Here is a 117,034-nt window from a genome sequence, read left to right on the forward strand (position 1 = left end):
CTCTTCAAGAGGCCTTGTTCACACGGGCAACAAAGTCAAGCTGCCTGAATGCTACAAATTGCATGTATGAGAAGCTCATGCTTTGCTATGGGTTTACTTCACATGTGATATTTTGTCATCACTGAGTGTGGGATGCTTGTTTTCCGCATCCAGCTGTTATACAGCCCAGCGTGCTGAGTCGGGAGTAGAAAATACAGCTGGACTGCTGTGTTCTTCTTACCCCACCTGTCTGCAGGGAGTAGGATACAGCTGAAACAATAGTATCAGCTGTATCCTGCTGTGAATTCCTGATCAGGGATGGCTTAACGGAAACTGCATGAGGTCAGTGCAGTTAGAAACGATTATTGGTCAAAAGATGGCTTTGAGTGATAATCGTTGTCTAAAAGGGCCTTAAAGGGGTTGTCTCACGAAATCAAGTGGGGGTATACACTTCTGTATGGCCATATTAATGCACTTTGTAATGTACATTGTGCATTAATTATGAGCCATACAGAAGTTATTCACTTACCTGTTCCGTTGCTGGCGTCCCCGTCTCCATGGTGCCGTCTAATTTCAGCGTCTAATCGCCGGAGAATTGAAAGGCATTTAGTTTAGATTTTTCCTTCAGTTGCAGATATGAATTGCGTAATCCACAAGCGGTAGAAATAGGTCAGAGCATGCTTTGCCATGGAATCCACACTGACCATCTCCAGTGATGTCAATGGAGGTGTCCGAACCGCAGCCCATATGCAATTAACATCGCTAAGCGACAGTGGAAAATGCAAGCAAAAAGAAACCTACACCTGACTGCCTGCACGCCTCTGCAGTCATCCACAGTACAGATAAGGGAAGTACGCAGGGTCACTGGCCGAGCTCACAGCCGGAATCCAACTTGGCCTAAGGCTGAATGCACATTGTCAGATATGAATTGCGGCATGCACCTCCAGCTTTCACAACAAATACCTTTCATCGCATGCAATGCAAAAGTGATTCTCCCAGCACACGAGCAGAAACCAATCGCAGCATGCTCTATCTCCCTGCAGATTCCATACAAACTGCTTCCATTGAAGTCCATGGAAGTCAGACTGCAGATTCTGCAAGAAAAGCAGGCGTTTAAATGAAACCTATACTGCTCGTCCGACAGCGGCAGTATGGAAAGAAGAAAATGAAAGCAGATACACGCAGATGCTGCTGCTGACAGGACAGGATTCCACATGCGGAATCTGACCTGCCTGTGTAAAGGTGGCCTAGGGAAGAGTAGAGCGGGATAATTACATGATCTAGACTCTAGGCTTCTCTTAATATATCCCAGAATTGTATTTGGCTTTTTTTTTTTTCTTTTTGCGCTGCTGCACCACGCTGTTGACTCATGTTCAGTCTAGCCACTTATAACCGCTTGGCCTGCTTTACCCCTCACCTGAACGTCTAAGAGGTAAAATACCAGGCAGCTGAGTGGACACCAAACTGACCTCACTATAGCCAACAGGAACCCCTGTCGTAAATATGAAAGTAGGAATTCTCTGCTGGATCCTGTCTTCCACCAGACTAATTAGTTTGGTAGATAGATGGCAGGGTCCCTTAAGATTAATCTGTAGACACTTGAATCAGTCAAGTGTCTACAGACTAATCACAGCATGGCCTCAGGAATCTAAACACTTCCCGTGTTAGCCCATGCATCAAAAAGAGTTTTTTTTTCATGGCGGTTACCGTTAATGCAATGGTACAGCATGAAGTCCATGGTTGTGCTCTGAAAGCTGTATGGATTTATACTTTTTTTTTAAATAGAAGTGCATTCGTACCTAAAAGCCACCTGCATCATCCTACTGGTTGTAGTCAAAGGACGTTGCTGTGACATAGGACTTCATAGGGTCAGGAAGGGTATCATCTCTCCTTAAGGAGAGCACCTAGGAGGTGAGGGAAGAAACTTATAAGGCCATCCATGCTCCTCTGGCAAATAAGGAAGATGGACCAATACCTCTGCAGCGCCACCTATTGGATGGCAGCATTCCTGCAAATCATTGTCAGACCCTTTATAACAATGACTAGAAATTTACTTGTTATAAAGGGTCTGACTGATTTGCAGGAATGCTGCTATCCAATAGGTGGCGCTGCAGAGGTATTGTTCTCATTAATTTGCATATTCTAGGATGCCGCACACAGACTGCACTGCCTCTGTCAGATCATGAGTAGACCGCCTGTAGCGTTTGATGCGAGGTCACATAAAATGAGGTGGCGGGCCGGGTTCAGCCCGCAGGCCTCGTACTTAGGTTTTGAGCTAAAGAGATGCATTTAGGCTGTGTATCAATCTACCTTGATTTCTGTAGCTCTGCTAAAACAATGGGTTATTTATCAGTTATAAGGAAGCACGCATCATCATTTTTTTCCCTTTATTTCTCCAAAGAACACAATTTTGTCTGGTTTCTATATAGTTTTGACTCTATACAAAATTCTGATGACAAAAGATAAGATCTCAAAATACAGAACATTTTCTCTTTGCAATGTACAAAAACAAATACATTTCAGTCTAAAATCAGGAAAAGGATACATTGTGTCCTGCAGCGCACAACACATGGCATGGAGCTAACCAAGGCGGATCGGTGCTACAGTATTTACAGAACCAATTGGGTTTGCCAACATTAACCTTTCAGTCCCCGACACAGAACGGGATTGGTTCCATATCTGATGAAGGGTTGTACACTTTATTTTCCCTCGAAGGCACGGACAGGACAACAGGGTGTATATAGGAATAACTCAATATCCCTTCTGTGCATTGCAGGAAGTCACATTAGTGAGAAACAGTCTTAGGACAGACAGCTTGGTTGCTGAAGTTGTCAGGCACAGTGGTGGAAAGGGGGTTAAAAGGCACAATGGTACACCGCTGATCTGACAATATACAGTAGGCACGGCGGGATCGTACAACCCCTTTGCATCAGATGCAGGGGTAGGTGCACTTCTGATGCTTCTGCTGACTCTACACTCCAGCACAACTTGGGATAAGGCAATATTTACATGTCGTAAACAATGACAATTCTTTGGACGGCAACACGTATAAAATATTTTTGAGGGAAGACTAGTAAAACTGCAAGTTTTAATGTAACTGTTTGGTTGCCTTTTGCTTTCTGACAACCGCTGAAAAAATATCGATAAAATGTAGCTGCATGGGAGGATATGAGTATTACTTCATATGTTCTGTGTATAATATCCCTACGGGGGGGGGGGGGGGGGGGGGGGGGGGGGAGCAAGCCGGGGACAAGTCAATAATGTGGTTGACAATAAAAAGTGCAATGGGGGCATAAATGCAGCAACAATATTTGATTCACACATACTACAAGAAAAAGATATACTGCAGCTTGATAGAAGGCGCTCGCTGGAGGCCGTAAGATTAGGAGTGAAATGACCGGGCGACGGCAACGATACTGAGATGCTTCTAAAAACTTCCTACAAGAACGGTGAAAATGACACATTTTACACTATTTCTTATACTGCCACCATATCTCTATACGCTACATGGCCCGATCACAGCTGCCGGAGGAATCCATGCAAACACTGCAAGTGGAGTTCCTATTGCTGCTGTTCGGGTCAGGTCCGTATGCAGCTCCAGCGTGATAAGTTCACATCGCCTCAGAGGCGTTATAAAAAACAATATAAAAGACAGATGGAAAACCAGGATATGTTTCACGGCATGCAATGCTTAAGACATACGGTAAAGTAAGCTGTGATATACTACAGTGTTCTTGTATATAAACTAACCTCTGGACCGGGGTGGTCCGTCAATAGTCAAGTTTAATATATAAGGTGCACTAATCAATAAAATACATTAAGGAGGCAAGGTAGATGAAATCTAGTGAATTACTAAATCATCGCAAGGACTAAAATTCCTGTAGTGTCCATATAATAAGACGGGCCAGTCTGTAGTGTCTGGTATGGCAGGGCAGTGTATATATTTTCACATGGGCGAGCACAATATGAGGTTATCACTAGAGATGAGCGAGTATACTCTCTAAGGCACATTACTCGAGCGAGTAGTGCCTTAGCCGAGTATCTCCCCGCTCGTCTGTAAAGATTCAGGGGCCGGCGGGGAGCAGCGGGGGAGAGCAGGGAGGAACAGAGGGGAGATCTCTCTCTCTCTCTCCCTCCCACAACTCACCTGTCACCCGCGCCGGCCCCGAATCTTTAGAGACGAGTGGGGAGACACTCAGCTAAGGCACTACTCGCTCGAGTAATGTGCCTTAGCAAGTATGCTCGCTCATCTCTAGTTATCACGGGTGTGAGGAACTGACTGATACTGCACTTCTAAAAATTCGAATTTCAGTTTGTTGCGATTTTTAATAATAGCGAATAATTCCAGTCCTGCACAAAAATAGGGCTCGCTGCATTTTTTTTTTCCCATCTCGCAGAATTGCTGTGTGAGGAAAGACGCACCAGTTAGTAGACCCATTGGAAACAATGGGTTCTCTTTCCATGCAAGTTTTGTGCACCTCACACTGTATTTACATGGGAAACTCGCCTGTGAAAATACAGACAGTTTTAAGGTTCTGATGTTCTAGTTTTCTTTATAGTCCAAGATATAAAAGTGGACGGAAAACTAAGAAGGTATGAAGGATAAGATTCCTGAAACGCTTGATGCTTTGTATACATCATCTCTAGTGAAACACAGATTTCACACTTCATGAGAGTCTTGGGTCATCCAGACAGTAATTGGGTTTTCCTACAACTTAAGATTGCTTCACAACACCACTGTTCTTCCTGGTTCCTGCTCACCTGGACATGTGACTGCTGCAGCCAATCACTGGAGACAGCAGTGACCTTCTATAGCCAGTGATTGGCTGCAGCAGTCACATGTCCTGGTCAGCAGGAATCACTGGAGATCTCAGTGACCTTCTATAGCCAGTGATTGGCTGCAGCAGTCACATGTCTTGGTCAGCAGCAGTCACTGGAGACCTCAGTGACCTTCTATAGCCAGTGATTGGCTGCAGCAGTCACATGTCCTGGTCAGCAGCAACCAGGAAGAACAAAGGGGTTTTGAAGCAATTTTAAATCGTGGAAAACCCCCTATAAAGGGGACCTACCAAAATTGGCTTGCAGAATTATCTTATTTTTTAAGGGGAAGTAAGTGAGCTGGATTTTCCCATCTGAGGATACGGATGCCCTCATCTTCTCAGGGTGTTTTTGTTGTAGAAGGCACACTGATATTCTGCAAAAAAGTGCAGTATAATGTTAGTGAATATGGATATCAGAGTGAATGGGGGGGGGGGGGGGGTTAAACCAAAGTAGATTCTAGTTATGGTACAGATTTTCACATGCGCAGCCTGCTGTCTGTTGGGTAAATATGGCGGATTTTCATGATGGATTTTATTTATTGCAAGGAGTAAAATCCACCCCAAATTTTGCAAGAAAGTTGTGTGGATTTCATTGTGGGAAATATTCACGATGTGGTCACATACCTTTACTTTACGTCAAACTGACTAAGGTTGTATGATCTCTTATTAAAGGAGAATGATTAATGTAATGCATCTTAAGAGGTATTCCCATCTTGGCAAGCTATCCTCCACGGAGGTCCAACCCCACTGATCCCGAGAGATCAGCCCCAGTGTGTCCTGACAATCGTGCCCACACATTTGCACCACCGCTGTCAAATTGCAACTGGGGGTGGTAACTTGGGATTGGTGGGCGTCCTAGAATTCAGACCCCCACCAATCAGTAAGTTAAAGCTGTGGATTGGAAATAGTTTGCCAAGATAGGAACCCCTCTTTAATACATTTTTTTTTTTGTTAACGATGGAAACAGTTTTTAACACAATACCCCCCAAAAGTGGCTGTAGAGGACAAATGAGTGTTTTTATATGTCAATTTGCCAAGGCCTGGAAGGAATTGCCTGGTCCTACTTAGAATTTTAAAAAATGTCAGTAATTTGGCGAGCGTCCCCTGCTCTTAGCAAGAAAGGCAAGGCCTGACAGTCATTAAAACATCATGTAATAAATAAGATAAATTGACTATTTAGCCTTATACAATGTTCTTTATGATTTTTTTTTTTTTTTTTAAAGGGCTGGTTCAAGCAATGATGTAACCGAAAATGCCCAGCTGAAACATTCTCTGTATGGGTCACCTGAAAGACTAAAACGTCCCTGCTCGTGGTGGACCTGGGTTATGACGTTATTGGGAGATTGTCAAAGATAGGAAAAAGTGCCATCTACAAAAGTGATCTTAGCAGGATCTATAGGGTTGGCAGAATTGCCTGAACCTACAGAACTTATCAATTGTGAGCCAAGTCAATGTGAAAAGCGCATCGATTCAGAATTAGAACCCAGAAGTTTCCTATACTTCAGGACGTGTGTGAATATATATGTATATGTGTGGTGAGCAAACTTGGCAGTGTGATGGATAACTTACATTTCTCCAGTAATAGCAAAGCAATCATTAGTATACACATATTAAAAAAACACAACATGCAGCCATATACTCCTAGTAGGATGTACCAGTCACTGGCTGCCGCGAGATGATCCACATACGAGGGCATGGTAAATATGTCCAATAAACTTTAAGGTGCCACAGATGCCAGTAAAGTAGTCACGACTCCTCCTAGGTCCACACTGAAAGAACTACAGAATAGAAGCAGTAGTGGAGGGGTCACTTGTCCATGAGGTGCATTCAGTCCTCCCAGTCCGGGGCGGCTGGACGTTCATTATTTATGACTTGCAGTGGTATCATGTTTAAGGCTGGATTAAATCCATGGAATGCTACCCAAGAATTCTTCTCAGAGTCTTGATCAAATCAACGGTGCCCCAAAAACATTCCGACAGCATTCAACATTCTTGTTTGGGGGCATATCAATCTTCTGAGTTTTCTTTAAGAGTTCCGAAGGGAGTTTCTCAAAGGCAATTCTGTATTCATTATCAAAGGCCTCTAAACAAGCAACAGCCAAAAAATAAAATCTGTTAGCAGGAATGCTTTCTGGAGGCCTACAGACACCAAGGGTTGTCGGGTTACACACATTGCAAAAGGGTCTTGTAGATAGCATTTATGGCTGAGAAAAGACATGTTACTAGGACCATTTCCTCACTGAAGGTCAAAAAGTTATTCCAGTTGCCAGATTGGAGTGGGGAATCTCTCATGTACCTTCTATCTCAGTGGGGATTGGGGAGGCATCTTGTCAACTTGGTGGAAATCAGCAGGTTTCATTCTTTGATCACTAATCTGCATTATGTGCCTCTTATTTGTAAAGCAGAAGTGGTAGACATTGACTATTTTAGTCCTACGAGCATCATGGCCAAGAGGGAGGGCAGGCTTGGAGTCTCGCTTTGACAATGTGGGTGTTAAGCAGCCAAGGCTGGGGCGGCTCAGTTAACCAAAGACCAGTTAAAGACCGGATACTGTAACTATCTAGATAAAGCATTGCATCGCTACCTAGAGCCATTAAGGGATAAATCCAGGAACTGAAAGGAATTCAGACATTTTTCCTCTCATCTCTCTACTTTGCTTCTCAAATTGGTGTTAGAAGCAAATAGTCATACAAGCTGAAAAGGCAAAACCTGTGTTGGCTTTCTTCATACAGTCTTTTATTCTGGTGGTTTTTTTGGATGATCCCTGCATTTTTTTTACTGGCATTTTTTAGTGACACTTACCCCCAATTTTGTAAAAATCGGATATGCTAGCATGTCTACAAGAAGTTCAGCAATAACCACTACAACCTATTACTAAATGTATGCGGTTATTTAATACAACTGTAGCAATGAAACATATATAGCTTATCTTACCAATATCAATATTTTCTCGCCCCAGGGCAACCAAGGACAGGTAGAGTATTTCTCTGTAAATGCTCCTGTATGAACAAAATGACACATGTAAGCGTGTAGCGGGGGTCTAGCGGGACACTACAGAAGAGCTGCATCAAGCCTCACCTTTGCCTTTTACTAGCTGCACCATATTTCTGCAGCAACAGGCTGATGGGGCGGAGGACATCGTTGTGCTGGATGCTGAGAGTGACGCTCTCCAGTAAGTGGCTGACATCTTGCATGTCCTTTGGTACGGGAACTCCTGTCTTCTTTATAGACTCTGTAGGACAGGAGTAAAGAGTCAGTATGTGACGTTCCATCATGCTTGGTAATAGAGGCCTGAGAATTCTAGGCCGGAGACAGAAATGCAGGAGCTCATCTTTGGATTTCCATGCTTATTCCTGGTACTTGTACTTCTACTTCTGACATTTGACCCTTATTATTGGCCACTACGTAATTCCATGACACTTTAGACTATTTTTTGTTGCTTCTGGTTCAACCCAGTTTCCCCGAAAATAAGACCTAACCCGATTTTTCAGGGGGGGGGGGGCTTGAAATAGAAGCCATACTCTGAAAGTAAGCCCTAGCTGTATTACATAAAAAACTGATCCTGTGCAGTGAATGTCCTGTTGTGGGGCATTATGTTGGGGAAACTCAATTTAGAGACTATAAACTTTCACATTACTTGTCACTGGATTAATTATTTACAGTTATGCTCATCCCTCCCTGGTATTTATCTAGGTGCTATTAATCCCAACATGTCTGTGCCCTCTTATCCAGTCTCTGGTATTTATCTAGTGCAAATTAAGTACACCATGTTCATGCCCTCCCATGTGTATATATTAAAATACGTCTTTAGATTCAAACCCTGAGAGGTTTGAAAGCCAGCTATAACATGTATTTTTATTAGCCACTAAAAGGTATCATATCTACAAGATTACTTGGTTTCTCTTACTGGAAACAATCACACTTTGGATTGAAGATAGAACGATTTGTTTTTAAACAATACACAGCGTTAAAGTCATAACCCTCCAAATAATATCCCCAATAGGCCAGCTTTGCAGCAGCATATGCGTATTTTTGCGTGCATGAGTAGCATTTTTGCAGAATGAACACTGCTTTTTTGAGTGCGCATCATCATATTTCACTGTACTTTTAGCACCTACAAGTCATGTTCATTTGCTAGGGGCAAACAAAGACTCACTGATTAAAATGGCTAATTAGTCTTAGTGAGTCCCAGTTTTCTTTTTCCAGCAGAGTTACACAGTGTTTCTTGCATCTCCTTGTGTATTGCGTGTGCAAATACACAGAAAGATAGAGCATGTTCTAATTTATTTTTTTTGCGTGAATGAAATGCACACGCAAAATATTGAAACGTGAACTAACCCACCAAAATCAATGGGCTCTATTCCCTGCATATGGTGAGTGTAAACATGCTCATGTGAAACCGTCCTCAGTGTTCAAAAATTGGGAGAAATTAAAAAAAATAAAAATTAAAATGTAAGAACCAGATCATACTGAAACATTACACTTTGAGGTTTTACTTCAAGAATTTACGTTGTTTTTTTCAATTTATAAAAAAGATGGCCAATGGTTTCAGAAGGCTACATAATGCAGACAATGTAGTATACGCCCACTATATCATCAGAGACAATCCATCAGACACAGATGCCCAAAAGGTCATCCCAGAGCTGATTGTTCCTGTGCTTTTACACAGGAAGGGGCATCTCTGACTGGAGGAGGAGAGGGATGGGATCCATCCGGTCCGCCCGCCACCATCCACAGTGAGTGGGCAGCCATTCAGAAGTGACCAACTATCTGTTTACACGGGCATGCAGAAACGGAAAGACGAATAAGAAGCAAATAAATTCTCCTTTGTAGTTCAGTCGGCACAGCATTTACACTGAATGGTAAGTGAATATTTATCAGCCTGTGTAAAAGGGCCCCAAGAGTGGGTTTACACCACGTTCAGCCTATGTCCATAGGTTGCACTTGGATCCCTGAAAGTGAGATTCAAACAAAGAGAGTAGACTTTCATTTGTCAAACGGAGACCAACGAGGTCTCTGGTTGAGAAGTTTTCGACTCATTTGTGGTATAATTTAGAGGACAGAATAGTATAGTGGACTCGGCTAGTCGGACTTCCAAATATAACAGAAGCCACAGAAAAACTGAGACCCTATTGGTCAACATTTGATAAAATAAAATTTATGGTTTAGTCCTAGTTTGGACTTCGGAGATCCAGATGGAACCATATCACCTAGGCTAAATGTGGAGTGAATCCAGCCAACAAGATCTCTGAATGCATCCTTTGGGGGACAGGTTGTGCACTACTCATCTACATTGCAGATTCCTCAAATCGGAGTAGTACAAGTTTACCTAAGGTCCGCCATTTCATATAAAGAGCCTCTCCAGGATCTAGGTGGAGGTTGACATTATCCCATAGCAGCTGGATGTAAACAAGTTTGCTGTCTTGTGAGATAGATGATTGGGGCACCTAGAAAACAGTGGAACAGTTAGGTTTTTCCATCATAAATCTTTGAGCACATTTGTTCATATCTACAAACATATTTTATACATTTCCATATACATAGTTTAAAAAGTGCACCTCTCGTTCCAGGAAAGTTTTATGTTATAGCTACATATCAGAAGGTTTGATTGGTGAAGGTCTGGGTGTGAAGATCTACATCAATCGCTGAAATGAAGGGGCAGAAGTGGTGTGCCCCTTTGGCTATGTTAGACTCTCCTCAGAGAGGCAGAATCATAGAATGGTAGAGTTGGAAGGGACCTCCAGGGTCATCGGGTCCAACCCCCTGCTTAATGCAGGATCACTAAATCATCCCAGACAGAGGTCTGTCCAGCCTTTGTTTGAAGACTTCCATTGCAGGGGAACTCGCCACCTCCTGTGGCAACCTGTTCCACTCATTGTGGGCTCATAGACAGTGTAAGACAGGCTCTGGACCCTGCTGAGTGTTGACACAGCTAGGAGCAAGACTTGGATCTGTGTCAGAAGTACCAGTTATATAAAAGAGTTATGCAAACTCTACAACAGAAAAAACAGTAGGATATTTTAAATTAAGACTATTAAGAAAGTTGCTTAAACTTTGCGTTTTAGAAACTAAATGAAATTAAAAAAAAAAAAAAAAATCAGTGCAAAGGTGTCCGAAGGACCGCACCCCTTGTTCCCTTATTTTCGGTTTTCCCTCCTCACTTTGCTGTACTACTTTAAAAAAAAAAAAATCTAAATATCTGTGGGAAAAAATGTAAATTATTTTCTGCCGTCATCTTCTGAAAGCCATTAATTTTACATTTTTCCATTGATATAGGTTTGCAAAGGCTCGTGTTTTGCAAGACATCCTGTAGTTTGTTAGTACTGTTTTGATGTTCGTGCAACTTCTTAGTTGCTTTTCAGAAAAATTTGTTCTTAGAGATGGGGTGACCAAAAAAAAAAAAGCACAATTCTGGCGTGATTTTTTTTTTTCTGACGACATTTGCTATTTGGCACAAATAATGCATTACTTTGGTATATCAAAATTTTACGGACTCAGCAATACCAAATATGTTTTTTTAAATAGCTTTTGATTAGAGATGAGCGAACGTACTCGGTAAGGGCGATTTCGCAATCGAGCACCGCGATTTTCGAGTACTTCACTACTCGGGTGAAAAAGTACTCTGGTGCGCCGCACCCCCCCCTGCCCCCCGGCGCACCCGAGTACTTTTCACCCGAGTAGTGAAGTACTCGAAAATCGCAGTGCTCGAATATGAGAATGAGGTGATAGCTTAAGCATAAGTCCATGTTACCCCCTCCCCTGGGACAGGATAGGGGGGGGGGGGGGGTCAGACAGCAGAATCACAGATCATTTTCTGCTACCTGGTTGTTCTCCATTGCTTTCCCTCTCCTTAAAGGCTTAACCCCTTGAGTGGCACGCCCGGAAATTTTCCAGGACGAGCTCCACTGCCGATAGTGATATAGCCCGGAAGATTTCCGGACTATGCATCACTATGGGAGCTGCAGAGCACAATGCCACAAGCTGTGGCATTGTGCTCTGCCTACACAGTCCCACACAGAGCAGTTCAGGATTTTGAAATAAGAAGCTGGGAGATACTGCCGATCTGCCGGCAATCTCCCGCTTTTCATTTCAAACCCCTGCACTGCTTTGTTTATAGGTTGCCATAGAGACCATCGGCTTGTCAGAAGCCAGCCGATGGTTTTCTGTGGCAGGGAGAGCTGGTGCTTGGCTGTTAGAGGACAGCCAGGCACCAGCTCTTACTGCAGAGATCAGAGAAAACCTCCGATCTTTGCTGTGTTAACCCTTAACATGCTGCAGTCTATGGGACTGCAGTATGTAAAGGGCTGTAATCATCGAACCTCCTGAATGTGATCAGGGGGTCCTGATGGGTCTCTGTGGAGGTCCTCTAAAGGGACCAAAAAAAAGGTTAAAAAAAAGTTTAAAAAAAATGTAAAAAACAAAAAACACTTGTCTCCCTTTACTTTGTAAAAAAATAAAAATAAAATTACACATGTGGTATCCCTGCGTCATGACGACACAGAGAAGGAAGATAGTACATTATTTAACCCCTTAATGACACGGCCCCTTTTTTTCTTTTTTCCCCTATTTCTTTTTTTCCTCCCCCCGTTTAAAAAATCTGAACTCTATTATTTATCCATCGACGTCGCTGTATGAGGGCTTATTTTTTGCGGGACGAGTTGGATTATTCAATGGTGCTATTTAAAGTACCATATAATGTACTGAAAAACTTTTACAAAATTCCAAGTGGAGAAAAAAAAAAAAGACTTTCCGCCATCCTTCAGTGCGTCTTGTTTCTATGGCGCACAAACTGTAACAAAAGCGACATGATAACTTTATTCTATGGGTCAGTGCGATTACTACGATATCAAACTTGTATAGTTTTCTTATGCTGTAGTACTTGTATTTTTTTTCAAAGACATTTATTTTTTTTTAATGATTTTCTGCTGCATCTTCTGCGCGCAATAACTTTTTTATTTTTCCGTCAACGTAGTTGAGCAAGGGCTCACTTTTTGCGGGACGTCCTGAAGTTTCCGTTAGTACTAATTTAGAATACATACGACTTTTTGATCGCTTTTTATTGCATTTTTCTGGGAGACAGGGTGACTGAAAAAGCGCATTTCTGGCGTTCTATTTTTTTTTTTTGGACTGTGTTCACCGTGCGGGGCAAATAATGCACTACTTTGATAGAGCGGACATTTACGGACACGGTGATAACATATATGTATTTTTCTTTTGTGATTTAGATTTTTTTATTATAGATATGGCAAAAGGAGGGTGATTTTAACTTTTATTACTTTTTTTTATAAGTGTGAAAAAGTCGTGAAAAAGAAAAAAAAACTATTACAATTTGGTATTGGCGTAATCGTACAGGCCTGTAGAATTACTTTAATACATTATTTATACTGGTCAGAGAATGCAGTGAAAAATAAAAATAAAAAACACTCCAGAGTTACAGATTTTGTTAATCTTGTCACTAGAAAAAGTGGAATAAAAAGTGATCAAAATTTACATGTTCCAAAAAAATTAGATAAATGAAGACTGGAGTTCATCCTGCAAAAAACAAGCCCCTCTAGAGCTCTGGCAATGGGAAAATAAAATTAATACGGCTCTTGGAATGTGGCGACACAAAAGCAAACCTTCAAGAAAAAAAAAGTTTTAAATGTACAAAAATAGTAAAACATAAAAAAACTGTATAAACTCGGTATCGCCGGAATCGTGCTGACTGAGGGAATAATGATATCACACTATTTATTCTGCACGCTGAACGCCGTAAAAATGAGATCGAAAAAACAAATGGCAGAATTTTTCTCTTTTTCCCCAATCTCCCTACAAATTTTTTTACAAAAGTTATGCAATAAGTTATATATACCCAAAAATGATGCCATCAAAAAGTACAACTTGTCCCGCAAAAAAACAAGCCCTCACATAGCCATGTCAATGGAAAAATGGAAAAGGTTATGGCTCTTGGAACACGACTGCAAAATTAGTTGAAATTAAATAATTAGACCATTTAAAAAACCTGCCCTGGTGGGTCTGACAGGGTGGTAAGAACCTGCCACTCAAGGGGTTAAGTGAGTACTGAAAGTTCAGTATTTGTAGATCTCACTTCAAATGGCTCTAGCTCCAAATAGATCTGGTCCAGAGCTGCAATTCCAGTCTTGTTTTAAAGCAAAGATTCTTAGCTCTAAAAACGAGACAGGGCCATAACTGGGTTGTAGCCTGAGCTAGAGCCTTTAACAGTATAAAGCATTTTGCTCATTCAAAACTGTAAATCTATTTTTTCCAGTTGCACAAAGAAAGCTCGGTCTAATGGGCGGCGGTGGTGGGTTGTTAAGGCAGCATCATTATTAAGTTAAGAGGCAGCTAAGATTTCATAGGAAAAGTTATTAACATACCTGTTCACCTCCATTGCAATGCTCTGATGTCAGGATAAGTCCAGGCAGATTGCTTGGTAGATCCAGCCTCCTGAAGTACCATACCAGGTTCCAGAAGATGATTGGATGCTGATTTATAAAAGTGGCCGTATGGATAACTTGTTCACCCTCATTCTCCAGCAAAGATTCAAGTTCTTTGCGCAGTACAAGAGGACTTAGATACGGAACGGAAACAGGGGGAGGGTCGTGTCTCTTTTCTAAAGGATCCTAAAGTGCCAAGAAAAATACAAAAAAGCTGATTAGTCAGAATAATATTACCGAAATAGAAAAACTAATATTGGGAGCATTGGGAATGCTGAAAAGAAAACATCAAAGAGTAGGGAAAGTGAAGGCGGGATATAAAATATTTTAAATTGCAGAAATTATTTAATAAAACCAGACTATCACTAAAACCAGGATTAAGCATCTGCATAACATATTGTAATAAAGTAGTAGCATCCACTAAACAGAGCATCAAAGTACTCAACGGAAACATACCACCACTTCCTGCAGGCTGTTAGGCAAGCTGACAGTGGACACACCATGCAATGGCTTTTGGGGCAAGTCAATATTTTGGAGAGGTCCTCCCACACTGTGACTCCTCGTCAATGAAGCGACTCTCTTTGTGGCACTGTCACTGCCCAAATGTTTCAGTTTGTCGTCACCAAGACTATTACGGAAATAAACAGATAACAAAATAATATACAGATTACCAAAACTACAACACAATGCTAAGCCTAGGTCTATGTAGCTTTACTGTGCAGCATTTAGGCCGGGCTCCCACCAGTGGGTCGTATTCCACATGCAGGAGGCCTACAGTGGATTCCAGCTGGTGACCCTGCGTACGGCCCTTTACTTTATTGTGCATGACCACGGAGGCTGGCAGATCTGCATTTCCCGTGCCGTCCCTTAGCAATGACGTGGGTACTGGCAGCTCATGCGCAATGTTAATTGCGAATGGGCTGCAGGTTGCAAGCCTCCAATGACATCAATATAGGCTGTCAGTGCGGATTTCTCTGTAAAATAGAGCACGCTGCGATTTTTCTTTTTCTCGCGGAATTCGCAATTCGTCTCTACGAGTGTGAAGGAAAATTCAAAAATACATGCCTTTCAATAACCGCGTTTTACCGCGAATCGTCCAAGATTGAAGGCCTATCCCATTTTTACCAAGGTATTTCTGATACACAAGGCTCAATGCATAGGACGATATCATCAAGGTCCTTGAATTGAGGACCTAACAGACAGCGGCAGGCTTACCCAGTAATACAACGTATGGATAGATGTGTTTTTAGAATTGTGTCTTTGAAAAACACCTCCTTGAAATACAAAGCAAGCGAAGACCATTACCTGTTATCAGTAGGTTTACTGGCATCTGCGGCCGCTATAAGCGGAGAATGAGAGCCTGACAGGTTAATCAGCTCATTGTCCGGAGGGACCAAGTGCTTTTGATGCTGAGAAGTTGATTGATGGCTACTGCTTTGTAGGCTGTCAATGGAATTACTCGGCTTCAGGAAGAAACTGAGGTAGGGGGGGAAAAAAAAAAACACAACCTAAAAATACCATCTGGTCAAAATCTGAAACTCCCCCCAACCTTATAGGGGACTTGAACTTGCAATTGTTTGATTGCTTATATGCAGTATATGGCATTTCTGCAGGCATTTAATTAAAGGGAATGTGTCATTAGGAAATGACCTATAACAAAGCTTACATTTTTGTGTTAAAGATATTTAAGAATTTTTGGTGATTTTTTAAAAATGTATATTTAAAAAAAAAAACAAAAAACGAAAATCCTGCATTTTTCAGGCTGATCACAGAGCCCAACAGGCAGATATCTTCTGACTTGTAGAAAGAGCTTTGCAGCAGTCATCTCACTAACATCACAATAGAATTGCAATGAGGCTAAATTCACCCAGGCGAATGCGATAGGGGGCTGATAAATTCTGCCAGATATCGCACTCGCCAACGTGCGTTTTTCACACCGATGTGAGGCATTTTTCAAAAATGCCTCAGATCACTTCTGTGAAATTGTGATCCTCAATCGTGTGTTTCACGCGCGTCAGAGGATCGCAAGCGTTTCCCATTGATTTCGATGGGAAGCATCACATCTAACTGGCATGCGATCAATGTGGCGATAGGAAACGGCCTATAGTTACGGCATTTCTTTCCTATTATATGTACTATATATTCATCAAAAATATGTAGATAAGATAACAAAATGATACAAAATCCACAAATCGTACCACCAGTTTTACAAAATACAGTCAATTAGTACTATAAAAAAAATAGTTACAAACCTGGCGGAGCCGCGCAAGTCCTTAAACTCAATATTCAGGAAAGGCAGGAAGGTGACTTTACAGAAAGGACACGTGGTGTTTAGATTGGAGTCATCGGCAGCCCATCCTGCCATGATTTCTTCATCATAAACTAAGGCTTTACAGCCTTGGCATTGCGAGCAACTAGACATGAGGACCTGCAAACACACAATGTAAGCCTTTACTGCGGAGAAACAGCAGAATATAGAAGTCCCCAACTTTTCATTGTAAAACCTATTTTATGGGTTATGATGGTGCTGGATTGCGTGAAATATCTGTTCTGCTTTCACATAAAAAGATACATAGAAATAGAGAAAAGACAACTTGTAGTTACCGAAAACAGCTGTAACCATATTGACACTTTTTTTACAAATTCGTCTATAGATGATAATGCTTATTTACAGCACACACTTTTACACTTTTGTAAAGTGTTTACCTAAACTTTAGATCCCAAATGATTTGAGAACAGAGCCTTAGTAAATGGTTCATATAGTTATGTGGGTCAGGAACGCTAACTTTTCGCCCTAGGGAGAGCACCTAGAAGGCGAGGGAGGAAGAATGCTGCCTTCCAATAGGTGGCGCTGCAGAGGTATTAATCCATCTCCCTTATTTGCATATTACCCAGAGGAGCATGGATGGCCGTATAAGTTTCCTTACTCACCTTCTAGGCGCTCTCCCTAAGGAGAAAAGATAGCATTCCTGGCCCAAATCACAGGCCTCTCACTAGCCAAGCCAGAAACCTCCTGCACACTGATGAGGGGCAAACCCCCCCGAAACAGCTGTCTGTGTATGGATTCTGTAACAATTCTCAGTCATTGTTACAAGGCTTGTATAAAGCGTCTAACATGGACTTGCAAGAATGCTGCCTTCCAATAGGTAGTGCTGCAGAGGTATTATTCCATCTCCCTTATTTAAATAGTTATAGTACACTTGACAAAAAAGTCAAGTAAGCTTACAGCCTCCTTCTACGGCTCACAACCCTGGATAAAAATGTCATAAAGCAAAGTTCATATGTGAGACATATAGCCAGTCTCTTACCAAATAAAGTATTCACATTTCAGCAGCCTTCATGCAGGAACTCGCCCTCTCTGATGCAAATGGGTACAAATCCAGATCCTATTAGCTGAAGTCAACCACTCTCAAAGAGACCAAAACAAAAGCGCAATTCTGGGGTTGTGGATTTGTTTTTTCTGGCATTTACCCTGCAGGATAAATAATGGACAGGCAGTCTATCCAGTCACACCACAGGCATAGCTTCATGGGCAATCTGCAATGGCAGCCCTGGGAATCTTCAGAAAGCCCCCAGCTGCCATGGCAACTGAAAGGGAAGGGGGGAAGGGTGGGTAGAGGATTCAAATGCTGTTGTCCGAACCTACAGGGGCATTTAAAGGGTTAACAGCAGCGATCCATGTGGGCGCAGATCATAGCTGTTGTGGGAGAGCGTTGGCAGTAAGAAACAGCCGACACCTGCATTATAGGGTCCAGAATCCATCCTCAATCCATATAAACCCTGAACCTCCATAACGTAACTATTCTCTTAACCCCTTAATGACGCTGCCCCCTTTTTTTTCCATTTCTTTTTTTCCTCCCCCCTTCAAAAAAATCATAACTCCTTTATTTATCCATCGACGTCGCTGTATGAGGGCTTGTTTTTTGCGAGACAAGTTGTATTTTTAAATGGTGCCATTTAATGTACCATATAATGTACTGAAAAAGTTTAAAAAAATTCTAAGTGGAGGAAAATGAAAAAAAAAAACAACATTCCGCCATCTTTCAGTGCCTCTTGTTTCTATGGTGCACAAACTGCAACAAAGATGACCTGATAACTTTATTCTATACCAAACTTACATACTTTTTTTTATTTATTTTTTTTAACTACACTTATTTTTTCCAAAGACATTAATTTTTTTCAATTATTTTCTGCTGCCATCTTCTGCACGCAAAACCTTTTTAATTTTTCCGTTGACGTAGTTCAGCGAGGGCTCATTTTTTGTGGGATGTCCTGTAGTTTCCGTTAGCACCAATTTGGAATACATACGACTAGTTGGTCGCTTTTTATTGCGTTTTTTCTGGGAGACAGGGTAACTAAAAAAAAGTGCATTTCTGGTGTTCTTTATTTTTTTTGGCCGACGTTCACCATGCTGGAAAAATAATGTGCTACTTTGATAGATTGGACTTTTACGGACGCGGCGATACCAAATATGTATTTTTATTTTATGATTTACATTTTTTAAATCATAGATATGGCAAAAAGGAATTGATTTAAAGTTGTTTTTTTTTTAACAATTATTAAAACTTTATTGCTCTTATTTTCACTTTTCTTTTAAGCCCCTCTGGGGGACTACAATATCCGATGCTTTGATCACTCCTGCAGTATGACGTAATGCTATAGCATTACGTCATACTGCGATGTGACAGGCAGTCTATTAAGGCACCCCACGGGGACGGCTTGATAGGCAGTCTGCTAAGGCAGCCCTGGGGCCTTTCAGAAGGCCCCCTGCTGCCATGACACCTGCACGGCTCCCACGATCTCACCGCGTGGAGGCTGTACGGGACCCCCGAACATTGTTCGGGGGATTTAAATGCGGCTGTCAGAATTGACAGCGGCATTTAAAGGGCTAATAGCCGAGATCGGCCGCATGGACGATTGCAGATATTGCCCGCGGGTGTTAGCTGTAATAAATAGATGATGCCCTGCAACCTCTCTTCATACATACCCCGACGCTCAAGAACACACGTCCTTGGTCGTCAAGGGGTTATTGCTTGTGAAAGAGGACGTCCCCCCTTATCCCTTCCCAGAAAAAAAGAACATTGTGGCATGTTGGACTCAGAGTGCTTGGCTTCAGCTACCAGCATATATACTCTGGATATGTACCATCTGGGCTAGCAATACGAGGACAAGTTCCTGTTTGAAGACTACCGTAGTGTGAAAAGTTTATTTTGAAAGACACTGGCTATATATATGTCTCACATCAGCTGTACTTGATGAGCGGCATTACCGCCTGTTAGGCTGTGAGCACACTACCATGTTTTGGTGGCTGGTTTGCATCTGTATACAGAAATACATCCTGATCTGACCGTGGGCCTCCTGACCTAAACTACGAGCATCTTAGGAATGTATGATGCTCGTAGTTTGGGCCAGGACCCGTGGTCACGCCAGGAAGTCCTTTTGTATTACGAATGCAAAATGGTCACCGAAATATAGTTGTGTGCGCCCAGCCTAAAGCGGATGAAAAATGTAAAATGCAAAATAAATGTAAAAAACATTTTTTTATTAATTCACAAAAAAGCACCTTCTGAAATGGCTGACCAGCAGCAGCTGCATCCCAGCATGTTTAAACGCAGCACACATTGTGACAAATGCCATAGAGGTGATGTGAATGTACCAGCGGTCAGGACGGACTCACCTCCATCACACAGTTCTGGAAGATACTGGATAAGCTGGTATTCTGAGACGACCCATGCTCTGACTTCTCAGATTCCAACGCTCTCATTCCTTTACCTGGTGTGGATTCGCCTGCAAACACAACATTGTTTATTGACATCAGTTCTTGGCAAAAGCTTTATCGCAATTCAATCCACAAACGCAGGAAATTTTTTTGATACGTACGCATGTAGCAAACATTAACTTGATGTTTAACCCATTATGATAACACTGTCAGTTAGTTTACACTTTAAAGCACTTTACAAAAGGTTCTTGTGTTAAGATGCGAAAACAATAGCTTTTCAATTGCCTAACACAAGAGAACTTTCTGCAACAAGTTCTCACAGACAAGTTAAAGTTGGCTACATATGTATGTAGCCCTAGATGGTGCGAAAAATAGAGACAAAAGGTAACAGTAGGAATTAGAATGAAAAACCCATACTGTTCGTGTAGCTCTGTTTACTCGTGCCGCCGCTGCTGCTGCTGCCCAGGCTGGTGTTGCTTTGATTTAAGCTGCTTGAAGAAAGTCTTTGAAAGCCCATCTTGTCACCCACTACCGGCTCGTCAACATTCAACGGAAACTGGTATTCACCTTTATCAACTTCTTCCTACATTACAAGGAAAGTAAAAATAATGCTGGGATATAACATATGGTACCTTAAGTCTCAGATAACCTCTTTAGAGATGCCTCCTGCATATACACATATACACACAGTGGGTCTGGAAAGTCTTCACACCCTTTCACCTTTTTTTAAAATATTTTGTTATGTAGCAGCCTGATGCAAATTGAAATATATATATATATTAAGTATTCCCCCCATCTTTCTGCACTCAATACCTCATAATGATAAAGTGAAAAAAATCTGTACAATTATGTCAATGCAAAATGTTAGTTTTTTTAAATAAGTATTCAGATCCTTTTGTATGACAATTGGAATTTAGCTGGGGGGGGGGGGGGGTATGGCCTCCCACTACTCTTGATCATCTTTGAGATGTTTCTACACTTTGATTGAAGTCACTTGCGGTAAATTCAGTTAATTGGACATAATTTTAAAAGACACCCCCTGTCTATAAAAGGTCCCAGAGCTCACAATGCATATCAGAGCCAAAACCAAGTTATGAGGAGGAAAGAACAGTCTGTACATCTCAGACAGCATTGTGTGGAGGCTCAGATCTGGAGAAGGGTACAAAAAAAAATTATGCGGCATTGAAAGTTCCCAGGAGCCCAGTAGCCTCCATAATTCATAAATAGAAGTTTGGAACAAGCCGGACTCTCCCTAGAGCTGCTGACTCACCAAACTAAGAAATCAGGGGAGAAGGGCTTGGTAGGAGAGGTGACCAAGAACCCAATGGTCACTTTGGCCAAGCGCCAAAGATCTTGTGTGCAGATCGGAGAAACGTCCAGATAATTGCAGCCTCCAAACTGGGCTTTATAATCGTGTGGCCAGAAAGAAGCCTTTCCTCAGTAAAAGACGCATGAAAGCCGCCTGGAGTTGGCCAAAGACCACATAAAAGGAGACTCTGTCTGCGAGAAACAAGATCCTCTGGTCTGATGAAACCAAGATTGAAAGCTTTGGCTTCAATTCTAAGCATTGTGTCTGGAGGAGAGCAGGTGCCGCTCATCACCTGCCAAACACCATCCCTACAGTGAATCATGGTGGTGGCAGCATTGTGCTGTGGGGGAGGGGGGGGGGGTGTTCAGCGGCTGGGGCAACGAGACCGGTCAGGGTTGATGGAAAGCTGAGTACGGAGATATTCTTAAAAAAAACCTGATCCAGAGCAGAATGGACCTCAGGGAAGGATCACTTTCCAACCAGACAATGACCCTAAGCACACAGCCACGACAACACAGGAGGGGCTTAGGGAAAAACTCTATGAATGTCGTTGAGTGTCCTAGTGAAGCCCTGACTTGAACATCTGACAATGGCCATCCGCAGACTGTCTTCATCCAACCTAACAGACTTTGAGAGGATCTGCAGGGAAGAATGGCAGAAAATCCTCAAATCCAGGTGGGCAATCCTTGTGGTATCATACCCAAGAAGCCTGTAGGCTGTAATCGCTGCCAAAGGAGCTTCAGTTAAGTACTGATGACAGCGTCTGAATACTTACGTCAATGCAAAATGTTTTTTTTAACATTTTTTCCTAACATTCTATGTTCACTTTGTCATTATGGGATATTGAGTGCAGAATAGGGAAAAACCTGAAATTACTTTACAGACCTACAGTATATAGACCTATATATACTATCGTATACTTCTGCCCATGTCCAGTGAACAACAGGTATTCATTCGGAAATGTACAACACTGATCTGATTTCGTGGTATGGTCTGAAGATAAACGGGGACCACATATTCTGTGTCCTAAAAAGCTCTTCAGACTACTACACTTTCACACCATCTTAAAACAATATCATCTGTCTGTATATTGTGTCCCGTGTCTCTTTGAGGTCTGGGTGAATATTCAAGAAATATTTTTTTTATTCCTCATAATACCAAAGGGTTTTCTCATAAAATGTAACGAGACATTCTTTAAAAAAAGTTGTCTAACTTTTTTTTATATAGGTTTTGGGCTCCTTGTGCACTGCAGGACCATTTTGGCGCTCCGGAATCCGATACCGTGACGTCAGCGTGTCCTCTGGCCCGGTGAGCTCTTGTAAATTGGTCATGTGGGCTTCTAATGTAGAAACCCCAGCTGCTTTATGGGACATCCCTGATGGACTATTGGCTGCAGCGGTCATGTGTGTAAACCATCACGTGACTGCTGCAGCCGAAGTTAGACCAAAGGGACTACAAGAATGAGTATTGGTGCCTTCATATATTTTTCGCCCAACGACAGCAATATTTTTATTAATCAGAAAAGCCCTTTAAACACTAGTAGAGCATAATAATAAAAATGCTGGTTTTCATAATTTGTTAAATCAATTAAATTTGCAAGCTACAGGGAAAAAAAACCCTTTTTACCCCGGGTGGCGCAGTACAACGTGGTTTCTGGGGCATCTTTCTTTATCACTATAAAAAAATTCAGATATTAGTGGGGGTTTTTTGTTTTATTATATACGGCTGTATTCACACGGGCAGTAAAACCGCGCGGGCTTTGTGTGTTTGAAACATACAAAAATAGAACCCATACTTTTCAATGGCTCTATTTACATGAGTGATTTTATGTCCTAAGGACCAATCAGTTTTTCAGGTTTTCTCGTCGTCACATTCCTAAAGCCATAACTTTTACGTTTTTCTGTCAACATAGTCATATGGGGGCTTGTTTTTTGAGAGACAAGTTGTGTTTTTTTTACTAGCATCATTTTTGGGTACATATAATGTATTATTATAACTTATTCATTTTTATTTGGGGTGGAATTCAGAAGAAAAAAAATCCCATAATTGTTTTTGAATTTTATTTTTATAGAGTTCAGCATGCAGAATAAATATTGTGATAACTCTAAGCCTTCATATATCCTATTTTGGGGAACATATTACATTTTGATCACTTTTTATTTAGCTTTTTCCAGAGAAACGATTTTACAAATCTGTAATTCTAGAATTTTTTTAAATTTTTTTTACGGTGTTCACCATGCAGCATACATTAGATGTTAAGTTAATTCAGCGGGTCAGTACGATTATGTCTGTCTATACCAAATCTAAATAGTTTTTTAAACTTTTCACCCCTTTTTTTTTTTTTTTTTTAAAGTTGTTAATTTTTTTTCATATTGTCGCATTCAAAGACCCCTAACATTTTTTTTTTCTGTCAATGGTGCTATTTCAGGTTTGCCAAAAACCATCCTAGCAGACGAAATAGACTAACAGCTTGCTGGAAGATCAGCTTATGTACGGTCCATAGAGAGGGAATACACTCTGATGCAGCTACAGCTAATAGTGTTACTGGAATCACATCTACACTGCTCAGTACTCCTCTATACTGAATCCTATGCTGCTTCTGCTTTTCTTTATATGCTCTGCATGCCTAATGATAAAAGATTGTACCACTCATCTCTCCCAGCAGCTACAGCCAAGTTCTCCCCATGGGGTGTGTGTTGATAGGCTGCAGTCAGCCCGTTTACATGACATCATAGGCTGCTGCGACCAATCACAAACCTCAGCACTTGAACGTTGAGCTCTGTAATTGACTGTAGCAATATATGTACACATAGTCTTAGGGAAGACCAGAGGATGCGGCGCTAGAACAGCGGTAAACCTGGAGAGGCGAGTATGAGATCTTATTTTTTGGTATGAAGGGTGGGTGGTGTTTAGAATTAAAGAAAACTAGAGATGAGCGAGTATACTCGCTAAGGCTAACTACTCGAGCGAACAGTGCCTTAGCCGAGTATCCTCCCGCTCGTGTGTAAAGAATCGGCTGCCGGCGCGGGTGACAGGTGAGTTGCGGCGGTGAGCAGTGGGGAGCAGGGGGGAGAGAGGGAGAGAGAGATCTCCCCGCCGCTCCCCGCCCCCCGAATCTTTACAGATGAGCGGGAGGATACTCGGCTAAGGCACTATTCGCTCGAGTAGTTAGCCTTAGCGAGTATACTCGCTCATCTCTAAACAAAGCAAAAAAAAACAACCTTTGACAACTCCTTGAACTAAAATAAATGTACTGCAAGGTTCTCTGTCTTGTACTGCTATGATAATATTTTAGACACACCAATCACCTCATCATCAGAGTAACTGTATGCAGATGCCACTGCCCCCCACACTTTGCTGGCAACATTGGCGGCTTGCTTCATACTAGACTTTAGCACGTCCATTTTGGGCCCAGTCAAAAGATTGTCAAACTTAAGTCCAGGAAGGGAGTTCACCACTGAACCCAGTGATCCGTGCTGAGTATTGCGGACAAGTGCTGTTAGCGAGAGAGAGCGTTCCTTTTGGTTTTTGAGTTGGTGTTTTGGAGTTGTAGTAAATGTTTTGGACCTGGATACGGAGTTTTTCTGATTTTCACCCTGAACATTGGAGGGAGGGATGGAGTCAGCAGGCAGACTAGACCTCCTTTCTATTGTGCCTTGGGTAGGATCCTCACTTTCCTTAGCAGGATCCTTGCTTCTAAGTTCCATACTGGAAGATTTACTCCCAAGAGGACTTTTCAGATTCATATAGCTTTCAATTTCGTCAGCTAAGTTGCGTGCCACCACAGGGGAGATCGTCTTCTCCTCAACAGGAGAGGGATTGTCTTCTACCGATTCTGAGGCCAGCAGTGATAATGGATCAAGCCCTTTCTCCACTCCTTCCCTTTCTACTGATTTGGGAAGACCATAAGAACTGTTTCTCTTGTTTGGGTCATCTGTGTTTTTCACAGAAGCAGTCAGGTTATTTGTGTTTTCCGTATCAATACACTCAGAGGATTCCAATGTAGTTTCTTCTTTAACAGTAGATAAGGGGTCAAAAATGTCCCGACCCAAGACATTTTCTGGAGTCTGCAGGGCTGGGCATCCAGGATCACAAGTCCGACTCTCTGCGTTGTGACTAGGAACTGGGCTGTCAATGCAATCAAAAGGAAATGCTTTACCAGTCTGTGGAAGGGTTGGGGTCTTTGATAATGCTGCAGTAAGTATCTTCGCATCCGCGCCCATCTTCATGGCAATCTCATTAGTAGACATATCAAGACTACCTTTCTTCAGCATCATGCCTGCACGGCTGTCTGTACTAAAGCTGCAGCTTCTCTCAGAAAACATCTTCTGTCTCTTCTGGGCCTTCTCTCCAGACTTCTTAGCCTGAGTCTCACTGATGAACACAGAGTCATCGCCACAATCCTGAACTGTAAGGGGTGGGATTGGTAGACTCCCTGCAATAAGGGGAAACTGGATTAAATATAGGCAAAGTACACTTAATACTTCTTGTCCTTGATGAGGACCAGTGCAGGAGTGTATCTACACCCGATGTGTCTGATGATCGGGTGCAGATGCACCCCTGCACTGCAGTGTCAGGCCTGCCCCGACATCGGAGCTGTGGAGGAAAATGATGATGTTGGGGCAGGCCCGACATTGGATTGGAAAGGGTTAACTATTGACGTAAGAGATCGCTCTACAACACAACTCACCGCTGCTGCTTTTTCTTCCAGTATCAAATATTCCAGAGGGCACCTTGACGATGGTGCTTCCATATGGGGGAGATTCTGGTGGACTTTTAATCTCTGGGGTTATCGGCTGGTTGTCACCTTGGCCATCAGACTGCACGACTAAGCAAAATAATAGAAACCACAAGTCAAACCTCATTTTTAGGACAATAATGTCCGGCAATACAAACGCTTTATGCGTCACAAATAGATTTATACGTAGAGTTTTATACCATTTCTACAGAAGTCAGAGAATACCATATTTCTCAGACTATAAATTGAACCCGACGGCATGATACAACCAAGTTTAGACAAGTTTGGACAAACTTAGCCCCGAATCCGCTGCGCGTAGTCCTGCATGATGCGCCAGCGCGGGCAGGGCGCGTATTCACGCTATACTTCTGCTGTGCTACAGCGGAAGTATAGCGTGACGGGCGGCTTCCATTGACTACAATGGAAACCGTCCGCGCGTATTCCCGCGGCAAATAGGACATGCCGCAGGTAATTTCACGCTGCAGAATTCCGCAGCGTGTACATTGAGCCATTAGGTTCAATAGAACCTAATAGCTGTGGTGAAACACCGCGGATTTCTGACACGTTTTCTGTGGTGGAAATCCGGCCGTGGGCATTATCAAAAATCAAATAAAGCTCTACTGGTAAATCATGTGGAATAGGAAAACAAAAACTAAATGCCTCCTACAAGTTTCCCTGGATTATTCAAGACCCAAGGTTATCAGGGAGTAAAAAAAAATATTCAAACTTCAGTCTCCATCCAAGGACAACAAAAAGCATCCTATATGCCCATCATGATGCCTTGATGGAGCCAATGAAGGAACAGGAATGTGTGGATCAGTCAGTTATTGGCGAGCTGCCTTTAACAGTATTTAGAGGTACTTTACACCAGCCTCATGGGCCATTCACAATGTGGACAGGGGACGACCCATTGCCTTCTACTAGAGACCGCTGTAGGCACGAACTGTGCAGGGAGGGGGGTAGATAAGATGTGACCATCATCTATTGTGAAGGGTGAATCTTGTATTATCTGCACATAAGTGGTGCTCCGAGGCCCTCACTGTAATATAGCATCTCAATGCAAATTCCTATCAAAAACTATGTAAATAATCCACTTTATTCAAAAACATCATCTGGTCAACTAAATAGATTTTCCGAGAAGTTCCTTCACATTTTGTAACATGTGCACATTTTCAACTGTGTGATGTCCCTGCTGTTTTTTTTTTTGTAAGATTTGAACTAAAAATTCAAAATAGATTCCATACAAATTTGGGCAAAAAACGTAAACTGTCTATTTTAAGTATATGTACAAAAATGTTGTTTTAGACAACAGTTAAACTGCAGGTTAAAAAATCTCACCTATTACATCAGCAGGTTGAATTGTGCTTCCATTTTGCTCCTGAGGGGGGTTAGACTGTGAAGAAGAATCCGCTTTTTTCGACTCTTCGTGAATTAAAGTGCTTTTTTTGTGAAGTTCATCCTTCGGTCCTGGCCCTTCACTGACTTCATTGCCTGCAGAGTAGAGGCATTAGAGGGATCAAAATGTGACTGCAGAATCAAGAAAACGTCAGCTTTTCAAGTTTCTGCTTGAGCACAAATCCTGGCATCTGATAAAAGTTAAAGGGGTTGTCCCGCGGCAGCAAGTGGGTCTATACACTTCTGTATGGCCATAATAATGCACTTTGTAATGTACATTGTGCATTAATTATGAGCCATACAGAAGTTATAAAAAGTTTTTCACTTACCTGCTCCGTTGCTGGCGTCCTCGTTCCCATGGAGCCGACTAATTTTCGCCGTCTAATGGCCAAATTAGCCGCGCTTGCGCAGTCCGGGTCTTCTGCTTTCTTCAATGGGGCTCCGTGTAGCTCCGCCCCGTCACGTGCCGATTCCAGCCAATCAGGAGGCTGGAATGGGCAATGGACCGCACAGAAGCCCTGCGGTCCACCGAGGGAGAAGATACCGGCGGCCATCTTCATCAGGTAAGTAAGAAGTCACCGGAGCGCGGGGATTCAGGTAAGCGCTCTCCGGTGTTCTTTTTTAACCCCTGCATCGGGGTTGTCTCGCGCCGAACGGGGGGGGGGGGGGGGGGGGGGGGGTTGAAAAAAAAAAAACCCGTTTCGGCGCGGGACAACCCCTTTAACACTTAAGGCCCTTTTACATGCAAAAATCTTTCAACCGACTGAAAGACTTAGCAATCTATTTACATAAAGTGCTAACGGCCATAAACCCTTTATTATCTTCATTTTCATGTAAAAGGCCCTCCACTAGTTGTTTGCAGAGCCCAGTGTGTGTTTAAACACATGCCCAACTGTGCAAACAGCTGGCCACACATTCTTTTGTTCTTCTCGTGGCTGTCAGTACATTTCATTGTTCTCCTAGTGCAGTGATGGCAAACTTTTTAGAGACCAAGTGCCCAAACTGCAACCCAAAACCAAACTTATTTATCGCAAAGTGCCAACATGTCAGGGGCGGGGCTTATCACCATGTATGATTTTACCCCTGTCATTCTAAAAAGGAAAGGGCCGCTTCAAAATAAACTGTGTGCAGATTTTGACTGCTTTTGGATGGAAAAATGCTGCAGAATGTCCTCAGTGGAAATTTCTGTCGCAAATTCTGCAGCATTTCCGCATCCAACAAGCGGTCAAAATCTGCACGCTGTCTATTTTGAAACAGCCCTGCCCATTTACTCCACATATAAACATACCCCAGCGGTAATAGTGACATCCCCCAGAGTGACCCCTACAGAAATAGTGACATTCCCCAGAGTGACCCCTACAGAAATAGTGACATTCCCCAGAGTGGCCCCTACAGAAATAGTGACATTCCCCAGAGTGGCCCCTCTGTATTATAGTGACATCCCACAGCGGCCCCTCTGTATTATAGTGACATCCCACAGCGGCCCCTCTGTATTATAGTGACATCCCACAGCGGCCCCCGCGGTAATAGTGACATCCCACAGCGGCCCCCGCGGTAATAGTGACATCCCACAGCGGCCCCCGCGGTAATAGTGACATCCCACAGCGGCCCCCGCGGTAATAGTGACATCCCACAGCGGCCCCAGCGGTAATAGTGACATCCCACAGCGGCCCCAGCGGTAATAGTGACATCCCACAGCGGCCCCAGCGGTAATAGTGACATCCCACAGCGGCCCCAGCGGTAATAGTGACATCCCACAGCGGCCCCAGCGGTAATAGTGACATCCCACAGCGGCCCCAGCGGTAATAGTGACATCCCACATCGGCAAAAGCGGGAATAATGACATCCCACAGCGGCCCCAGCGGTAATAGTGACCCTTGTTCAGATTGAGCTGCACGCCTTCACTGCTGACTAGCGCGCCATGGTCCTTCATGGTCTGCAGGAGGCTGCTGCGACCCATGGCTGTATAGTTGCACAACCCCCTTGAGGTATCGATATTCCTGTTGTATCTCGCAATTTTCTTGGTGATATTACCCCTCTGCACTAGGGCGGCATTCACACGGACATATTTGCACAGTATTTTGCACACGCAAATTATACGCAGGGAATAGAGCCCATGGATTTTAATGGGTTCGTTCACATAAGCGCATTTCGTTCACGCAAAAAAATATGCAGCATGCTTTATTATCCTGCGCATGAAAGCAGCATATATAGAATTAGCTTAACTGCGGATCACAAATCAATGGAAGCGTGGTTGCGTGTTTTTTGTGCGTGCAAATGCAAAAAGTCCAGTAAAACACACACATGCTCGCACAAATATGCGATGTGACAGCGGCCTAAGGAGCATTATCTTTTATGCTCATTGACATGCAGATTGCGGTATACACCTGAACCAGGTGTCTATTACTACTGGCTGCTAATAAATCAGTAATATGATTGAATACCTGAAAATGTAACTAAATATTAGAGTAAAGTAATTGCACATAAGTAGCTGAAAAAATAAAAAGGTTTTTAAATCCTATTGTATTTTAAAAAATGCAATATGAAGTCAGACATTAGGAAAGTATGCGAACCACCAAACATTACATTCATACGTGGTTGTTCAATACATGATTTCACACACTCATGCAGGTCTGCCTTGGTTACTTCTTCGGGGAAGACTTTGCACGTTATTGATCATTCCGTCACAACAGCTAAGGGTGCGTTCACACGGGCAGGTTTTACTCAGGTTTCTTGATGCAGTTTTTGAAGACCCCCCCCCCCCCCCCCCCCCGCCCCCTTCTATGACCTTCACCTGGCCTGGGCTTTAAAAATGGCATCAAAGTACTGGAACAAAACCAGCATGTGTGAACACACCCATAACCCCTCAAGGGCCAAGTGCAGTAAAATATAGGGTCCTTGGTCCTAGGCTTTAATCCTGGCCAATAGCAGAAGTGCAGTGCGGGATTAAAGCCTGTGCTATTGCAAACAAGCAAGAGCAGGTTGGGCCCTCAGCTGTTAAGTCACAGCTGAGGACCTGGAAGGGAAGGGAACAGCGTTTATCCACTACTACATAGCACTCTGTCACAGCAAAGCTGCAGGGTCCTCGCTGACTCTGATCAGCTGTTAGTGACAACTGTCACTACAGGAGGAGGTTTTACCCTGTGACTGGGATGCCCCAGCTACAGTGGAAAAGTATAAAATAAAATAAAAAAAATAGGAAAAAAAAAAGAAAAATACAATGTTAATGATCCCCAGAGGTCCTGGAGAACATAGATTGTAAAAAAAAATAGTTAAAAAAAAAAACAGAAAATAAAAATTGATGTATAAAAAAAGAAAATGACCCACCGCTAACACAGTCAAAAGCATCACCATATGTGCCTGTAATCCAAAACTATGCAAAATATAAATGAAAACGTCCAAAACAAAATGTGAGACCCATTCCTGTACTTTATTTTTTTTAATTAGTACAGTTATGCTAAAACAAACTATAAAATTAAAAATAAATAAATAAAATAAATGTACTTTTAACCTCCAATAAAACTAAAAGAGAGGAGAAAAAAAAACAGCCCTGCGTGTCACAGGGGAAAAAAAAGAACAAAAGATAATTATGGTAGCTGAAAAAAACAAAAAATATAAAATTATTATTATTATTATTATTAAGGCAGTAAAATCACCACATGGGTAAAATCCCTAAAAAGTGTCTGGTCCTTTAAGACCAATACAGCCTGGCTCTTAAGAGGTTCAAGGAAGGTCAGATGGTCAGATGATGATGATGATGATGATGAATAACAGGGCCTGTATCGTGATTGCATTGCAATCCAAAAGAGGCTGATAGGATTGAGGTCAAGGGCTCTACGACAGTCAGATTTTTCTGTACTAAAGGCTTTAAAAGATATACATATATTTTGCATAACAGGGAATGGTCATGCTGAACACTGGAACAAAGAAATGGCCTTTACTAAACTGTTGTCAGAAAAATACCCAATTCCCTAGAGAGTGATTGCATGCTACAGCACCCGCTGGCCTCAAGACTGTTAGTAGTCTCCAATAGGTGGCACTGTGGAGGTGTTCTTCCATCTCCCTTATTTGCATAGTCTCCACAAAACTTCACAATCATGCAGGCTGGAGGTGTTCACACAAACCATCCATTAGCCCGCCAGATGGGGAATCGTGGTGATTCATTACCTCCGTAAACATATTCTGCTTCAGCGATCAAAGCCGATTTGCTTTACACCGATGAAGCTAAAACGTCAGCATGGTAAACTATGTCCCCATTAACCCCTGCTAGTTGCAACTACTGTGAGCAGTCATAACACAATGATTTTTTCATTACTACATCACTGCATTCTGAGAACATATAGAAGTTTTTACTTTTCCCCATGAACCTAGAAATATGAGAGCTTAATGGCACCAATCTGGAATACATATGAAAAAAACATGGAAGGTGGGGAGAAAGAGGAGAGTATAAAAAAATATAATAGCAATTCAATCATTGTTTGTTTGTTTATAGCATTCACCATGCAGTATATGGGACAGGTTAACTTTATTCTGTGGGTTATTATTACAGCTATGCAAAATATATAGTTTTTCTACTTTTACACACACAAAAAAAAACTAACTTTTTTCTGTAGCTATAGTCGGGAGCGTCATAACTTTACGACTTTTTCTTTGACGGAGCTGTGTGAGGATTTGTTTTTTTTTTGCAGGACAAGCTGCAGTTTTCATTAATATTATAACATTTGAATCACTTTTTATTCCGTTTTATAGGAGGTTGGATGAACAAAGAACAGCAATTCTGGCATACTTCAGTTTTTTGTGTTTTTTTTTTTTTTAATCTTACGACGTTCATTGTGCAAAATGAATAAAATGTTAGTTTTCTAGGGCGGGTGGTTGTGGTGACGCCAATAACTTTTCTTTAGTGAGACAGGGTTTTTCCCCATGTGGCTGGACGAATCACTAATGAACTTTCCTGTGGACACCTTCCCTCATCTGTTGTATCATCCTCAGACATGAGAAGACCCATCAAGCGGCCAAGCAATGTTATAACATCAACATTAAGGGAAAAAAGGCCAACATACCCCTGGGCCACGGCTGGCTGACTCCCAGTCCCTGGCAGTTACTACCACCACTGTGCACCACCAACCCTGCCTCTTGAGGACAATTAAATGGATATCCAACACCATGTAGCGTACTAACATACTGACACTGCACAGCAGGTTGGTAGCCGATGCCTCCAGGAATTCTGTACCTAGCTGTAACTGGTGGACAGCAGACTGACCGCTGCTCCACCAATCAGTGAAGCACTCACTCAGGACCGCAGAGGGGAGGGAGCAGAAGCCAAGTTTGTTGCGGTCTCCCAAAGTAACTAACCAGCTTGAAGTGGCAACTGGATGTAGGACAAATGGAGCCCCGACCACACATACAGACACCTTCCTCTGGCAGGAGTCCCTACATGTGGCAATGAAGCTGGAGAAAAGAAAAAAAAGTTCTGCCGCCTCCCATAACTGGACACCCTAGGCACTGAACCCACAGTGAATAGTGGCAAAAAGGGGAACTCCTCACGCTCCCAACAAACAGTACTTTCTTGCGAAGGCAGTTTGGAGCTTGATTCTGAAGGCTGAACTGAAGGGCAGACAAACTTTTCCGTAGTCCCATTCTAGAAGTTGGTGTTTTTGCAATGACTGCACTTAGTTGTCAGAAGCAGCTGCAAAACTCAGGTCAAATTGAGACGTTTTGTATTCCCAGTCTTCATAACATAAAAGTAACATTTGAAGTAATGTTTTTAGCAACTATGGTGTAGAATCATAGAATGGTGGAGTTGGAAGGGACCTCCAGGGTCATCGGGTCCAACCCCCTGCTCAGTGCAGGGTCACTAAATCATCCCAGACAGATATTTGTCCAGCCTCTGTTTGAGCACTTCCATTGAAGGAGAACTCACCGCCTCCTGTGATCACCTGTTCCACTCATTGATCACTCTCACTGTAAGAAAGTTTTTTTCTAATATCTAATCTGTCTCCTCCCTTTCAGTTTCATCCCATTGCTTTTAGTCTTTCCTTGTGCAAATGAGAATAGGGCTGATCCCTCTGCTCTGTGACAGCCCTTCAGATATTTGTAGACGGCTATTAAGTCCCCTCTCAGCTTTCTTTTTTGCAAGCTAAACATTCCCAGACCCATTAACTGTTCCTCACAGGACATGATTTGCAGACCGCTCACCGCCTTGTTAACTCTTCTCTGAACTTGCTCCAGTTTATCTATGTCTTTTTTAAATTGGAGTGCCTAGAACTGGACACAGTATTCCAGATGAGGTCTGACTAAGGAAGAGTAGACGGGGATAATTACCTCATGTGATCTAAACTCTATGCTTCTCTTAATACATCCCAGAATTGTGTTTGCCTTTCTGGCTGCTGCATCACATTGTTGACTCACGTTCAGTCTATGTGCTGCTGCTTAGCCCAATTCCTCCCATTCTATATGAGCTTTTTAAAATTTTTCTTGCACAGATGTAGGACTTTGCATTTCTCCTTATTAAATACCATTCTGTTAGTCGCCGCCCACTGCTCAAGCTTTTTCAAATCTTTTTGAATACTCTCTCTCTCCCCAAGTGTTAGCTATCCCTCCTAGCTGTGTGTCATCTGCAAATTTGATGCGTTTCCCATCAATTCCCTCCTCCAGATCATTTATAAAAATGTTGATCAACACTGGGCCTCGGACAGAGCCTTGTGGTACCCCACTTGATACATTCTTCCACTTGGATGAGCAACCATTTATGACCACTCTGAGTACGATCACTCTGCCACTTGTGAATCCAACTAACAGTTGCCTTGTCAATCCTATATATGTTCATTTTTTCAATAAGGATGGTATGAGATACTTTGCCAAATGCTTTACTAAAGTCAAGATAGACTAAATCCACCACATTTCCCTGATCAACCCAGTCAGGGATTCTGTCATAGAAGGAAATTAATTCATCTGGCATGACTTGTTACAAACGCATGCGGGCTCTGGTTGATTACTCAATTTTTATCCAAGTACTTGCATACATGCTGTTTAATAATTTGTTCCAAGATCTTTCCTGGTATAGAAGTTAGGTTCTACAGGCACAAGCCTGTAGTTTCCTGGATTCAACTTCTTCCCTTTTTTTGAAAATAGGGACAACATTTGCCCGTTTCCAATCTTCTGGGACTTCTCCTGTTTTCAAATTTTCAATGATTATGGCGAGGGGTTCAGCAATTACCTCCGCTGCTTCCTTTAGTATCCTAGGATGTAATTCATCTGGACCTTAAGACTTTAATTCATTTAAGTTAGCTATGTGTTCCCTCACCATCTCTCTGGTTCTAGATAGCCTGCATTCTTTTATTCCCCCAATAGCACAGAGAAGATCAGTTGATGTTCCATCTCCTTTCTGAGAGAAAACAGATACATAATAGGAATTTAAAAGTTCGGCCTTCTCAACATCATTCTTAACCAATTCACCATTTTCATCTTGTAAGCATCCAATAGCATCTTTGACTTTTCTTTTGCTTTTGACATACCCCCAAAATCCTTTTTTATTGCTTTTGGCCTCTGTTGCAAGCCTCAATTCATTATGAGCTTTAGCTTATCTGACACTTGCCCTACAGTTTCTGCAGACGCCATTATATTCTTCTTTAGATATTGCCCCCTCTTTCCATTTGCTAAACATATTTTTCTTTATTTTTAAGAGGTGTACAGGTTCTGTGTTCATTCATCCTGGTCTCTTTAAATGCTTTTTATTCTTCCTTGTTTTAGGGATTAACGATTGTGCTTTGAGAATCTCATTTTGCAATACTTCCCAACCTTCTTGGACATTTCTGTGTAGATTTGAGAAGTTTATCTTTGGCTTCTAGTCCCTCTATGACGCTATATACTGTTCTCTATATAGATATTACATACAGACTCACATTTGCACACCTTGATTAAAGGGGTTGTCCCGCGCCGAAACGGGGTTTTTTTTTTTTTGTTTTTTTTTTTCAATAGGCCCCCCGTTCGGCGCGAGACAAACCCAATGCATGTGTTAAAAAAAAAGAAAAAAAAAAAGTTTAGTACTTACCCGAATCCCCGCACTGCGGCGACTTCTTCCTTAGCTTACTAAGATGGCCGCCGGGATCTTCACCCACGATGCACTGCGGGTCTTCTCCCATGGTGCACCGTGGGCTCTGTGCGGTCCATTGCCAATTCCAGCCTCCTGATTGGCTGGAATCAGCACACGTGACGGGGCGGAGGTACGAGGACCAGCTCTCTGGCACGAGCGGCCCCATTCACCAGGGAGAAGACCGGACTGCGCAAGCGCGTCTAATTGGGCGATTAGACGCTGAAATTAGACGGCACCATGGCGATGGGGACGCCAGCAACGGAACAGGTAAGTGAATAACTTCTGTATGGCTCATAATTAATGCACGATGTACATTACAAAGTGCATTAATATGGCCATACAGAAGTGTATAACCCCACTTGCTTTCGCATGACAACCCCTTTAAACAATTAATTACTATTACATTACAGTGCACTGAATGCACAGTACAAGCTTTAAGGAAGGAAACTGTACAACCTGAAACAAAGAAAAAAAAATTTAAAGCAACATCACCCAAAGAACGTGCTGCTATATTAGATTCTAATGTTCTGATCTGGTAGATAGTACGGTTAGTGCAGGAGATGGGGTGAGGTTAGCAGATCTGGGAGAATACCTGGACTAGGGTGCTTATCAGTAGAATCAAGCCTGATTAGATCCCTCACGAACACAGTGTGCTCCCCAGAGTTAGCATCGTTAGAGTTATCCACGTCAAGACGGCTCACCGAGTCCGCATCACTTTTACGTGTTGCACTCTGAGGAGCTGAAGAGACAACATGGGTTAAAAAAAAAACTAAACAAAACAAACAAACACACACGCTCATGCAAAGGCGCTGTCACGAACCTTAAAAAGCAGCAGATTACTAAGCAACATCAAGAGCTGGGAATGATGTATGACAAATTAACGCCACACAACTCTAATGGTCTTTTGCTTTAAGTGAATCAGTTACAATGCTTCATCTAGAGAATGCTTTTGTTGTATGTGTCGAGGTACACCTTGGCTTCAGTGCGCATGTCGGTTCCCGCTGGGACAAATGTCCGTACAGCGCAAGCGCAGGACTTCACCATGGCTTGCGCAGACTTTGGCAGCAGGGAGAAGTGGCCGAACAGTGGAGGGAGCATGCATAATTAGAGGAAGGTGTGACTTGGGGCTCTATTGGCTAGAGGTGGGTTAATTTACATAGAGTGCGCCATGAAATAAAAGTTTTTGAGTTCACTTGCATTTTACTGGTTTCTACACACTTGTCCAGAGTGAGTTAAATGTGTCTCAAACTGCTAAGGTGGCGACTTAAGATAAAAAAAAAAAAAATCTAATGACAGAATTCCTTTAGATTGAACTCTGTAAGTCGGTAGAAAATATAACCTGATGAGTCCCAGCGAGTGGAAGGGGAGAGAACAATCCATTTATTTGTATGAGGAACGTATGACCCTGGGATTGGATTATATCTCTACAGCAGCTAAAAATGACCGCTGTGACCACCTACTTCCTACAACAGGAGGCCGAGACGGCTGCTGTAGACGGAAGGGGAGTTCTCAGGCCAGACACATTTTTTAGTTTTGACAATAGATTAAATGTAATAATCTGTTTTGCAAGTTTTTTGTTTTTTTTTACATGCAGCTAAAAACAAAAAGGACCTGTTTTTGCAGTCCTCTCTGAGAGCAGCATAAGATAGTGACAGGTATGCCAATTGCAGTGATATATCTGCTTTATCTATCTGTGCAATAGTTTGGGAGAAACTGGCATTTCACTACTTGCAGTAGCAGACAGGACTAGAACTTCATATTCATGAGCTGCAGCTAACCACTCCCACTCCAACCTCCAGCCAATGATTAACAGCTGCCTCCTAGTAGTAGGCAGACAGCTATTAATCATTGGCTAGAGGGCGGGGTGGGTGTGGCTAGCTGCAGCTCCTGAATATCAAGGACTAGTCCTCCCTGTCTGGCTGCTACAAACAATATGCAAGTTTCTCCCAAACTATTGCACAGATTTACACAGCAGACTTATCACTGTAATCCGTGTGCCTCATTATATTACCTTGTGCTGCTCTCTGGGGACTCCAAAAAGATGGTGACAGATTCCCTTTAAGCATCAAAGCAAAAGTAGCAGTTGTGGAACAGTAAGCTAAAACGCCAAGGCACTCAAAACGTTCTATAATCACAAGGATTTAAATTTTAGTAAGGAGTGTTAAATCCACCAAAAATAATAATAATACGACACAGATATGTGAATATGGCGCAAACACTACTGGTCTCAGCCGGGATTGGATACCAGTTTTTTTTGTGTGTGTCAAAAACTTACAAGGCGTTTTTAAATATGATGTAACCCAAAAACCGTTGGCCATAAAGATAATGTGTGCGCACTGTTTAACGATACATCCAGTACAACTACAGCAACCTGTGTGTCCCAAAGCACCCAGGTGGCGGGTATTACATTACCTGAGCAGATGTAGGCAGAACCCAGAACGGTTCTGCGGCTGCATGTATACAAGATGCAGAAAAATACAGTTTGGCTCATTTTCTGTTAAATATTTTCTTGAGCTTCACCATTTCTTTCTTGCAGCTTTTTACCAAGAAACGCAGCAGTTGATGCTTCTTTGCTATATGTGGTCATCTAGTGGAACTGTATGAATCTAGCACCACCCCGTGGCATTGCAGACATGCCGGCTCCTTTACCAGGTAATGCCCCTTTTACACGGGGCGATTCTCATTAGCCCGATCACCAGCTCGTCCGACACACGGGCAGCGTGTTGGGAATTGTGCAGTTCTCTCACTCACTTGTCCTTCAGTGTTTACCACCTTCAGTGGCAGGTTTATTATTACCATGTCAGCGCAGCAAGCCCCGGAGATTTTCCTGAGGTTTGCCACTTCGACTTTGGCACTATAACTGTGTCCTGGCCAGCATTTCAGCACTAGAACTGTCAATGGAAATCTTCCGGGGTTTAACTGCAAGGTCAGTGCAGCAAGCCCCAGAGATTTTCCGGGCGTGCCACTAAAGGGGTTAAACTGCCCAACAAGTGAACAAACCAGCACAGATTTTTTATTCCGGCTGAAACGGAATAAGCGAGAACCTCACAATTCTCATTCATTGTTCATTCATGGGCTCGCATTTAAACTGAATGATCATTGTTTAGTTTCGCTCGTTTCAACGCTAATCATTCCGTCTAAGCCACATGTGTCAAACACAAGGCCAGCTGCTCCGTGTTATGTGGCCCGCGGCGTGCCGACGCCGCTCACCACTCTAGCGATTACCAGCTGGGGTGCCGCAGCTCCCCGCTGGTAATTGCGCTGTTACCGCTGATCCCGGCGCACACTGACATCAGTGTGCAGCCAGGATCCTCATACCGAGTCCCCTGATCATCAGTTCCGCAGGAGAGGATTCGGGGGTGGAAGCGTGCCGGGCGCACACACTGACTTCAGTGTGCATCCGGGCTCAGCGTGAGCAGAGAGGGAGCGACGCTGACAGGAAGGAAGAGGTAAGTATATGGGTGGGGGGGGGGGTGCTCCTTATTACTATGGGGGCTGCTTATTACTGAGGGGGGGCTGCTTCTTATTACTGATGGGGGGGAGGCTGCTTATTACTGAGGGGGGGGGAGGCTGCTTATTACTGAGGGGGGGGGAGGCTGCTTATTACTGAGGGGGGGGGGGGAGGCTGCTTATTACTGAGGGGGGGGGGGAGGCTGCTTATTACTGAGGGGGGGGGGGGAGGCTGCTTATTACTGAGGGGGGGGAGGCTGCTTATTACTGAGGGGGGGAGGCTGCTTATTACTGGGTGGGAGGGGCTGCTTATTACTGAGGTGGGGGGCTGCTTATTACTGAGGTGAGGGGCTGCTTATTACTGAGGGGGCTTATTATTATTACTGAGGAGGGGGAGGGGCTTATAATTATAATGTTGCTATGGGGGTTAATATTACTAATTGGGCCACTGTGGGAGTCGTTATTTTTACTGGGGCCACCATCAGGGTCACTATTAGGGCTCGTTCACACGGGTGTAATTGTATTTCGGTCGCACAAATACGCTGTGTATTTGCGCAAATGAAAATCACTTATGCCTGTATATTTGCGTACGTAAAAAGGAACGCAGGTGGGCCCATTGAAATGGTGCGCAAATATGCAGTGAATACAGTGGTCTCCTGCGCATTCACCACGTATTTGTACGGCCCATTCACTTCAACCTCCTATTGGGATGCGTAGTACGCAAAAAAATAGGTCATGCTGTGTGAAAACATACATCATATGAATGAACTCATTGACATCAATGGCTTCTATTCACTGCATATTATGTAAACAAATACGCTTGTGTGAACAGGCCCTTACTGTACTGTCTTAGGCCCCCTGCACACCGGCAGAAATTCCGTGGCGCGATTTCCCGCAGAATTTCCGCCCGTGGAAGCTGCCATAGGATTGCGTTAGAAAACACAATCCTATGCAGACGGCTGTGATATGTCTGCGCGAAATCTTGCCCGGAAAACAAATTACGGCATGCTCTATCACTGTGCGGGGCAGCTGGCACATCACAGAGCCGGAGCCGCGGAAGCAGGTGAGTGCCGCGCTGGTTCCTGCAGGAGCTCGGGTCGGGTCCCGCTGCAAAAATTCTCACAGCGGGATCCGACCCGGCCATCTGCAGGCGATCTTACAATCGGCCCTTTGAAGGTCAACATAAGCCTGATGTGGCCCTCGGTGAAAATGAGTTTGACACCCCTGGTCTAAACGAAGCATTGTGTCAATAGAGAGATTGCACAATAAGTGCACTGTCCAGTCTACAAGTCAAACAACTTGACAAATATCTTTTAATTGCAGATTTATAGCTTAAACGCAGCAGTTTAAGAAAAAAAATTTAATTGCTCAACTCTCTAAAAAAAATCCAAACTCCCCTTACCCGATCCCTTGCAGCTCCTGCGGAGATGACGCTTAGTCCCCTTGCTACACTCTTCTTCTGGGTGCAGCTATGACATCCCATCACAGAGATATGTGACTGCTGCAGCCAATTAACACTTATGTAACTTAGGATCAAACAGTAATTGGCTGACAGAGGTCACATGTCCTTGTGACAGGACTTCATTGCTGCAACCAGAAGGAGACCAGTGAGGGACCAGACACGGTCAGAAGGAAACGGGCATGTGACTGCTTCTATATAGCGGGGAGCAGACTTCACATTAAGTTTTTTCTTTTTCTTAACCCTTTAACTGCATATTCTCAACATTTAAGAATACAAAAAAAAAAAAACAGACAAAGGAAGAAGAAAGTTAAAGATTTTTCATTTTGAAAATTAACATAAGGGTGATTGTGTAAATTAGTGGAAATGCCGTTACCTGCTGCGGACAAAGTTTTAGGGACCGGAGTTGCAGTCTTCTTCACTGGTTTTCGAAACTGTGCCAAGCCAAGCACTACATTCCGGACCTTTCTCCATAGGTAATTTCCACTGCGTTTACTACTTGGCCACGGACTCACCAATACAACCTTGGACCAGAAACAAGCACAACTACATCAGCCTTCCCGTAACAAATACTACCTCTATCATAATAGTCCCGCTACCAATGGTTTTGAATGCATGCGTTTCTGTAAAACAGCTGCAAGTTTTTGGTCCCGTTCGTCAGTTATACTAACTTTAGGCTTTCTTCGACTATAACCATTACCCTACACTAGTAGAATGCAAGTTTTGGAAACTAACAACTGAAATTTAGAGGGTAGCCGTACAATATGAGAAGGGAAAGCATAAAGCTATACATTTGAAAGACTCTACATTATTCACACATGTGGACACTTAGTCAGACCTTGTCATAGCTTCTGCATATTCTACCAATTGGTAGTATTTGAGTTCCCCCCTAGTACACTGCCCAAGCATCAGCTGTGTTGGTGGACATAACCAGTCAGAAAACTTTTCAAATTTACTAAAAACATATTAAGTTGGACAACCCGACACATAGCAACGCCATACATTTACGTCCTGGAGGTTCGGGTTTGTAAGGAGGAGGAAATGGGAGGGGGAAGGAAGGTATATGTTTGAGCGTCTCACTACACACAAATCTTGTGCAATTTTAGTGCCCGTGTGAAGCCGGTCTTAGAATTTTTTTTTTTTACGTTTTTGCCAACATTATAAAGTACATCAAATAGCACCATTGAAAAATACCACTTATCCCGCAAAAAACAAGCCCTCAGACAGCTACATTGATGGATAAACAAGCTATGATTTTTTAGAAGTGGGGAGGAAAAACTGAAATTAGAGGGGTCGGGGGGGGGGGGGGGGGGTCTGCATCCTTAAGGAGCTGAAGGAAAAGATAAACCCTTCTAACAGGATTCTGTAATTACCCTCTCTATATTAGAACACTGATACAATTTTTTTGTTTTAAAAGGAAAGGGAATGGGGTCATCAGGAAACGACATAGTTGGAATTTACGGAGAGACGCGACCACAACTGTAACTTAAAGCAGCATATTTTTGCGTAAGTTGTTCTTACACAAACATCTGACTTTTTGCCCTTTTTTTCTACTGCCGCCAACACATATCTTAAAAGTGGGCAGGCTTAGAAGGAGCTGCTGGTGCCATCCACGGCCTGACAAAACGTATTATAATTTACACCACAAACCGATGAACATTATAGCTCAAAACTACGCCAACCCAGAGCTGGCAGAGATTTCACTTTCTGGAGCACACAGACCACTTTTAGCAGAGCTGCAGACTGAACATATAACCTAGGAGCCATTGGCTATAAACTGAAAAATTTAGGAGCCAAATGTAATTTTAATGGCTAAATTTAAAGGGGCCATTCAGTTGTAAATGACTGGGTCGTATCCTCAGGATGTTGATAGGAATCCATGGCCTTGGTCCTCCCTGAAAATCAGTTGTTCACCAGGCTGGTACACTTACCGATTTCTGCAGGAAACAAACAGCTCCATTCTCACTGCAGTGGCCTGACTTGGTATTGCAGACCTTTCATTTAAATGTAAAAATAGCGTGCAATACCAAGTCGAGAACAGAGAAATCTGCTTCCTACAGAAACCAGTTCAGTGCCTGGTCTCAGAACAGCCAATCAGCAGGGTTCGATAGCAATAGACCTCTGCGAATCTACTATTGATGACCTATCCTGAATGTAGGCGATGAAAAGTTGGCAACGGCACAACCCCTTTTAATACATACATAGTGTTATAATAAAAGGCACAGTACTATATATTATATATACTCATCCAGAACACCACCCACAAGTATAATCAGCTGAATCTACCAAGATCCTTCAAGGCTCAACTTCCAGTAACCAGTTACACATCCAGAGTGAGGCGTCCCCCAAGCATAATATGTACAGTGTTGTGCCCCTAATATACATATCCAGCCTGGTACACCCTCCAGTGCAATATACATGCTGCTGTACCTCTAGTATACATATCCAGACCAGCACACCCTCCAGTACAATATACAAACTGCTATACCCCTAGTATACATATCCACACTGGTACACCCTCCAGTACAATATACATGCTGCTGTACCCCTAGTATACATATCCCCCTAGTATACATATCCACACTGGTACACCCTCCAGTACAATATACATGCTGCTGTACCCCTAGTATACATATCCCCCTAGTATACACATCCAGACTAGTACGCCCTCCAGCACAATATACATACTGCTGTACCCCTAGTATACATATCCCCCTAGTATACACATCCACACTGGTACACCCTCCAGTACAATATACATGCTGCTGTAACCCTAGTATACATATCCCCCTAGTATACACATCCAGACTAGTACGCCCTCCAGCACAATATACATACTGCTGTACCCCTAGTATACATATCCAGACTGGTACGCTGTCCGTTCTCTTGACTACAGCCACATGGCACGGTGAATGGGCTAGTTGCAAATGGCAGCAAGACTGAAAAATCTTGTCGCCAATTGCAAAGTAATTTTGGTCACCATCTGGAGCCCTCATCAGTAGTCATCTCATTATTATAAGAGGACGGATTACAACGGAAGTTAACATCTCTACATACAGATAACTCAGGATCCACCATTCACAGTAGGTGATGGTCATAGCTTACCTCCTCCCCCCCTCCTGGCACAACGACCTGTCGCAGAGGTCACAGAGCATGCCTAAAACACTCTCCCACAGAAGTCAATAAACATAATCCATTTTTAGTTTCCTATGGTCCATGTGGTTGCTGTAAATCAAATCTCGGCAGCTGTAGCAAGACGGCAGCCCTCGTAACCATGTACAGACTACTGAACAAAGCTACCCTCAGAACATAAAAACAGATTACAAAAAAAATACATATGAATATCTATTTTAGATAAGTAATAAATTACAGGTAATACACAAGTCTTGCATACCTTGTTATAGTAGCCATATGTGATTGCATTGGGTTGAATTTTAGCATTTCTCATTTCAAATAAGACCTTTACAGCCAAAGCAGGATTCTCCCAAAGTCCGCACAGCTGCATGACCACCCTGTAACACACCTAAGGGGAAACAAGTTGGCGTCAACACAAAAATAGTGCGTGAAACTAACGCAAACCAAATCGGACATGAATACAATAAAGTCCACTACGGTACGTAGTTACAAGAGTAGGAGTACAAAAAGAGATATTAAATGACACATTTGGACATAATTAATTTGCCTGGTAATAATAATTAAGCCATTTATAGTTTATTGTGACAAAACAGGCTAAAATATTAAACAACTTCAGTTGGCTTTACATCGGACAGCTATCATCTGAATAGTCACTCGAGAGAATGACTGTAAAAGACAGCCGGTCCATGTAATAACGGCCACCAACCGGGTGAAGAGCGAGAGTTCACTCAGTAGTCGCTTCATTTTAGCTCACCTAAAAATAGTCGCTGTTTAAGTAATTGTCTGGTGAAAATATTGTAATCGTTGTCCATCAATGACTAGCCAACAGCTTTGCAGCAAGGTGTGTGCTTATTCGGCATGCGCCCCCCACAGGACGCCGTCTGGAAACCGCCTTTTTTTTTTTGGACAAAACAATGTCTGCTAATCTTCGAAGGAATGATCCCTGCTTTGGTCTCTGACTGGGTTTAGTATCTGAAGCTGTATTTGCTGTTGCGGCCTCTCATTGGAACAGGCAGTGCTGCGGGCTCTGGCATCAGTGGGTGTTCACTGGAAGACCGTTTACATTTTTATATGCGCTCAATAGACTCAGCCAGCAATCTGTGTGCGCCAAGAAAGAACCTCACACCCCCTAACTAGTGGACGAACGACGTCTTAGGCCATGTAGATGCTCCTAACAATCATGTAGCAAGCATGAAATTAAACAAGTGAACAATTGCTCTATGTGAAAACACACAAACTACAGTTGCTTGTACACCTTAGACCCCATTTACACTGACAGATGATCGCTCAAATGACAGTTTGAGTGACAGTTTTGAGCGATCATCTTTGCATAGTCTATAGTAGCTACTTAAGAGATATGCAGGCAGAGTGGGACACTGCCGCCATCACTCGACGAACAATACAGCTGTTCTACATAAGCAAACAGCTGTCTTATTCTCCGTGATTACAGCTCATGTCCGTTGTGAACTACCAGCGGGAAACCAGCTGAAAGAACCTCATCAGTGCTGCAGACTGTGATAACAGCCTGCACCGCTAATAAGAGTTTATCGCTTAATTTAAGAAAACTAGAATTGAGCGAGGAACGAATCGTGCACGATGTCAGTGCATTTAGATGCAACGGTTATCTTCAAAAGATGGCTTTGAGCGAGAATCGTTTGGTCTAAATGGCCCTTTAATGACCATTTCAAGCGGATATTCACATGATAGTTGTCCCATGTAACACCCACTCTTTAGCAATTCATATAAATGACTTCATTAGCACAGACTTGCTCTGTGATTTTTTTTTAATGATACTTTAGAAAACCTGTGTGTGTACTAATCCAAATAAGCCTGACTATTCTACTGGGAAATCCAGAAAACCCAACTCTCTGCTAAAGTGATGAAGACTGCAGTGTTAGAAAATGTTACAGGTGTGTTAAACGCAACAGAAAATACAACTTGTCCTGCAAAAACTAAAAAGCCCTGCTATGGATAGGTCAACAAAAAATAAAGTTCTATCTCATGGAAGACACAGGACACAAAAAAAAAACCACCAAAAAAAGAAAAATGACCCGGAAGTGAAGGACCGCTTGTGTTTAAATAGAAGATTAATGGCAGAGTCATATTAAACATTTGCAGATATATTTTAGAGCGCAACACTGATGTTTTATGTGCCATCACCTCATCAAGTGGATCCACCTCTGTTCTCCTCATTTTTACCAAGGCATCATAGGACTTTTGAAGCGCTCGAGACTTTGAGTGAGAGACCTTGACATAAACTGGCAGACAGATGAACCACAGACTGAAGCATTGACTGAACAAGCACTTGGGCCAGTTGTTAGCATTGGTGCTGTACTTCCTGGCCAGTTTATGTGCAGCTTTAATCTCCTGTAATAGAAAGAATAGCATGAGCCCGGAACATAGATTCCAATTAAAAGTTAAAGAAAAAGTTTCATAAATGACCCCTAGTAAACCAAGATGAATTCAGAGAGACTAATGCAAGGCTGGAAAATGGATAAAACTTCAAAGAGATAAGCTGTAGAGCAGAAATGTGCTTTTTCCAGTTCAGAGTGAACATACCTGTTTGGTCCTTTTAGCAATGAAGGTAGGACTGCTTGTTACTCCTTTGGCTTTTGTATTTCCGTTGAATGAGAGATATTGCTCACGTGTCCGATCGAAAAGGGCATAATCGAGCCTAGGAAAGCTTTTGTAGCTAGATGCAGAATATACAAATTAATATCACTTTACATGTATTGGAGAGTGCAGTCCACTTTATACGCATAATACACACCTATGTCTAAAATACATTAAGAAAACAAGGACTGAAATAATGGAAAGGAATGATACATTAACCAATGAAGGATTATTAAAAGCATGGCAGTTTTCAGGCGTTTGCCCCTTGTCAGTGCAGAGTATTGTTTGGCTGGTTGAGAGGCGTTTGACGGGGGTCCGGAGAAATAAAGTTTCCCCTTGTGGAAAGCACCATGTTGATGTAGGGGGTCTTGTATAGGCCATGCAATTTCCACTAGAAAAATATATGCAAATAGAAAAATACCTCCACAGGGCCACCTATTAGCAGTTGTTTTACGTACAAGTCAATGTCCGAAATTTCAACAGGTCTTACAACATGACCAAGGAGATAAGCCAAACCAAAGTCGACTTTTTGAAAGAAAAAAAAAAAAAAAAAACACCGGCAGACATTCTGTTTCGGGGTGTATGCCCCTCGTCAACTGGTCACTGACTTCTAAGATTGTAGTGTCAATGTACTTTTCCACCCCCTACTTGCATATCTTTTCCCAGGGAGCATTGCATGAGCTATACCAACTTGGTTCTCTCCACAAAAAGAAATTTTATTCCCCCAGACCCACATCAAAGGCCTCTCGCTCAGCCAACCAGTACCTTACTCTGCACTGACAAGGGGCAAACACTACGGAACAGTTTTTCTGCAGATGGGTTTCTGGTTGGGCTCATATGCTTAGTCACGTTGCAAGGCCTGTTAGAAGGTTGGATGTTGACTAATAGGGAAGTCACCTAATAGATGGCACTGTGTATGTACTTTTCCATCTTTTATTTGCATACACCTTTTTAAAGACTCCATACACCAACTTGGTGCTCTCCATAAAGAAAAACTATTTTCACAAATGCAGGGAAGGAAAGCTAACATTCAGCAAATAACACCCCCCCCCCCCCCCACCCCACCAACAAAAAAGTTAGAATACGCTGCTTAAAATGTTTATACAGCATGTTCACTTGTTATAAAAGGGTTGTCTCATTAGTAATATAGTATGCAAGGCTGAAAGAAAACCACAAACACACACACAAATATATATATTAGTCAAGGCCATTATCACAATTGCCACAGGAAGGCAACCCCCCCCCCCCCCCTTCCCCCAAAACAAGAATCAGACCATGGAGATAGAACACAATTTTCCTCATTTTAGGGGGGGGGAATTCTTCCTAGCTCCAAATCTGGCAAACAGAATAATTCCCTCTGAAGTAATCAGTGATTATAATGTAATATTATTGCATTCAAGAAAGGCGTCCAGGCCCCTCTTGAACTCTTATTGAATGCACCATCACCACATCCTCAGGCAGAGAGTTCCACAGTCTCACTGCTCTAGCAGTAAAGAACCCTCTTCTATGTTGGTGTAGAAACCTTCTTTCCTCTAGAGAGCGCCCCCTTGTTACAGTCCTGGGTATAAATAGATGATGGGGGAGATCTCTGTATTGCCCCCATATATATTTATACATAGTTATTAGGTCGCCCCTCAGCCATCTTTTTTCTGAACTAAATAACCGCAATTTTTATAACCTCTTTGGGTATTATAGTCCGCCCATTCCATTTCTTACTTAAGTCACCCGCCTTTGTGCCCTCTCAAGCTAATGTCCTTCTTGAGTACAGGTGCCCAAAACTGTACATAATATTCCATGTGTGGTCTGACCAGTGACTTGTAAAGAGGAAGAACAATGTTCTTGCTACGTGCCCCTATCCCCTTTTTTATGCACCCCATGATCCTATTTGCCTTTGGTAGCAGCTGGTATTGCAGGTACCTCCTTCTCCTAATGAATTCAATGCAATACCAACTCTCTCTGCTGCAAAATAGACAGCGCTATCTGCTTCCAGCACTGTCCGTACTGACCGTGGCCTGGTGAACAGCTGATGAGCTAGGCTCCTATGCAGGGGATCCTTGTCAATCAACTACTGATGGCCTATGCAGCGGTTAGGTCATGAACAGCAGAAGTCTTTAAGGTAGACATGCTAGAAATGTTGTTACGCTAACTTCCTTACCTATATTTTGGAGCTGGATCAGGCCCGTCCTCTGGTAGAGGCTCAGGTGGCATTATAAATACTGTGTGCTCACTCTTCTGCGATTCATCCAGTTCTATCAAACGGGTATCTTCGGGGAATTCCTGGTCTACCTGGAAGATAATCATGTCGGGTGAAGATGGATGAACACAAAAAGAATCAACAACAAGCATTTTGAAATGTGTGCTAATAAGTGACTACAGTGACACATACCTTGTCCCCCTTATCATTGCCTTTGTCAGGAAACAGCTAACAACAAAAATGAGAATTATGCATGTTAATGTGGTTATAGGAAATAGGTTTGTCATAAGCTAGAATAAAGGTTTAACAATTACTCCAATGACCTGTTTTAAGTGCCTTGTACTGATCTTGGGTGACCGCCTGCAACATATCCCAGGGCTGCATTTAGCATTGTATGTAAAAAGTTACTCAACTTCTTTGTAAGAACCTAGAGTCTTGGGAGGTTTTCATACATACAAGAATCTAAGCACCGGGTTGAAAGATTATATCATATTATACTATATATATTATCAATACCCTAACCCAATATGCAACAAGTCAATGCTAAATAGAAAGGGTAAAGAACATTTATCTGTACTTAGTACAAGATAATTATTATATCATTAGGGAAAGATTGTACAGACAACCAATAAAGGGAAATAAAATGAACATTGCACACTATATTGTGGTTACTCATCAGGAGCGGCTGGAAGCATACATTTACCATATAGTATCATTAGTAGAGATGAGCGAGTATACTCAATCGAGCATTGCCCTTAGAGAGTACCTGCCCGCTCGGGAGCAAAGATCCGGCTGCCAGCGGCGGGCGGGGAGCTGCGGGGGAGAGCAGGGAGGAACAGACAGGAGAGATCTCTTCCCCCCCCCCCCCCCCCCCCCCCGCTGACTGCCGCAACTCACCTGTCACCCGCACCGGCAGCCGCACCTTTTCTCCCGAGCGGGCAGGTACTCGCTAAGGGCAATGCTCGATCGAGTAATTGCCCTTAGCGAGTATTCTCGCTCATCTCTAATCATTAGTCCATAAGGCATCAGGCCATGTATGCAGTTTCAGCAAAAAGTAAGCCCTTTAGAATTACCTGGATTATTGTAGCGATTACTAATAAAATGTGGTCTGATGGTTTTTGCCTATAACTGTGACTTGTATAATAATGATGGTCTCACACTGGGGCTGGGATGTTGGTTTCCTGCTCCGTTTATAGTGAAGGAAAGGGGAATCCCCGTGGGCGAACAATTCAGTCTCTGGACTGAATCGAACAGCATCAGGCCGGACCCCACTGACTATAATAGGGTCCTCCTACTTTTCACCCAGCTGCCTGGTTTGGGATGGAAGAAAAAGCATTGCATCCGGAAACGACCCTAACTGTACTAATAACACGCAGTTGTACCGTTCATGTATTTTATAGAGCACACTGAGTAAACAGACACAGTGCAGGCAGAAAAAGTAAGCGAACCTCTGCGTTAGAGCGAAGTGGTATTTTAGTCTAGGAGATGAGATTGGAAGAGCAGGTTTCACAGGTGCTTTGCCCATTAAATAAAGGGATACAATGTCTGTTTACCGACAAATTTATTCTTCTGAAGACTGGTTAGTGTAAACCATGCTTTGATGCAAACGGCTATCAGAAAACCTATGAAGACGTGTAGAGATGCGCAAAGCTGGAGAAGGCTACAGCAGCATTGTAAAAGGCTTGGGTATACACCAATCCATAGGTAGACAAATTATTTACAAACAAGGAAAATTAAGACTTGACATCCCACTTGATCCCCAATTGACCATAGAGCTTTCACCAATGGGCCTGACTAATTATATGAAGTCTTGTACTTTATAGGGAGGGCAGTTTTGGCACCTTTATTGATCTTTGGAGATATGCAGGCAGATGTTTGTCGCACCCCGTCCATCCTGTGGCTCATATATAATTTTAAAATTTATATAGTGTGATATTTTTAAGTATGTAATAATAAGAGTTCGATTTTAGGGACCAACATTAGGGTTTATGGCTTCTGGCATATGGTATCATACAATTAGAAAAACACTGAACAAAGTGGCGTTTATGGCAGGATACTAGGAAGGAAGCCGCTACTGTCCAAGAAAAACATTGCAGGCCATCTCAAGTCTGCCGGAGACCACTTAGAGGTTTCACAATGCTTCTAGGGAAATGTTCTATGGACAGATAAGACTAAAGTGGAACTTTTTAGCACAGATTTGGAGGAAAAAGAACACTGCATAGTTACACTCTTAACTGTGATGCATGGTGGAGGGAGCTTGTGGTTTGGGCTGCTTTGTTCCTTCGGGGCCTGGATGCCTTGTGATCATTGAGGGAAGAAAAATTACTAAGGTGTATTAAAACATTTTGCAGGAGGCTGGAATGGCAGAAGTCTACAACCCAAAGAACAGGAATACTACAACGGGGGAGCTTCCATGGTTTTGGTCTAGGTAGATTGTGTTTAGTAACCAATACAGGTGTTTAGGTAATTGCAAAGGGTTCACTTTTTTTTTTTTTAAACCATGACTTTAAAAATTCTAAATTCTAAATGTGCATAAAGTGTTGGATAGAGTATTCCAAAAATAAAGTTTAAAGCAGCTCTGTCATCATACTATGCCGACTTTTGGATAATAGAGACTAATAAAAAACTGCAATTCCAGGGAGCTTGGACTGCGTGAAAAACTTCCGTGCTTTATTAAAAATTGTGCTTGATACATCATGGCTCACAGAGTACGCGTTTCAACCTGAATACAGGTCTTGATCACCTCAGAAGTACTCTGGGAGCCATGATGTATCAAGCACAATTTTTAATAAAGCACAGAAGTTTTTCACGCAGTCCAAGCTCCCTGGAATTGTTTATTCTTAGCGAAGAGCCAGCTGGACCGAGTGGCGGTGGACAGAAAAAACTTCCACACCTGAAGGAGTATAATCATTGCCAAGGAATACAGGGGAGTGTATATACCTGACGTGAAGGTGAGCGCTGTTTTCATATTGTTAATAAAAAATTTGGCATCAAGTCAGGAGCCAGCTGTGTTCATAAGAGGAGCACTCCTACCTCCGCCCCTCTCACCAGTGACTGACAAGTTGCTTGTATATACGCAGATACAGGCAGCAGTCTGACAATCACTGACGAGATTGCTGTGATTCTTAGGGTACTTTAACACTGGACGACTGTCAGGCACTTTGGTGCCTGACAGTCGTCTCAGCGATAATGGCTTCTGTGCTTTCACACAGGAGAGACGATCGCTCAGTGAATGGAGATGAAGCGTGATAGAGATTTCTCCAGCCTCCCGCCTCCATCCACAGTAAATAGGCAGTACATAGATCAACGACTGTCTGTTTACACAGGCCGATCATCATTTGAGTGTTATGCCTGCAGAGACTGAACGACACACAAATTGTTCAGTTGCTGCCAGCATTTACACTTAATTATTATTTAAACTCCCACGATCCAGCAAAGATCTGAACTCTTAGGATGGGTTCACACAGGGAGGATTTGCTCTGGAAATTCCATCCAGAATTTCGCTGCGGCAAATCTGCCAGCGGCCGCTAATCCGGCTGCTAGCCAGCCATGTGGACGAGATTTGTCAGAAATCTCATCCACATGGGACGGCAAATCTGGCGCTGCGGATTCACCGGCCGCAGCATGTCCATTTTTTTTCCCCATTGTGGCCGCGCTCTCCTCTATGGGAGCGCCGTCTGCAGTAGAAAAGCGAGCGGCCAGGCCGCTTCAAAACCCGCGGCTAAGTACCGCAGGTTTTGAAGCAGCGCTTTCACAGCGTAAATCTCACATTTTTTCACTGCGGCCAAACCGCAAAATTTCCGCCGGGATTCCGGCGTGCGAGAACCCAGCCTTAGCGTTCAGTGCAGAAGAGGTTTTGTTACCCAACTGGCACAGTATATTTTTCATGCCATCTGGGTTATCAATAGAGCTGGCCTGTGCCCATTTTATGCCGCCCTTACATAGCAGACTGCAGTACGAGGACTGATCCTCTAAATAATACAATATTATGTTAACTTTCATACACGGTTATGCCACACTTTATACCTTTTCAATGCAGTCATCAAAAAAGGCCAGGCTTGTGTCTTTGTCACTGACAAAACTGCATTCTTCAATGAAACGGCTGAAGATCTGCGTTTTCATTAGTTGTGTGTAAAACTTGAGGTAAGCACGATCCCTGCTTCTCAGAAACCCTGTGGTGGTAGAATGAGGATTTATACAACATCCACAATTTAAGCGTTCCCAAAGAGGTGTTTTTATGTAAACCATCTATATAAAAATTAGGTCTTCAAAAGACCCAGAATGTGACAAATGCATAAGCACCTAAAGAATATACTTAATAGAACGCACGCAGACATCTCAGATACATGCTTAGTCGATATTTACCTTGGCGGTCAAAAAGTGAATCTGCTGCCGTGGCCTTCTTTGATGGAGCCTCTGTGATTGGCTTCAAGTAAGTCCTGTAGCCTTTAAGTATTGATGCCATAAAGCGGAGAAACGCCTCTTGAATCTCTATTTCTAGTTCACGCATTTTCTTTTGCCAGGAAAAATCTGCTTCGATAGGAGTCATTTCTATTGCACTTTCCTGAGTTTGTCGATGGACTGCAAAAATAGTAACATGCTTTTCTGAAAAAAGTCTGTTGATATTATGTGGACTATACATAAACGTATGATGAGGTTGCAAGTATAAGGCCTCATGTACACTGGGAAACTCGGGCCCGAGCGGATTCTCCATGCAGAATCCCCAGCGGGTCCTTCCTTTCCCGCAGACATGAGGCCTGAAAATAAGATTTCTTACCCGTCCGGATGCTGCGGATCTGCCCTTCGTCGCGGCCGGATCTTCTTTCTTCGGCCACGGCGGATGTGCTCGGCACGCCGGCAGTGTGCCGCGTGCATGCGCCGTGCACACTTTTATTTGAACTCCTGCTCTCCCATGCTCCCGCGGCAGAGCAGAAATTCAGCTGCGGCTGTGCCGCGGATACAGCTGGCTTCCATAGGCTTCAATAGAAGCCTGTGGGAGCCGTCTGTGCTCCGTAAAAAAATGGAGCATGCTGTGGGTGATTTCCCGCACGTGCGATCCGCACAGCAGGGAAAAATGACATCCGCAGGTATTTACTTACCTGTGGGTGTCCAATGCATCCCTATGGGCACGGATCACGCGTGCGGGACACCCGAGCGGATTTTGTAAATAAAATTAGCCAGTGGACATGAGGCCTAAGTATTAAGTATAATTTTCAAACTTTGTTTTACTACTACAGGAAGATGAGCAAAAGTTTCTGCTCCAGAAAAAACATCTTTATAATAATGGTCATAGTCAGGAGGACACTAGGTGAGGAATCCTCACGATCCAAAATTTTAGACATAAAGCCAAGGTATTTGCAAGTCATTCACTTCTGCACCTTGCTGGAAATCACAGAATGAAATGACAGAAAGATCATTTACCTGCCAAGAGCTGGGGATGGATCTTTTTTAAAACGCTGAGGAGGTTCTTGGCCGGTTTCTTTGGAAGTTGTTTCCAGCTTAAGTTTCTCTTATCGTCTGACCTGCAAAAATAACAATATTAAGTCACAAAGTGTACAATTACTACATCTCTACACAAAGCACCACAAAACAGCTTTTATCTATTAAGGTTATGGGCGATTTACAGCCAGTGAATCAAGACATGACAAGGCAGGTCTAGGCAGCCTCACACTTCAGGAAGCACTCAGATGCAAGTACATACAGTATATGTGAGTGCAAGTTGTCTTTACACCCATGAGTTCGTTAAACTTTCAAGATATCTAGTAAAACAATCTATTAGTATATAGTATTAGGAGGAAGTCATACTCTAATAACATTACCCTATCCCACCCAAAAGCATCTTTTCTTTCTCTCTTTTTTGATTGCACATTGTAGCAAGACTGCGGCACTTACATGTAGATCATCCGTGTGTCCAAGTCAATGCAGACTACATCCTGGGGAGGGTCAGACAGATCAAAATATCGAGAATCTACTCCAACGATAAAAGGGATCGGGGCATTCAGCACTCCTGCCAGAGATAACGGGCAAAGAGGAACATAAGGGCACTGCCACTGAAAAGGGAAGATCATCTGCAAGCAAAACGTAAAGTACAGTGTTACAAACAAGATTAAATGGATCATGTACTTGAACACAAAGACATCAAATTAGGCAAAGGTGGGAAGAAGAAAAAAAAGCACAAAACAGCAATTATTTTACAAATATACTAATAATTCAAAAATAAAAAAATCGGGCAGTATTTCTATAATTAATGTGACAATTGTGAAACCCCAGTACTTAAAGGCTACGGGCACTTTTGAGGGAGGTTTTTTGGTTTTTTTTTCACAAAAATGCATGTATTTTGGTCTGATGATCATTTTTGCAGTCGGGTTTAATTCAAAAGATTTGCACCGTTTGTCCTCTGCAGCTTCCACATTCACAGTATACAGACACTGCAGTCTAGGGCCCTTTTATATAGAATATCGTTCAGTTAGTTGCTGGATTATATGAAACTGAATGATGATCGTGCGGTGTGAACATGGCCAACGACTGAACCAGAACTCGTTTGCTTATTGTTAGTCATTCAGTTTATGCAGGCATAAGAAGAAAAAAAATCTAACAACTATCAGCCTGTTTAAACATGCAGTTGTTAGTCTATGAATGACTGCGTGCTTACTCTGAATGGAGGTGGGCAGGCGGCCGGAAGAGATCTGTAGAGCGTTCTGCCTCCATTCGGTAAGCAATTATCGCTCATGTGTAAAAGCACAGAAGCAAAAATCATTGGGACATTCGATCGTTTGGCCTTAAGGCACTTTAGATGGAATGTACCTTTCCAAAAATCGTTCAGTTTAAAGGCGAGCCGATGGCTGTACAATGAATGAGAGTCGTGCGGTTCTCTTTTATCCTTTAGTTTCAGCCGGCATAAAAAATATTGTTGGCTCGTTGTCTTCGCATTGTGTAAACACTGAACGATAAGTGATCGAGAAGTTCATGATTCCCAAAAAAGGCTCAACAGGCTGCCCAAGAACGGATGAGCTGAAGATGATGTCACCAGCTTGTTCGCTTGGGCAAAGGAAAATCGTGGAGTTCTGGTAAGTTGTATAAAGAGTGTCAGTCTCAATAGGAGATCAGTTAAGATGCATTTACACTGCAAAGATGATCGCAAAGATGGCTTTGGAGCGATCATTTTGCATAAACTACTAATTGGTACTAATGCCTATTAGTACCAAGTAGTAGTGTGTGAACCGCCTGGAGCTGCAATCAGGAAACAGACCTCCCGCTGTTCCCTTATTACTTTCGCTCTGTTCTGCGATGGGGCTGACAGCTGAGAACAGCTGAGAAAAAGCAATTAGCTGTTATCAGCTCTCCCCCAGCAGAGCACAGCATGCGGTTCTGCTCATCAGCTGTTCCGCCGAACAATGGTTTTCAGGCAGAACGGAATTCCATCGTTCGGCCGAACACACAACGATTATCACTCTAAAGATAGCTTGAGAGTGAATTTTGACTGATAATTCTTGTCTAAATGGGACTTAAAAGGTATCCATTTCCTCCTTCTCACTTCTCTTTAATGTTCTTATCAGCCAATTTATGACCACAACAATGTTTATCTTTATTGTAAACATAACTAACCTTATAAATAGCGCAGGAGCGGAGCGATAAGGGCTGGAAACTAAGAGGTCAGGTGAGTCCAGCCTCATGGACAGCTCTCCTATAGAGACTTAAGACTGCAGTGTCTACATACAGTGACATGTAAATGTTGCAGAAGACAAATGGCGCAAAAATGATCATCAGCGCCATGTATTTCAGGGCTCGTTCACATCTGCGCTGCCAGTTGTCTTGTTTAAAAAGCAGAAACAAAAACGGAAAGGAAGCAAACAAAACATTTCTGGTTTTTTTTTTTGAAAACCCACTGAAATCAATTGGGAGAAAGAGTGAAATGTTTATTTTCGTTTGAATTCCGTGTTTTGCTACAATGGAACAGCTAGACAAAGTTCAAATGGAAATGGCAAATGTGCAGTTAAAAAAAAAATAAAATAAAATATATATATATATATATATATATATATATATATATATATATATATATATATATATATATATATATATATGTCCCTGTGCCCGGTAATTGTTTTCATGCTAAAGCGCATAAAGCAGATCGCTGGCCAATTTCCAAACACATAATATGGACAGAAGGAAGAGCTTAAGAAATATTCTCCTTACTGCTACGACGGCCTCAGCTACTCCAGTCAGAACTGCTGGCCTAAGAGAGTGCAAGAGGATTTTGCTTTCCAGCAGTACAAAAAGCAGCAAGGTGGCGCAGTTCTCTGGTCCCAGACTCATCACTAATGTACTGAAGTTTGCACCACTACAAAAACAAAGACAAAAAATATTATATACAATCATTGGCCAATACCACAAAAAATACATACGCCATAGGAAAAATAATGGCGCTCTGACCGCTATACAGATAATAAGGAACTAGTTAGTATAAACATTAAACCTAGAGAAATAAAAGTTTATATTAAATTTTAAGGGAAACCGTTCAGGAACAAACCTTTTTGTTGTTCAACAGTCCACATCGATGAACCGGTAACACTAACCTAGTAACTGAATGAGTGCTTACCTCAAAGGCAAGGGGGTGGACACCGGCTGAGAGAGGACCAGCGCATCGTGTGCGGAAAGCTGTGCGACAGGGAGAAAGGAAAAAGGTATTATACGAGTTAAGACGACAGACTTCGCGCCAAGTGTCCTTCCACACTAGTTCCCCGTTGTGGGAACAGCAAAACGGAATGAAAACATCTCCGCTTTCAAGCCCATAGAAATGTATTGATGTTCCGTCCCCATTCTATCATTGTTTAATACTGGATCAGAAGCGCGGACTGCTGCGGAATAGAGATGGATCCATTATTGCATTGTACTCAATGGGGGGTGGATGGAACTTAAAGACAATCCCTTTTTCATTTCCAGTTTAGTCTGTTTTCTTGGTGGTGGTACCTCTCCAATGAATGTGGCTCAGTGGTTAGCACTGCTGCCTTACAATAATGGAGTCCTAGGTTTAAATCTCATCAATGACAATATCAACATTGAAAAACTTCTGACAGCCATCACACTTGGTCAGATTTAAAACTACAACTCCAGCACTGCAAGGCAGCGGTGCTAACAACTGAGCCACCACACCTTGCAACACTGGGATTTTAGGTTCATATCTCACTAATGGCTCCTACCCACTTGCGTTTTTTTAACGCTGTTTTTTTTTTTTAAATGTCAATAGGACTTTCTAATGTTCAAAATGCATTGCAAATTTGTGCTTTGCGATTTTCGTGTGATGCGTTTACATTAAAAAGTCCCATTGACATTCACGTTGAAAAAAAACCAAGTGGGTGCCCTAAGGACGATGTCTGTATGGAGTTTGTATGTTCTGCTTGTTTATTCTGAAGCATGGTGGCTCAGTTGTTAGCGCTGCTGTCTTGCAGTGCTGGAGTTGTAAGTTAAAATCTGATCAAAGGTGATGGCTGTAGGACATTTTTCAAAGCTGATGTTGCCCTTGATGAGATTTGAACTTAGGACCCCAGCATCACAAGGCAACAGTGCCAACATCCCTGGTGATGCGCCGGCTCTGTTCTGCGCATTCACAGCTCTGCGACAGCTGGCGCAAAGCAAGGCGCCGGGAGGAGGTGAGCCGCGGGTGACTGCAGGGGCCTGGCTCCCATCCCGCTGTGAGAAGTTTGCAGCGGGATCCGAACCGGACGTCTGCAGGAGGCCTAATTCAAGGCCAAAAAGTTTGTGGACAACCAAAACTCATTCAGGAAGTAGCCTTCTCCCTGGTCTACCCATCAAAAAAAGAAATATATGCCATCCCCCAAAGTTGTGTATGCAAGTTGACTAGGTGGTACTGCATGTTTTTTTTTGTTTGTTTTTTTAACGGTCCTTAAGGCAACTTCCAAGAAGCCCAACTGAAACACGTCACTGCACAGACTGATTATTAGGGCTCTTAAAATTGCTTTAAGGGACAGCTAAGAACGGGGTGAGGGATTATTTCTCTGCGGTTCAGCACTTGGCTATACTGGTCTGCCAGCCTGTGTGACCTGCTGCGTATCTGCAAAGATTTAAATTCACAACACAGCCCTTACACTTAATAGGGGGAGCAGAAAGGGGGCGCTGCTATGGTGGAGGTAATTGAATCCTTCAAAAAGAGCGCTTCGTTTGAGGTGACTTCAGAAACAGTCGTGTTTTGTACATGAGGAATAACACTAAAAATTTAGGGTGATTTCACACCTACACTCGGGATTCTGCTTTCTTGTTCCATTCGGGGAGCAAGAAAGGGGAATCCCTGCAGCTGTACAGCTCCATCTCAGGCCTAAACCACCTTAGTAATGATATTTAATCGTTTTTCACCGAAATCGGAATATCTGGAGTTAACAGTTTCTGACACTGCATTATCATTCATGTGGAATTTCTATAAATACTTGACTGGCGCCTCACTGTGGAATTTATATGATATGCAGGATCAATTCCATCATCTCATATACACACACACAGACACAGAGTAGACGACTCTGCAGCATAGCCCCAGCAGCATGGAGGACATTATACAGCCGTACTGAGCAGTGTAGCTGTGAATCTAGCACTGAGGAGAGATAGAAAACTAAAGCCAGACAGGTATTCCAGCGACAGTTGCTCCTGTGTTTTTGCTCAGGAGGATCATCGCTTAGTGAATGGAGAAAGCGGGCCGGAGATCACTCCGACCAACCCACCTCCATTCACAGTCAACAGGCAGCCTGTTTAAACTGAACGATGTAGACAGATCAACAATGATTTTATGGTCTGCATGAAAGATCTCTGTGTACGAATTTTAATACTGAAGTGCGAGTGAGTGATCGGGGCAGGAGAAGGTAAAGGAACCGGGTAAGTGTAGAGAGAAGAAAAACCTTCTAATGACGTATTACCAAGTTTCTTTATCTTCGTTTGTATTGTTGATTTATGGAAAGTTTGTTGAAATGACAGACATTTTCAGTCTAATCCACTTTACTACTACTGTCTTTCTGCAAGAAGGGTAGCGGACAAAGCAGAAACACAAACTTTTGGTCATGTAGTACAACATATAATGCAAACTGCCAACACATGCTGGTTAAACTTGGCTCAAGATTTCCACTCTCTTTACTCTTGAGGAAGAAAAAGGCATTTATCACACAGCCCGGACAACACCCAGAGCACGAAGGTGCAGTTATTCTACAGTCTATTGTGTGATAAACATCATCCCCCATTTATTATTATAGTAGCAGATTTAGTGGGATTTAGCCCACATTTAAAAAGGTCTTGTTACCTGCACAAGGATTCTTGGCCTCTGAGGTGATGGGAAGGGAACGTTGTGCATGAAGTGCGATATGTGTCTAATGAAACAAAAATACATTAGAACAACCAGAAAACACTTAATATCACAATAGAAACTAGGATAAACAAAAGTTAAAGTGTTGCCAAAGGCCACCTGTACACGGCCGGGTCAGATTCTGCATGTGGGATCCCGCAGAGGGATCTGACCTTGTCCCCGGCTAGTGACCCCCGCATACCTGTCTGCAGTCTTCATAATCTGTGCTGCGGGTGCTCCGGCAGGCACGCTAGCGCACATGCGCAGTGCAGATTATGCCACGCCATCACTAGGCGATGACATGGATCCTACGGCCTTTCCACAATGACAATTGTGGAAGGGCTGCAGGTCGGACAGCTTCCAATCGCAGCATGCAATTGAATTTCCGCTCGAGTAGAGGAAAGCGCATTTTGCCAGAGCATGCTATGGGCTGTATTTGCTGCGGAATCCAGAGGCAGACGCCAGCTCCAGATTCCGCAATGCAAATCCGCCCGTGTGCAGCCGGCCTAAAGCAACCATTTCTGTAATGTACAGTAAAGATTCACACACTAAGGCTGCCTGTCCACGGGCGAGTTGTCCTTGCGTTACCCGCGGCGATAATCCGGACACGGGTAACGCAGTGAATGCTTACCATAGGCTAACTAGCGATATTCCGCCTCGGCTATGGACAGGCAGCCTAAGGCCAGGCTCACACGGGTAGATTTGGATTGCAGATTCTGTGATCATGTGAAAGATCCCCTGTAAAATGCGGGCATTGAAAGACATGCATTTTCACTTTTTTGTTCCCACTCACTGAATATGCAATTCGTGTCCATGAGTGAAAAAAAAAAAAAGCTTCATTTTGCTGCAGAATGTGCTCGGACGGCCTCCATTGATGTCAATGGAGGACGTCCGACCCGCAGCCCCTACACAATTACAATTGTGTATCGGCTATGGTTACCCATGTCATTGCCAAGTGGTGGCACAGGAAATACAAACAAACAAAACCTGTAAGACCGCCAGCAAGCCATTAACAGCAGGTACGCCCATGTGAGCCCGGCCTAAGTGTGCTTTTACACGGAACGCTTATTGTTCGCTCCGACACGAAGATTTAAAAAAAAAGTTTATCATTCAGTTGGCTGTAGCAGTGAATGACAATGACTGAACGATCGGCGTTTAAACAAAACGAGTCGTGAACGAGCCGACGAGGTTTATTCTTGCATGAATCATTCAACTGTTGGCCGTCGTTACACTGAACGATTATCCTCACTTTCACTCGTTTAAACAATTGTCTGAAGGTTAAGCGTTACGTATAAAAGGGCCTTTACCCCTATAGATACTACAATCGTAAAAAGATATTTAAAAAGTAGCCGATAAATTCGGATTTAATTGTGGATAGGATTATTCAGTACACACCGCGGTGCAGATTTACTATAGCAAATACGACAGTTTTCTGGTACAAGTTGCGCCAGATAACAGTCTTGAATGTTTTGCCTCACATTTAAGCTTTCAGACTAGTATATTATTACTCCATATTGGGGGGGTGTTTGGCGTACTGTAATATGGCGCTAATGTTAATCTAGGTATCCGTTTATATAACCGTATTTTTTACGACCGGGTTTTAATAAAAAAAAAAAAATCATGAAGTTCCTTTTGCCCGTTTTTACAAAAGAATTTGAATTCATTAGCATTATTTTCTATTTGCCCAGCAGAAAATAAAACCAATGAACAGCAAAAGCAGATCAAACAACGATGAAATACTGATGACATAACTGGCATAAACTAGGCCAACTTATAAGTGGTATAAAAAGTTATAAAATGTCTAAAGATGCACCAACTTTATCATCCTCCAAGAGCCACTGTGATGAATCTGGTGGATTTGAGGACTAGGTAGTCTAATGGCCCTTTTATACGGGCTGACAGTCGTTTAAACAACTGCACGAGCGCCGGCGTCACCGCTAAGGTCGTTAGTGCTCGTGCAGAGCGTTTACATAAAGACTTGCCGCTGGATCACAGGCTTAACGTCCGGGTCTAGCTTCACCCCCTATGGGGAGCGCTGAGCGTTTACACAGGACAAGAAGCCAGCAATCCGAGGTTTTTTGAAAGGTCGACTTAAACTGAACGACTAGTGAGCGATTATCACTCATATTTGTTTGTTTGAACTAATTTTGAGCGGTAATCTGAACATGTAAATGGGCCGTTAGATGGAACGATTATTGTTCAGACAAGCGAAAGTGAACAAGAATCATTCAGCCTAATACGCAAGCCAACAGGTGAACAAACGAACGAAAATCATTTGAATTCCTCATCATTCATTTTAGAAAACCCCATTGTTGACTCTTTCGCTTATTATTCGGTTTAAACAGCGCTCGTTCGGTCCTTCTCATCCACTTATACAGGAACTGAATAATTCTTGTTGGAATGCGCCAACGACTAGAGATGAGTGAGTATACTCGCTAAGGCACATTACTCGAGCGAGTAGTACCTTAGCCGAGTATCTCCCCGCTCGTCTCTAAAGATTCGGGGGCCAGCGGGGAGCGGCGGGGAAAAGCGGGGAGGAACGGAGGGGAGATCTTTAGAGACGAGCGGGGAGATACTCGGCTAAGGCACTACTCGCTCATCTCTACCAACGACACATTTCCCAGTTAGCGTGACGTCACTCGCCCATTCAAATGAGAATCGGCTTGTCTAAAAGGACCCTGACTTTTAGCGTTTTATCTGCCCCTACATGGTTGTATACTGAAATGACCAACAAACAGCGCAGACTGACGGCGAACACGGTGAGACAACAGAACGACACGTACTTTTCAATGGGCAGCGTGTGCGGGCCGGACACAGACAGCTTGTAGATGAACATTAAAAATTTGCGGAACGTCTCAAAAAAAGGCCAATGGGAGAGCAGGCAGATACACTTGTTGGTGTTGATGATTTTAGAGGTCATCACTCTTTTCTCAACGGCTGTAATGAGCCCTAGCTGGATCATCTGCTTCTCGGTCAGCATTTCCCGGGGGTAGGGTTCATAAAACTGAATAGCAGCACCATATACCTAGTGTAAGAGATCAAGGCATTTAGGGAAGAAGGAAACACAAATCTCGCCTAGCTCACACAGATAACAGGGTCAACACAAAATGGGTTTCATCACCAATGTATAACAAGTAGTACTGATCGTCTACACCTATGTTTTTAGAAGGGTAATCGGGTGAAGAAGTACAGTAATATGTGCATGAGATGTTCTCTCCAGCTCTGACTGTTTCCGCAGGTATTGTATATCGTTAGTGATAAAACAGACACATGCCTACGTGAGAAACCAATGGGGAACGGGGTGCTACAGGCTAAAGGCTGGTTTACACGGGCCGATGATCGCTCAAAGATCGCTCAAACGACAGTTTGAGTGACAGCTTTAAATGATCATTTTGCATAAAAATTAATTGGTATTCAAGTAGCTACTAAGCTACTTAAATACCAATTAGGTATGCAAATGAAGCCTTCTCTGAACACAGCTAATAGCCAGAGGCTCAGATCCTTTGTTCTCCATGGGGTAACAATGCTGTCATTACTCCCGGTGGAGAACTGCTGATAAGAGCGAAGGATGATTTTTAGGTTAGCTTGAATTTAACGATCAGCTAACAGTGCCCGAAAAGCGGACGATAGACGCACATTTACACGCACCGATTATCACCAAAACGCTCCCCGATTAGCAATCATCGGCTGGTTTAAATGGGCCTTTAGGCTATGTTCACAGCTGCGTTCAGGGTTCCGTTGTGATAACATGTAAGCACATACATATGATTATTGCATCTGGAGACTCACAGGAGCTACATACAGTGTAACATGCATACATACCTTCTCTACATTATGGTGCTGGTCTCTATACTATGGTAAATGATCACTGTGTTATTTCTATTGTCTACATGGTAATTAAATAGCTCAACAATGAGCCCTTGGCATCCATCAAAACGCATGTTGGGAAATGGTGCCATCTACGTGGTCTGTATACTTTCTTCCTTCTCCATGTAATACGGTATATATATTGCATTGGGACACTCAGTGACTTCAGTATAGGCGTTTGATTACATATTACGCTTGTTAGCATGCATATTGGATGTTTGTACAGCAAAAGAGGTACCACATCACCATGAGCAGAGTATTTCCTTGCCTTTTTTATAAGCAATCATTTTGTATGATTACTAATAAGAATTAATTGTTTTTTTGCTTTTTTTATATATAGTGTTCTGCACAAATTATGTCGGTGTTATATCTTACATAACTTATTACTTGGCTTGAAGAGTCCCACTTGTATAGATGTGTAAAATGATACGGCTCTGGTTACATTCAGCAGCCACTTTAGTACTGAGCCCAATGAGAGCTGGATTAATCAGTATGCATAGAGCCCCCCTCTTGTGGTAGCTGCAGGTGGGCACTATGACAGTGCCAAGGCAAGTGGGGAAGCAGTTCAGTGCCAGGTCCTGCAGCAATTGGTTGCAAGGCTCGTCTCTAAGCTACGTACATCACTGTTGGCAATGTGTGTTGACATAATAATGCTAAAGGAAGAATTTGGCCCACTGTAGCAACATAACATGGAGACCTTAGAACCAGATATATCCAACTCACTATGCAGTTTACAAACAACATGCATTTGCAGGTCAAGCCAACAATTCCTTCTAAGCCAAGGCCTTGCCGTCAGAGGATTCTGTCAGCGGGTTTTATATGCAGAACTGCTGACAGATCTACGTAGCATCTTAATTAGTCAGCAGTCATATTAGCCAGAAATCCAACTTCAAGCACTCTGCTGGCACCCCCTCTTCCTGCAGTGCTCTCCCTCTGTCCAATCAGAGGCTCTACAGCGATGATTGACAGCTGAAGCGGTCTCCTGATTGGACGCTAAAAATCTGTAGTATTTTCACATGGTCGCTAGAAATTTTTCACACTACACCGTCGATAGCAATGGACAAGAAAAAATACTCTAATACCTTTTCAGCATTAGAGCCGGTTAGGACAAATGTAGAGAACACAGGAAGGGGATACTTGATTTTGGGAGCCCAACATTCAATTGTGGCTCCCATAGGAAGGCAGAATAGAGGCACAGATTCAGGTAGAGGAAAGGATTCATAGTTTTCCTCTGGATATCTGAAGATCATATCTGCAAGATAAAGAAGTAAAAATAAACAGACATTTGGGCAGATCTATGCAACCTGTCATACAGATACATGCTAGTTGGGGTAGAACGGGTGTACAATGTTTCTTTCCATGTGGGTTAATCTGCCCATACTAAGGAAAAGTCCTCTGCTGTGCAGACTCTTGGAGCCTGCCTTCCCCTTAACGATCGGGCAGAATGATCCCGAATCAATCTGCCCAATCATAACAAATCAGAATTGTGCGACCAATTAGGTACAGTCGCAGTCATTTGTATCCCCTTCATGCACTCCTCTCTATGATCAGTGCAGGGAAGATACAGGAAGTGGGGCTCAGCTTCCAGCTGCGGACCCTGGAAGGTACCGTACTATCTTAGAGTGGCATAGGTAGTAATCTGTAAGGGGTCGGCCACATGGAGGAGTCTAAGACTGGGTTTACACAGGGCAGATTTGCTGCGGAAATTCTGTCCGGAATTTCGCTGTGGCAAATCCACCTGGGGCAACTAGGACCGGGATTAGCCAGCCATGTGGACGAGATGTCAAAAATCTCGTTAACATGGGACGGCGAATCCATCGCGGCAAAGCCGGAAGAAGCCGGCGCTGCTGATTCCTTGGCCGCAGCATGTCCATTTTTTTTTTCCGTTGCGGCCGTGCTCTCCTCGCTGCGGCCAAACCGCGAGACTTCCGCCGGGATTCCGCTGTGTGGGAACCCAGCCTAACAGTGAGGCATGGGGAGCATTCAGCCATAGTTCAGGTGCCACAGATTCTAAAGTTCGCATCATGGGAAAAAATTTTTTGATCTGTCATTGCCTGGGGCTAAATCTACCTGCGGATCCACAAGAAAGTCCGTTGCAGATCTCCGAGGCTACTGAGGGTCAATGTCAGATCCACATTGGAAAAATCCAACATGGATCTGACACTAACACTGTCATGTGAACGAGGTCCAAAACAAGCTTTCTAATAAATAAGTGGTGTATTCAAACTACTAAAAATTTCAGCATAGTTATATGAAGCACAAAACTAGAATACTCACCAGCTTTATAAGCAATGGCGTTGGATGCTGGGACAGACTTCTTGTAACACAGGAATACACTAGATCCCCACTGAAACAGGAAAAGTATTAGAATAATGTGATTTCCCCATTGTATTTTTGGTTCACATATTGGACCTCATTTATCCCCACAGATACATTTCACACTTAGAATTTATGAAAAATTTCAACTGGACAACCCCTTTTAAACGGTTGTTGGCTTATCTACAGGACAGCTCATCAACAGACGATCAATTGGGTCCGCTGCCTGGGATCCCAGCTGATCAGCTGTTTGCCAGGCCAGTGTTCTCCTGCGCTTAACTTATGTCTGCAGGAAGCAGACAGCTCCGTTCTCACTGTAGTGACCAGGCTTGGTATTGCAGGGTGTGTCCCCATTTACTTCAATGGGAACTTTCCTTGCAATACCAGGACAGACCACTTCTTGGACCTGGTATTACAGTAGCACTATAATATTAAACCTAAGAAGCAACCAATCAAAACTGCAACTCCAACAGTTTTGATTGGTTGCTTTTTGGTTTTAATATTGTGGTGCTTTCAATTGTGTGCATGCCATAACTAAAGAGCGGTCCCGCTAGAAACGCATTGGAGCTTGGAGGCAACCGATGTCCGTTGAAACTATTTTTAAAGATGCCATTATAAAGTGAAGCTTTTATTCTTAGAGATTGGTGCCAGATCTTAGGAGTCTGTTTTAAAAGGTCACATTCCTTTTTTATAGAGCAAAACTCAAGACTCCACCAGGACCGGCTACACCGATGGTAAGCTCTATTCTCATCCCAGCTCTGTTCAATCACAGATGCAGAACAGCAAAAGTGGCTGCAATGTCAGATCCGTCAATGACCATGGCAGCTACACAAACAGCGAACTAATTATAGAGTCGTGCAATCACCTATCCGTTAAGTAATTTGCCTCACTTCTTTCGTGCTGCACATATGATGATTTTGTAAAGTAGGAATATCTAGGAGCGACAGCAATTCAGCCGCTATACTCTACGAAAGTACATAAAATAGGAAGCAACTGCAGACGCATGCAATATTCATCTTGTTCACACACGTCTGAAATTACCAGGCCCAGCCTCACCGACAGTGGTGTGAAGCCCTTCATTCTAAATCTCACTTCTCCTGAATTGTTAGAGAGCTTGACTGGCTGTACAGAGACCCAACCGTAACCTCATCAAACTCCTTTGGGTGGAAATGTAACTGCAACAGCAAACCAGGTCATGCATGAGCTATGCTGCTTTCAATCTCCTCCCCATTGCAAGAGTGCAGCGAGTCCACATTATGGACAGGGATACAGGACCCCGTGCTTTTGTTAGCAGCAAGACCCACCAATCAGACTTATCACCTATCCTGTAGATAGATAAGTCAACTTTTGGATAACCTCTTCAATTCCATGCCAGCCCAAGGAGCCTTCACTAGGCCCTAAACTGCCATTGCAACCATCAGCTCCCCACAATCACATTGCAGGAGGGCTGATGTGGGGTGGATGAGGAACAGGAGAGGTCCCAACTTCTAATGGCTGAGAAGCATAGTCAGCATGTAGCACTTTTTCTTCCGGTAAATCGCCGGGCAGCTGGACGGAGACTGGACAGACCCCATTAGAATCCATGAGGTCTGTTTGGTGCAGTTCGGTTCAGTCCAGTCATAAGATAGACCCATTAGGCCAGAGAATCCCCCTTTCCTGCTCCAGGAACGGAGCAGAAAAACAAAATCCCCACCACAGATGTGAAAGCAGCCCAACACATGCCTCATTATTGCAAGATGGGCCACATATATAATGTTGTTACATTGATAAAGTGATATAGATCTGATTTTGACATAAACTACAGTTAAACAGTTCCAAAGCTGCCCTGACAGCTGCTACATGACCCCAATTGTATCCGCTTACCATTCCACAGTTGAGGTTCTTGTCGACCTTACAGAAGGTATGAGGTGGCGTCTCCCCCTTGTTAGTGATGATCACACAGATGTCTGTAACTGCTAAGGAGTTTTGTGTGCGATCTGGTGGTGCACGGCGAAAAGTGATAAATATTCGCGACGAGCTGGTTGAGCTATTGTTGACATTAGCACAGCGTCCGTATGGAGTTGCTTGGAGGATTTCACAGCCGGACATAACGCGTTCTTTTCCTTCGTACAGCACTCTAAGAGGAGGAAGAGAAAGGGTCGTCACGCAGAACACTTAAGGAATACAAATAATCTGGGTCACAAGTCAAGTCTGACGAAGAGGGCAAAGGTGTATTGGGTTTACCATAAACCTAACAGTAAGGACATACATTGTAACATAGTATGTTAGGCTGAATGAAGACAATGTCCATCTAGTTCAGCCTGCTTCTGTTGATCCAGAAGGCGGCAAAAAAAAACAAAAAAAAAAACACCAACAAGGCAGAAGCCAATTCAGCTCATTTGGAGGGAAAAAAAAAATCCTTCCCGACTCCATAATGGCAATCAGAATAATCCCTGGATCAACGTTTTCATAGTTCCTACCTGACTCCAAGACCCGGATCAACAACCCCGCTGGTTATTTAAAGGGGTTGTCCCGCGCCGAAACGGGGTTTTTTTTTTTTTTTTAACCCCCCCCCCCCGTTCGGCGCGAGACAACCCCGATGCAGGGGTTAAAAAAACAACCCGCACAGCGCTTACCTGAATCCCGGCGGTCCGGCGTCTTCATACTTACCTGCTGAAGATGGCCGCCGGGATCCTCTGTCTCCGTGGACCGCAGGGCTTCTGTGCGGTCCATTGCCGATTCCAGCCTCCTGATTGGCTGGAATCGGCACGTGACGGGGCGGAGCTACACGGAGCCCCATAGAGAACAGGAGAAGACCTGGACTGCGCAAGCGCGGCTAATTTGGCCATCGGAGGGCGAAAATTAGTCGGCTCCATGGGAACGAGGACGCTAGCAACGGAGCAGGTAAGTAAAAAACTTTTGATAACTTCTGTATGGCTCATAATTAATGCACAATGTACATTACAAAGTGCATTATTATGGCCATACAGAAGTGTATAGACCCACTTGCTGCCGCGGGACAACCCCTTTAATGTCCATATCCTGTAATATCGTAGTGCTCTAAAATGATATTTAGTCCCCTCTTAAACTCCTCTATGGATTCTGACATCACCACGTCCTCAGGCAGAGAGTTCCACAGTCTCACAGCTCTTACTGTAAAGAACCCCTCCTGTGTTGGTGATGAAACATTCGTTCCTCTAGACGTAGTGGACCCCCTCCTGTTATCGTCACAGTCCTGGGTATAAACAGATGATGGGAGAGGTCCTTGTGTTGTCCACTCATGTATTTATACAGTTATTTGGTCGCCACTTAACCGTCTTTTTTCCAGGGTGAATTATCCCAATTTTGCTAGCCTCTCTGGGTATTCTAGTCATCTCAATCCATCATATTCTCTGACAAAGTTCAGAGACCCCAAAAGGCAAATGTATTAATACCATTAGTGCCAATGCAAAACTGCTGACAGTGCTCGGTAGTGCTGGGATGACGGGCGTCCTCATACCTTATGGCAGGCTATTATCAATCATAGTAGCCTGAAGACAATTCCACTGCACTATCACAAGCACCATGGTGGGACCTCAGCCTGAAACGTCCCCTGCTCTCTCCATTAAGCTCTGATTGACAGCTGTAGCACCCAATTAGGAGACTCCTACAGCTGACAATCATAGATATGGACAGAAGTCCCACCCAAATGGCAATTGTGCACCACTGATTTAAAGGGAACCCGTCACCTGCCAAATGCACCATAAACTAAGTTATGGTGCTGCTAAACAAGGTGGCAGGGAGCCAGGTGATGTATGTTTTATGCAAATAAGGGAGATGGAACAATACCTCTACAGCGCCACCTATTGTAAGGCAGAATTCCTGCAAGTCAATGGTAGACTCTTTATATGAGCCTTGTAACAATGGCTGGGAATTGAAAGCCAAGCCAGAATCCATACACAGACAGCTGTTTCAGGGTGTTTGTACCTCATCAGTGTGCAGTAGGTTTCTGGCTTGACTAGCGAGAAGCCTGTGATGTGGGTCAGGAATGCTATCTCTCCTTAGGTGAGCACCTAGAAGGTGATTGAGGAGACTTATAAGGCCATTCATGGTCCTCTGGGTAATATGCAAATTAGGGAGATGCTGCAATACCTTCACAGTGCCACCTATTGGAAGGCAGCATTCCTGCAAGTCAATGTTAGACTCTTTATACAAGCCTTGTAACAATGACTGTATTTTTTATACTCACCTGCACTATGGTTTCTGCCCCTGAAGACAGACAAAAATTTAATTCTTGAGATTACCATGCGTGCGCTCTCCCATAGACTTGTATGGGAGAGTAAGCATATGGGACTATGAAAAGAGTCAGCCATTCATACACCGTGTGGACTTCAGTGGCAGGCACCACAGGAACTAGTTGGGAGTTGGTTTACAGTGCTTTAGGCAGGTGACAGAAAATGAAACTTAAAGGGAACCTATTGTACAATGCTTTAGGCAGGTGACAGGTTCCCATTAAGTTTCATTTTCTATTGCACAATGTGGAAAGTTTCAAATCTTTTGGCATTTTCAGACTCTACTTTTCAATTGACAAGAAAGATATAATCACAAGGAGGGGATATCACACGGGGGAGATATACCAACAAGGTACAGATTTTCCATGGAATTCAGCCCGCTCTTTGAGACGGTTACAATCCACAACGAAGACCCACCGCAGACAATCGACATGCGGCAGATTTAATTATTTTTTAATTCTCCTCCTGCAGAAAGGCCAAAAGCACAGTTTCCATCAGGCTGTATGGGAGCCTATGGATACATTTGAAAAATGTACTCTGAACTATCCTGATGCTTAAGCCAAACAGACACTGCAGATGTAGAGTGACTGGTACATTTTTATGCTTTATCATGCTGTACGCTAGATTTTATGCCCTTTATAAGAGAACCTGCCGTCACCTTTGAGCCCATAAACTAAGCTGCTGATGCTCCCTCCACATGTGTGAATGAACCTCAATTGTGGTTTGATGGACTCACTTTCCAAATCTCTCTATGTATGCCAAACGTCAGCTTTAAAAGCCCACAGTTCTTTTTTTGACACATTTGTAGATTAGTAACCAAGTTTATATAAAAGAGTAATTAAGCCACAAAGTACTGTGCCGGACTTTGCCTTATATTATAGGGCAACAATATGTAATTGTATCATTGACCCGTTTCATCATTGGTCCCAAGGATTATTTAGATTGGCCTATCTCTGGAACGATCATCAGTCTAAGATTTTACTATCCCTTTCCTCGCCCCCTTTTTCCCCAAAAGCTTAAAAAGTTGAGCTTTTGCGAGGCATCACCGATTTAATGGCTAATGTAAACTCGAGTCATCCGAGTGCCCTTGTGTTCGTGGGACAACTCCACAATGAGCCATGCTTTTCTTTGCTCTGATTCACTTTGCACTGCGACAACATGTTCGGCATTCTTTGTTCCACGGATGATCAATAAAAACTTTTTGAACATGAGCTGCGAGTGCAGAACTAAGTCAGCAGCTAATCTGCAGTACAATGGTCTCCACGGTTATGCACTTCAAAAATAGCCCGCAAATGAGTAGGACGACTTGGCAGCATACCAGCTCTCGTCTATGGCCAATGCTTGGTTTCCAGGAAACAGGGGTTAAAGAGTCTATACACAGCAGGTACACACCTAATTACTCTGGATCGCAGCCCTGGGAGGAAAGGTGATTACTCACAGGCATCCCTTAGAACCAGAACGTAGAGCTCTGATAACAAAGCTGCGGGTTTGTAGAAGGTGGGGTAATAAAGGGAGAGGAGATGAAACAATACAAGGATACTATCCTACTATGAATAGAGAGAAGCATAGACTGGCCATATGCAACATGTATCTGTGTACCTAGAAAGCACAAATCATGTATACCAAGTGTCCTTCCAGGCGTCTCACTCACCTGCTGGGTCATCGAACGATACGATACATTATTACAATTCTCCTCTGTTGCTAAACCTGAACAAATGTAACATTGGCTACTAATCCGGATCCTGCCAGGAACGGACAGCTTTATATAAAAAAGATGTAAACTTTACATAGAAAAACAAAATGTAGCAAATTTCAAATGTTTAATAAATTGTGTTCTTTCCATAGTGATTATAGCAAACTGCACTCCGCAGGAGAAGTACAATTCAGTTTGGCGCCAGCAGCGAGAGTGCTGGTAGAGCAGTATGTAATCAGCGGCGCCTCCCCCTGTACATCCTCCTACCCGCACACACCGCTGGGAGGGCAAAAATATATACATGATAGTCGGCCGACATCCCTGCTGCCCCGTATTCTGGCTGCTCCGGCACGGCTTTTTGGTACAGCTTTGATATATTTTTTTATTACAAAAATTAAAAAATTTCCTGCCCTTTTCGTGGGAAAAATCCAACAAAACATGTTTCCTCTTCTCACTCACAAGATTTTATACGAAATATAAAAATAAAAACATAAGTTGTAAAAATATACACAAAAAAGGGCCGAATGAAAAAACAAGAATAAAATCTCTCTCCTCTTTGCATGATCAGTGAATAGTGGGGGGAAAAACACAGTGTATGTCCTCTATGAATCAAACACGGGCGAGAATCTTAGGAGAGTTTTTTGTGTTGCGTGACGCACAAAACTCACATGGATACAAACGTCACTCTTTTGAAGGACCCTTTTTTATTTACAGTTTTTTTTTTTTGTTAACACCATTGAAATAACACAGAAAGGCTTCCGTTCGCTTCCATTCCGTCAGGTTTCCGTTTTTTGTGTTTTTTTTAAAGGAAAAACAGCGCAGTCTGCAGTGTAATTTTTCCATTAAAAAGACCAAAACATGGCAACCTGATGGAATGGAAACAAATCAAAGCTTTTCCATTTACTTAACTTTTTTTTTTTGTTGTTTTTTTTTTTTAAACCCCATTGAAATCTATGGGGGAAAAAAAGCCATTTTTCAGTTTTTTTTCTAGTTTTTTCAGAGAGATAGAAAACCTGAACTGACGCTGTGATGCTAATGCGGGTGTAAAAGCAGGCTTACATTTGCTAATAGTTTCTTAAAAAAACAAACATAAAATAAGTAGTTTCTGAACAAGTGCTTTTACTACACAGATGCCGGGCTGGTTGATGCTTCCCCCAGCAATTTGCCAGGGGCGCTGGGAGGGAGACCTGTAGCATCCAGCTAATTGTCCCGCCACACGTATTTTATAAGGGGTTGTCTCTCATAAGATAACCCTCATAATGGGCTTAAAGTGCCCAAACACATTAGATGCATACCAAACCAACCCACCTATTGAGGCCAGCTGATATGTATGCTGGACACCGGATTTTCGTTGTTGGAGATCTATGCATTCATAAGGAAAAGTCAACTGACAGTTGGCTAAAGAGGTTTTATAATTTTAAGAAGCATCCAATTTCAATTTAGGGCTCCTTCACACGGGCGAAGGCGATATCGGGCTGTGACTCATGGCCTGATATCACACTTGCCACCATATAAAAGCCCCGTGGATGCGAGGCGTTTTCATGTGAAAACAGCTTCACATCACTGCGGGGATTCCCTTCATCCTCGCTGCGGTGGTCACGGCTGTGGATCTCAGAGTTCCCCCATTGCTTTTTAATGGGGCTAGCGCTGCTGCCGCCGATCCCATTAAGAAAGAACATACTGCGGGGTTTTTGTCACGCATCATCGCTTGAGTGATGACATCGCAAATAAGAATGAAACCACTGAAAATCATTGGTTTCATAATCGTGCGTTTTCACTCACTGTCGCACAATTTTTTTGCCAGTGTGAAGACCCCCATACTGACAGTGATACAACATGTAATGACTACTTGAAGACAAGTTACTCCATTTGTCCAAGTGTTCTTTAAACACATGAACACTCGTCTCGGACTATTTACTGAACGGTTCCTTCACTAAACCAAAAGGTAAATGATAGAGGCGTTGGCTACCAAGAACCACCATGGCGTTGGTTAGACGTGGCATTCTGTGGCACTCAGGAGGTTTCACTAAGAAAATAATAACTAGGAAATTCTTCCATATAATTTAACAATATAAGAATTAAACGGGATAAAGGTTGATTCCAGGTCACCACTTTATAGAGCCGTAAAATCTTGATTGAAAAGTAACTGGGCCCAAAATACAGAATAGAATTTCCCATAAGTGTGTTAGTTTATTCCAGGACCTAAGGGGAATGCATCACCTATATTGTTTTACTAATTAAAACGGAATACTGGCACACGTTCTTTCACAACCTGTTCCACTCATTGATCACCCTCACTGTCTAATATCTAATCTGTCTCCTCCCTTTCAGTTTCATCCCATTGCTTCTAGTCTTTCCTTGTACAAATGAGAATAGGACTGATCCCTCTGCACTGCGGCAGCCCTTCAGATATTTGTAGACAGCTATTAAGTCTCCTCTCAGCCTTCTTTATCGCAAGCTAAACATTCCCAGATCCTTTAACTGTTCCTCATAGGACATGATTTGCAGACCGCTCACCATCTCGGTAACTCTTCTCTGAACTTGTTCTGGTTTGACGATGTCTATTTTGAATTGGGGTGCCCAGAACTGGACATAATATTCCAGATGGCATATATTGTATTTCAGCTGCACTTCAGTAGCAGTAAGCGATTCCAGCAACCTCATTGGTTGTTGGGTACACACCCCCCTTTGGAGATCTGCACGAGTACTAGTTCACGAGATCCGCGGGGGGTTAGGTTTAGGGTTGGGGTTAGGGTTAGTTGCCGACCCTCCTACGGCCGTGCTGCTACTTATTTAACGGGCCGCCCACTCGTGCACATCTCCAAAAGGGGGTGTGTACCCAACAACCAATGAGGTCGCTGGAATCGCTCACCGCTACTGAAGTGCGGCTGAAATACAATATATGCTTCCAGATGAGGTCTGACCATGGAAGAGTAGAGGGGGTTAATTACCTCATGTGATCTAGACTCTATGCTTCTCTTAATACATCCCAGAACGGTGTTTGCTTTTTTTGCGGTTACATCACACTGTTGACTCATGTTCAGTTTGTAATCTATTAGTATACCCAAGTCTTTTTCACATGTACTGGCTGATGCTTAGCCCAATTCCTCCCATTCAGTATATTCTTGCTCAGATGCAGGACTTTGCATTTCTCCTTGTTAAATACCATTCTGTTAGTTCCCACCCAGTGTTCAAGCTGGTCAAGATCTTTCCAAATCCATTCTCTCTTCTCTATTCCTCTCTACCTTTGTGTCATCAGCAAATTTGATCATTTCCCCCTCTTCTAAATCCCTTATAAGAATGTTGAACTAGAAACTTTTTACATTTCATTTTTTGTCATTTTGGTCATTTGTATATATATTTTTTTACATAGCTCATTGACATTTATGCAACATCTGACTGCTGCAGCTCGGGCTGCACAAACAGCTTTACTACCACAACAAGACCTAAAGTTTGAGCCACTCTAATCTTTCTTTTGAAGCATGTAATCTTTTGAAGATTCAAACATTTGGAAGAACAGTATTCAGTAAGGCTCCAGTCTTGGCAAGAGAACGCCGGCTTTGGTAGTCCGGTAACCACTTACAAATACACAAACTGTTATACTGACAGATGTTATTGTGGCACTGCAAAAGCAAACTATGGCTTTAAAAAAAAAGATATCAAAGAAACCCTTAAGTTCACCCAGCAGATGACAGCGCTGATAGGGCTGTGACAGTTATGTATAACTATAGGATATGCGCTACCAGATGATAAACCGAAAAACAGCTCTAGTTTGACTGAGGAAGTCTTGCAAAGCAAAAGCTTCCTCTCTCAGCATTACAGCATGCAGAACGGCTCTGTACTTGTTCCACAGGAAATTATGTTTTGTTTTCAACTTTTAATGATTAGGAGCACACAATGGAGCACACATTTTAAAGGAATTAGGATAGTTCATCCATAGTAGATCCACAGACGGTCCACCACCCCGGACCGCTGGTAAATCAGCGGTTTGAAGTGTTACTGTACTACTGCATGGAGCTATTGTGTTGCTGGAACCACACAGCTCCATTCACACTATAGTGGCTCAGGGTGGTACTGCAGGCAAAGCTCCAGTTTTTTCCTGGATGTGCGGTCTGTGTGCCCAGGATGCTGCTGCCTTCAATGCAGCTCAGGCCGGGCTTACACGACCGTATACTCATTGAATATTACCCGCGTATGTTTTGCATGCATAATAGGAAGTATCAATCTCCCATACACTTTCATTGTGTTGCTCAAAAATAGAAAAAAAAAAAAAAAAAAAAGATTGTGGCGTGTTCTATCTTGGCACGTGTTACTCACACATATATATTAAGATAGTGTATGGGGATCGGCGGCACACGGCAAGTACGCATTATTATTGAGTACTTGATATGTGTGCGGCATGCAGAAACACGGTCTAGTGAGCTCAAGCCTGGCCTCATATATAAGCCGACTACTCCATTCTGTCCGGCCTAATCTCAAGTGAATTGGAACTGTGCCTACAATACCAACCTGGGCTGCTGCGGAGTGCAATGAGCCGTGTGCTTTTGGTACACAACAGCTCCATGAACTGAAACACCAAAATCGCTACTAGCAAAGAGCCGATTAGCAGGCGCCCCGGGCTGCAGACCCCTGCCGATCAACTATTGATGACTAGAGATGAGCGAGCATACTCGCTGAGGCAAACTACTCGAGCAAGTAGTGCCTTATTCGAGTACCTGTCGGCTCGTCTCTAAAGATTCGGCTGCCGGCGCGGGTGAGCGGTGAGTTGCGGCGGTGAGCAGGGGGGAAGAGAGGGAGAGAGAGATCTCCCCTCCGTTTCTCCCCGCTCTCCCCCGCCGCTCCCTGCCCCCCACTGGCAGCCGAATCTTTACAGATGAGCGGGCAGGTACTCGAATAAGGCACTACTCGCTCGAGTAGTTTGCCTTAGTGAGTACGCTCGCTCATCTCTATTGATGACCCATCCTGAGAAACAGTCAACAGTAGCTTAAAGCTGGAAAACACCTTTATTTTTGCATTTAGGAAGCAAATTAAAAATACAAAAAAAATTCTGAGCAAAAACTGTTGGCTAATATGGCATTAATACAAAAAATTCTAATTATAATCTTTTTTTTTCTTGCTTTGTTAAATACGCTAAAAAAATGGCACGAGATTTCCGGCACGCTTGCGTGCAGTCCTAAACCACCGGCAGAAGATCACTTCCTGCTAACGGGGTTCGTAAACCCCTGCCTCTAGGAAGTGTTGGTACCGATTGGTCCTCGAGCGCTGCAGCTGAGCCAATCAATGCAGTGCTCGAAGAACCAATCACAGGCATCGCATGGTTCGAGCACTGAATTGATTGGTCCTCCAGCGCCACGGCTGAGCCAATCACAACCATCACTTGCTAGAGGCAGGGTTTACGAACCCCATTGCCAGGAAGCAATCTTCTGTTGGCGGCTGAGGACTGCAAGCATGTATGGCGGAACTGCAGACACTAGCAGGAGGGACTTGGACGGCTCCTACTAGGTAAGTATAATAAGACCTCCCCTGAAAATAAGACTTAGTGCCTTTTTTGGGGGGGGGGGGGGGGTCAAAAATGAATTCAAGACAGCGTCTTATTTTCGGGAAAACACTGGTACTATATTGATTCTGTGGATAATCAGTATATATTACTTAGCTGTCAATTTCCTTATGTAAAAGAATGAGTTAAAGTAAAATACAATATACATTTCTGGAAATGAAACCAGCTTTCCTTAATGCATTTGCATATTTAGTATAGGAGTAGCACCCGCTATAGATGTAATGTATAGCGGATGTTTCCATGGGCCCGGCTCCTGAGGTTCTCATGTGCCAGTTAGAGACTTGTGCAGGTATGCTGAAGTGATATAAAAGGACAAGGACAGAGGAGAGAAGCCACGAAGAGGCAACGTTTCACCCCGACCTCCTTTTCCTCAGGAAGCAGTAGTCCCTACCTCTAGGCTCAGCAATGATAAGCTGCAGGCAAGACTAAAGGTACGTTTGGACAGAATGATAAATCAGTTTAAATGCAACTAACGACGAACAAGAATCACGTGCTTCTCATTCGTCATTCAGTTTCAGCCAGCATAAAAACCATCCTTGGCTTCTTGTTGCGTTGGAACACGGAACGTTCGCGGCTTCACATAGGAATGTGAAACACTGAAAGAGAAATTCACAATTCCAGACGAGGATTTGCCTGTCTAAACAGGCAGCACATGTGCGAGCGAGCTGGTGAGGACGTCAACAGTTCATTCGCTTGGGCAAACGAGAATCGCGAGGTTCTCGGTTGGTGTAAAACAGCCATAAGTAGCTTCTATGAGGAAAGCCCCATGAGGAAAAAGTATAAATTCTGCGCATGTTTCCATGGGCTTTCAGGATCCTGATACTTTATACAGGGGTACAGTTTTTAAAAATGCTCATTTGCCCTCTAATTGCCAGGTGGTAGACTGGACTCCCTATCGGCCTCCCCCCAGTTTGCCACTCAGGGGATAGGAGCCTCCGGCCGGTCACTACGAGGCCGGCTACATTCAGCAACACCTTGTGGTGGCCACTTACTGCAGGGATAAGACGTTCACTACAATCCCAGATGCCGAGTTCTTCAGTCTTTCTAGAAGCCTTCCTTACCATATTCAGATTTGTTCTGTTGGCTATACGCCAGAACGGGATTCTCAAGGAACCTTAGATATTTCCCAACCTACAGGAGCAGAACAGGGGGAAAAGTTGCCTAGTTTTACTGTTATAGAAACACAAGGCATTATGGGTAGAGATGAGCGAGTATACTCGCTAAGGCACATTACTCGAGCGAGTAGTGCCTTAGCCGAGTATCTCCCCGCTCATCTCTAAAGATTCGGGGGCCGGCGCGGGTGACAGGTGAGTTGCGGCGGGGAGCAGGGGGGAGAGGGGGAGAGAGGGAGAGAGAGATCTCCCCTCCGTTCCTCCCCGCTCTCCCCCGCCGCTCCCCGAATCTTTAGAGACGAGCGGGGAGATACTCGGCTAAGGCACTGCTCGCTCGAGTAATGTGCCTTAGCGAGTATGCTCGCTCATCTCTAATTATGGGGGAAAACTATCCCGGCACTTGCACAAGTTTCTTGGTGTTAAAAAGTCACAAGTTTTAACATGTGCCTTATTTGCAAAAAAAAAAAGTGACTTCCAGTTTTGTGCCACTCTTGCCACGTTTTTAAAAACAGGGTGGGGACAGATTTAGAAAGTGGCATCACTTATAACACAAATGTGTGCCTCCACAATGATGTCAGGTTTTACCTCCCCAAACAAGAGTGTGATGTTTGTGTCCCCCTCCACTCCCTTTCTGTGGGGCACATTCCCAATCCCGTTTGACAACTAGGCCATTCCTCTGGAGAGTAGACTCGGTTTACCCCCGGGGATAGAATTCACCAGGCCGTGGCCCTCTCTCCAAGAGCCCCGCAGCAGCTGCACGGTCCGCTTTTATGGTACGTACGCCAGCTCATAACTGGTGTAAAAGTATACTGCAGCAGCAACCCAGAAAAGGACATTAGCCAGGAGTCAGTGGCTGCGAATGGTTCATCGAGTGCAGATTCGAACCAAGACGCCGGCGGTTAGGTGAGTATAAGACATCCCCCGAAAATAAGACACTATGCCTCTTTTAGGGCAAAAATTAATCTAAGACATTGTCTTATTTTGGAGGAAACACAGTAGCATGCTACTAAGCCCTGCCACACACTTTCCATGTACCCGAGTTGCGCCTGAGAGGCGCGGAATCAAACAGCGCCAGGCGGACGCCACTGACTATATAAGAAAAACTGCTGCATGCAGCACTCTGCAGCCGGATCTGCGGGGGAGGCTCCAATGCAAATGTGAAGCCACCCTAATAAGGGCAAACATTTCTCCTCTAACGTCCGTCTTACGTCTCAGCACATCAGTCGTCCTCCCCTATCACCAGAGTTTGTGAACCCTTGCTGTGAGATATGTGCAGGCATCTCTTATTAAATCACTGTTTTATTAGGAAGAAGTAAGGCCCGGCTGGTAGAAATACTTGGCAGGGCTTGTAAAGGAATTGGCTGGATCCCCTCCTGGTATATTAGGAGCAGGATAAAGTGAACTCTTCCTCCGACTTGGAAGTGCATGCTGTGAAGGACTAATGACCAATCTTACTGCATTACATCTGCCTGAAAGAATGTAATCCTGAAGCATGGCGGCCGTCTTATCAGAGCTCCCAGAACACCAGTCTAACAACTCACTGCATAGTCTTGTAGGCAAACAGCACATCCTTTGCTTTGGTTCTGAGTACTTCAGGTAGTGGGAGTGAGGAGAACCTGAGAGTTGCTTTGTATATACTACCTACAGGTCCGTTTACCCCAAACGAGCCAATGACATCAGTTCACTCGGCTTATACAGGCAGATACAATGTTGGCTTGTTTAAACACACCCGCTGTATGAGTCAACGAGGACTGAACGATCGCCGATTAACCCAAACGAGAAGCCAACGAGCCAACGATGGTTTCTATGCCTGCATGAAATGAACGACAAGCGAAAAGTGAGCGATTCTCGGTCATCGTTGGTTTGCGTTTAGACTGAACCACTATGGTTCACTTTTGCTCGCTTGAACAAATCGTTTTGCTTAAAAGGGCTTTAACCCCTTAAGGACCAGGCCGTTTTGTACCTTAAGGATCAGACACTTTTTAGGGATTTTACCGATGTGGCGGTTTTACTGCCCTGTCTTGTTTCCTTTAGCTACCAAAATTATTTTTACTGCGTTTTTCTTTTCCGTGACATATAGGGCGATTTTTACTGTCTTTTTCACTGACTTTTTTTCCGTTTTTAGTTTTATTGGGGGTAAACGCTAAAAAAAATGATTTAACATTTATAGTTATTTTATTTAGTATATTTCTGCTAAAATAAAGTATGGGAACGGTTTCCTCTATTTGTTTCGGACGCTTTGATATATAGTATGTATGGTTTTGGTTTACAGGGCGCATACGGTGACGGTTTTGGTTGGCGTCTGCTTTGTGTTATTCTCTTTCTTATGTATGTATTGCTGTTTTATTCTGTTATTTTATTTTACTGATGTATGGAATTATGTTTTTTTACTATCTATGTCCCCAATGACGTCATGTAAGACCTCTGGGGGACATTCATTTTTTTTTTTGTTTATTTGACACTTTCCAGCTGTAGCTGGGGCATCCATAGGAGCCCCAGTTACAGGGGAAAGCAACTCCTGTAGTGACATTAGTCACTGGCAGAGCTGGCCAGGGTCTAGTATGACCCTCCAGCTCTGCTGTAGCAGAGAACACCAGCGGTCACATGACCCCCTGGGCTCCCAGAATGAAAGTTACACTGTACTTTCACTTTCCAGTACACTGCTCATTGAGCACTGTGTACTCGGGGAAGGAAAAGGCAAGAAGGCTTAAAAACCCCACCTGCATTCTCCTCCGGGTTATCAGCTGTCACTAACAACTGATAACCCGTCCTGCCGCTCATTGATTGCAGAGAAAGGAGGCTTAAAGCGCCGCTGTAATTTTACTATCGGCGGTGCTTTAAGCCAAGGACCAGGCGCCATATATTTACTGTGCCTGCTCCTTAATGGGTTAAACTAACTAGACGACAATGTTCAATGGAGTCATCAGGAAATACGTCCCTAGGAACCATTCCTATTGACATCAACCCTTCATCTCACGACAGCTACAGATAGTCCCCGACTTGCGAACATTCGACTTACGAATTTCGCTAGATACGTACTATCTGTCCTGCACAGTATGATGTAATGCTATGGCATTACATCATACTGTGCAGGGACTGGGCAGGCTTCTATCAAGCCTGATAGAAGCCTGTCCGGTCACATCGCGGTTGCTGGGCAGCCGGGGGCCTTCTGAAAGGCCCTAGGGCTGTCTATGCAGAGCGCCTATCAAGCCGTGCGCTTGATGGGCACTCTGCATAGGCAGCCCTGGGGCCTTTCAGGAGGTCCCCGGCTGCATAGCAACCACACAGCGTCCTGCGATCTCATCGTGGGACGCTGTACGGGCCCCCTGAACGTCGGGTGCAGGTTGTTTCTTACAGTGGGCACCCGGCGGCAGCAGTTCCGACGAGCCGCGCCGCTCGTCAGAACTGTTAACACTTTAACACTGGAACGGAACCTGTTCGCAAGTAAGGGAGTAACTGTATTGCCGATTGAGACATAAAGGTGTAAAGAGGCTTCTAACATTTAACCGTAATCTAAAATCATACATTCCGACTAGTCATTGGGCCAATGAACCCTTCTTCATAAACCGGTCATCAAGATCATGCTGCCTTCAACTACAGTATATTCAACCGCTATAGCGCGGCACGCGGTTTATACTTGGTAGTGGCCAGGATTATGTGCGGGGCTCAGACTGAAGGATCTCTGTTGTGTGAATCCCTGCATGAAAATTGCTCCTTTATATGCCTCTAGTTGCATGTCAGTCTATGATAGGTGGAGTATTGTATAGATATATAGGAAGAGCCGTCTATCATAGTCACTCAGGTGGGGGAAGTTGGAGAGAGCAACCCAATGAGCAACCCCTCAAGCCCGCCAAACACTACGGATCTGGAACCATTGTTAAAGGAGTGGTCCACTTGTAAAATATTTACGGATTTTCCTCAAAAGAGGCATTGTATTGCACATTGTGGGGGTCTTTTGCCGGGGATCCCCCCCAATCATCTGTTCTCTAGTATGCCTATATAGTGAGCTTATTCCTACAGGAAGCAGACAGCTCCATTCACCCTGCAATGGCTCAGCTTGATATTGTGGGCCAAGATCTCTTTAAATTGAATGCGAACTTCGCATGCAATACCAGGCCGAGCCATTGGAGTAAGAACTGAGCTGTCCGCTTCCTGCAAGAATCTGCTCAGTGCACAAGCGCACCGACCCAGAGAATGGCCAATTGGAGCAAAACCCCCTGCAATGGACCCTCACTGGTCTACGATTGATGCCTTATCCTGAGGAAAAATCCATTAATCGTTTACAACTGAACAACCCCTTTAGAGTTTCTCTACAATACTGCTGTGATTTCCACCTACCCGATTTCAGCTTGTCAGACCACTCACTAAAGGTCACGATGCCCACGGTAGGGGCAGCATGATCTGGGCAACAGGTTCCCTTTAAGAAATTTTGTACCCACAAAACAAGGATGCCCAAAATGCTGCAGAACATATACATATCTTTTATAAAGGGCATTCCACAGAGCAACAAGCAGTAACTAATTTCCAACCTGACCTTACACAGAATGCACCAGTTTCCTGCGGTAATCAAACACTGTACAGTTTCATATTAGTACATATATATTAAAGGGTTAATGCAGGCAGCACCCACCGGGTTACACTGGGGTCGGAGCGGAAGCACTGCTGTGACCCCTGTGTAGTGGCCAGAACAGCTCTGCCTGAAATCAATGGGCCCCCAGCCTGTAATTACAAGCACTGGCCACTACACAGGAGTCAGTGCTGTGCTTCGGCTCCAACCCCTGGTGTATCCCGGCGGTCACTGCATGGAAAACCCCCTTGAAACACAAATTTTCAGGCAAAAACAGTCAAGTAGTACTAAAGGGCTGTAAAACAACTGCCCCCCAATGCCCCAACAGTGAGTAGTACAGCGCACCGCCATTCATTTGGTGCTGAAAACGCTCAGCGGTAATACTTGATTTCAATGTTCTTCTGAGAATTTAATATGACCCAATCTTATGTATCAAAACTAATCCCATCCATGGAACAGAAGAATGGGCAACAAGAGTGAAATACTCACCCGATATCTATCAGTGGTAGCTTCCCTTTCTCTCGTTTGTAACAAATGAACAGCTCTGGGCTCTTCAGACTGCCGTGATTGAGATTCGCCTGAAGGCCACTTGGCGTGACTTCGATACACGTGTAACCCTCCGGTACCGCCTCACCAGCTAACCGGTTAATAATGGCAAGATCTGTGATCGGAGCTTTGGGGCGACCGGCTTTGGTCTCCGATCGGGCCGCATCGTGTTCCAGGAGTTTAGAGGTATCTGTCAGTCCTGCCACTACAAAGTAATCGGCAACGCGGGGACCTTTATCTTCCATCGTATCTGCGGATGGCGGCCTATAAGACAAGAGGAAGCAAAGAGTCGATAACAGCGTAGATTAAAAAACAAGGCGATCCGCTATCAACAATCTACTAAACAGAATGTCAACGTAAGGCTCCGTTCACAGAATACAACCGTGACGGCAGTGCCCGGAATCAGCACACAACAGACGCCAATGGTGCCCAACGCTGTTGACTTGGGGCTCATGAGGACTGTGTCAATTTGATAAGGAGAATAGCGCTGCATGTTGCGCTATTCTTCTAGCTATATCTGACGGAACCATGAATGGAGCCTCAGTAAGAAGCTTCGACGGTAGTGAGATCCAAGCTTTAAGCTTGTAAAGTTATATATATATATATTAATAAAATGTGTTTACGCAGTAAAACAGGGAATATGTGCAAAAACTGGCATTATGCTATCAAAAAGCCCCACTATACACAGATAAACAACCATACAGCCCCTAGTCATATAGAGCCATACACAAGTATGTCCTACTCTACGGGGCCTTTCAGACGGGATGATGGTCGTCCCAGTGACTATCGCTACAGTGCTTTCTAACACAGGTGATAATTATTGTCTGGCGCGCTCCGCCTCTGTTCACCGATCCCTTCCAACAACCGCCTCCATTCACAGTGAACAGGCAGTGGTTCACAGATGAAGGACCGCCTGTTTACACAAGCAGATGGCATTTGGCTTTTACATTTGGCTGCCTAAACTGGACAAATGATAAGAGAACAAATTATGGTTGGTCGCCGGCAGAGTTTACAGTAAACGATACCGTCAGGTTCACACAATCCAGCGATTGCTCAGTGTAAAGCCTGGTTTAGACACAACCATTATTGCTCAAAAAATCTTTTGAGCGATAATTGCTGTGTGCTTTTTTACAGCGCAAGATGATCGCTGAAATGTTGAGCAATCACCTTGTGCTCCGAGCGGAGGATGCAGAAGACAAGCAAGACCGCTTGTCTTCTGTATCTAGCTGATCTCTGCTCGGAGCGCCCGGGTCTTATACAGCAGAGCGGGGGATGCAGAGGACAAGCAGGACCGCTTGTCTTCTGTATCTAGCTGATCTCTGCTCGGAGCGCCCGGCTTTTATACAGCAGAGCGGGGGATGCAGAGGACAAGCAGGACCGCTTGTCTTCTGTATCTAGCTGATCTCTGCTCGGAGCGCCCGGCTCTTATACAGCCGAGCGCGGGATGCAGAGGGCAAGCAGGTCCGCTTGTCTTCTGCATCCAGCTGTTCCCCGATCAGAGTGTGCCGGTGTTATACAGCTGAACGCTTCGAACGGGGGATGAAGAACACAGCTGGACCGCTCTGTTCTTCATACCCAGCCTGTTTTCAGAGAGCGGGATACAGCAGAAACAATAGTATCAGCTGTATCCTGCTGTGTATTCCTGATAACTGATCTTTCAGCAACAGCTTAATGAAAACTGTGCGATGTCAGTGCAGTTAGACAACGATTATTGGTCAAAAGATGGCTTTGTGCGATAATCGTTGTGTCTTAAAGGGCCTTAAGGAGGCCCTAATAGTTACTCCGTTTATTGCGGCTCTTAAAAAGATACATTAGGCCAAGTTCCCATGCGATACACTACAGATTTTAAACAACTAGCTGATATACCCCTGCGTTGTTATATGGTATACTAAGTGATATACGCCTGCGTTGTTATATGGTATACTAGGAGATATACGCCTGCGTTGTTATATGGTATACTAGATGATATACGCCTGCGTTGTTATATGGTATACTAGATGATATACGCCTGCGTTGTTATATGGTGTACTAGAGGATATACCCCTGTGTTGTTATATGGTATACTAGGCGATATACGAGTGCGTTGTTATATGGTATACTAGGCGATATACGCTGCGTTGTTATATGGTATACTAGGAGATATACGCCTGCGTTGTTATATGGTATACTAGATGATATACGCCTGCGTTGTTATATGGTATACTAGATGATATACGCCTGCGTTGTTATATGGTGTACTAGAGGATATACCCCTGTGTTGTTATATGGTATACTAGGCGATATACGAGTGCGTTGTTATATGGTATACTAGGCGATATACGCGTGCATTTTTATACGGTATACTAGGCGATATACGCTGCGTTGTTATATGGTATACTAGGTGATATACGCTGGGTTGTTATATGGTATACTAGGTGATATACGCTGGGTTGTTATATGGTATACTAGGTGATATACCCGTGCGTTGTTATATGGTATACTAGGCGATATACGCCTGCGTTGTTATATGGTGTACTAGAGGATATACCCCTGTGTTGTTATATGGTATACTAGGCGATATACGAGTGCGTTGTTATATGGTATACTAGGCGATATACGCGTGCATTTTTATACGGTATACTAGGCGATATACGCTGCGTTGTTATATGGTATACTAGGTGATATACGCTGGGTTGTTATATGGTATACTAGGTGATATACCCGTGCGTTGTTATATGGTATACTAGGCGATATACGAGTGCGTTGTTATATGGTATACTAGGCGATATACGCGTGCATTTTTATATGGTATACTAGGCGATATACGCTGCGTTGTTATATGGTATACTAGGCGATATACGCTGCGTTGTTATATGGTATACTAGGCGATATACGCTGCGTTGTTATATGGTATACTAGGCGATATACGCTGCGTTGTTATATGGTATACTAGGCGATATACGCTGCGTTGTTATATGGTATACTAGGTGATATACCCGTGCGTTGTTATATGGTATACTAAGGGATATACCCGTGCGTTGTTATATGGTATACCAGGAAATATACTCGTGCGCTGTTATATGGTATACTAGGTGATATGCCCATGCGCTGTTATATGGTATACTAGGTGATATGCCCATGCGCTGTTATATGGTATACTAGGCGATATACGAGTGCGTTGTTATATGGTATACTAGGCGATATACGCTGCGTTGTTATATGGTATACTAGGCGATAAACGCGTGCATTTTTATATGGTATACTAGGCGATATACGCTGCGTTGTTATATGGTATACTAGGTGATATACGCTGGGTTGTTATAAGGTATACTAGGTGATATACCCATGCGTTGTTATATGATATACTAAGGGATATACCCGTGCGTTGTTATATGGTATACCAGGAAATATACTCGTGTGTTATATGGTATACTAGGTGATATGCCCATGCGCTGTTATATGGTATACTAGATGATATACACTGCGTTTCATTTTACCTCAGCAGTATAAGAAATGGCAACCAATCACAGCGCAGCTTTCCTTTTACCTCAGCAGTATAAGAAATGGCAACCAATCACAGCTTTAATTTTACCTCAGCAGTATAAGAAATGGCAACCAATCACAGCTTTAATTTTACCTCAGCAGTATAAGAAATGGCAACCAATCACAGCTTTAATTTTACCTCAGCAGTATAAGAAATGGCAACCAATCACAGCGCAGCTTTCATTTTACCTCAGCAGTATAATATAGAACAACCAATCACAGCGCAGCTTTCATTTTACCTCAGCAGTGTCAGAAATGGCAACCAATCACAGCGCAGCTTTCATTTTACCTCAGCAGTGTCAGAAATGGCAACCAATCACAGCGCAGCTTTCATTTTACCTCAGCAGTATAAGAAATAGCAACCAATCATGATGCAGCATTCATGCTACCTCCGCAGTACAAGAAATAACAACCAATCACAGCACAGCTTTCATGTTACCACAGCAGTATAATAACCAATCACAGCACAGCTTTCATTATACCTCAGCAGTATAAGAAATACCAACCAATCACAGCGCAGCTTTCATTTTACCTCAGCAGTGTCAGAAATGGCAACCAATCACAGCGCAGCTTTCATTTTACCTCAGCAGTATAATATATGGCGACCAATAACAGCGCAGCTTTCATGGTACCTCAGCAGTGTAGAAAATGCGTTTTCGATTTTTAATTCTGCCAGTATTCCTCGCCTGCGGTAAACTTCACTCATATCGGACCAGAACTGTGTTTGGGTCGTATACACATCCAAACAAATTTAGCATTTTCTATATAAGATAGATTTACATATTTGCCTGCGAAATATCGGCATCACATGACCGCAGCAACAGAGGAGAATCTAACCTGCTCTGTAAAAATCAACATGAGGCACAGACTCTAAATCTGCATCACATGAACTAATGTGGATTATCCCCGCAGACCGCACCCCTCCAACGCACCGGTGTAGCTTACTGCAAAACTGGCGTGTAAAATATGCTCCTTTTTGTATAGATTGCACCGTGGAGGTTTCTCTACTGCAGATTAGGCCCAGTGTGAACATAAACCCGTTTTCCCTGCCCCACTGGGGATTCTCCACTTTATCTGTTAAAGTACTAATTAAGAAAAAAAAAAATTGCGCAAATTTCACCTCTTCAAATGAGTGGGTGAAAGTCGCACCACAATCCACACGCTACATGCAGATCCCGCCCGTGCGAACGCTCCCCGAGGAGGGTGTGCTGTGCAAAGATGCCGTACAAATGTGCACACACCCGCGTGACACGGGCCTTACGGTACGTTCAGACGGCGGGATTTACCTCAGAACTTTGCGTGTAAATTCTGCCTCTGAAAAAAAGTCAGAATCCGCAGCTTTCTGCCCAAAACTGCAGCGCCGCTCCGTGTATTTAGCAGATGGGCTAAACCGTGTGTGGAATTCCATGGCGGAAAATGGTTTCCACGTCAAGAAACAACATGTCTCTTCTTTACACAGAAACTCACGGAAACACGGTTTTCACAAGTCAGATTTCCGCACGCGGATTTTGCCCATTGACAGCGCTAAACCCTCACGTGGATCAGTGGCGAAAACGTGGCGGAGAGATGCAGATTGTGCAACGGTTTTTAGAGGCGTAATTCATGCAGCGAATTCGATGGCTGAACACGCCCTTTCAGCGACTGAGCCACAACGGTCCGTGTAAATGCAAAGGAATGGTTTACCATTTGTTCACTTCTTGTAATCGCGGACTTTCAGTCAGCACGAAAACCATCGCTGGATGGTGGGCTTGTCGCTCCGTGTAAACGCTCGCCGCGCCCATAGAGGGTGGAGCGCTGAGCGAGAAACCCGCGATCCAGCGCTGAAGTCCATCAGTGAAAACGCTCTGCACGAGCGCCAACGACCTTAGCGGTGACGTCAGCACTCGTGCCGCCGTTTACCCGACTGTCGCCCCGTGTAGAAGGGCCATTTGGGTCTGTTCACACAAGACCGATTTGTTGGGAATTTTGCCGCAGATTTTGGCGCCAATCAGCAGCAGATTTCCCTGCTTGAATTTGAATGAACTGAGAAGGCGAAATCTGCTGCCTGGGTGCGTCGCCGTCCGCAGCGCTCTCACATATCAGCCATCAGTAAATGTGCCGGACCCTGCCAGGAGTGGTTATCTTGTAAAACAGAGCTGATGCAACAGTCGCCATATTTACTCGCTCTAGAGGAGTCTAATATTCGGCGCAGCTCAACATCGCGTTCAACTGTGTGAAGTTAGACTTCAAGATTGGGGGGTGGGGAGGTTTTGCTCAATCACGCAGCACTTCGTGCAACTTCTTGTGTGTTCAGTGCACATTCGTACATCCCCATTGCTTTCTGTGGGGACATCAATTCCTTGCTTACACGAACGCAGGCGCTCAGCCACTACAAGGAATAAACGGATGGGCGGCTCACATGAGCGCATGTGTAAAAGATTGCGCGAGCCGGCGTTTCGCTGCGTGTGGCAGACATTTTGGATTGTGCCTGACAGCACTTCACGTATTTTTTTTTTTTATTTCCCGCTGTCACAGTGACGATGCGTATAAAAGGCGCACATATGCGATGTAACTATGTGTACAGCATTTATTATGCTCCCATAGAGTACAGGGCTATAGCGCGTGTAACACGCGGTAAAGAGGAACACGCTGCCTTCCTTTTATTACGTGCGTAACATACGCAATGTATTTACACAGGTGGGACTGGATCCATTCGCAGTGTGTGCTGCACGACATTGTGCGCATACATTACGCTCGTATGAGCCCGCCCTAATGTGACAGCCCCAGCTTGCGGTCCGCAGACTCCGTGAGAAAACAGGAGTCACAGCCAGGCGCTTGGCTGGACATTTGGTCTCACAGCCCCCATTACAAGTACGGCCCTTGATACCCACCATCCCGTTTGCAGTTGTATCATGAACGATGAAACCGGACGATACAGAGGGGAACCGGGTTGCCATCTTGTATCCAAGCTAGAGGCGGTACAACAGGGTACTAGAGCCTTCATGCCTACTGTATCACATCTTGTATCCAAGCTAGAGGCGGTACAACAGGGTACTAGAGCCTCCGTGCCCGCCCCCATCACATCTTGTATCCAAGCTAGAGGCGGTACAACAGGGTACTAGAGCCTCCATGCCCGCCCGTATCACATCTTGTATCCAAGCTAGAGGCGGTACAACAGGGTACTAGAGCCTCCATGCCCGCCCGTATCACATCTTGTAACCAAGCTAGAGGCGGTACAACAGGGTACTAGAGTCTCCATGCCCACCCGTATCACATCTTGTATCCAAGCTAGAGGCGGTACAACAGGGTACTAGAGCCTCCATGCCCGCCCGTATCACATCTTGTATCCAAGCTAGAGGTGGTACAACAGGGTACTAGAGTCTCCATGCCCACCCGTATCACATCTTGTATCCAAGCTAGAGGCGGTACAACAGGGTACTAGAGTCTCCATGCCCACCCGTATCACATCTTGAATCCAAGCTAGAGGTGGTACAACAGGGTACTAGAGTCTCCATGCCCACCCGTATCACATCTTGTATCCAAGCTAGAGGCGGTACAACAGGGTACTAGAGTCTCCATGCCCACCCGTATCACATCTTGTATCCAAGCTAGAGGCGGTACAACAGGGTACTAGAGCCTCCATGCCCGCCCGTATCACATCTTGTATCCAAGCTAGAGGTGGTACAACAGGGTACTAGAGACTCCATGCCCACCCGTATCACATCTTGTATCCAAGCTAGAGGCGGTACAACAGGGTACCAGAGCCTCCATGCCGGCCCGTATCACATCTTGTATCCAAGCTAGAGGCGATACAACAGGGTACTAGAGCCTCCATGCCTGCCTGTATCACATCTTGTATCCAAGCTAGAGGTGGTACAACAGGGTACTAGAGTCTCTATGCCCACCCGTATCACATCTTGTATCCAAGCTAGAGGTGGTACAACAGGGTGACAGCTCGTCCCGTGTGAAAGCTCCCTCAGGCTACATCCACATGTGCGAATACGATCTGTATTTTGTTTTAATGCAGTTATACACATGAGCGAATAAAACAATAAATAATGTTGCCACATGTCCTATTTTTTCGCCCCTCGGAACGCATCGCCTATTGTTTTCATGCTGCACACAAAAGTGCGATGTGAAGTTTCCAGTTGAAATCAATGGGAAACACTTGCCGATCCTCCGAGGTGCGTGAAATGAGCGCCGGAGGATCGGAATTTCAGAGAATTGATACAAGACATTTTCACATGTAAAAAAATTTTTGCACCCGCGTTTAAAATCCGCCGGGTTTCCCGGCCCAATATCGCGCTCGCCGTGTGAAGGCAGCCATATCAGGAGATCTGTCGCCGGGCTGATTACTTCATACTAAATGTCCAGGAGACGAACGATAAACTTTGATAACACTTTGTTATGGCCATAAACGCGCTGATATGAAGGTCACGCCTCTTCGGCACGGCGAGAAACCGCATGTTTGGAGAGCCCATGCTTTCCTAAGGGTTCTTCCACACATAAGATGTTTAACAGTGTGCGAGATTACAAAATCGTGGCATGCTCTATACTGCCGCGATTTGCGATTTTTGTAGCCCATGTTTCCCTATGGATTCTGTGACTTTCCGCTCGCGGAGAAATCGCGGCATACTGCGATTCTGTGCGGGGGACGCACAGACGGCTTCCATTAAAGCACAGCTGGCACATCCGCAGCGCAGAAAGAAGACGCCGGGGTCACCGCTGCGGAGTCCGACCCACCCGTGTGCAGGCCTTACAGTAGCCATCTTGAGTGGGGCGGGTCAGAGACAGTTCACTTCACACCCGCCTGATCAATAATTCTCTGGCGCTATAAAATCGCACAAGACAATTGGGACCACGTGTGATGTTAGAATTTTTAGGAGAAAATCGCATGTCTGGCGCAAAAAAAAAAAAATTTCAAACCGCAAGCACATAGCAGCGACAACGATGTGATTTTCTCGCATCCAAATCGCTATCGCCCGTGCAGAAGAGGCCTTAGGGAGAGAGCAGAGAGAAACTAAGGTGTCCGGCCAGCCTCACCGACGGATCTCTTCTACAGACTGCGGTCTCTATGTACTGGGACAGGTAGAAGCTGCAGACGACAAACAGTGTAACTTTGTTCTATTAAATCCTATTGTAAAAATGACTATTCTTCCAAAATGCATGATTTAAGTGGAAAAAATGTGGCCCCGGAGGATGTCCATATCCTTGAACTGTATAAGACGTGGGTTGTGTTGGGGCTCACAAGATGCTGCAGTCGTGACCCGCCAACCACAGGAAATGCAGCAAGTTTAGATTTCCCGTAATCAGCGCGTTGCAGATCCGTCAACGACTCGCGATGAATCCTCGACATCAAAGTATAAGGCCTGGCGGATGCCATCGTGGGCAGTGTCGCCATGCAGCGATAGCCTTACACCCATCCGCCCCTTGTGAGTGGAGGGAGATGGGAACCAAGAACTTTTCAATGGGACCAAACTTAAATGGGCATGCCAAGAAAAACTTATCAGCTATCCATAAGCGGGCTCAATCAGCCCCTCATCCTGTGGATGGGCAAGGGATGAGTCCAGCTTGGTCCAAGCCCTTTGTGATGGCTGTGACTGTCTGTCATGGCGATCACATGCTCGGAGAGCCCACCAATGTGTCATGGTTGGTCTTCAGTGGAAGCTCTGTGACATCAGCTGTCTGGGCAGTGAGATCACGGAGCTCCCGCGTAACGACGCTGTCCCAAGTGGTTGTAAGAGGTCAGTGCGGGCAAAGAATGCCCAGATGTTGGTGCAGAATTGGTTAAAAGGGAAATTCCAGGGAAATTCTACTGATAACCTATCATCCGACTTCTGTGAAGTGGAGGGTGCTCCTAACTGTAGGGTCTCATCGAAGTCAATGGCCGCTGCACCTGCAGTTACAAGCACCGGTCAAAGCAGCAGCTTCCACTCTGACCCCCGTGTATTGTAGAACAGACAGCAGGCGCCCGCTCAACAAACTGCTGCGGATCCAAAGCAGCGGGTCACCGGCAATTATTGATGACCCATCCCGAAAACATTGCACTGATTGTTTTCCCAGAGAAAACCCCTTCAAAGTCTACGGGCTGCGGACGAGTGGCTAAAGTCTACAGGCGGGTGGCTAAAGTCTACGGGCGGCGGGCGGTTGGCTAAAGCCTACGGGCGGCTGGCTAAAGTCTACGGCCGACGGGCGAGTGGCTAAAGTCTACGGGCGAGTGGCTAAAGTCTACGGGCGGCGGGCGAGTGGCTAAAGTCTACGGGCGGCGGGCGAGTGGCTAAAGTCTACGGGCGGCGGGCGAGTGGCTAAAGTCTACGGGCGGCGGGCGAGTGGCTAAAGTCTACGGGAGGCGGGCGAGTGGCTAAAGTCTACGGGAGGCGGGCGAGTGGCTAAAGTCTACGGGAGGCGGGCGAGTGGCTAAAGTCTACGGGAGGCGGGCGAGTGGCTAAAGTCTACGGGAGGCGGGCGAGTGGCTAAAGTCTACGGGAGGCGGGCGAGTGGCTAAAGTCTACGGGAGGCGGGCGAGTGGCTAAAGTCTACGGGAGATAAAGAAGCAGACGGGGAGCTTGGAGTTACGCCTGATGTAAACCCTCATTTTACCCTTTTAGGGCCGTTTCATATGTGATTTCACGGGGTTTATTCTCATCGCTCTTTTTTGCAGCAGGATCCGCAATGTTCGCGATACGCTGCGCAATTCCATGGGAAAAAGAACACATCTGGAACTCATTACGTTCAAGTCTTTAAGACCCCGGCGTATCCTGCGCCCGTGTGACCCGGCTCTGCGAGCGCAAAAAGTGCGGTAATATGCACAAAAAAAGCGTGCAAGAGCCCATCGCACACAGCGCGAATGAGCAGCACTTACACGAGCGGTTCTTGCGCATACGCCGGTGTGAAGGGGCGTCACACACAGCAACCGCCGCTACGATCCGCCCATCACGCTGTGAAGTGTAAGCGCTTATTCACACGGGCGGAAGCGCAATTCGGCCTCACAAATGCGTGTGTCTGCACCACTGAAATGCGCTTACGCCCGCGTATTTCGTATTTCACCCGCTGCGGCGCGTTTGAGTGCACGAATATACTGCGCGTTTGCGCATACAAAAAAAAAAAAAAAAAGGTTAAATCATATTGATTTCAAAAGGCTCTTGTTGTGCGCAAATGTGCACCAAGACGGGTCACAATGCATATTTTTTCACGCGATCGCACGTGTGAACGAACCCGTTAAAATCAATGGACTTTAAAAACTGTGTAATAAGTTGCGCAAATCTTCTGGGCTGAACGCACCGCAACGAGGCTGCTGCACATCTGCGTTCCGTTCTCCAGCTCCGTTACGGGGAATCCGTGCGAACGGATCGCCTTCTGACAGAGCCAGACGGACCCGACGCGCCATGACGGGTGCATTTAGTCTCCGCTCAGCCGGACGGCACTTTAGCGCACGTAGAAGTCCCGTACGCACAACTTTTTTGGCCAAAATTTTGCGCAGTAACCTCCGTTTCTAACGCAGCCGTGAAATCTACATAAAACCAACAACTGCCAGCGTAATATTGCGCATAAGACCCAGAATGGCGCCCAAGCAGCGCGGTGCGCCCCCTCGGCCTGGAGTCATGTGACGGCTGCGTGCAGCTCCAGCCGGTGTGTAAGCGGACACTCGCTACGCCAGGTAACCTGATCCACATCACCTCGCAGGGCGACATCACGGTAGCTGCCAGCGGGCGCCACTATAAAGGCTGGCCAAGTAACCCGTGCAGAGCGGTGCAGCTACACAGTCAGCTCTGCTACATCCCTGACACCACAGGTGCTGGGGGGAGACGTCACTGCAGGGAATGGGAAGTCCTGCACTGACCTCACTGCACCCCGGGTTCAAGCCCCGTCCGCACTCACCTGGGCCACAGAGACAGGCACAAGTAGGAAAAATCCGAATGGCGGCACTTCACATTCCAGGATCACACCGTCCCCTCCGTCACCCGCACCGCTGCCGCCATGATCTCCACTGTAGACCGGAGAATACTTCCGGGCTTAGCCCCGGTGACCGCCTCTCTGCTGACGCCTAGTGGCCAGTGCCGGTACTGCACCGCATACACACTTCTCTGACTTCGGGACGTCAGGTGACAGGAAGGTCACGTGACACGGGCTGCTGGCGGGCTGTGTGGAAAGAAGGATGCGGCGGGACACGGTAGCTTAACCCCTCGGTGGCCACCCTGGGTTTTTGCATTAACCCCTTAAGGACGTGACAATTTTTTAAAAGGATTTTCATCTCCACTTTTTAAAAGTCATGGCTTTTTTTTTTGCGTGGTTTATATTGGTATTGTAAACTTTTTTTTTGGAGGGCAGAGAAAAGAAAACATCAATTCTGCTGTTTTTTGTTTTTTTTACACCGTTAAACATGAAGCTTAAATGACATTCTAATTTTTTTTTGCGCAAATCGGTACAATTACCACGATACCAAAATTATTACTTTTTATTAGGTTTTTCCACTTTCCACAGTGGTTTTTCCACTTTTTTTTTTAAATTATGATTTATTTTTTTTAGATCATTGCATTCAAGGTTCCATAACTTTTTTCCGTGGGCGGAGCTCTGTCGGGGCTTGCTTTTTGCGTGACGAGCCGTAGTTTTTATTGGTGCCATGTTGAGGCACATCCGGCTTTTTTTTAAACACTTATTGCATTTCTTTGGGAGGCAAAATTAACAAAATAAGCATTTTGCCTCCGTTTTTTTTTCCAGTTTTTTTGCCGTGCAGAATAAATAGTTTGTTCAATTTATTGTACGTGTCGTTGTGGATACGATGATACCAAATATGTGGTTTTTTTAAACATTTTTTATTTTCTTGAGGGCTATTTCAGATGACCATATATCAGCTGGGTTTTCACACCGAGCCGATATACGGTGTCCTTGTCTGCAGGGGGAGGAGGATGGAAGAGCCAGGAGCAGGAACTGAGCTCCCGCCCCTTCCCCGCCCCTTGCCACTATTTGCAATGGGAGGAACGGGGGAGGAGCTACGTGCTGTTACTTAGCCCCGCCCCATCTTGCCCACTCCTATTGCAAATAGTGGAGAGGGGGTGGGAGCTCAGTTCCTGCTCCTGGCTCTTTCATCCTCCTCCCCCTGCAGACAAGGACACCATATATCGGCTCGGTGTGAAAACCGAGCTGATATACAGTCGTCTGAAATAGCCCTTATACAAACAGGAAAGTGTGCAAAAAAAGAGGGGAAGTTCACGTTTTAATTTTTACACTATTTTTATTTTACATTTTTTATGTCCCTGTAGGTGACCTAAACCATAAAAGCACTGATAACTATAATAATGCACTGCAGTACTTTACCATAGCGATGGCAGGCCCAGACACCAGAACATGGCATCCAGTTGCCATAGAAACCCATCGGCCTTGTGCGATTCCATCGCCAAGTGCGATAACATCACACAGCGAGCACGCTCCTCCTGTGAACCTTTTACATACCGCGATGTACATGGATCATGGCATGTAAGGGGTTAAGCGTGGGCATCAATGCTCTCATCGATCCCCGCTGTCGCAGCAGTAGGCCGGCTATCACAGGCAGCTCCTGCTGTGGATGGCGCGGGCTCACTTTTGAGCCATCCACAGGATGTAAGTTTACGTCCTCTTGGGTTAGGTTTACGTCCAGAAATTCCGCCATTGTTTTCTGCTTTTGTCTTTACGGTGTGGACCATTCAGTAAAAAATAAGCTGATCATTTCCTCCTCTGGATCAGCGTGATTACTGCGACACCAAGTTGGTAGAGATTATTTTATTTCTTACTATTTTCATGGTAATCGGTCACATGACCTTTTTGGGAAGGGTTCACAGAGGGAGCATGCTCCCTCTGTGACGTCATTGGGCTCTCACGATGTAATCGCAGAGAGCCCAGCTGGTTGCCATGGTAACAGAACGCCACCTACAGGCATCCTGTATTACCACTGCCTATGATCCCTATAACAAGCGATAAGGTATTGCAGGAGAGAAGTCCTGCAATGTCTTATCATAGCGATCATCGGTGCTATGGTGTAAGTCCCCCAGAGGGACACAAATGGTGTAAAGAAAAGATAAAAATAATGTGCAAAAAAGTAAAATGTAAAAAAAACATTTTTTGTGCTTTATCTCATATTAGCATGAAAAAAAAAATCCCACATATTTGGTATTGTTGTGTCTGTAATGACGTGTACAATAAGATTAACACGCTTTTTATCCTGCAGGGCAAAAAACGGTAAAAAAAAAGCTAAAAACTGAGGCAAAATGCAAATTTTTAGCATGTTACCTCCCAAAAAACACCATAAAAGTGATCAAAAAAGCCGTATGTACCCCAGAATGGTACCAATAAAAACCACAGCTTGTCTCACAAAAAATAAGCCCTCACAGAGCTCCGTCCATGGAAAACTAAAACAGTTATAGGACTTTGAATGCTGCAATTTAGCAATTTTGTTTTCCAAAAAAGTGTTTTTATTGCAGAAAAGTGGAAAAACCTAAAAAAAATATAAGAATGTTGGTATCGTTGTAATCGTACCGACCCGCAGAAAAAATGTATCGTGTCATTAATGCTGCATGATTAACGCTTTAAAAAAACATCTATGGCAGAATTGATGCGTTTTCTCTCCCTGCGATCATAAAAAAAATTATTAAAAGTTTTACAATATAGTCAATGTACCCAAAAACGGCACCAATAAAAACTAAAATTCGCCACGCAAAAAAAAAAGTTCTTATACGGCCGTATCGATGAAAAAGTAAAAAAGTTTTGGCTTTTGAAAAATGGAAAGGAAAATCCGCCAAAAATAATTGCGTCCTTAAGCCCAAAATCGGACATGTCCTTAAGGGGTAAATAGTGTCTCCTCTGTGCTCCTACTTGGTAATAGTGTCCCTCTGTGCTCCTACTTGGTAATAGTGTCTCCTCTGTGCTCCTACTTGGTAATAGTGTCTCCTCTGTGCTCCTACTTGGTAATAGTGTCCCTCTGTGCTCCTACTTGGTAATAGTGTCTCCTCTGTGCTCCTACTTGGTAATAGTGTCTCCTCTGTGCTCCTACTTGGTAATAGTGTCCCCTCTGTGGCCACACTTGGTAATAGGGTCTCCTCTGTGCTCCTACTTGGTAATAGTGTCCCCTCTGTGCTCCTACTTGGTAATAGTGTCCCCTCTGTGGCCACACTTGGTAATAGTGTCTCCTCTGTGCTCCTACTTGGTAGTAGTGTCCCCTCTGTGCTCCTACTTGGTAATAGTGTCTCCTCTGTGGCTCCACTTGGTAATAGTGTCTCCTCTGTGCTGCTGCTTGGTAATATTGTCCTCTCTGTGCTCCTATTTGTTACACTATAGGTTCCCAGCATACACTGCCTCAGAAAACGCCACACCGTGAAGATTTGGTTGCAGCATTATGCAGTTTTCGTGGTATGTTAATGCAAGTTATGGAAATTGATGCAGTTTCGAGCGAGTCACATGATCTAGGAGCACGATAAGCGGGGATAACCAGTCTGTGAAGATAACTGTGCAGATATTGTCACACCCATGGAAACTGCTTTGTGTCGTTGTTCCTTGAGCCTGGATAAAGATTAAGAAGTGAAGATGCCTATAATACGCCGTCAAGAGCCATTTCATCAAATAACACTGCCCAACGATGATTTTGTTTCAGGCTCAAAATTAGCGTATTCCTATGTATTTCCATCTGCTGAATTCAAAAATCACCATAAAAATGACCAATTAGCTCTTGCTTTCGAAATACAAACAAATGTCCTTTTTTAGCGTTTACATTTTTATTTAGTGGGAATTTCTTCTTTTTTTGGGGGGGGGGGGGAGTTGTTGTACCTCTCAACTGACATAACACAACGTTCTCCATATGTTTGAAGGTTATAAATGTTGCTATGACTGAGTTTCATATTGTTTCTGGGTTTTTTTCAGAATTTCTGGTTTTGGAGTACTTTTGAAGTGTAAAATTTGCTATATCAAAATGCCAGGAAAATGTGTAAATTTAGGCCTCCTTCCCACGAACGGATTTCCGCCGCGTAATTCGCGGCAGAAATCCGCTGCGTTGCCCGCAGCTATTAGGTTCTATTGAACCTAATAGCTCAGGGCTCACGGTGCGGAATTCCACCGCGGAATTCCGCACCGTGAAATCTCCCGTCCTCACCCATGGCATGCTCTATTTGCCGCGGGTGTACGCGCAGACGGCTTCCATTGCAGTCAATGGAAGCCGTCCGTTCACGCTTTCTTCCGCTGTAGCACAGCGGAAGATAGCGTGAAATCGCCTACCGCCGCCGCGTCATATGACACGGCCGGTTGCGTCATGTGACGCTGTGGGCGTGGCCGGCATGTCACATGAGCAAGGAAGCCGGATCCGCAGGTAAGTTTGGGGGTCTCTGGGGGGCGCCGTGACGGTCCCCGCCGCAGAATTCAGCGGCAGAGCCCGTCACGGCCGTGTGCAGACGGCCTTAGGGAATAATTTTTGTTACATTTGTGGTGAAATAACATTTTCGTCACAGAAACGCTATCTGACGCCTCTTGTGAAGACTGCCTATCATCATTATTTTGGTATGAAGGTAGGGGACCAGGATAAGTCATGGGCTCCACATAGATGTTGTAACTCTTGTTCAGTTAAACTACAACAACGGCTGAAAAATAAAAAACGATCTACGGGTTCTGCTGTGCCTATGGTTTGGCATGAGCCTACAAACCATACAGATGACTGCTATTTCTGCAGGATTGTCAATGAAGAAAACAAGAACAGTTCAATACCCAAATCTTCTATCTGCTACGAGGGGATGCTGATAAGTCTTTGGCTTTACCCAGAAAGAAACGAGATAGGAAGATGAAGCTTTACATTGATTCCACATACTCTCCACTGATGTCAACACACTTCTTACATCGGTATTCCAAGTTCTGTAAGCCTTGCAAAAAGAAGAATTTCGGTTGTGCCTCAAACCAGTCATCCGTAGCAGCCATGGCATCAGAAATGGTGTGAAATTTGGTACCCCTGAGGTGTTTCTTCAGGTTTGGAAACAGATGATAATTGGAGGGAGCGAGATCTGGTGAATCAGGTGGGTGGTCAACCAGCTGGAAGCCTAGCTCCACCAGTTTTGCCGTGGTCCCTTGTGCAGTGTGAGCAGAGGCATTGTCTTGCAGGAACAAGATTCCTTTGGACAGTTTGCCGCGCCCTGTGGCCTTTAGAGCTGCCTTCAATTGGTCCAAAAGTTCAATGTAATACCTTGCATTGATGGTGGAACCATTTTGAAGGTAGTCCACTAGCAGCACACCATCCTTATCCCAGAACACAGACTCCATCACCTTAGTGGCTGAGAACCACTGTGCCTCCACTCTTTTGACTGCTCCTTGGTTTTAGGGTCATACAAATAAATCCAGGTCTCATCCATAGTGACCAGTCGATCCAGGAAGTTCTTATTAGTCCGGAAACGCTGACAAATGGACCGGAAAGTTTTCACTCGCATGCTTTTCTGATCTGTTGTCAAACATTTGGGGACTCACTTTGCAGATAGCTTCTTCATGTTCAAATGTTCATGGATAATGACACAAACACGTTCATGAGAAATCCCCATGATGTCTGACATTCCTTTAGCTGACATTCGCCGATTCTCCAGCATGAGGTTGTGCGCATCATCGACGATCTCCGGAACAACAACCTCTCTCGGTCGTCCAGGACATTCCTCATCATTGGTGCTGAAGTGGCCTGTTTTAAATTTGGCAACCCAGTTCTTAACTGTAGAATATGAAGGGCATTGACACCCAATGTCTGCAACATATCACCATGAATATCCTTCGTGGACTTTCCTTGCAGAAACAAGAATTTTATCACTCTTCTGCTCTCATTTGCTGTAAATATCGCCTTAGACTCCGCCATTTTGTTTTCCCGCGTGCCGAGATCACTGTTGCCATAAGCTACAAACACTAAATTTTTAAAAAAACATATATTAGACACATAAGGCTTTCATGTGATGTAACATTCGTTACCATAGAAACAGAAAAAGAACACAAAGCCAAAGACTTATCAGCAGACCCTCGTATTCGACCTATTCCACATTCAGATAGTTTACCAGTTCCTACTCCACCCCAACATTATGAGCTTGAAGTACAAAATGAAGAAAGTGTGGAAAAAGAAGAACCCAACAAGCCTCCCACATCTCATGACCCTGACTTTGAGGTAAAAGATGATACACCGCACAGACTGAGTCAAGCGGAATTAAGTGATCTCATTCGAGACCTTGACTTGTCAAAGAAGAAGGCGGAACTTCTAGCGTCAAGACTACAGCAATGGAATCTTCAACATGATGTCAGGGCCTCACAGTACAGAGAACGTCAGAGGGATCTGCTGCCGTTTGTTTTTTAGAAGAAAAACAATCCGGTTGTTTGCTGCGAGGTTAATGGCTTGATGAAATGTTTGAATTTGAACCATGAGCCATCTGAATGGAGGCTATTCATAGACTCCTCCAAGCTTAGTTTGAAAGCTGTATTACTTCATAACGGCAACCGTCTTCCTTCTATTCCTGTTGGTCATGCAGTTTACATGAAGGAGACTTATGCAAACATGACAGCCCTCCTCGACTCAATCAAATATGCTGAACACAAGTGGAAAATCTGTGGTGATCTAAAAGTCATCGCTGTACTCTTAGGAATGCAACAGGGATACACTAAATACTGTTGCTTTTTATATATGTGGGACAGTAGGGATAGGAAATCACATTACATTCAAGTGGAATGGCCTGCAAGAAATCTTGACCCTACCAAGAAAAATGTAATTGCCGAGCCTCTCGTGGACCCAAAAGATGTTCTTCTACCACCCCTTCATATAAAGCTGGGTTTAATGAAAAATTTTGTCAATGGTATAAACCAGGAAGGACATTTAAGTACTTAAGAGACAAATTTCCTAGATTGAATGATGCGAAGGTTAAGGAAGGTGTTTTTGTTGGGCTACAAATTCGACAACTTGTAAAGGATCCTGCGTTTCACCAAGTTTTGAAGGGAAAAAAAAAGGAAGCTTGGCCAGCCTTAAAGGGAGTTATTCATGGATTCTTAGGCAACAAAAGATGATAACTACACTCAGTTGGTGACAGTACTTCTGGAAAAATACCATCAACTCGGATGCAACATGTCCCTTAAAATCCATTTTCTCCACTCCCACCTAGACTTTTTCCCTTCTAGTTGTGGAGCTGTCAGTAATGAACATGGAGAAAGATTCCACCAGGATATTTCTGTAATGGAACAAAGATATCAGGGCCGTTGGAATGAAGTAATGCTTGTGGATTACTGCTGGTCTGTGTGTAGGGATGCTCCGGAACTCACAAGAGGCAAACTAAAAGAAAACGATCTCATGAAGTCACAACATGATTCTCTTCACACCGAACCACCGGCCAGGAATTCTTCCATCAATTTACAACTCTTAGAATGTAACTGGCATAAAAAAAAATTTCGAATGCACTTTCAATGTTGAAAAAGCCAAAAATACCTGAAAGTCTGCAAAGCAGACACGGTCGCCATAGGCACGATCGCCATAAGGCAGGCACAATCGCCACCGGCACAATCGCCGTAGGGCAGGCGCAATGGCCTTAAGCCCTGAAAATATTTTATTTTTAATTTATTGTGAGTTAGCGTAGGTACTGACGGAAGCGGTGTGACCTCGACGCGGTCCGTCAGCCTATGCATTTTGGCCAAAATGCAGTACTAACACCCGCATTTTATTAGTATGCGTTAGTATCTTTGTATGTAGTTTGCTAGTTGGTGGGGGAGCCCAAGATGTCAGCCAGTGTGGCCCACCTTGGAGATACAGGGCAACCCGCTGTCATATCAGCCAGGGTTGATATCCTGTATGGTGGGTCACCACCCATCTATGGCTGACATCTTTGGTATCGTTCACATGTGCAGGCTTTTAGTATATGCAGTCACTCCTCCCCAAACTGGGCTGGGTTGAGTGGGTGACTACATATTAGCCTGCCAGGAACAAGCTGCTCCTCCACACATTATTGTCTGGCTGACTACATATTTTCAGGGCTTAAGGCCATTGCGCCTGCCCTACGGCGATTGTGCCGGTGGCGATTGTGCCTGCCTTATGGCGATCGTGCCTATGGCGACCGTGTCTGCTTTGCAGACCTTCAGGTATCTTTGGCTTTTTCAGTGAATGTGTTTTTTTTTCTTTTTCCTCACCTCTGTGATTATTCACTTTCAATGTTGTTAGCATATGGAATTAAAATGCATAATTTTCTCTTAATCTGTTAAAATAACATACTTCAACTTATTGTATATCACAGAAACTAGAGCTAATGAAAAAAGTTCTTTGCTACATGCACGCGTCACACAGCTCTGCTTCATGCACGTGTTACAGACACACACAGCTCTGCTACATGTGTGTCACACCCACACAGCTCTGCTACACGTGCGCCTCACAACCCACACAGCTCTACTACATGTGAGCGTCATACACACACAGCTCTACTACATGCATGCACCATACACACACAACTCAACTGCATTTGCTACATGCGTGTGACAGCCACAGCTCTGCTACATTACATGCGCATGTCACACACACAACTGTGCTACATGTGTGCAGAAAAACACGCAACAATGCTCTCAGCCATTGAAATGGCCAATTAGTTTCATGAGTTCAAAATTTTTCTTTTCCTGCGCAAATGTGCAGGAAAATACAGCCAGCTGCGAATTTTTTTGTGCGACTGAATTGCGGACGCCAAATACACGCATGTGAACAAGCTAATTGAAATCAATGGATTCTATTTTCTGCATTTGCACACTCAAATTATTCATGTGCAACTGTGCATACAGCCGTCTGAGAAACTTTTATCAGGACAATAGTTGCTCCGTGTCACAGTGCTTACACATGGCATGGAATGTTCCGCAGTAGTGTTGCAAAATATGCCGTCCAGCGGACTATTTAGCACCAAAATCCACACTGCTGATGTTCAGATTTTGATGCAGAATTGAAAAAGGCAGAATTCTGCAGGCAATTCCACATCAAAATCCGCAGTTAGACGTGCAAATATTGGTGCGGAATTCCAGGACGGCATATTCGGCATTGCCATTGCTTAATATTCCATCCCATCTGTTAGCACCTTATTGGTACCATAAAAATTAAAAGCTTAATTGGTTAAAATACCTTGCTGGGCGATGCAGATTTGTTCACAGTCCTTACTCTTATTTAGTATTTGTATGAAAGCAGTCGGTCTGGTTGGGCGAGTACCACACCCACAGCTCTTTGTCTTCTTTATCTCAAATACCCCTTTTTTATAGTATGTTGGCTGGAGCTGATAGGAACACAAGTCCTGGCCCAGGGCTTATAGTATTCAGCATCAGTTCAAGATGATATGGAGACTTGTAACATATAATTAGATTAAAGGGAGTAGTAAGCTCTCGGGATAACCTCTTCTCCACGATATATCAACCTCTCCCGGCTCCTGCTGTCCCACAATTGTGCTCAGTCCCCCGCACTGGTCTCTATTTACAGCTGCAGTCCTGCGGCCTTTACTGGATGTGACAAGAGCTGCAGCCAATAACAGAGCTCCGTGATCGATTGCTGCAACTAGGGACCGGAGCCGGGACGGAGCACCATCATGAGACATTACAGTAAAGTAGAAAAATCTTTTGGCAGCTAAATTGGTGTTAGGCCTCTTTCAGCGATATCGCCACGAGAAAACTGCAGCAATATCGCAGCTGTGTTGTGTGCGATTTTGCTGTGCTTTCTCATGGCGATATCGAGATTTGGTGGCACTACGAAGTCACGAGACTTTCTAGCACTTTTGCTGAGATTTTCAGGGGGCTTGAAACATAAGCCCTACCCTGAAAATAAGCCCTGGCTGCATTAAAAAAAACAAAAAACAATACATTACCTAGGAGGTGCTGTCTCCGCCGCAGCAGTTCTGCTTCAGCAGTCCCGCGGCACTTGTTTGTAGTCTTCAGTCAGTGCTTCCTGGTCAGGGAGATCAAAAATCCCGCCTCAAGCAAGCACTGGCTCTGATTGGTCCTCATCCGCTGTGGCTCAGCCAATCACTGCAGCGCTCGATGAACCAATCATAGCCATTCAATGGTACTGTAAAAGTTGCATTGCACCGCACAAAACTGCGATGCAACACAAAGAAAAGCTCCATAGGAAAACATGGGCCACAAAACATTGCGAATCACGGCTGTGTAGAGCAAACTGCAATTTTTTTTCTCACAATGTAGCAGCCTACAAAACATCGCTAATGTGAAGGAACCCATTGGAAAGCATGGGCTTCATATACATGCAATTTGTAGCGCTGTCGCATCGCGAGAAAATTGCGTGATTTTGTCGCCCGTGTGAAAGTGGCCCTACAGTCACTTCAATTACTATCACTAATACATTCACTTTAACTTGGCACACAGTTTTAGAACATTGCATAACCGCTCCGGTACCCTGACAACGCTGACTTTACGCTTTGACAACACTGTCTGGAATCATGGCAACACGGGTACAGCTTGTTTGCCCTGATGTAGGCGTTCTCTTTAAGATCTCATTCACACGGGCGTTTTTTCCCGCGATTTGCGGATCGCATGACGGATGCGCATCCGCAAATCGCGTGACCGGGGCTGAAAAATCGCCCGAAAAAACTGCTCCTAGCCGCGTTTCAATAGAAACGGGCCGGAGCTGTCCAGCGCATTGAATTCAATGGAGCCGGCAATACAGCCGGCTCCATTGAAAGCAATGCGCTGCGGGCGATCTCACGATGAATTTTCGGGAAGGGCTTAAATATATAAGCCCTTCCCTGCAATTCATCCAGAAATGTGTAAAAACCAAAAAAATATATATACTCACCTGGTCCCGGCAGACGGAGTTCAGCGCGCCAATCAGAGGCAGCACTCACTCACCCATTCATGAATTCATGAATGGGTGTGAGTGAGAGCTGCCTCTGATTGGTGAGGCTGTGACCAATCAGAGGCAGCTCATTCAGCAGGCGGGGATTTTAAATCCCCGGCTGCTGAATACTACTCAGAGCAGTTCAGGAGAACTGCCGGCTGGCCGCGGCTGAACTCCGTCTGCCAGGACCAGGTGAGTATTTTTTTTTTTTTTTGTTTTTACACATTTCTGGATGAATTGCAGGGAAGGGCTTATATTTTTAAGCCCTTCCCAAAAATTCATCGTGCGATCGCCGGCAGCCCATTGCTTTCAATGGAGCCAGCTGTATTGCCGGCTCCATTGAATTCAATGGGGAAACATCATTCTTCTCTGCCACAGCTGTTACAGCTGTGGAAGAGGAGAATGATTTGTCTGCTATATGTTCTCAATGGGGTCGGCGCTGCTGCCGCCGGCCCCATTGAGCGCATATAGAGAAGAGAACAGGAATCGCAGATCGCAGATAGGTGCGATCTGCGATTTCTGTTCTATAATTTATCGGACGAGCGCATAAAAAGCGCTCATGTGTCCGATACCATTGCAAAGCAATGGTTTTATAAAATCGCCGGACGCATGCGCATGCGCAAATCGCGCGAAAAAACGCCCGGCTGACCGAGGCCTTAAAGGGGTATTCAGGTGATTCAAAGTTATATGCTTCATAAGGTGATAACATCCTGTGTATATACCATAGACGTCTGAGATGTGAATATCCCTTTAATTTGTAATTTAAATTGACTCTGATGGGGAGATTTATCATATACACAGTTATGTTGTGCTTATTCGTTACGACAATTTGGCTATGCTTATGCCTCAGCTGTGCCTGATTCTTCAAAATGCTGTATGTAGCATGTTAAATTACGCACAAATATCTTCTTTCTCTGTGGTGTGAAAGTTTGTGCTGAAAACATGCCTCCTCAGCACTGGAGTAGCTATGCGACTTTTTTGGGCAACTTTTTTAAAAGTTGCATGTTATAAATCAGTGTGTACCCAAAAGGAAAAAATGAGCGAAGTTGCCAAATTTATTTTAAAAAATGAATCTTTATTGCATAAACATATTTCAAACCTTATAAAAGATGAGGTGCCACAAGAAATTTCAGCCATACAGAGATAAATACAAGGTAAATATGACCATACAGCAAAGGATTACAATACCGTATAAACATAGATTATATAAACTGCAAATACAAAAAAAATATATTAAATATACTTAAAGGGGTTGTCCCGCAGTAGCAAGTGGGTCTATACACTTCTGTATGGCCATATTAATGCACTTTGTAATGTACATTGTGCATTAATTATGAGCCATACAGAAGTTATAAGAAGTTTTTCACTTACCTGCTCCGTTGCTAGCGTCCTCGTTTCCATGGAGCCGTCTAATTTTCGGCGTCTAATGGCCAAATTAGACGCGCTTGCGCAGTCCGGGTCTTCTTCTTTTCTCAATGGGGCCGCTCGTGCAGGATGCCGGCTCCGTGTAGCTCCGCCCCGTCACGTGCCGATTCCAGCCAATCAGGAGACTGGAATCGGCAATGGACCGCACAGAAGCCCTGCGGTCCACCGAGGGAGAAGATCCCGGCGGCCATCTTCAGCAGGTAAGTAAGAAGTCACCGGAGCGCGGGGATTCAGGTAAGCGCTGTGCGGTGTTCTTTTTTAACCCCTGCATCGAGGTTGTCTCGCGCCGAACGGGGGGGGGGGGTTGAAAAAAAAAACAACCCGTTTCGGCGCGGGACAACCCCTTTAACCCATTAAAAGTATAAAAGTAGCATTTTAGAACAAAATCCAGACACAATAGCTTTGATAAATCTCCCCCTAACTTTTTAAACTTGTGCTGCTATGAGAGCCAGTGTGATAATTATCAAAACTGCTATTTACTTTATATATCGTATATTCCGGCGTATAAGACGACCTTTTAACCCTGAAAAATCTGCTCTGCAGTCGGGGGTCGTCTTATACGCTGGCTATACAAAAAAAAGTGTCAAAGTGGATGCGGGGCTTGAATTCCATTCAATGTTGAATGGCTGAGATTGGCTGATGCCATGTGTGTTAGCCAATCACAGCATTAGCTTTCTGGAGGCGGGGATTTCAAGCCCCGCATCCAGAAAGCAATGCTCTATCAGGGACAAGGAGGGAGTGACAGCCTGCAGCGGCGCCATAGAACGCCAGGGGAGGTGAGTACTGATTTTTTTATTTTCACACCGTATTCCAGGCGTAAAAGGCGACAGTTGGGGGGTCGTCTTATATGCCCTGTCGCCTTATACGCCGGAATATACAGTACATTAAATGATGATTCTGTTCTAGAATCTCATGCTAAATTGCTGTCTCAGATCCTGGCTATTTAACTTCCATTGTAATGGGTGAAATGCATGGTATGTCTAGAAGAAGTTAGCAATGTGCTGACTGTAGCTTTGTACAACTAATATGTTACGTCTGAACAAGAAAAATGAAAAAAAAAGCACATACAGAATGAGAGGAACTGAGCTAAGCATAAGCACATGTGAAAAAGACTTGGGTATACTAATAGATCATAGACTGAACATGAGTCAACAATGTGATACAGCAGCCAAAAAGGCTAACACAATGGAATTGTAGGAAAGGAAACTTAATAGCTGTCTACAAATATCTGAAGGGCTGTCACAGTGCAGAGGGATCAGCCCTATTCTCATGTGTACAAGTAAAACTAGAAGCAACGGTACGAAACTGAAAGGCTGGAGACACAGATTAGATACTAGACAGTAAGGGCTTTTATCCACTACCGTTTTTTTTCGCTGCGGTTTCGCTGCGTTTTTTTTTCCAAATGTAAATGGGACTTTCTAATGTTAATTTCGCATCGCACAAAAAACGCAAGTTAGCGCTTACTTGCGTTTTTTGTGCGATGCGAATTTAACATTAGAAAGTTACATTGACATTTTTAAAAAAACCACAGCAAAATCACAGCGAAAAAAAAACGGTAGTGAGTAAAAGCCCCAAGGTTGATCAATGAATGGAACAGATTGCCACAGGAGGTGGTGAACTCTCCTTCAATCGAAATCTTCAAAGAGACTGGACAGACATCTAGGGAATCCTACACTGAGCAGGGGGTTGGACCAGATGACCCTGGAGGTCCTTTACAACTCTACCATTCTATGATTCTAGGCTGATCAATGAGTGGAACAGGTTGACACGGGAGGTGGGGAGTTCTCCTTCAATGGAAGTGTTCAGAGGCTGGACAAATATCTGTCTGGGATTATTTAGTGATCCTGCATTGAGCAGGGGGTTGGACCCGATGATACTCAGATTCTATGAGGCCTAACTACAGTATAGTATATCGGAATATCTGTGTTTTCCAATCTATTATTATCTGTGCCTATAAAAAGCAGTGGCCACTGACTGATATCCACATTAGTGGGACTGAATAGAGCCCAGTGCAGACTCAGACAACAACAGAAGATCCATCTAACATTGCTTAGTGACACTGGCCTAGACTTTCCGTACCGTGTCCTCGGCATTGTTCTCTGTAGACGAGGATGGGAGGTGCACATCAGATTCTGTTGGTATTAATATTGCAGTCAGTTGATATTTGTTTACGATACTCAAATCATTTCTTCTAATATATTACAAGAAGTTGTATGTCTGTTCATGTATATGTGTGACCAGCAGAGGCTGCTCTATACAAGTGCACAATGCTTGAATTGTTTCCCTAATGGCTGCATATTATTATGTGCCGTATTCCCATTCACACAGTTACTTAGCTTCAAAAGCATTTTAATACATGTTATTTGCTACAAACCCCCACGACCCCTGAAGGACCAGTGTGGTTTTTTCCGTTTTTTTAGTCTTACTGGGGATAGAAAGCTAAAGAAAGTTTTTTTCTCTATTTATAGTTATTTTTTAAATTATATTTATACTAAAATAAAGTGCAAGAATGGGTTCCTCATTTTGTTTTGGATGTTTTGATATATAATTTGTATAGTTTCGGTTTACAGGGCCCATACGGCGATGGTTTAGGTTGACGTTGGTAGTGGGTTCTTTTTCATATATGTATTTTTAAATTTTATTCTGTAATTTTTTTAAATTTATTTTTGTAACTACTTTTTTAACATCTATGTCCCAACCAACGTCATATAACACCTTTGGGGGGGTCACTCACATTCTCTTTATTTTTTTATTTTACACCATAACTGGACATCTATAGGAGCTTCAGTTACAAGGGAAAACATCCACCTATACTGACAGTAGTCACTGACAGAGCTGATTTGGGTCCGCTAATACCCTGCTGCTCTGCTGTGGCACGGGGCACCCAGCGGTCATGTGGTCCTTGCACTAACATAATAAAGCAGCATATATTCCCCCTCCCACTGTGTCCTATGGCGCTGCTTCGGATATCCCCTCTGATGTCATGTTTACTGGCAGCCTGTTTACCGGATGTCACAGGCTCTACAGTCAGTAACTATATTCTATCACATTTTTGACAGCGTTGAAAACTCTCCCCAATGTTTGTAAAATAGAACAGACAGCACTTGAAAAATGCCACATTTCATCGCTAGTCTGAGAAGCCCCATTGAAATCAATGGAGGCATTTTACAGAGTTTAGTACAGCGTTTGAAATGCCACGCTAAAAGTAAAAATCGGGCTGTATGAGAGCAGTCTGTTAGGCTGGCTACCCGTGTCTGCCGTCCCCTTGCTTTTCAGGGTAGATGCGGGCGTCGATCTGCTCTTCCTTTATGAGTTGGCTTATAGTTGTATACTTTCCATCAGAACTGTGGGAGTTCATCCTCTCCAATGCTGTCAGCCCAGCTACAGAATAATAGGCTATTGCCCTCCTATTTAGCTGAGCTGGGGATCCTCCTCCTTCGCTAGTATTGGTGTGAGTTTGTCTCAGCCGCCTGCTGATTCTGTGACTTATTACCTGGATTACAGTTGTACTCTGCCTGTCCCGACATTGGATCGGATTTTGATTGTAGTTTAGATTGTTTTGCAGTGCATTGCACAGGTGTTTCCAACTCCTGTGGGTCGGCTGCAGACTACACCTGGACTACTCCAGGAGGTAGTGGCCTGCTCGGATTCCCACAGTGAAGACCACTTCCCTGTACAGGGGTTAAAGAGTGAAAACCCGGGAAACCTGCAGGATAACGTCCTTAGGATTAGCCCAAAGCCACACTGGTTAGTTGGCACAGTGGGTCCACACTCGCTGTCCGTAACACAGTCTTTTAACTTTTAATAGTCTTTATTTTTTTAAATTAAAAAAAATTCATTTAATTTCACATTTTACTTATTTCTCAAAGTGGACTTGAACTAGAAATTGTTTGATCACTTATACTATATACTTCAATATGCGTATTGGTACACGCAAAAAAAAAAACGCAAGCAAGCTCTCATTGATTTCAATGGGCAATTAAGTTTAATTTGTTTAATATGTGCTATTTCTGTGCAAAATATGCATGAAAATAGAACGTGCTGCATTTTTTTTGCCTGAATGAAATGTGGAATACTCAAAGCAAATACACCCATGTGAATAAGCCATAAACCTCACATTTCTGCTATATTAGAAAAATTGTTAGGTTCCCATAACTCCTAATTGTTGCAATTAAGGGTGCGCAGTATAGCCGCATGCAAAGATCACGGCTATACTGCACTGAAGATCGCATGAACGGGTGAATTTAAGCTACTTGAATTAGCCAGTTAACAGGATTTGAGGTGCATTGTGCATCTTTTCCAGCATCCATAGGAGTGTATGGAAAGCACATACCAAAGATAGGTCAGGTCCTATCTTTGCGCTCATCACGGATCTTAGATGCGACCTTGTGGTCACATGTTCTATCTTTGTTAGGTGCGCCAATTTAGTGAATGCTTCTATAGGAAACCATTGGTTCCTATAGAAACACTTTCTGTGCACGCCTATACTGTGCGCCCACAGCGCTCGTGTGAACGAGGTCTAGTGCCAAGTATGCTCATCTACACTACTGCTCGTTAATTTCAATATGCAGCGTCCAAGGAGCGGGCCACGGCCTAGGAGACAGCAGGGTAGAGTTTGGGCCTTGTCTCTGTGGCTCTACCATCTCCCACCTGGAGGGTAACTAGTGACACGTCCACGGGCCGAGGGCAGGTTAATAAACAGGGAGCCCAATAATTCAAATCACCGATGGGAACCACTAAATATAAAACTTAGCTTTTAATAATAAAATAATTAAAAATGCATACCGTATGTACCGGCGTATAAGGCGACGGGGCGTATAAGACGACCCCCCAACTGTCACCTTATACGCCGGTATACAGTGGAGAAAAAAAAATAAATTCATTACTCACCTCCCACGGCGTTCTGTTGCGCTCCGGCAGGATGTCGCTCGCTCCGGCAGGCTGTCGCTCGCTCCTCGTCCCCGGCGCAGCATAGCTTTCTGAATGCGGGGCTTGAAATCCCCGCTTCCAGAAAGCTAATACACACGCCGGCAGCCATGACATCATTGAATGGCTGTGATTGGCTAAAGCACACGTGGCTTCAGCCAATCACACTATTCAATGACATCATTGAATGGGTGTGATTGCTAACACGTGCGCCTTCAGCCAATCACAGCCATTCAATGCTGTCATGGCTGCCGGCGTGTGTATTAGCTTTCTGGAAGCGGGGATTTCAAGCCCCGCATTCAGAAAGCTATGCTGCGCCGGGGACGAGGAGCGAGCGACAGCCTGCCGGAGCGAGCGACATCCTGCCGGAGCGCGACAGAACGCCGTGGGAGGTGAGTAATGAATTTATTTTTTTTACACTTTTTTTTTTTTTTATTACCGGCGCATAAGACGACCCCCGACTGCAGAGCAGATTTTTCGGGGTTCAAAAGTCGTCTTATACGCCGGTATATACGGTACTTGGATGTGTATTTTATTTTCTATGCAATAAAGTGGTTGGGACACTGCCGATTCACAATCTTGGATCAGTCAATTAGAATCTTGTGCATAGATTCTATCACAATAAATGCACCAGTTGGTGCAACCATCTTACTGATTAATAGCTGTGACGACTGGATAGAGGTTATACACAGAGAGCATAAACTATCTATAAAGCTCTCGGTATATGGTACTAAGACTGATCCAAGATTGTGAATCGGCAGTGTCCCAACCACGTTATTGCATAGAAAATAAAATACACATCCAAGTATGCATTTTTAATTATTTTATTATTAAAAGCTAAGTTTTATATTTAGTGGTTCCCATCGGTGATTTGAATTGTTGACGTATTGGGAACTTTTCTGCCTCGGTGACAAATTCGGAAGCCCAATAATGGATTACCTTAGTCTCGTATGTCACATGTAACGCCACTGTTTCTTCTGCCACGGGGGAATTCCTGGATGCAGAGTAAACTCACCCTCACGCGGCCTCCTTGGAGGAATTCCTAGTTGTCGGAGAAAATACACACACACACAGGGTTCTTTTAAGACACAGCCTCCGGAAACGGATGGGCGGCTGGTTGCTTTACTTGAAGTAACGTGAGCACAACTTTGAAACGCACGCCAGCGGGAAAACAGTGTAAAAACATCAAAGTGGTGTAACAGGGAGGACACACGGGTGGACAGGAGAAACCACAGTCTTGTTATCCGTAGGTCCTAATCCCAGCAACACGCTCTCTTCTCTTTAACACTCTACCGGTCAACACTTACATTTGATAAAACCAGGTGCACTGCATGGCGGCTCCTCACTCTCTCACTCACTCCTAGAATGGGAAGGGTCCGTCTATATCTCCTGGGTAAGGCAGTCCCAGGGCAGGCGATAGACTCCTTTCCGCCTCTTCCATTCGGGGCCACACAGGCTGAAGGTCCCCTTGCAGAACTTTTCTCCTCTCCCTTGAAAGCCCAGAACAGAACAGCCTCTTGCACATACCTTGCAATCACATATATCACACAAGGTCACGTGACAAACAAACAGATACATTTTCCAGACAGTCAGCTCACATTTCAGACACTTAACCCTTTCAGTGCTGCAGCTATGTGTATGCAATCATTCATACAACACAGAGGACACTGACATTGCATAGACAAATGCATGCATACTGTTATGGAGGGGCCCCTTTGTACTGGGCCACTACAAATACACCATGAGAGTTATTAACTTCTCAGTAAAGGCTGAATGTATTATGTGAGTTTTGCACAGAAATGAGTCCACCTGCTGTTGTAAACACTTTCATCCCTCACATGCATCATATTTATACATTATTTATATAAACATCCTTGAAAACTTCAGCTTTGAAGAAACAGGGCTATGAAACTAAGGGCTCCTGCTCACGGTTGGATATTTGCTGTGAAATCCGCGGTCGGTGTCCAGACCACGAATCCGCAGCAAATACCACCCGTTACTTCCTATGAAGATCCGCTGCTTCCTCCACACGTGCGGAAATCAATAGCGATTTCCGCTCGTAGAGTATAAAACCAAAGCATGCTCCATTTTCGTGCGGGACGGCTTCCATTGGAATGACCGCAGATTCCGCGTCATCGCCTAGCAATGGCGCGGGGAAATCTATACTGCGCATGTGCAATGGCCAGCCCATCTGCAGTACAGAGAAAGAAGAAAAGTGCAGATATGCAGGGGTCACTGGCTGCGGTCAGGACTGGATTCTGTGCTGGAAAAAGCAGGGAGATCGGTCCTGGACTATCTGTCCTGCACTTAGTATTAGCTACATGCGAGAAAGATAGGACAAGTCCTATTTTTTCACGCCCGTACTATTAATGGGCGATAATACAGCTAAACAAAAGCATTGAAATGAATGGTTTTGATTTGTCCCATTATGCAGCTTTTATTACCACGGCCGCATAACGGGACTTCATCATGCCCATCTGGAGAAGCTCAAAGACGCATTGCAACCAGTGGTTTCAAGAAATGTGCTATAGCCTAAAAACTCTTGCTTAGGCCCATTTATAAAATGAAAAGTCTATTGTGGGCATAAAAGCCATGAAACTGGACCAATACTCAGTGGAACAAGGTTCTTTTCACAGATAAATCGAAATTTGTGATTTTTTGGTGCAAGATGTGAAAGTTTATTTGTTGTGCAGCGGGTGAACATGTATGTTTCACTTGCATTCAGGCCTCAGCCAAGCATGGAGGTGGTTCCATTAGGCCTCATGTCCACTAGCTAAATGGAATTGTGGATTTTGCCCATAGACAATCATTGGCCATCCACGGTCCATTAAATTGATTTTTGCACCCGCAGATGGCATTTTAAAAGAATTGCGTTTTTCACGCGCGGGATAAAAAACGTGGCATGATCCATTCTGCCGCGGATTCCGCGCGGATCGGCAACATTGCTAGCAATGTGTGTGGATATCTGCATGCAAAAAAAGTACAATTTAAAGCAAATCCGCGTGGAATCCGCCGCGGAAATCCGCTGCTGATTCTGCGGGGATTGTATTTTTCTAGTGGACATGAGGCCTTATAGTTTGGTTGGTAACTTACTAGGATTCAAAGGAATCATGGACTCCAAGTGCTGCCACAACAATCTGGTGTGTAATGCCATCCTTTCATGGATCCTATTCAGCCATTTTTGTTGGTGATGCCGCAGCACATAATATTTGCTGATGAAAGCTGCTGCAACATAGGTATACACTGAATGATCACTGCATTAGCAACACCTACTTAATAATGGTTTGGTCCACCTTTTTGGGCTATCACAGCTCTCAGATGTGGAGGAACAAATTCCACAAGGTGGCAAATATCCCCCATATTCAACTTCGACCCATGCCTGCTGCATCACCTCCGTCAGTCGATGCACATTTTGCAGATAAGTGGGAGTGAATCTCAAAGCTCTTTCCGGCATATCCCAAACATATTCAATGGAGTTAGAGTCTTGTGAGTTAGGGAGCAAAGACAGTGAGAAGAATTCACTGTCGTGTTCCTCTAACCAAGCCCTAGTGATACAAGCTCAATAATATGGAGCGTTGTCTTGTTGAAGGATGGCACTGTGGTCAGGAAAAACTTTCCAAAAATATGGGGGCAGATGGTCAGTTAACAGATTCTAGGCCATACCAGGAAAATGCTCCTCAGACCATGGCATCAGCCCGCTTGTTGAGCCCCAAAAGTGCACCCAAGGAATATGGCTTCATGCCGTTATGCCGGATGAGAACATGGCCAACCATTTAGTTGAGCAGGAAACAGGACTGGTCACTCCAGACGACCTTCTGCCATGTGTCAAAAGTTCATTGATGTCTTTCCTGGACCCATGTGAGGCGCTGTTGGTGCTGACGCAGGGTCACGAGGCACCCTTTTCAGTTTTCGACTACTGAACTATAGTTGAGGCAACAACATGGTCTTTGTGGAAATTTGGCTAACTTCACCACTGTTGTACTGCTGAGTCCATTGGTCCATTGCAGCATATCATTGCTGACATACCAGATGTGCCACCCGACGCTCGCCTCTGGGATCAACCACACGTGGCTTGCCGTTATGTGATCGTCTCTCAGATGTCTGTCTATAATTCAGCCAGTCTTGTTACACTCTTGATGCCGTGGTTAAAGAACAGCCAACAAGTTCGACTGTTTCAGAAATTCTATCACCACACCTCCGGCCACCAACAATCGGTCAAAATCAAAGTCACTCCAATCACCAATTTTACCCATGACTGTCAAATATTGCCTTCGGCCGCGCAGAAGAGGGGCCAGCCCTGAGAGCAGGTTATGACGCGGCCAGTACATAGTGCCACGTTATTGATCACAAGATGTCACGCGGCAGCGGTTTCTAATGCAGTGATCAGTGTAGATAATCCTTACTTATTAATAGTAAGTGACCTAACTCATTGTACGGGATTTTTGATATCAAAGTGCACATTACTCAATCATCCTGTTGCAATTACAGACTTTGGACGTCTCATTTATGTTGTAAGTACAGTGAGGACATATTCTGAACTTTGAATTAGCATTACACGCCAGTGTCTGCAAGTATTGCAACAATTGCTTTAGGTTAGTTGAAATCAATGTGTATTGAAATCCCTGTTTAAGGGAGAATGCCCACAGACAGATTTATCCCGCAGCTATTAGGTTTTTACTGAACCTAATAGCTTTCTGCATTTCAAGAAATCTCGGCATGCTATAATTGCCTGCGGAAAACGTGCGTCCGGCTTCCATTGTAGTCACTCTGGTTG

At 44.1% G+C, this 117,034-nt stretch overlaps 1 protein-coding gene across 1 annotated transcript; it reads right to left on the reverse strand.

Annotated features, from left to right (window-relative positions):
- Positions 1 to 3,198: 3,198 nt before the first annotated feature.
- Positions 3,199 to 95,126, reverse strand: DENND4C (DENN domain containing 4C). Its single transcript, XM_066604342.1, has 33 exons — positions 94,968 to 95,126; positions 83,532 to 83,852; positions 67,727 to 67,979; positions 65,825 to 65,894; positions 64,630 to 64,799; positions 62,464 to 62,705; positions 59,639 to 59,705; positions 56,939 to 56,997; positions 56,536 to 56,680; positions 54,232 to 54,407; positions 53,761 to 53,861; positions 52,705 to 52,920; positions 52,366 to 52,511; positions 48,532 to 48,567; positions 48,301 to 48,431; positions 46,092 to 46,224; positions 45,693 to 45,899; positions 43,792 to 43,920; positions 40,774 to 40,921; positions 36,081 to 36,227; positions 27,340 to 27,492; positions 25,954 to 26,091; positions 24,572 to 25,698; positions 20,372 to 20,537; positions 19,913 to 20,022; positions 16,488 to 16,663; positions 15,541 to 15,711; positions 14,692 to 14,863; positions 14,176 to 14,421; positions 10,128 to 10,245; positions 7,877 to 8,030; positions 7,733 to 7,797; positions 3,199 to 6,881 (listed from the first exon to the last, which is right to left on the reverse strand). The coding sequence occupies exons 2-33, from the start codon at positions 83,831 to 83,833 to the stop codon at positions 6,745 to 6,747; spliced, it is 5,811 nt and encodes a 1,936-aa protein (XP_066460439.1). The 5' UTR covers positions 83,834 to 83,852; positions 94,968 to 95,126; the 3' UTR covers positions 3,199 to 6,744.
- Positions 95,127 to 117,034: the final 21,908 nt, after the last annotated feature.

This window comes from Eleutherodactylus coqui, chromosome 5 (genome assembly GCF_035609145.1).
Source record: "Eleutherodactylus coqui strain aEleCoq1 chromosome 5, aEleCoq1.hap1, whole genome shotgun sequence".
Taxonomy (NCBI): Eukaryota; Metazoa; Chordata; class Amphibia; order Anura; family Eleutherodactylidae; genus Eleutherodactylus; species Eleutherodactylus coqui.

Bases quoted from the DNA above. Each gene is read 5' to 3' on its own strand.
- DENND4C (XM_066604342.1), bottom strand. From the start codon at position 83,833: ATGGAAGATAAAGGTCCCCGCGTTGCCGATTACTTTGTAGTGGCAGGA. The intron at 52,921-53,760 runs GTAAATGATCTT...CTATTTTTGCAG, and splicing joins CCATCCCCAGCTCTTGGCAG to TCCATCGACAAACTCAGGAA. The intron at 20,538-24,571 runs GTGATTGGTGTG...CTTGTAATGTAG, and splicing joins ACAGTTACTCTGATGATGAG to GAAGAAGTTGATAAAGGTGA.